Source organism: Temnothorax nylanderi, unplaced genomic scaffold (genome assembly GCF_030848795.1).
Source record: "Temnothorax nylanderi isolate EJ_2023f unplaced genomic scaffold, tnyl_v1.0 TNYL_tig0121_pilon, whole genome shotgun sequence".
In the NCBI taxonomy this organism is placed as follows: Eukaryota; Metazoa; Arthropoda; class Insecta; order Hymenoptera; family Formicidae; genus Temnothorax; species Temnothorax nylanderi.
In genome coordinates this window covers 1,602-145,780 of record NW_027249183.1, presented here as the reverse complement: position 1 = coordinate 145,780, position 144,179 = coordinate 1,602, and the positions used below count along the sequence as shown (strand labels likewise).

Here is a 144,179-nt window from a genome sequence, read left to right as displayed (position 1 = left end):
GCAAACTGATGTAAAATGGGTCAAACATCTTTCAATTTTTCTAGAAAAATTAAAATAGATAAAAGAATGAAGAATTAATTTTGCTGTTCAGTGCGATCTAACCAACATCATAAAACGCGGGCTAAATTGAGTCGGTTTCACTGTATCCTTATCGGTTCTCCAACTAAATTAATAATTGACAAAGGACGACGTGTTTCTGACGCGACTTTGCAATCACAATTACGAACTGACAATGCGGCGTGGTGCAATCCATACGGCGCGCATAATCGATTTTCCGCGACGGATATCGATCGCGCGCGCGCGCACTCGCGAAACCTTGAACGTTCATTTGCAACTTAATGAACGACACTCCGACGCGAAGCGTGGTGGATTTGCGCACGATCGGAAACTAGCGAATTTGATCCGTCGATCTTACTCTCTCGCGTTACTGCACGACGACACAATCGGCGCTTTTGATTGGATCAAAAATTCAATTACCGCCATATGAATTCTCCTTTTCAGCCACGACGCGTTATAAACACTCGCTCGAATCGATTCGCGATTCTCGACGGACGATTCGAGCTGCTCGCATAGAGCGTCATTAATGGCAGTCTCTCGAGGAAATTCTGTACGGAATTATGTAAAAAAAGAGAAGAAAGAAAGAACGAGAACACCGCGACCGGGGATAAAAGGTGAGACGTTGGCAAATCGTATTGCTAAGTGTCCCAAGTGGTAATATCCGGAAACTTCATTTTTTCTTCTCGGAGAGAGAAATACGTTCGTAAAATACTCTTCTTATGTCGACGATTTTCTTCGCAAATATCTCCGCGAGAGCAGAATGTATATATAATTATATACACAAAATTTCATACGTTACGACCTAATAAACGTCTTGGGAGATTTTATCGAGGCACGAAGGCACTTGATGGAGGTAATTAAGCTCGTATTTGAATAAAGAGAGAAACCAATACAGCCCACGCTTAGGATCGGGTCAGTCGTTCAGTAGGGTAATTCGGGGATAATAGTGGGTGGAGTAACGGGATTGTGGGAATCAAGTAGACCAGAGCAATTATCGAGTCTTTATCAAGGAGGGGGAGGTCCGCGGCGATTACGTGACCTTTCACTTTTCCACAATTTACTAACTCGACCGGCGGCGGTGACGTAAACGCGATCACGTTGCATGCCGCTAAACACTCGCGGTTACGATGATTTTAACACATCGTTGCTTTATTTAACCGCCGACCGTTCCCGGGAAAACACGCACCTTTATGTCACGATAATTTATTATTTTAAAAAGATGCGGGCGAAAATTACCCCACAAAGAAATATATATTCATCGAGGAAACACAATATCTTCATCAACGCGGCGTTCATTAGCATTTCATTAATATCTTCTAGAATCAGAGATTATTTTCAGAGGTTCGTTCGATTTAAGTGGGAAATATCAGAAACGTATTTCCAGCTTTACGTCCCGAATTAAATTAAATTACTTTATTATTAATACTTTAGTATTAATATCCATTTATCTCGCGCGCGCTTTGATATGATTCTCCCTAAATGTGGAATTTGTCGTAATTTTATGTGGAATTATTTCCACGAAACTGAGATTTTTACAGAGTTCGTACGTTTCGTACGCAACGATTGAATAAATCACGCGATTCGAGGCGGTGTTTATTTAACACCCGCAACTCTCGTATATAGAGGCGCAGTTTCACGGGTCGCGGCAATTGCCGCGACTTATTCTCTCGAATTAGACGGTGAGTCCGACTCTCAAGGCCTCTCTCGCGCGAAGCACGAAGGATTTATTCCCGAGCAGGACAGGACAGGAATTAGGCGATCACGCTCGTGCCCGCAAGGTGTACCGCCGCCATAATCGCCATAATCGCGATATTCGCCTCTCCGGAACACAATGTTGCTGCAAGAGCGTTGCGGTCGCTGCTGCACCCATTGCAGCGCGACGCGCCGCGGATAAGAGGCGCGAATGCATTCAATGCAATTACGATGTAAGCCATCGATCGCGCTCGGCTCGTTCCTTCTTTTCTCTTCGTTTCTTCTTTTTTTTTGTTGCTTCTTTTCTTTTCCACGAGCCGGGCTCGCGCGCGCCCATCCGTGAGAGTTCACAACCATTCATCATTGAAATGCAGCATGCAGCGTGCTGCAGCATTGCACCACTACTACCACCACCACCACCACCGTCAACTATCGACATGTATGCGAGAGACGAACGAACGCCCCGTGATTTCATCTATAAGTCCGCGCGATTGCATCGTCTTCGCTCGAGAATCTACATTGTATCGCTGACCTCTCGACCTTTGTCAAATCGACGCTCTCGCGAATCGGAAGAAGGCAATCGTGTTCGTCGTGGCTGAAATCAACTCTTGTTCGAGAGTTTCCGATATGGAATAATAGCAAGAATACAATATAAGATGGCTAATAAAACTTATAACATAACAATACAATTAATAATATATGATAATAATCATTTTTTTTATGAGTTATGTTAGATTATAATGTCAAAAAACAAAAAATGTAATAAATTTTTAGTGAGAAATTTTATGCTTCAAAGCATTGAATTACCTGTTTCTTAAAAGTTTTCCGTGCCTAACAACAACAACAACAACAACAACAACAACAACAACAACAACAACAACAACAACAACAACAACAACAACGAAATAATAACATCTATATATATAAAATAGAATGTATGTATGTATGTATGTTCTTTATACACTCTTAAACTATTCGACCGAATTTTTACCAAAAGTATATAAAATAGGGGTAGAATTTTCCGGGGAGTGCTATAGAGTGTATAGTTTTTTGTTACCGATCTTTTTGGGAACCGGTATCCGAAATTTTTTTAATTTTTCGGGAAATAATTGACCGAATCTTAAAGATTTGTATATAAAACAGGGGTAAGAATTTCCCGGGGAGTGCTATAAACTGTATAGTTTTTCGTTACCGATTTTTTTGGAATTCGGTTACGAAATTTTTCCAATTTTTTAAGAAATAAATTGAGTGAATTTCAAAGAATTGTATACGACGGAATTGAACTTTAGTCGATAAAAAAGTGATATTTTTCAATTTATAGCATTTTTGTGGATTGGTGTGTATGTATGTTTGTTTAAGGAGGTTCAATGGCTACAAAAAAATGCAGCCAGTTTCATGAAATTTTAATATGTTGTTCTGGAATGCAAAATAGAATTATGTGAATTTTTTGGGAATTTTCCACCGTCCCGTTTTGAAAAAAATCTACTCCAAATGAAGTCGTTTGAAGGAAAACGACTCCCGGGCGAAGCCCAGGTAACCAGCTAGTTAACTATAAAAGCACACTCATATACACAGCGTCTTGGAATTACGACATATATTTTTAATAACCAATTCTTTGTCTAATTTGGTGATAATTAATTATTTCTTAGCAAGTCAAGCCATCAATAATTTTCGAGTAATGAGTAATTAAAAAGTTGCGATAAATGACCATATTTTTGCTAAGGAAAAATTGCTTCTTTGGACCTCGAATCTGCCTTTACAAGGACATCTGATGATGGCTTTGGAACACCATGTTTTCACAAAAATGTGTAAAAAGTACAGCGAAAGAGAAAGGAAACACAAAGAAAGAAAGCTATCGCGCGGTATGTCGTTTTGAAAGATTCACCTCCCTCGATCACTGTGGTCTGCGGCATTTCTCGGGATTTCCTGGAAACAGGTATACCACATCTTGACGGGTATACCGGGTGTCAGGCCATAACAGAAAAACTCTTACGATGTTCTGTTTCAAAATCGCGACAGCTCGCTCAGAAAGAAAAAAACGCGATATTCTCAGGACACGCTCTATGTGGGATACGTTTGTATAATGCTACGAGGATGGGAGAAACAAAGGAAAATTAGCGCGCTTCCAATGATCCCGTCAACGCGAGAGACGTTTTTAAACGAAACGATGGCGCGATTTTACATAAAACGAGCGATTTTACGAGACGCCCATAAGAGAGAAAGTCGAATCGCTCTACAGTGCTTGCAGTCATTTAGAGATCATACCGAGACTTGCTGAGAGGTTCGCCATAAACCGCAGTCTCCGCGTCCGCAATTTATATCCTTTTATCGTTGGCGGAATCGGGTCGCCGATCGATAATTTCTTATTCCGGTCGAACTGTAGGATCGGCCGCTTGACCTCTCCATAGATTAAAGTGAATTTTTATACAAATCCACTTACAAGTCATGTTATATTCTAGACTGGACGTATGTCCAAAATCGGTAAATAACGTGTCTTAAAAACATCTTTAAGACATCTCATGATATGATGTCTAAAAGACGTCTTACGTCCCGATTTTGGATATAGTGCTGTCTGGGATATAAAACAACGGATTTCAAAAGTTTTAATACATGAAATTTTTTACATAAACATTCTCTGATAATTAAGCATTAATTATTAATTGCCATGTTAAGATAATAATAAATAATTTCTTTTGTAAATGTCTCGCGATTTTTCAAGTTATACAGTAAATTTTCGAGAATTTCGTAATTGAAACTTACTCTATGAATTTGAAATATATTACATGAAAATAGTTAGTTATCTAAACTCTACACGTAGAAAGTGGTATTAATCATACAGATAATTATAAAAAGCCGCGTGAATGGATGACAACTATTTTCCAATTAGATGGAACGAATCCGATTTTAGCGAGAGCACTGGCGGATATTGTTCCTCATATCGCTCGATAAGTCATACCTTAATCCGTACAGTCGCCACTTTCAAATACGCTACCCATCTATGCGAATAGCGTCGAAATTAACGACACGATTTCTAAAAGGAGCAAGCGAGGAATCGCGTATTAGTAGCGATATCGTCCGTTCATTCGATAATTCTCGATCGCCGCGGGCGAGAAATTAATTGCGAGATATATGGCTGAGCTACTTTAGCATCTTTCCCGAAATGTGGGTTTAATGGTTTAATCGGACGCGGTATGTCTTTCATTTCCTGCCTCACTCTTCGTTGAAAGAAAGGTAATATTGCGATATTGTTTCTCAAACAAATGAAACTGTTTAATAGAAGTCGTTCTTTGTTTCGATTTTCTCACAATTTTGATCTAGTAATTTTGAAACTTAATAGTCTTGGATGAAGGTTCGTAGCAGCTTTCTTTATGTAAAACGTTGCTTTTCTTTCTTCCTGCGCGCAACAGTTTAATATTAATTTGTTTAATTTGCGAGACGTTTGTTTCCCACGTGTGTTATGTTTCAACTAAATTAATAGCCGAGTAAGCCGATATACCGAGTAAGGAATGAGAAGTAGAGATCTCTGCGATTTTCTCGTGATTCGCACAAGCGGAACACCGGTATGTTATATCGATCGGCTCGCAATTACACTTGCCTATTTAAAACATAAATAAATTACACGTCGTCGTCGGCCACAAAAATGATAAACCTTATCGGCCGACGATGCGCGCGAGATAGGATTAAATTAAACGCAATTTTTCTCGCCGATCCGGGGAAAGTTATGGTTACGCGGCGAAGTGGAATCAACCTCGTGTTATTCAAATGAGTTTGTTACATTTTATGACTGCCACATAATAACACGCGCTAATAAGCCATATAACTCGTTAACTAAAAAGTTAATGTTACTAAATCGGAAAGAATACAATAAAATTAGAATAACATTGATTCAAGTAGAGAAATTATTTTTTTTTAATTAAATATTTTTAAAAATTGTATAAATAAATACCTGTACTAAAAATGCAAATCTTATACAATAATTTAATAATTTAATAAATACAGCTAATATGTGATATCTAATAATTTTGATTTAATACCTATATCTATATAGGATTTTAGCTTATTGGTCGAAATTGTGGTGCGAACGCAGCTATGTGAACAGAGCAACGTGCTATCTGGCCATGCGAAGCATTAAAGTCTTCGCTAAGTGCGCAGTGGGCGTCGCTTTTTGTCGAGAAGTAAGTACATTGGCATCGAAATCTCCATGCGTGCCTGGAGACTTCAACGCGTGGCGCAAGTGTCCGGTTGGCCCTAAGCATGAAGATTTCAACGCTTCGTATATCGACCGGCGTGTGCGCTTGCATGCACATCGTATATAATCGTCACTTAAATCATTCAACTATTAAAATAAATTAGCAAAATTGAGCCACAACTTGGATTAAACATATTATGGTTAGTGGATACTTTACCGAATATGCGGCGTATTTTTTACACGTCTTCTATGTTATTCGAGCTCAACATGAAAACATTAATTAAGTACATAATTTTCAGAAATTATTAACAGAAGATATCAATTTATTATATCTAAAATATTTTTTCATTGATTTTTTTGTGTATATTTAATGAGGCATTTAATGTATTTTTTTAGTATATTTGCATTTTGTGTTCGCCAACGTCAATTCCAAAAGGATACGCGCTTAAATCGCGCTTAAATAAATTGTCGAAGTCAACACTTATGTTCTACTAAACGCGCGCGACGTACAATAGTCGCCGTTGTATTACTTCACTACGCGCGACTATAAATACAACTCAATTTACATAACCGGGACTAGCCGGGCCTAGCTATAAATATGTATCGAGAGACTTGTCACAAAGATTTGCTCGTGTGAAAATCAAATCGCGCTACGGTACTATAACGAATGTAATTAATAGCACTATTATCAGAATCCGTATTTCATACGTCGAAGAAACACGATATACGCGATGCGCAATTAACAATTTATATCTGCGGGCGTAAAATTTTCCGCCCGCTTATGTCCGTACGCAGCTCTATAATTACTTATATGTTAAATCCGTTTTTACATTACGCGATAGTGGACACGAGATCGTGTAGACACCTCGTAAAACTGCATCTAGAACGCGCGTCGCACGCGGTACGTCATTCTTCGCGCTGAATCCGCGCGTGCATGTGTGCGCGCGATTAAAAAGAAACGCTCGAGCTGTTCGTAGTTTCACGGTCGCGCGATTTCGATAAATCGCTGCAGGTTGGTGCCTCTTTGAAGCTACATAAATTCAGTCTCTTATGGAAAATCACGTGGATTCTCTCGGTTCGGCGGCTAAATGAAAGTAAAAGAGCCGCCTAGATCCGTATTCTCGCCTCGCGCGTTGATCCATTAACGGCAGACGTGCCATAAAAAAATGCGATTTATTACACAGTAAGTAATAGAAGTTGTTTTAACAACGAGTAATCTTTTTTTTAATTTAAAAATTAAAATACGATTTTTTATGAAATTAGTAGAAACTGAATCTATTTAACTATACTAATATTAATCTAAGATCTTTAAAATATAAGGCAACTGTCATATCAAACATTTTTTGTACAGAATTATATTAGAATTGAATTAGAAGTCTCAGATAGCACCATGTCCAAAATCGGGACATAGGACGTCTTAAAGACGTTATTAAAATGTCTTTTAGACATCATATCATAAGACGTCTTTAAAATGTCTTAAAGATGCCTTCAAGACATCTTATGTCCCGATTTTGGACATGCGCGCTGTCTGGGAGTTTTTTGGACTTTTGGAATTTAGAGACGATTTTTCTTTTCTAATATAAAAATGTCGAAAATTTATCAAACATAAATTTGTCAACCAACGACATGTTGTTCTTCGTACCAAAATTAAATCGAGGGCCTAACATGAGGACGAAGAAGCGGAAGAACAACTGCATGCTTGTCAATCTTGGCGGGTTCGTTGTCGATGTCGTTGAACTTGACCGAAGGTTTCACTTTCCTCGAACAAACTATTGGGGAAGAGAGCAGCACGTGAATAATTCATGCGCGCCCTGTTCCACAGGATGAACCACTTAATGATTCCTTTTTCCTCAATGGCCGGAGCCTCGTACCTCCGCTTATTATATCGGGGGAACCTTGAACCTAACCGTCGACGACCTCAGCTAGATCTTCTTAAAATAAACCCTGGAGTAAACGACCTTCTCGAGATAGGGAACGCGCGTCTTCGTCGAAAATCAATTGATTCTAATTTACTCAATGTATTTATAATCTTATCTTTTCACTCTGCAATTTTTCTTTCTCTCACAATGGCGCATGGAGTGTTAAAGTTTGTATGGAAAAAAAGATTTATTTAGAAATAAACTCTTTATAGGGGAATAAACCTTTAAATTAAGTTCAAATTAAGAGTCAATTTTAAACTGAGTTGTTATTATTATATGTAGGGGAGACCGGGGCACCATGAGCCACTAGAATTCAAACTCTGAAAAGTACTTTTAAATATAAGATTTTTTGTCTCATTTTTTTAAAATAATTAAAGCACTATGTATATTTTAAAATTTATTTAGCATATTTGGCAAATATTGATTAGTTTTTGAGAAAAAAATTAAAACACATTTTTTGAGAAATGACCCAAGGTGCCTCATACCCGGGGCACCATGGATCTGTCACTGGGACACTATAAATCAAACACAAAAGCAAGGTTTATTTATTCAAGAAATAACGAAAAGTTACAAAAGTTGAAAAGAAATTTTATTTTATACGTTTTCTTATGACACTATTCAGGATTGGGCAGGACAAACAAGATATCAGAACCCACTACTGAAATATCATTTTTTTTTTTAGAAAAACTAATTTCCAACATGTTTTCTTCAATCAAAAATAACATATATCATCAACCTATCATCGACCTATCTATCTATTATCAACCTTGGTGGCGTGTGTGACCCATGGTGCCGCAGCATTGGGTGTCCCATGGTGCCCCGAATGCACTTAATATAGAAAACGGCGAAACGTAATAAAAAAAGTAAATGATACACGATTATCTGTAGTGTAGTAAAATGACAAAAGATGCTAGAACGTTACACCTAATTTTTAGTACATGTATATTTTATTACAAAGACAATATTAAAACATTTCTAAATGATTAAAAAGATATTTACGCATTACGAAAACCATTTATGTCACGTGCGTCTCGAGACTACGGACTTTGGTGACTGCCACCTAGATACGAAGTATGGGTAACGAAATAAACTGTCACATGATACTAATTGAATCAACCTAAACATTCTGGATTACCCTAAACAGTCAATGACCCATGGTACTCCGTGGCTCCATGGTGCCCCGGTCTCCCCTATATAATTGTATCGCCGTTTTTTATATATAATAATAATTATTAAGTATTAAATATTATTGTTATTATTATTAAATCGACGATCGCAGGGAAAATTCGGTGCATTATGGAATTCCGCGGAATTCCCCAGATTCGAGGAGAGTGCGTAATCGGTCGATGGCGGCGCGCGTTCCATTTTCATCTAATTGGCCGCTCGCTTTGGATTTTGCGCGCGCTCTTAATTGCGGCCAGGAAAGTATCAGCGCGGCCGGCATAAAACCTCACCGCCTGTGCCCGCGTTCATCCGCGCAGGAGCGGAATCTTCAGGACTAAATAAACGCCGCGGCCGGCCACTAGAAACGCCTCTCGCCTTAACCCATAGCTCTTTTTTTAACATAATTGCCCGGTTTTTGTTTAAGCAGAATCGAGCCATAGTCACGGGAGATTGAGTACTTTCTTAACTGCGAGGTAGTCTCTTAACCTATTAATTGTAATATAAAGAATTTTATAATTAAATCCATTATTACTTGTAGCTTTTAAAGACTTCAGAATTTAATATTGGAACCTTCGGACAGCTTTAGACATTTTTTAATATAATATTTTTGTGCGAACACAATAAAAAGCACATTTTGAACAGTGAAAATTCACGTCATGCAAATCACGCATGCATGTATATAGCGTGGCAGGTCGTAGGCTAAACGAAGATAAATCTCGCATTAAGGGAAGGAAGGGGGAATGCTTTGAATCTCCAAGTTTTTGCGACGAGGCAGAGAAACTGCGATGTGGACCGACGAGGCGCATTGGGACGATTACATTATCACGGCGCGATACTTATCGCACTATACGCACGATTAAATTGATTTATGAGCAAATGTTAGAGGCAGTGGCGACGGCGTTTATCCGCCAGGTTTGTATCCAGAGCACGAAGAACGCGTCTCCCGTTACGGGCCCAGGAATTCAGAGATGCTTGTTTATAATTGTATAATAATATTCAATTATAGAGCTTTGCAAAGTTTTTTATAGACTTTAAAGGATTTAAAAATGATTATCTATGTATTTTCCTCTTCCTTTCTCTTTTGCGCAATTTTAAGAATTAACGAGAAAATGTATATTCCAAGAATGTGCAGAGACTATCGTAAAGCAGAGAGAATAAGATATTATAAGGATGTTCTCAGTATATTAAGTACATCCTTAGTATATTCTATAGATATACAGGATATTATTGCTGTTAGGGTCTAGGAATCTAAAAGTATACTTGTGCATCGATATAATTTAAGTCGACAATATCAGAGTTTATGAAAATTGTCTCTTTAGTCCAACGATTTCAAGATATTTGTCTGTACGTATAATATTTTAGTTTTAACTTTTATTTTCTTATTATTTTATGCTCTTTTCTTGAGATTAAATAATTTTTGTATGCAAACTATATATTATATCGCAAAAATTCATGCTCTATTATTACCTTAAATTTTTCTTTAATTTAGAATCTTTATGAAAGTTCGCATTTCTACTTATTTTACGTTATATTAAAAACTGAAAATACAAAATAGTAAAAGATAAATTTACACTTTACAAATTGATATATATTTTCCTAAAATTTAAAGAGGGAATAAGTTTGGCCCATATGTGCGAATTTTTAGGTCCTTCTTAGAACACGCGGGCGCGTTTCGCTCGCGTCACGGACATGGAGCTCACCTACCAGATTGTGAGTGGGTGAGCCGCCATTGGAATTCGATGTTATCTACTGACAGATACGAGATCGACCGCCGCGTGACGCGCTTTTTTCCCCCATTGCGAGCGCGTTTCTTTCTTTTCCACGCGATTGCGATTGCACGATCCCTTAGTTAGCCTTACCGGGAGAGGAGGGATCGGGGAGCAGGGCGGGTGTAGAATTCATGCAATTTGCATTACGATCGTTATCCGGCGACGTTGAATCTACTAAAGGCGGCCGCCCTTATGGCGATATCTCTGTCTTCGAGACGGCGTAGATTACGAATGCAATAACGATAATGGCGTCGACGACAAATGGCAACGAAACCAGGACAAACGAAAGGCACGCGATTCGAGAGAGAAGGGCCGACTCGATTAAATTAACTGTCACGGTTAATTGGCGAACAATAAGTGAAATCTGTAAATTCTAAAATTCCGTTTGTCTGCGAATTGATTACGGCAGTACGGTAGACGTCATAAGAGTTTTAGCGTTTTGCGAGATGTATAATTTATAGTATAATCCACTGCACGTAAAACAGGTATACGTGGTATAACGAAATATCATCGTTATCATTCCTCGTCAACGTCACCATGGCTATACGGATGATCGTTCAGTCGTCAATTATCTCGAGAAACGTTTATCTCTCCATAAGCGGCTTGAGATAAAAAGCTGCGGATTGCGTCGCGGTTTCGCGCGAGGAATGCAGAAAATATCTCGCGTTAACATAATTACTCGTATAAGTAACTAGACACGTTATAAATGTCTATTTAGCGGATGATGATTTTTCTGAGTGACAGAGAGACCAACTTCACACACTGCATTTTTCGTAATTTTGAAAGAATTATTTTTTTCCAAAAGAATGGTAACAAACAATTAAAGATTTCTGCAGAAATGTAGATGGATCACCTCTTTGGGATCGTAAATTGTTCTCTTTGAAGCGAAATAATTTTGCGAGATATTAAATGAGTGTAGAAAAATATATTTTTGCGTATATATACCAGGACGCAACACAAATTAATCTTTCTGAAAAAGGCACGGTGCTGAACAAAAAATTGTTTTGCGAGTACGGATAAGTGCTTTTGAGATGACGAAGCCGAGCCCGAAGAGCAACCATGCGCATCAAAACGCCTTTGTCGCAATTCCTGCGACCGGTCATAACCGCGCACGACGGATATCTTTTTCTTTCTTCCTTTTTATTTCCTCTCCGCTGTCTCGCCTCGAATAACTTCCACGAATCCCTGCCCGGATGATTACGAGATTACGTTTGGAGCGCAAGAAATCATGACCTCACGAATTTCGAAATTCAGTTATGGATTTGATGCCAGAAGAAGTTTACGACCTCATCATCGTCTATAACGAACTAGGAACGCACGATGCGACCAAAAGATTTGCAAGATTTTAGAACCTCCGTCCCGTGAAAGCATGAATCTAAAATCCACGGACTTAACCCTTTGGCTGTTAGGCCAATTAAAAAATTAGAAAAAAATGCTTGTAGGCCAAAAATACTTTTGACAAAAGAATTAATAAAATTTTAAAAAAGGTGTTTTTTGGGGGTTTTTTGAGTCGCTGTAGGTATCTAAAACTGCGAGGTCAAAATTTCAAAATTTAAAATGGAAAAATTTATAAAAAAGTTCTTATAAATTAATTTTTCTGCAAAACGAGAGATATTTTAATTTTTTTGGCTATGTTAAATCCGTCGTTAATTTAAAAAATTTCAATTTTAAAAACGGAATTAGCGTCTCGAGAAACCCTTCAAATTATTTTATGCAATTAAATCATATTTTGAATTTTTTGCTCATTATATTGAATTTGCCATTTTAAATTCTTGAATTTTTATTTTGAATTTGAAATCAAAGATTTCAAAAACTTTTAAATATCAATTTTTATGCAAATTGAACAATTTTTTGCACTTTTGGTCCGCCGTATTAGATTTGAATTCAGCGACCCCAAAACAAAGATATTCTAATTGTTCTGTTAAAATTATTTTTCTTGAATGTACGGATTTTTCCGTTATGAATAATCCTGACTAGTGTTTTTTTTTCGGATATTTCCGTCATTGATAGTCAGATCAAGGGGTCGAAATGAGTCACTTTTAATAGTAATTCGGTTAGTGAGAATTTTGTTCCAATTATTTAATACTATTAAATAACATTTAACTTGTATTATAGTTTAGTTTTATAGGCGAAATCAATATAATATAAAAATTAAGATAGCCAATTTCTTATTTATAGAATCTTAAATCAAGCTGTGCACCTGCATACCTCGTGCAGTTTTAAAAATGTTAAAATGGCTAATGATGGACTTCCACACCACTTAGAGGCATGTTGGGTTTTTTAAGGTAGACCTTTGCCTGGAGCTCTATTATACTACTTTTTGTATTATATATTGCACAGCGTTTCGTAAATTCATTCGTTGTCATCAGAGTCTGAGAAGGCTCCGACAACAAATATATTATTTAAATATTCACCAGGAACAAGTAACGAATCCAAATATCGAGCATGAGGAAGAAATCAGAGAACCATATTGCTATATGTGAATAACAGTCTAATACATGGAGTACCAACTCTACAATTACATGAACGAGCTCTTCATAACAGCTGTTCTGAAAGACTAGAAGAATTTATATCTATTAGTACATGAACAAAATATTTAATTGATCTTGAATGATGAGAGCGTATTCATGTTTTTAATAGAATAGAAGAACATTACTAGGGTCTAAATTAATATATTTTCTTAAATCAAAATAAACTGTCTCTTTACTAACTTCAAATTCAAAATCCCCATTTAGCACTTATGTAATCAACATAGTAGCTAATCACATTTTTTAAATTGATACGTACCATATGTGTAAAGTTGGAGTTGATATTAATATCTTTTCCAATTTAATTAACATCTAAAATTGAAGAGTTTGTTATTTCTGCAAGTTCCATTCGTTTAAAGGTGGTTGTTTTAATATTTAGATTTTCTTTCTTTATTAATTCTACTAAAAACAGTTTGATGTTTTTTCGTAACTGAAAAGCGATTCACAGCTGCGGCATTGCGGAATTATTTTTTGTTAGGGCGGACTTTACACTGAAAACCGATATAAGATCGATCACACCGCGTGCCACGAGGTGACGTTTCGGCGTCGTTACTCCGAAACGCCCTGTATACGTAGACTGATTTGCGGTTTGGGAAAAACGCGCGGCCGCCGTGCGCCGGCCGGATGACCGTGCGGAATTTGACACGCGTGACTTTGCGCCGCGCGTAGACCCGATCCGGATGATCTCGTTCGCGAAGTCATATAATTACGGGACGCGATCAAAGGATGTGGAACGTCGCGCGAAAAAGCACGCGTGACCGACTCGCCGTTGTCCCCGCCGCGCCGTCGCTGTCACCGGCGGCATCGGCGCCGTCCTCATCAACGTCGAAAGAAAGAAAGTGACCGCGCGTACGAGCGCCTGTCCGGTGTCCCGCGTTCGACCGATAAAAAAGAAGGCGGTCGACGACGAGTTTTCGCCGGTGAAAAACAATCCGGCAGGACCAGGGTTACTCAGAGATATTCCTTAATGATATTCAAGCGTTTCTTATCGAGCTGTTTGGCCCGAATTCTCCTACTTTTTCTTTATTTAATCGATGAAGCGTCAGTATTGCTGCTTCATACTCAGATGCAAAATTACAATTACGATAATTATAAAGCAATTAAAATAAACATATGAAGAAAGAGAGAAAAGAAGTAGAAAAAAATAATAGAAACATATAAAACGAATATAAAATTATGTAACATTGTTGAAGAGAAAAGTAAAAAAATTTCAGAGACAAAATTAGGAAAAATCGATAGCATTTATATTTCTCATACGTATTATAATTTCAATAAATTTTGATAGTTTTCTGTTTGTTTGAGAAAGGGGGGAAAGGAGAGCGAGGAGAAGAGATTAGCGAATCAATGCAACTGGCGAATCGACGAATTTCCCCTCCACATTATTCACAAACGTTATACGAATCACGAATTGCGAATACGCGCATTATAGTCTGGTGCTATAGCTTATGAATTTCTAATCTCATTGTTTCGCCTATAGATACACGGTCTACGTCTTGCTGCGCGTACTCTTGATAATTGTTGATTTTATGCAGCCGATGAAAGACACTCATCTTCATCGGGACAACGCGAAGAATCGCGAGTCTCATCGACGGCGACGGCGCGAACAAACAAATATAAACTATTGTCATTAAAATGCGCTCTACTTTTGGATACAAAAACTTTCAAAGGATATCAACCTGTTGCTTCCCGTATCTCAACCTTTCTATCTAATTCCGAAATCGCGATCAAAGTCGGTACAATTTTGCTGTATTTTGTTTATGTCTGCACGTGAAAAGGATCTTTACTATTTATTCGTGAAGATTGAAATATTTTCGCGTCCGGTTTTCGATTTTCTGATCGCCGATTATTCTTAGAATATTGCCACGATCGTGAAGCATGGCGAGAGAATAAGCGTAATCTTTCATGTTACTCAAAACGGAACTGGCGAAGGGACAAGAAAGAAGAAATTTAAAAATGTACGAAAGCAATAAACTGAAAAATATAAACGAAAACGAATGCCAACGAAGATTTGTATTTGGTCCGCAAATCCTGCTTCCAAGCTGGCGATCCCAAACGGAATTCACCGCAGCCGAAAGGCTTTAAAAACATTATATGTTTTTTCAAGGAAGCGCGAGAGTCTCTTCGCGTCTCTCACGGATCTCGAGTTCGCTCATCTCTCTCTCGTTGTCTCGTAATACGTCAAGGACTCGGGAGCGCGAACCAGGACGAACTCGCGTTCGTCCGTGTTTCTGGTATCTCGTACTGCGTCGCGTTTTACATGTGTATACGTGCGTGCGTACGTGCGTGCGTTCCACGTGACGCAATCGGATGCCAACGGCTGCAGCAGATCCCGGGATGCTCGTGTTTCGCGGACGCTACCGGCTAACGGTCGCTGATACGTAAGGCCAGACACGCATGCACGCACGCACGCACACGCACGTACACGCGTGCACACAAACAGCAAGCAGAAGCGGAACCCAGAATGACGTCAAGCCTGGTGTCCCTGGTGAATGGATTTCAGCTTCGAGAATTCAGCTTGTCGATTCGACCAGAAGAGGCGCAAGCTGCCGATCGCGAAAAATCTCTCAGGTCGATCAAGCAGTCGCAACAAAGTTCATTTTCATGCACCAACAACCTCTCGATAATTAAGTAGATTAGATTAATTTAAATATTGGACGAAAAGGGAAAAAAATAATTTTTTAAATAAAACTAAAAGTTGTATTTTACACTTTTTCAAGCAGTACTCATGCAATTTGTTTCATCAGAGTTGATAAAGTCACCATCGACAAAATTCATATTATTCAAACAAGTTCGTGACATATATTTTATCATTTTGATTATACTAGAGAATTTAAATTGCTGACAGGAAAGAGTTTCTCTATAAAGGAAATTAACGCTGCGTCAACTAAACTAAGCTTCGTCTTCGACATTACAAGTACAAAAATATCGGCAATTTTACTTTCTTTGTTAGCTTTCCAATAAGACGCCACAGAAAAGGATATTGCGATGGGTTCTATCATAGATCAGGCAGACACATGGGAAATGAATATCCACAGTATTGGGGTTTTCCACACGTTGAGAAGAATTGTTGCTGGTGAAGAATACGTTAGTCGCGGCCGCGGTGATACGAGTTTTCGACATTTTGATTTTGATTCGGTGCACAGCATCACCAAGCCTCATGGCGTGGCAAGTGAATTCGTGCAGCAGGCCCGTGCCGGATGGCATGAATTCCTGAATGCCCAGCATCTCCAACAGCCGATGCATTTCCAGGTCCTGCTCGATATTGAATATTGGAAACAACATGTCTGTCTGTTGTGCTATCCCCTCATCCAGCAGTTTGTGAAGTTCTCGAGATCCTTCCTCGGTCATCAGTCGCTCTATCAGTTGGATAATTGCATCTCTTTCTGAGATATTACCTTTGACGGGTTCCGAATAGCATGATGGAAAGATGAAAAACATTGAAATCTTTCTTTCTTTGAAAGGTATCTCCATGATGTATGCATCTAGCTGCTCAAACTTACCTGAAAAAAAAAGAACATTAAAATTAGAGACAGCAAAAGATTAAAATATACAAATAATGATAAAATTAAGTAGTTTCTTATCAAATGTCAGATTTACATCAAAGATTTTCAAAAATTTATGTAATACTTTTTACGTTGCTCGGAAAAGAAAAAGCTATTTTTGTAATTTTGATTAAATTGTAGAAAGTATGAAAGTGTAAAAGACATTAGAAATGTGTTTTTGCTTCATTTCCTGCATTTATATGAAAATGTTTTATAATACAAAATAAAATACATAAATTTTTTGTTTATAATATAATTTAGAAATTATTAAAGACAATGATAAATGACTAAAATGAGATTGAAGTGACTAGTGACCATTATTGAAATTTTTTTTCGTAGAATCTTTTTTGTATTTTTTGTCTTTTTTGTCTTTTTGTCTTGTTTTCTTGCTAACACTAATGTCAGGTGTGGTATCAAGATCAAAACTAGGATCTAATTGACCCTCGCAGTAGATTATGTTCAGCAGGATTCCGTCGGTGTTGCTATTGATATTATCTGGTGGTAGTACATCCTGTATGTATTTTTGCGTTAGGCATTTAACAGTATTATTGACGAAATCCCTTGTATGGTCGGGACGAATGTCGAAATTAATTTCCTTCACCTGATGGCCAGATGAAAATAAATTCATTGTTTCCTTGTATATCATTTTGCGTTCATTAACGAAAAGCCTACTAAAGATTCGACACGTGTAGGAATTCTCGGATCCATTTATCTAAAACAAGAAAAGTAAAAAATGAGATCATGATATTCTCTCTTTCTCCTTCCTCTCTGAGACGATAAATGCTCCTTACATTTTATATTTATATAAGTTATCACTGAATTTATTTGTTAATTACATTTTTCAAGATCTTAAGAACCCGCTAGCGATAAACCGCACAGTTTCGTGAATACTTTGTATGACGATGTAAAACATGCGGGAGAGAATTACTCACTATGTAACAAAACTGATTGACTCCCCCCTCAGAATAGCGTAGTTGGACAGTGGTTTTAGAAACGTCATCTGGAATATAGAGGACTTTTCTAAGAGAATTTTCGGTATCGTCGCTAGCCCCAAAGTACATCACGAGTAGATTCTGGTATATAAGATGCGGGCTAAAGAAAATGTTATTTTTCGGCTCCATCAACATACACTTCCTCAGGCTTTCGAGGGCGAATTTAAAGCGCGCGTCGGTTAACATCTTAAAAAAAAAAAACATGTTGGAAGTTGCCCAAAAATTTACAACCAGAAAAAATTATATTACGAAAATCGTATAAAAGTTGGATTAAAGGAAATAAAGGATCACAAATATATTAAATTATACAATTAATATTACATACGTGCGCACATACACACATATGTTTTATATCATGTACATATAATGTAATGGGCATTTTGCTGAGATTGCTAGGATTGTCAATTTATTAAATAGCAATAGAGCATACCTTTGAAGTAATCCTTTGGCTATCGACGCAATTCCAAATAAATTATAAAAATTATCGATCACTAAGGGAGAAAATTTCTTTAAATCGACGGAACTGGCAGTGAAGTACAACGATGGTTATCCGTTCAATTTGTACTGTAAATGACGAGGCGAGTGTTCCGAATCTGATGTAAAGGATACAGTAAGATCAATAATACATATGAGCAGTCAAGATCAATCGGTATTGTTATTTATGTTCACTTCTCGCGATTTAACGAGAATGCGGCAGTCACGTGAAAACTTGAAATAAAGGATAACAAATCCGGTACCAAGGACTTTTAAAGATTAGGATAAACGTGAAGTTTCGCGGGTGTTTCGTTTATTGTTCATAGACTCTGGCGGTAGTATTCCCTGCAAATAATTATGTTCTACTTTGAGTTTATGATTCAAATTGACAATTTATCTCTATATTCACTCTAATATCTTCTCTATCGTATCTATATTGTCACTGTCGAATTCATCATCATAGTTAGAGTAGTTGAAATATTAGTTAAAAAACATATAATTATATGATATACATTTGTATACATATATAAGTATTTTTATTAATTTTTTTCTTATTACATAAATCTCTGCATGCAACGATTTTAATCGATCGTCATTACAATAAGTTTTACGTCCGGCAGAAACTTTCGAAAAATGTCAATCTCCCGTTTTGGTATATTTTTTAATTTAATTCCAACACACATCGCGATTAAAATCGGCATAATTTCGTTGCATTTCGATTTTCTTTATCACATAAAAATAAATCTTTATTATTTACTTGTAAAAATTGGAATAAAAATCTTTTATTTGTATGTAGTAATTAGTTGAAGAAATAGTACAACTAGATAATAATTTTGTAAGCGTGTTTTTTTTTCTACACAAAAATTGTTTTAAATATACGTTAAAAAGCATATAATAATTAATTTTAAGCAAGAAATATTAACGTGGAAAGTATATTATAATATTATTTTGGCTTCCACATAGACTCTAAATGAAATTAAAAATGTCGGTAATTATCGACATTCTTATAATTCCATTCCCTACATTACCATTCTGACTAAATATGATGGGAAATACATGTGCATATTGACACATGCAATGTTGTAGCTATTTTTGGCTACATCCAATTCCAAAGTTGCAAACAAATGTACGAAAACGAGAACAATATACAAACTATCTGTTCTTGTCTAACAGATGATTGCAGCACCATCTCTCCTAAGATCTGGCACTTACTACTTTTGCTCTTCTTACCATTCATGCAAGAAGATTCATGCAAGATTCAGATTGCATCTGTGTATTTTTTTCTAGACTTTGAATCTTAGTTCTAATATGCACGATATTGTTCCTGCATGTTGTCCCTTTTCTCCGCGAATGTCTCATTTTGTATGTATTAATTATATAATTCTTGTATTTTAAGCAAATATTATCGTGAAGTGACAGCTCAACGTGTCAAAAAAGTGATATTTAAATATTTTTTTTCGTTTTTAATATATACTTGATCGTTATTGTCTTCATTTTTGTGCATACTTTAATCGTGTAAAAGAATTTTGCAAAGTCAATTCAAAGATATCTTGAAATGGAAAAATGTCGATAATTCTGTCACTCCAGGATCCCCTTAAATACAACAAAGAAGTATCAAATCTTTAGGTTTTGAAAAAAGTAAGAAAAAACTTTACCGCTGTATCGAAACTAAAAATAAATTTCTCCGCTGCTCCAAATATATATACATATATATGTGTATAATACATTTAAGATGGTTAATTTATATTAAACAATGCAACAATATTCATAAACTATTTCACTTTTTAACATTGACTGTTTTTTTGGATATTATATAATAATGTAATATAATTATATTTAAACATTTTAGAACAATTATATTATTAAGAACAATTATGTTTAAACTTTTATAATTACATAACTTGGGTTTAGAATTAAAAACAATCTACATTCTTGAAAACTATAAAGAAATGAAGAAAATCTTTTTAATTAATGTACATAGAAAGTTTTGCTTATGTACATAGAAATTTATTTTAGTTGAATTTTTAGTTAGAAACGTTAAGATCCAACGATCATGATATGTAATAGTCAATATAATTTTTAATTATGTAAAATTTTTGGATATTAAATACGTTATTGTTATAATATGACTTTTGTTGTAAAAGCTATATAATATTATCTGCATTAATTTCGCACTATTTATTAACAATAATGAAGATTGATTCTAATCATTATTTCTTAATTCTATTACAATAAGTTTATAGTCTAATTATTTTGAATATGCAGCCGCAATATGGTAAACAAGTTTCTAACTTTTATTTTTCTTTGTTCAATTTGTTTACGGAAAAGCACAACATTTATTAAAGTACAAAGTTATTACATTAATTGATATAAATTGAATAAAAGAAAGAAAGATTATCATCATCTCTCATCATTATATTGAAAATATGTTAAAATATAAGAATTATAATTATATTATATTATACAATAATATTATATCATATTATATTTAAATTGAAATATGATCGATATTCATTTTATAAATTCTAAAACTTACCAAATAATTATAAAGTATCGCTGATTTTCATTCAAAATTATTGATTCAATACCGTTTTTGTACAAGGTATTAACAACTTCACTATTTGTGCATCACACATATATTATTTATAAATATATTTATGTATATACATATGTATGCATGTATATTACAAGCATTTCAACACGTGGACATCATATACCTAACCTCACTTATTTCTACACAACTTTCTGCAGAAACTCATGCGTGTAAATAGCGTGTACGTATGCAAGACTTCATCGCTAGCGCTCTCTTACGTCGCAATTTACGAAAGGACGACGACTCCACATAGCCAAATCTGTCGAGAACAAATTTTGAAAATGTCTGCCGCAAATTTTTTGTCGATAGAATACCAGCAGAAATGTAGCAGATTCTGCTAACAGAATATATAATGGCAGATTGATTGCAGAAACTGAGCAAAATCTGGCATTTAAATGACGTACGATTCCATGCTTACAAAATGACAGATTCTGCTCGGTTTCTTTGATTTCTCGGTTAATCACTCGGTTAATCATTTCTCGATAACTCGGTTTGTCAGATTATATCGGCAGGCTCTGTCGGCAAAACAAGAGTCGCGAAATTTCTTACAATAAAAAAAACAATTTATTTAATCAACTTTTACATTAATACTTAAATTTACACAGTACGTACTACGCTAAACGAATACAGTGTATGACGCTATGACGAGATCATTTACCTTTCGAGGAACTGCGGTGAACTGAACTTGCAGTTCGAGATTTCCCTTTTATAAGGTCCAAAAAGAGTCTTATCGTTTTTCAGGACAGTTTCTAAATGATTCATCTTTCTTATGCTATCGTTGAATAAATACGTAACATCGAAAAATACATGATATTGGAAAATTAATTTTCGAAGGTTATTGAATTCTCTTAAGACAAGATATATAGTTACAAAAAGTTTATCTAATAGAGTTTCCTATTGTTATCACATTCCTAAAGGTAGGTATGGACGATGATCCACAGTTGTTTAATCCGGACACAGATGATATTGGATTTGTTGCGATATCTGAGCGAAATCTGTTGCCAATTTATTGTCATTATTTCTTATATATATTTTTACAGATTTGAACATTACATTATAATATCTCCGTTTATGCTACATGAAGAGCAAAACTATAGACATTTTTCTGATGTAGGGGAGAGTTGGATATTACCGCGCGGTTGACAATTCCGCGCCACTGTTTAACTCAATAACTATTTGTATTACGCGCCTACAATAATCTTAATATCATGGACTAAGGCTGCGTTCGGAAACGTCACCCGAGTGCACACGAGTATACTCCCTTCTCTTTCTATCTCAGCGAGTTAGAAGAAGAAGGGAGTATACCCATGTGTACCCGGGTGACGTTTCCGAACGCAGCCTAACACGGAATACCCCCCGCGAATGCGCTGTCAGTTCGTTTCGGCCGTCCATGTGAAGACACTGCGCTCTGCAAGATTTTCTGCTTATTCACTGTAATTTTGCTGGTAGTTTCGATAAGAGGTGAGTAATATAATATTTACATTACAGAATTAAATTTGACGCATTTGATAGGCTAAAACACTATAAAATTAGGTTGCAAAATGATTTTAGAAACACGCGTTTCTTTTCTATATATTTTAAGGTTGTAAAGTGAAATGATTGAGTTTGATAATTTTGCGCCTAAATTTGAAATTTTGAGACTGATTGAATTTTGGAGACTGATAAGATTTTAAAGTTGTTTTTGTAATTCATAGACAATAGGTATAACGATAACTGTGTGTTAAGAGTTACCAAGACTGTTTAGTTTACAATGTAAGGTGCTTACAGAAAAGATCGTTGCTTAAGTTTTGATTTGAATTTATAATGATCGTTATTTGTTAACACATTCACTTATTTTTATATGTAGGTACCTACTAGACGATATTAATGCATAAATATAAAAAAAACATTTTGTTATTGTGTTCTACTTTATGTCACTGGCTGAAGCCAGAGTAATTTTTATAGGCACGATATTATCAGACCAGTTCGGTAATACCCCGTTTTCTCATTTTTTGGAAAATTGTTAATATTTTAGTTTGTGTTTAACTTTGAAGATTATTACTATTATATATAGATAGCCAAATAAATTACCTATCTAAAACTGCACATTTTGTTTCTTTGAAACATTTCTAAGCTTAGATATACGCTTCAATTCTTAGGGGCTGATCGGTAATATCCAACTCTCCCCTAATAAGGTGCAATAAGATTAAATTTATGATTTTATCATAAATTTATCATAAATGTTGCTGCTGCTACGCAAAACACAACCATGTATTGACAGCCGTACCTGTTTCCGCATACTCACACTATAATATACAAATAAACGTTATGCATATTTATCTTATTATTTTACTGATTAATTTACTAGTAATTTCAGAAATCGCAATAAACATTTAAGAATTTCATATAATATTTATTGTTAGTGTGATATTACATAAATAACTTCAATTAATTTCAAATATACAAAAATAACATTGAAATTATACATAAAATAAGACTTGCACTATATTCATTGGGTGCATTTAGTACTACAACCGCTCACTAGGCAGCTAAGTAGCAATTAAATATGATTGGTTGGATGTTGGATCCAAAGATAAAAACCAAACACATTCTATTGCTACTTAGCCGCTCAGTGAGCAGGTGTAGTACTGAATGCACCCATTAGAGAATATAATAATAAAATAGTGTACATACCACATATTATTCTATCATATATTACTATATTCATGTGCATGGGATATCTTGGATATTTATATCAATTTAATTAGCCAAGTATTACTGAGACAAATTTAAATCTCAAAACATTTTTCAAGATATTATATATATAATGTTTAATTACTAAAATTTTATTTTATTTTTCTGTGACTCTTTTGTGATTTTAGGCAAATTATATACAATGGATTTAAATCAAAATAAAGCATAAAAAACTTGGCATGCTCAGGTCGCATTTTGATATATACATTTCTACAATCATATTTCTTTTATATTTCGATAAAATAATTCGCAAAGTTTGATTTTAAATATTATCTGCAATAATATCAATGATATATAATTTAACACAATAGAAATATTATATGCATGTTTTATAATATTTACATATAATCATTACAAAAAATTAATAAAGTATTAAAGGAGAATGTTTATGTCAATAACATATCGCACCCCGAGAAGAATACTGTCACAACTAAAAAAAATGTTGATTTTAAGTTAAACCCGTAAATATGCCTCAAATATGTTACCTACGTGTTATAATAGTGTCACAAGTCTACATGCGAAATCCACCGCACAAGAACAAAAGTGTCATTATTTTTTTAAATCGGTTATGCTATACGGTTTTCTGGGTGAATAGTGTCATAAGTGAATTGACAAGTGAATCACAGCAGACTTCTTTGTCCTAGTCTGCCATCTAGGTCGCGAACGTCCTAGTATATAACGGGTTAGCAACGTGCTAGCAGTTTTATAGCTGAATTCAAATACTTCAATAAATTAACGATAAATGTATCTGCATTAAATATTCTAACAAAGGAACCTGTTGATATTATTTGACAAGAAGAGACACGCGACGGAACCTCGCAAACCAATTAGGTTTACATCTATTATAGAATATCCAGGATAAAAAGTTGTTTGTTGAATGTGACATTTTATATTTATAATGAGATCCGTTGTTATCATTGTTAGTTTGCGGCGACCTCTCGAAGAAGTAAGATCGCAACCACCAAAAATGTATTTTCAGTAAAATTCTAATACCTTGTTTTACGATAAGTGATGAAATAATTGTTACAAAAATTGTATATCAATAGAAATATTTTAATACACAGGGTAAGTCGCTAAAACTGCATGACACGTATACATATATTTCTTTTAAGAATAAATTGTCTGAGTATATAGACACAATTCTGTTTATTCAAAATTGTTTCTTAGAGTTATTGAAAGTCGTCCATAAACCTCTAGTCAATATCGATAATCATAATATATTTCTTGCACGCAAGAAATTATCTAAAATTTTTGTAAAATATACAAAGTTTGAGGTAAAATAAATTGCTACGATATAATGATAAACAACTTTTCAAATTCAAATTTAAACATTTAATTAACATAAATATTAGATTACATCAGTCTGAAATCATTGACAGCTCCGTGCCAGCATCATTACTAATCGCCTCTTTTCTGTGACGCAGGAACGTTTCTGCAACTTTCTCTTGCAACAAAAATTGGTACAACATGAATCTGAAAAATATACGTAGCGTTTTAATGTTCATCATCGCGATAACTACTATTACCGGTAGCAAATCGCAAAATAATTTCAACATTTCTAGTGATTTCCGTTTATCTATGAACTACACGGTACCGATGCACTACAGCGTAAAACTGGCTTTTATCAATACCAAGATGAACGATTCTAAACCGTCATTCATAATGGATAAATACAATTACTTTTACGGAGATTCCAATATAATAATTAATATCTTTCAACCGATACAAAATATAACATTACACGCAATAAATATCCATTTGTCTGATGAGGCGAAATTGATCAAAAGAAATGGTTTAATTTATAAATCGGCATATACTACATTTACAACGAATTCTTTAGACCTTTCTTTTAACGACACATTATTCCCCGGCCTTTACAAACTAAAATTGGAATTCTATGGTCAAATATCACATAATAATTCGGAAGGTTTCTTCAGAAATATTCACGTAAATGAACAAGGAAATACAGCGTAAGTAGACGTATAAACTAAAAAGATACATCGTTACATCGTAATGTTGTCCATAATGTAATTATTCTTTGTACTTTTTACTAATTAATTTCGTAACTAAAAGGTTTAAACAATGTTTTATAAAATATGATTAATTACTTAAAGACACTTCAATACACTTGTATGTGCTTCTATAACAATTTTTAATATCAACTATATTACAGTTTAAAGTTTATTATTTTTATACATTTATTAATTATATTTAAACAAATTATAAAAATTAATAAAATGTGGCAGATGGCTGATCGCAACACACATTCATACGATTGGCGCCCGACGAATATTTCCCTGTTGGGACGATCCGCAAATAAGGACCACTTTTGACATCTCTATACAGCATCCCAGTAATTCTGTAGCTTTATCCAACATGCCGACACAAGGTTATGATGTGACTGATGATGATAATAATAATGATACAACGACATACTTCTTTACTACACCTCCACTATCCACTTATCACATTGCGATTGCAGTGACGAATTACAACTACACTCGCATTAACAGTGATGTTTCTTTGTGGTGCAGAGAATGTGATAGAGAGAATACTTTTGAATTCGCTAAGCGAGTTATAGAAACTGTTACGTCGCATTTGGAATCTGAATTTAAAGATTTAGATAATCGACAACTGGATCATGTTGCAATTCCAAATTTTCCAGAAGATAGCACATCGAAGTGGGGACTCATCTTTTATAGGTAATACACAATTTAAAAGACAAACGATCCATCAAGTGACAAAATTATTTGTATTATTCGAATTTTATCCTTAATCATTTGCATTATTTTTATGCGTAATTATCAATAAATTATAATAAATTAATAGAATAAGTAATAAATATTGTGATATATTAAATATTGCGTAATTTTCTCAAGCTTTCTGGTAAAAAGGTAAAACAAATTTCACATATTATACTTCGAAATTAATTATATACATTTCAAACATTTCACATTTATATCAAAATGTATAAAAAATATACATATATACATTTACCTGTATATACATATATATTATAAAGAAATATTTAGTTTATAATTATAAATCTGTTGAAATCCATGGCTCGCAGAATATTTAATACAATTTTTTGTTATGTTTATTAAATTAAAACCAGGCTAAAAACTAAAGTTACACATACTTTAGTATTTATCTAATAAATAACAATATATATAATTAATGTATCGACTAAAGACCATAATATATGCTTACAAAAATTTTATATAACTGTAAAAATTATAATACCTTTTAGAGAAGAAAACCTTATCTACAATGAGCAGGATCCGATTATGCGCAAAATAGAAGTCGCGCGCTTAATTGCACGTAAAATAGCATATCAATGGTTTGGTAATGCAATTAGTTCATCACGATGGTCTTCTTTTTGGTTACATGACGGTCTTGCTACTTTATTCGGAGAAGAAGCTATTGTTAAGGTTTTTATATTTACTATTGCGACAATATTTAACATTTATCTAAAAATTTTCACTCGTTTTTATTTTTATAAACATTAGAGAGAGAGAGAGAGAGAGAGAGAGAGAGAGATGCGGATAAACCTTCAAACTTTTAAAGTGTATTAAGAGAAAGTCAAGTAAAATTATTAATACATTTACACTGTAAATACAAAAGTATCTCGTAAAGAACTTAACCACTAATTAATTCGACATTTAATTTTTTATTTTCATATATAGCAACTTATTTTATTACTCTTTTATTATTCCTAATTTTAATTATATAAACTATAAAGCAAGACAACTTTTTTAGCAAAATATGCATAATGTCTGTACTATGATCTAGTGCAGAAACACGCACTAGATTATAGTGCGGACATATATTTTGATCAACACTAAAAGAAAATTTATTATTTGCAAGAAAATAGATTTCTTTAAATTAAATTTCCTTAATTCAAAGAAGTAGTAGATTCAAGAAAATATTTTAAACTCAGAAAAATTCTTTTATTAAATCTACCCAATAATTCTTTAAATTAAGGAAACTAAATTCAAAGAAATCTATTTTCTTGCAAATAATAAATTTTTTTTAGCGTAACATTTATAGTGAAACTTTTATTTTTAGACCTTGAATAATTCCGAGATATTGGACTTCTTCATAGTTCAGAATCAATATGAATCTCTCCATTTGGATGATTATTTTAAAATGAATCCTCCACTAATGAATAACCTATCGGAGATCAATTCACTTTTCAGTTTTCCTTGTTGTATCAAAGGTAACATTATGTAAATATTTTAAATTTGCAAAAATAAATATTATTAAATAAAGAGAAAGAATGTAGAAGTAAAATTTAGTTTAAATATTATTTAATAACATTTTATATATCTTTCGTCGTAGTACCTATTGTTTTACGCATGCTCCAAAACGCAATCACCGATGAAGCGTTTCGAAGTGGTGTTCACACATATCTACACCAGCAGTGAGTAATAATTATATTATTATAATTACTATACAAGCTACAATAATTTTATTTGTTTACTACTATACAAATACTATACAAATACTATAATAGAAACAAATACAATATGTATAAAAGCAGCCAAAGTTTTAAAAAAACTTTTTCCATTTCTTTTTACATTATTTACTATACGTCTGATATTCCAGTTTTATTTCAGTATTTTCCTTTGTTCTGGTCGTGAGCAAATTAAATGTATCTCACCATACTGTTTTGACTCCTACTTTCCATTTTTTATTAAAAATCTTTCCGCATTTTTTAAAGACCTTTATTCACTCTTGTCTACTAACTTCTTTAATTCATACATCACGGAATTGAATTATTTTTTATATACTGTTATTTAAAAAAGTAAATTTAAGTAACTAAAAGTATTCATATTTATTGTAAATTTTTACGGTTGTATATATTGTGAAATATAATGTATAATAATATAATATACGTACAATATAATGTAAAATTGTATTACGTTCTATTATATACATACACATATAGAGGGGTAAAAATCATACAATATATAAATTGCATCTATGCACACGGGTCAATATTTTAAAAAATTTGATACACTACTATGGCTTTTACCCCTCCATACACATACATACATACATACTTATAAATATAGGTATACATCATGTATACATATATATTTATGCTTATATTTATATTTATATTCAATTAATTATAACGTTTACTGTCAATAACAATAATTTTTTTTTAAATTTAGCATGTTTAAGTCAGTGACTTTTTATGAATTCTGGTTAATACAAGTAGTCACAGCTGAGTCGTATGGCTATCACATAACAGACAAGTTCCTAAATTGGATATTGTATGAACATTATCCTTTCTTAAAGTGGACACAAAATGGCCCTTTCTATGGAGAATTAGCACAAGCTTCAGATTTCAGTACATCACATTATGGTAATTGGTGGATGCGTATAAATGTAATTGTAAAGTCTCCTTCAGGTCAGAGTTACAAAACAAGGCAAACACTGGAAAGACACGCTTCAATTTTTGCACTCGTTATTCAGGGTGACATGATAATAGTCGACATTCAGCAAGCTGGTAAATATTTATCGAGAAATTTATTATGCATGTATGATTATTTTCATATGAGTGTTCGGAATTCCTATCGCTACTTTTTATTCGTCTTCTTTACTTATGAATATTTATGATATTCCACATATTGCATAATAGAGTACATAATAATATTTTGTATAAAATATTATACGTTCTCTCCATTCTGCTTTTTAATGAATATAATACAAACCTTATTATTTACCTCTCCTATTACCTCTTACTTTTACATACTTAAATTTATACAAAGTCATAAAGTACTATATACTTCTCATAAACCTTTATTGCGATATTTTAAGTTATTAAATAAATGATAAGATAAATGATAAGATAAATGATAAGATAAAAGATGAATTAAATAAATGATAAGGTAAAATGATCAAGAAATAGCAAAAATTAAATATGCATAACATGTAATTATTTCCGATATGCCTCATTTGTGTTCTACTATAATACAAAAACAAAAAGAAATTAATTTTAAAATATTCTTTATAATTTAATTAATCGTATATAATTCAATACTTTTGTATTGCACAACAGGATATTATCGCTTTGAATATAGCGATAAAAATTGGCACAAAATTGCACATTATTTGAATTCGTCAGAATATAAAAATATTAGTGCCATCAACCGAGCGAAAATTATTGATGATGCATGTTATTTCACGATTGCACGAAAATTCAATATTAGACGTGCGATGGATATTCTTACGTTCTGGAAAATCACAAATTACTTACGTCAAGAGACAAATTATGTGGCGTGGTATCCTATGTTCAAAATGTTTGAATATCTATCGACTCTGATTCCATTTAGTGAACACACAATTGGTACCTTTATTGAGGTAAACAGCATAGATTTTAATTAATAAAGGATAATAATTAGTTGGCATCATTGTCCTCTGTCATTATATCGTCATGTGTAATTTCTAGAAGATGAAATATATCCGACTGACAAGATTCAACTATGATTTTATTTTAAGATAAAGAACAAGAAATTGATAGTAAAAAATTATTTTTTGTTTCTTGTATTACACGTCGCATATTAACTAAATCCTTTTAAATTAATATTAATTTTAAAAGTTTTTATATAAAGAATATTAATCTCACGCTCGCACATATTATGTTTCTTATAATAACACATAAATATAAAATTCACGTTATTTTAGCAAAAACTTAAAGAATTGTTGGTTGGCCCCTTTGAGATACTAATTGTAAGTTCGGAACATTTACCGGAGAACGATCTTACTATATGTTTAAAACAAGAAATCTTCAAGTGGGCATGTACACTCCGACACAGTTCGTGTTTGGAAATGGCTCAAAGAAAGTTACTAATGCATTACAAAAATCCTGCAAGCATGTAAGCGTCTGTACATTCATCGCTAATTAAAGCACATTTCTTGTATTTCGCGCCATACTTGATTAATTTTCTCACCGAAAGACGAACAACAAGCAAGGTTTCTATATGTATGTAATATATGTTCTTATTTCTTTTCTCAAATTAATAGAAATTCACCAGAGTGGAAGGAATGGGCGTTTTGTAAAGGTTTACTAGAAGCTAATATGTCTGTGTGGAACATCGTAAAGTATAGATGGATGAAGAATAAACAATATGAACTTTTACCATACTTAGCTTGTACTCGAGATCCTTCTATCATTTTGGAATACCTACCGTATGTGTTGTGGAATCCTACGACATATGAAACCCAAGATACTGCAATTATCCGCTCTTATATAAACATTTTTCATACATTTGTTGCGAAGCATGCTAACAACTATTCCATCTTCACGAATGTTTTATTAAATCTCGAGCGAATAAAACCCAAGTAATTATATTTTTTTATAAATAAGCATTGCTTTTAATAATACATTTGCCTTTACAAATATAATTAAAAACGTCTCTATTGCTTTTATAGAAAGATTAGTATAATTGTAGCATTAACGGATATCATTAACCATGTGTATTCTGAAAAGCACCTCAATGAGGTAAGTAAAATGAAACCAAATATAATACACACACACACACACACACACACACACACACACACACACACACACACACACACACACACACACACACACACACACACACACACACACACACACACACGCACGCGCGCGCGCGCGCGCGCGCGCGCGTGCACAAATGAGAGAAGAGAGAGTGTACCTACATATGAGTTTGTTAAGACGTATGTTTATGTATGTATGTGTGTATGTGTGTGGGGGGAGGGCGTGGATATGAAGTGAAATTTGCTCTTTGTCTAAAGTCTAAATGTATGAATACGTGTATATGCATGTTTGCAAAAATACCGTATGCACGTGCACTTTAACATTGAAAACAAAAAATTGTTGTACAACAATATGCTAAATTCAACCATTACTGCGGAGTAACCGTAAATTATTTATTGGCTACGTTTACACCCTGAATTTAGGCCGCGGCCTATACCTCAAATTCAACCTCAATTATTTAGGTCGCCTGTTTACAGCTGCTGTAAACAGGCGGCCTAAATAATTTAGGTTGAATTTGAGGTATAGGCCGCGGCCTAAATGCAGGGTGTAACCGTGCCCATTAAACGTAAAAATTAAATTTTGTTTCAGATACTCATTCATTTGGAACAACAAAAATACATAACTGAAGACCAACAAATTTCAGAAATTCAACACAAGATACAAATACGTTTATCTCAAATTAGAGATCAAATAGATTATTTTCAATTTTTAGTTTGATTATTACAGTCTGAAAAACTATATATTTACATATTTTGATGTGTAGTATCTCGAATTATTTAAAAACGATAACGCGTGCTGATCTATTGTGCCCAAATATCTCTTTCAATTTTGAATATTTTGTTATATTATGTTTTTTTTGTTCGTTCCTAATGATAAAGCTTATATCCTTTTCATCATATGTCTTGTATCTATGTCGTTTATATCTTTAGGTATGCGTTATTAGCATATTATTAGTTTCAAAATATTAATATTACTATTGTTCTTATATGATTTAATATTTCATATTATATTAATATTGTTAATATCCTAAAACTTACATAAAGAGTGCATGTTAATTATAATTAATAATACATTTTTTATAATTATCTTACGTCTCCCTCTCTCCCTCCCTCCCTCCCTCTCTCCTTCTTCCCCCCCCCCTCTTTCTCTCATTCCTCTTGGAAACAATAAGTGTTCCTTACAATTTACATTATAAGTTACCTTATCCGAGTTTGCTTGTTAAGTATAATTTTTAAAATCTTGACAATTCGAGACACTGACAATAAATGGGTAAGACTTCCGAATAGCTCCTACCTCCAAATTTAATTAAACTTGCAGCAATTGTAGAGCATTAAAGAACACGCCCACACTATAAAGGATTTTGTACGGAAACAAATAAGAACGGAGAAATTAAAAAAATACAAATGGTACATTGTATGATTTACTAATTACTAATTAATGATTACTGATTACATATTAATATGTGTGTACAGACAGTACATATAAACATACATATAAACGTGGGAGCGGCAAAGAGAAACCAAAACCTAGACCAAAAATTCAAAAGCAAAATAAAAAATTTAAATATTTAAAAAGTTAAAACTAACCTATACAACATAAACCCAAACCAACCTAACCACAGAAAGAAGCTGCTGGAAATTCGGACATTTCTCATTGGTCAAGAGACGTAATCGCAATCACAGTTGCGGCCGCGAGCCGCTAAGCGACAGAGGAAGCTTCATGACAAGAGAAAGACGCTTTCGGACTATAGATTAATAATAAATGAATATCTGTATTAAATCTTCGCCTTACTAAATAGATGAGTCTACCATGTACTAAAAATATGAATACTGAAAATATTAGCGAGGCCCCGTACGCAAGGTAGAACGTTCCATTTACTTGGCGTGTATAAGGATTTGTATATCTATTAAATCTTTGCCTTACTAAATAGATGAGTCTACAATATACTAAAAATAGATACAGAAAAGATTAGCAAGACCCCTACGCAAGGTAGGGCGTTGCCCCTCTCCCCACAACCACCCTCCCTGCCAACGCCTGTTTCACGACAGTTTTTTCTACCAGATTAAATCTTGTTTTCGTAATAGATGTTGCTTTTGCAATAGAAAAGTGTTATATCAAAGTCGGGGGGGGCTCCGCCCCCCTACCTCCGCCGGGGGGCTTCGCCCCCCTGGACCTCCCTAGGCGCTTTACCCCCAAATCCCCATCTAGGGCCTCTGTCCCGCAATGATGTTTCAAATTCGCACACTTCTTGCAAGCGCATGTGATTACAGAGAAATCGGTGTGGGGTAGGGCCTATTAACCTACACCACTCAAGTTTCATCAAAATTCAACCACTAGATTGTCTATAAATTCCCACACAGCAAAATATATATGAGATATAGCCAGATATCTTTATGCCTACAATTTCAAGTCAAATCTGAGATATCTTATTTTCAGATATTTACAGAATATCTGCAAAAGACATCATTATTCAATATCACATTATATCTTTGAAAAAGACATCTCTGCAACATTTGCATTCGAATATATGGCCGATTTACAGTTAGCTCTTATATTTTATAAAGATCAACTTAAGTTTATTCGTAGCCAATAAAACAATCCGAGATGACTTGGACGCCGTACGGATTTGTCCCGGCGAAAGCCACACGCTGCGAGGAAACTTAGAAAATTTTCACCGGGCGGCGCCGGAGGTAAAAATTATGCTTTGATACTATTTCAATATTTTGCATTTTGCCATCTCTGCACTGTATGATATCTCGGAGGTATCGCGAAAAATATTAGAGCCAAGTATCTTACAGACTCGCCTTTTATCCTAGTGCGTAAGGATTTTTGCTTACGAGAAGGTACTGGCGCATGTAGCCGCGTCGCGGCAGCGCATGTTACTAGCGCTCGCCTGAGCGAAAAATTTTTAAGTCCCCTCGCGGCATGTTGCTTTCGCGCTGCGGTCGTTACCTCCGGCGCAGCCCCAGCAAAAGTTTTCTAAGTCCCCTCGCGGCGAGTTGCTTTCGCCGGGACGAATACGGCGTCCAAGTCCTCTCGGATTGTTTTATTGGCTATAACGAATAAATTTGAGTTGATCTTTATAAAATATAAGAGCTAACTATGAATCGGCCATATATTCGACTGCAATGTTACAGAGATGTCTTTTTCAAAGATATAATGTGATATCGAGTAATAATGTCCTGTAGATATGTAGATATTCTGTGAATATCTGAAAATAAGATATCTCAGATTTGACTTAAAATTGTAGACATAAAGATATCTGGCTATATCTCAGATATAGTTTGCTGTGTGGGTTGGAGATGTCTCTGAGATATTCTCATGATATCTTGCGCAATCAGATATTCCGTCATTCAGATATCTTCTAGATATCTTGAAGATATATTTTGCTGTGTGGGTTATAATAAAAATTTTGAATTTTTGACGCCAATTTCTCCGTTTCTATTTGTTTCCGTACAAAATCCTTTATAGTATGAACGTGTCCTCTAATGGTCAACAATTGCTGCAAGTTTCATCAAATTCGGAGGTACGGGCTATTCGGAAGTTGAGCCATTAAATGTGTTTTTAATTTATGTTATAAATATTTATAGAAATAATAACTGTAAGTAATAATAAATATTACCAAAAATATCGAATAAATATTTATATTGTACTAAATATAAAAATAATGTAATAGTAAGGCTCACAAGATTACAAATCAATCGAAGAAAAATGGAGCGTTGAGCCGTAACAAGGTGTTGGTGTTCGTATATTCTATACTTAAGTAAAGAAGTAACGAATTATAATGTACATACTGTACATATACATATATTCCAACTTAATAGACTGCGCGCCGCAAATTTGTCGGACTTGAAACACAGCTATCTTGGAACATTAATACCCTTCCCTCCCCGGAATTGGTACGACGCCCTACACGGAATGAGGGAGGTTCCAGGTTCGAATCCTGGCTGAGGTAATATTTTTCGCAATAAATTCTTTACAGTTTTTTAAAATAATTAAATCGTGTCGATTTAATTCCGGGGAGGGAAGGGTATTAATGTTCCAAGATAGCTGTGTTTCAAGTCCGACAAATTTGCGGCGCGCAGTCTATTAAGTTGGAATATATGTATATGTACAGTATGTACATTATAATTCGTTACTTCTTTACTTAAGTATAGAATATACGAACACCAACACCTTGTTACGGCTCAACGCTCCATTTTTCTTTGATTGATAAAAATAATGCTTCTAAAATTTATTTTAAAAATATTATAATCTTTATTCATAAAAGACAATATTCAAATATAAAATTTAAAAAAAAAAAATATTTTATATTTGAATATTGTCTTTTATGAATAAAGATTATAATATTTTTAAAATAAATTTTAGAAGCATTATTTTTATCAATCGAAGAAAAACTTGTGATATATATTGTGATATATATATCAAGAAATTGTTTTTCCTGATTATATATCTTAACTATTATACTATTTTATGACTATATAATACTATACAGAGTGTTCGATTGATGTATATCATTTAAAAAATCGCATATTCTACATAAGAAACTAAGTCAACAAGTCCTTTACAGTTTTTGAATATCTTTAATATTAAGCGAGAGAAGTTAAAGTTTGAATAATTTCTCAAATCAAGTACCTATTGAGGTGCATGTCTAATACATATTTCGTGAATAAGAAAGAGATTGCCTCGAAATCTCAAAATTGAATACTTGTGTACAGCTTCAAAGCCAAAAGAACACTTCTTAAAATATGTTAATAAACTGTGATATAAAGAATAAATTTTGTTACATGTTTAGGTTATTTTTTTTAATTAAGCAAATTCTATACAAGTGCATAGACATGGAGCAAGTAGGGAAATCTGCATTCCTGTCGAGGGTCCTGTCCTTAATCGAATTACCAAGCGCGTGGCTCGTAAACTGTAACGCTTTATTTGAGAAATTATTCAAATTTTAAATTGCAATATCTCGCTTAATATTAAAAATATCCAAAAACTGTAAAGGTCTTTTTGACTCAGTTTTTTATATAGAATATGCGATTTTTTTCATTACATTAATCGAACATCCTGTATATCTTGACTAGAATACTGCCTGTAAGCAAAAAATCATTATTACAATGTTATTGCAACGATATCCTAGAACTTGTAATGTTGTTAAATATGTAGTTCTTAATGTTGTATAGAACATCATTATGAACATACTTTGACCACGATTCCGAAATCTCAGTAATCTTGAAATGAGAGTGCCATAACGTTGCAAATAACATTGCGCTAAGGTTTTTCTATCATTCCTGTAATGTTTTTGAGATAAAAATTTAAACGTACTATCAACTTTATTACAATATTATATCAAAATTACCGTAATATTAATTCTAACATTTATTTAAAGTTGTTATTGATATTTTGTTTTCATTTCAGGCAATATGTATTTATTTTCAATAAATATCCACTACACTAATTATCATAAAAAAGTAGTTTTATTTATATGAAAAAATATACATGTATACACATACATATATAGGTTTTATTACAAGTTTTATTTCGTGTGCCAATTATTTCAGAAAGTATTGATCCTAGGAGGGGAAGTTTTTGAAGTCAGCCTTCGGATAAGGGAAATTAAGGTGTTTTCTAACTCTTCTTTAGGCAATGCGATACAGGTGCTCTAGTTCAATATAACTCTTTTACTATTTTTCTTCAAACTCTTATTCTTTCCTTTTAAACGGATTATTAATCTTTCCGGATCTTTACCAAACAGTTGCTAGAAAATAAGAATTTCTCGTTCAATTTCAGAAATATTAGTAACATCTTCAGTGATTTATTCTGTGTATCAAAATACATTATGTTACTTTTTTACCTTTTAAAATTTTTTTCTTTGTTTACGGGTGTTTGCAAATCTAAGTCATTCCATTATAGAATGTTCTAAGTCTTTCTCTGTATTACAAGGGATTGTTTTCTAAAAGCCTCTAAAACAAGAAGAATTCAATATATTGTAGTTTAGATAAGAGAAAGGTTATAATTTAATATATACATAATTTAATAATAATAAGCAGCTTTACTTACGACTTTGCATAAAAGCTTCTTGGTCATTTTTTAGCATTTCTTCAAAAGTGAGAAAACTGTCAATAGAAGTTAAGGGAAGATGTTCTCCAATCTTAATATCTTGAACAGCGTTTTGTTTGATATATTGTTCACTGATGTTTATCTTAGCCAGGGTCAAATTTTTCAAATGGTGGTTTCTTGAATTTGATACAATTGATCCTGTATGTTAAGATATTCATTGCCCTGTACATATAAAATATGCTTACAATAATATATTTATATACTTTTGAGTGTGATAGCACAAATATGTGAAAAAAATATAGAAATGAATAAAAAGTCAGTTTTGGTCTTGTTTATACTGATCGTTTGTTACGTCTATCAACTTTATACTAATTTTATACTAAATTACTCTTTCAGTGATATATGCAAACGATGATGTATTAAAGCCGTACAATACTTCTTCAACAAATCGCCTCCATGCATATTGTACCAGCTTTATACGTTATCGTTTACATATGTCGCCAAATTGTTAGGTTATTTTATAGAAAGTTACACTGTTTGATACCATCGAAATAATAGCATTAACGAACCTTGATGATATTTTTGATATGTCCAAAGACAAAAGTCTATTAAAGAACGTAGATAGATTTGATATTTCCTCTCTTCTATAAATCTCTCTTGTAAATCGGAAAATGAATCCTGCATCACCAGCTACTATTCATAGCACGTATGGTTAATTGAGTTCTTATCATTAATATACAACTTTTAGAATATATATAATAGTTACTTACTTATATATAAATATGCTGTAAATGAAGAGCACTCCGCACTGCTCGATCCACAAACATGTATACGCACTCACGCATCGTATGTAGGATATAATCATGTACATCATGGCTGTCGCGATGAGCATTGCGCACAATATAAAACAATAACATTATAACAACAGAAAATTAATACTACCAACGTTATTTCTAAGTCCAAATTACAAGGAATTTTGAACTGTTGCATTGATCTCAAATAAATGTCAGAGTAACATTTGAAAAATATTTTTTGTAACGTTTTTAAAATATTTTAACAACATTCAGAAAAATCACATTACGAAATAATATTTTTTAAATATGTGTATAATATTATTAAAAAACGTTTAAAAAATACACATAAAGTCAATATTTCTAAACGTTAATTTAATATATGTTCCTTGTTTACTGGGGTAGGATAAATAATACATAAGCAGTCGAGATCAATCGATAATGTTATTTATATTTACTAACGCGATTTGGTGAGAACGCCGCAGCCACATGAAAACTTGAAATAAAGGATAACAAAGCCAAAAAATATTCAGAGACTGATTGTGAGATGAAGTCTTGCTGACATTTTGTTTATATATTCTAGCGGTAATTTTTCCTGCATTATATATGTTCTACTTTGAGTTTATGATTCAAGTTGACGACTTATTTTTATATTCACTCAAATATCTTCTCTATCATGTCCATGCTGCCGCTATCGAATTATAATCATGATAATATTAGGATGAATTTAAAAACATTTAATTACAACAAATAATTATATATATGTTTAAAAACATTTTTATTCTTTTTTTTCTTATTGCATAAATCTTCGCTTTTTTACAATTTTTAGTTTTTTATCCAAATACATTATAGAATAATTTCATTTTTGGACTGGAAGGAAGAAATATTTGTCGAACAATTGTTTAAGTTAATCGGCGAGGTCACCCTTCGCCGAAATTCGTGAATTTCTATATGTATATTATCAGAAATTAACGGTGACGTCTTTACGCGTAAGTTTTTGTTTTGTGTGTGTGTGTGTGTGTGTGTGTGTGTGTGTGTGTGTGTGTGTGTGTGTGTGTGTGTGTGTGTGTGTTTTACGCTCGTCTTTATCTAACTTTAAAAATAAGACGTCATAAAGTATAAAATCTAAATACGAGAATAAATTAATGAGATTCATGCAACGGACTCCTCTTGAAAAATCATTGAAAAATGAGGGAACCTTTCTTCAATACTTTGAAAATTCGCTGATTTGAAGATCCGGCGTGACGTCAGTTTCACGTAATTCAAAGGGCCAACTGTTTTCGATCATTAACAAAAATCAACGAGAAACAGATCCTGTAAAATGGTATCAATTGATTAAAAAGAAATGGAATGACAAATTTTTCAACCCTCGTCACATCGTCAGACTTCACTGCTCGACTATCTCTCCAAGACTGAGTTTCTTTTAAACGACCTAAATGTCAGGATCTACCTAAACAGCACCGGGAGTCAGGGAATGTGTTGGTTGGGCTGTGCCTGGTGAGCGGAAAATGCCGGTAAAGAGAATAGTGTGATCAGCCTTGTTGTAGATCAGGTAAACGAACGGGTGGTTGGCGTTGAAGATGGCGGGTTCGGTGGGCCGGCTGGAGCGGAAGGTAAAGATCGCGGTGGCCGCGGCCGCAGTAGTACCCTCCTCCGTGACCTCGATACGAGCACGATGTACGGCATCACCGAGGTGCAGAGTCTGCTCGCCGTCCGCGACAAACCCGCGCAGATCGGCCACGTTGGGTGTCACCAGTTCACCGGCGCCTAGAGCGTGCAGCAGCTGACTAATCGGCAGCTCTCGCTCGAACTCGAAACGCGGCAGACTGACCTCGACCTCGCGTGGCGGTAACCCATCGTCCAGCAATTCGCGTAGTTCCCGCGACCCCTTCTCCGTCGCCAGACGTTCCACCAATTGACGGATGCCGTCCTGCGGCTCGTTGGAAGGATTTTGTACAGACCGTGCGCTGGAGAACGGAGGGAGTAGCACGAACATCGAAATCTCATTACCTTTGTAAGGTAATTCCAAGATATATGCACCTAGCTCTTCAGAGACAGCTGAAAAGAAGAAACTAAGATTAGAAAGAAAATAGATGAATGAAGGTCGAAGTATTAGGTCGCGATGTACGAAATGTCAGATTTATTCAATAAGATGAAGTCCGAATGTATATAATGACGTTTACTTACCGTGATTGAAGTTCCCTTTCTGACGCATAAAAGTGGTGACAGAGTTTTGCGTGCCGGAGGCATAGAAGATGTCGCGTTTAGAGTTCTTTGGGTCGAAACGACTGGCCCAGAGGCCCTTAAAATAGACCGCGTTCACCAGAACGAGATCGGTATCTTCCGCAATGCTGCTCGGCGGCAGGAGATCGCGAATGTGACCTTTCGTCATATTGCTGACCCAATTATTGATCTGATTTCTCACTTCGGTAGGATTCGTACTGAAATCTGTTACTTGCAACTGATCCCCGAAGAAATCGAACATACATTCGCGCAGCCTCTTGGAATTCGTAATCCAAAACCTATTAGCAATTTTGTAATCGTAGGAATCTGCGGATCCATTCATCTGAAATGAATAATATCAAGGATAAAGAAATCATTTTCTTCCAAGATTTCCGAGAATTTCTGCGCGAAATCGCTGAGGTAATATCCAGACAGCATCATATCCAAAATCGAGACAAGACGTCTTAAAATTAAATGTCTTAAAGACACCTTATGTCTCAATTTTGCGTGCTGTCTGAGTAAGTTCTTATATATAAACTTTATTTGTACATCACATTCATACAAGCATGACTTTAAAAAAATTTCCATCCTCAAAATAATAAATTTCAAAAATGTCTAAATTACTTCATAAACTCATTAAATTATTTTATTCAAATTAAATAGAATCCAAAGCTAAATATTTTGTCTGTGCAAAATAGAATTTAAATTTCTTGTTCTAAGTTCCGTTTTTAAAGAACCTGCTGCGATAATTTAAGGGTTTTTAATCTTGAATTTTTTCTTTCTTTGTTTTACTTAAAAATATATTTGGCTTTTGGCTTGCTCTAGCACAATGCCATAATTAAGATTAGTTGTATACGACATATGTAAATTAAAATAACACTTGAGAAGGACCAAAATCAATGGTTGAAACGTCATGAGATATACAAATAAATGATTTTTGCCAGTTAGTGTCGAATATAATTTTCCTTGTTAAAAATATATTTCCATTTTCGTTATTTTTTAATAAATCCTCTGTAATAACAAATATCTTTTGACCCACCATACTTCGATATTACACCATAATTCAGGCGCATTACAGATCCTTTAATATGTAAACTTGAAATTTATTTCCACCATTTCTTATCGGTTTCTTTACGCGGAAATCTCTACGTTACGTCATTCAAATTCGTCCATGCAAGCATTTCGCTGAACAAGACAAGACAATCTTAAAAGTCGGCCAAGGGGATCCGCGATTCTCGAACAGCAACCTTCAGGACCTTGGGGATCCGAACGCGATTTACCTCCCGGCGTTGATGTGAGGATAAACTACGCGATGGTCACCTTGACATACCTCCGGCGACGACGAAGTAAATCACGCAATCGCGCCGGAATCACTCACCTGAGAACGCATTTGATTGAGCGATCTCTCGATGGCATAGTAACGTTGTACGTCAACTTTCGAGAGTTCATTTGGAATGTGGAGGGCCTGCTTCAGGGATTCCTCGGTGGTACCGCGAGCGCCGAAGTACGCCAGGCTCAAGGCCTGGTGTATGCTGTGCGGGCTGAAGAAGATGTTGTCCTTCGACTCGATCAACGCGGTCTTCTTCAGACTGTCGAGCGCGAAGTCAAATCGGGCATCCGTTAACGACACCCTCGACGTTGGGTCCATTACCGAGGGGACATCATCTCCTGTTAAACATTGCGCCGAAATCATGCTGATCGCCGACAGCAACGGTATCGCCTGCAAAAATGAGAATAGGAATAAGAGAAAGAAAAATATTCCCAGTGAACATAATGTGTCAAATCGGGGAAATAAGACGTCTTAAAGACGTCATTAAGACAGGCGTGTTGCCTGGATTGTAACTTTACTTTAGCGATGTTACATGTTATTAAATAAAATATGTTTTAATAAAATATTTTAATATTTACATATAAAGATTGGATTCTAATCAACGTTATGTAACGACGTGTTCTTCATGACAACAATAATAATATCTCAGGCAGCACCATGCCCAAAATCAGGACATAAGACGTCTTAAAGATATCTTAAAGATGTCTTAACAACGTGTCTTTAAGACGTCTTATGTTCCGATTTTGGACATGTTTGCTGTCTGATGGGATATTATTATCGTCTGGGATGTTTTACGAAGCAAGCCGCTTTAGGAGGTTGATTATACAATACAAAAAATGAAGCTAATCGGGATCTCTCGAAAGGTTTGATCTCCAAAGGAGAGATCTCTCGAAGACTTCCGTATTATAGCGACAGCGAGTAAATAGCGAATTCAATTTGTTTATACTCGACGGCGATTTACCAAATTTACACACGTATATCCGAACACAAAAAGATCTCACGCGTGCATGAAACGCACGCACTGGCATCATTCCCTCGAATATTCGATCGAGAGAAAAAAAAACTTTCTCGCACGGCGGAGAAAGCGGTGACGACGAGGAATCGTGTGCGTTTGATGCAGAAGACGAAACGACGGAAGGAATCTGGGCCTTCGGTACTTTTTTTATCGTTTTGCAACGTGCACGATGCTCCTCGCGACAATGGCCTATAATTTAAGGCCGTGGCACACAGAAAAACTTAAGCAGTAAAACTCAAGCAGTAAGCAAATCAGCCAATCACAGCCAAGAACTTAAGGCACGACCCTAAGCGCTAACGAATCCATACCGTTGATTTCCTTACTGCTTAAGTTTTACTGCTTAAGTTTTTCTATGTACCACGGCCTTTATGCGAATTTATAGACCGTATCGCTCGTCACGCGATCGCTATATCGCTGAACCGGTCGCTTCATCGCGGCTGATTGCAAGCTCTTAAGCGATGACTAATTCCGAATAGAGGACCCGATCATTCAAAGATCAAGGATTCGTCCAAAGATTAAAATTTTTTCTTTACTTTTTCTGTTTTTCACGAGGTATAATAGGTAGAATGATAAGCATTCTTTTCGCAATTACTATCGGTCCATCTTGCGTATACTTGAATTCCAGGAGGGATCTCTGTTTGAAATGACATAAGCCCCGCGCGATTCCTTCGCAACTTCCTTCCTCAGGGAGGGGCATGTTTCCTCGGTTCGTTACTTTCCTGCGCAATTGCGGCGAAATTGCGACCGGATCGGAAATCGGAGGCTAACGGCGAGTGAAAGCAGCTGGTGAAGCTAGTACCATGACATCATAGGGCATCCGGCTTTCATGACTAAAATTAAGGTGTGACGAAAACTCTCGGTTGACAAAAGCGGTATTTTCAATGACGACTTGTGACTTTTCCAGTAAGGCGTGATATAAATTTTACGAGATAATTAATAAGATATACACGGTGGTGTATATAATGTAATTTCCAATTTGTGTGTTGGTGAGACTACAATCATAATTTGTCACTTCCTTGAATAAATTATAGAATTAGGATTAAAATTCAAATAAAAATCGGAATTAGTAAATTAAAACTAGATTTTTAAAATTAAAATAAAACAATTAAAATTGGAATTGAAACAAAAATTCCAATAAAACCGTAACTTGAATTAAAATTAAATAAATTTGTGAACGTACATATACACGGCAATGCTTACGAGTTGTATCTGCCCCGGAAATGGTGAGCATTTAAAAGTAAAGACGTAGTAGAAATCAGAAAAGAGGTGAATTGAAATTAGAAGTGAAAAATGAGAATTCGCCTAAATAAAAATTAAAAAGGACGAGGACAGTGATTTAAGGCTAGAATTGCAATTTAATTTTAAAGATCTCTCTGACTTATAATTAGAATTTAATGAGATCGATAGTGCGATTAGGCAATGAAATGCCACGTGAGTTCTTTGTTCGCATTGTACGATGATCGTTATCATGATGATCACGTATCGTGTACAATTCATGACAAGCGTGCTCGCTTACAATCTGCCCCGCTCTCAAGCTCAAACTCTTCATTTTTTTTTTCCTTTTGTTCGTTCGCTCGAGATCAAATAGCTCGAGGTAATTGCTCGTGACGTAAGGATTTATGAATGATCAAGCAGTGCGAACGCGACAGGGGAATTCCGTGAGAAGCGTAAGAACGGCACATAGTTCTTCCTTACGTAAACATTTTAAGGCGTAAAGGTCTGAAATACCCGTAGACACGTTTGTCCAATTGAGTCATTACAGATCATAAAACCATAACACAGAGAATTTTAGTTAATTTAGTGGGCAGACAACCTTGACAAGCAAAAAATTTATCTTTTTTTATCAAATTAAATATTTATGAAATAAAAAACTCTGCGTATTTGAAACTTCGGTACATGATTCTATGTTCTTTTATTTTAAGAAAAAATTATTAATCATTAATAATTAATAATAACGGGAGTTATTGGTAATGATGGGAAGTAGTTCAGCAGCTGGTGATGGACATAAAATTTCGAAAACGACTCCAACGATGTCTTTCAAACATTTTTAAGTTGTTGAAACAATATTTAAAATGTGTCGGAAACAGAATTTCGAAAAAAATTCTTTTAAAAAATAAAAAATATTTTAGTTGCAAAACAAGTATAAAATTGCATTTTCTTTAATAAAATTGAAAATAAATTTTTTTTCAAATTTGCTTCCAACACATTTTAGAGACACTTTTCTAGGTTATAAATCTGTTTTTTAATTTTGTTTTAGATTTTTTTGATACTCCGGAATCACGTCCACCATCAGCTATTGAACGGAAAGAACTATTTTCCTTTATTACCAATAACTTCCGTTATTATTAATATTTTTTAAAATAGAACATAAAAGAACATATAGAATTATGTGCCAAAGTTTCAAATACTCAAAGTTGTCTATCCCCTTAAGTGTTAATTGTCCTTTTATAAAAGTCTCAGTCACAAGTCCCCGAATTCTAAATCTAGAATCGTTAAGAAAACAGTTCTTATTGATTCAGCAGTTCGTATAGATTTGTTGATTTTGAAGAACAACGATTTTGAAGGACAACGTTCATATAAAATTATTTAAGAAAATAAGGAAAATAGAACTGCATGACATTTATTTTTCCTTTCATCTAAAAAAACATAAAAATTTCTTGCGATTAAACATATTTACGAAATGATATATAAATGATTTTCTGGGAAACGTTAAAATGAAAACATCTGAAAATTACAAACTCAAAATTACAATAAAAAATTTATGAGTAAAGTCAATATTTGTCCTGAAGCGAAAAAAACGTTGCCTTTAATTAAGATTTTTATTATTATAGCTTAATAGTACCTATTCAATGTCAACGGAAGACGGACAACCAAATATGCTTAACATTAAATGCATACTGAAAATACGAAATGTTAGTTAGAGGATTCTGCCTGATGATATCACACGCCATCATTTCCATTGTTTTTATTGTAAAAAATGCTTGATCTACGTCGAGTATTGAATATATGAGTATACCAGTACCTATGTTTGCGGATATCAAGAGAGATTATAACATTATTATATAAATCTCTGACGTCGTTCGAGATAAAACGAAATAAAAATAGACCGTGTTCTAGCATTAATAACATTGTTTACATACGGGAGAACTTCTCCCATCGGACATCTGAAAATTATCATTACAAATTTACTCCGTTTCTAGAATCACCGATCAATTTTGAATCAGTTTTGTGCATTAAATATTAATAATTACTATAATTGTATTAAAATCAATTACGCTAGAAATTTTATGTTATTAATCGGAAAGATAAGAAATTTGGCATTTTTAATAAACCGTCCAACATTTCTTCAAAAATTTAAAAATTAAAAACGTTTTTAAACTCAAGATTGATAACTTTTTTTAATATATATAATTATATATCTCTCTCGCTGGAAATTAATTCAGAAATTTTTTCTCGAAGGGGAGAAAACACTCGCGAATCTTTCGATAAGACTTATCGCGGTTGAACTTCCGACCAGGCTGGCAATCAAGGGTCATTGCAGGATGGAGTACAACGACACACGATACTCACGATCATCGAGAGCCAATCTCCGATGCTAACAACACATGAATAATATTCCAACGAATTTCGCAGCACGAAAAATCGTCTCCTCATACATCTTCTCAGCAAATAACGGACTTTACGAAACGAGATGAATGGAATGTCAGAAGAAAAACGGATGAATGTGTTGACACTCACCGTGAGGAACAACATTGTTCGACACTCTCTCGGAGCTTCAGGAAAACGGCAAATCAACGTGTCGATTAATTGGTGGGACTAGTGTTGGACGTCCGAACGACGATCGAGAAGAGGCAGAACTGACTGAAGTCCAAGCGATCAGGAAGAGACGCCAGAGGAGAATGCCTTTGAGTAACCCCACTCTTCCCCACTACTGGTTTGTCACGTTTGCGTGGAAAACGTCATGACATACACGACAAGTTGGGGATCCAGGCTCGGATTACACGAAGAAAAATCGAGGAAATCTGACAAAGATGCATTTAAATAAATTTTGTAAAAATTTTAAGAAAAATTTGGGAATTATTAAGACTCAAAATTGTGATTAAATATAATGTAGATTAAAGAAAGCTTTTCTATATATATAATTTTAACGTGCGTTAACACTAGAATTACCAGAGATTAATCTATATTTAATTCTACCGAAGAAATCTTAGAAAAGAAAAGAGAAAAAGAGAAAGAAAATTAATAAAATTAATTATCTATGAAATTTCAATAAAAGTCAGGGAAAATTTCAGAAATTAAAATTTTTTAAAAATGAGTAATAAATTATTAAAAAATGTCAAACGGGTCATTTCGTAGTTCTAATGTTAAATCTATTCGCTTGGTTCATTTTTTTTTAAGTGAAAAACGGACGTGTGTACACATCTAACATATGTAGTGAAATGTCAGCAATCTTCCTGATCTTTATTTCAGTCAAGCATTTCCTTTCCACGACGACCCTGAACATGTTTATGTACATATACCTCTCGTACAAACCTATCATTACGTCCTCGTCTCTTGGAAATGCCCATCATAATCCGATTTTATTGTCAGAAAAATCCCCACTGCCTTTAAAAAGGCATTGTAATCCTTCGAGCCTTTTACTTCTCGGAAAATCTCCGAAGATCTTTATCTTCGTTAGCGCAGTAAAAATTAATTCCTTTAACGAGCAATGCGTTTTAAACCCCTAAGATTTTTCAAAATTGAAATTTTTTAGAGTCTATGTGCGTCAAATTTTCTCTTTATTGACGCGACATTCTCTTATCAATCCTCGCGTCGAGAATTTTTATCGAATTTACCGAAATTTATCAAATCTAAGAAATATTATTTAGTTTATAATAAATTTGCCATAAATTCTACAAATTAATTTATTCTGGAAAATTCAAAAATTCCTCTCACAATTTTTCTCTGTATACGACTGTTACATGGGTCAAGACTGGCAAGTCAATTGGCCTGATGAGCGATTAAGTGCATTACGTACGTTTAAGGCTACCGGCACCTGACTATATTGGATTATTATGTCAGAAGCGGAGAATCATGTAAATATTTTTTGCTTTAAAAAGAAACCTTTGCACGTCAAGCTAAATTCATCTCTTCGCTTGACATCATTCACGATCGATGACAAAATTTACCGAAAGTTCTCTTTACAGTTGTTCTTTAGGTAATTGTGTACATCGAGGGGGTCACCTTGGATGACCTTGATATTTTAGTATGTTGTCAAGGTCACCCTCCTGAGTGACCTTCAGAAGGTTTTAGCCCGCGCTCGTTGTTTATTAAAAAGTTATTAACAAAAAAATTTGAGAAATGTAGCAGTTATTTTGAGTATTAAAAGGCATAAATGACTAATATATATGTCGAAATAGTACATGCATGAACAAAGAAAAGTTTTTTAAAGCAGTAAATCGTTGTTTTCAGCTCCACCATCCACGAGTCTACGCGTTTTCTGTGAAATTATTATACGATGTTCATAGAACAACAATTGTAGACCTCGTTTCGAGCCGAAAGCCACGATTCGCTGCTTTAATAACTGCTTTAATAATTAATTCACTGCTAAAATAACTTTTGAATAAACAACGAGCGCGGGCTAAAACCTTCTGAAGGTCACTCAGGAGGGTGACCTTGACAACATACACGGAGAGAATTTTTTGTTATATTTTACCCTTAAATTCACTATAAACTTGGGACAACTTTGCAACCAAGGGATTTTTAAAATATACAAAAGACATTTTACAAACAACGCGATAAAAATTACCAAGCAAATTGGTAAATTTTGAAAAATTATTGAAATTTCCTAGATATATTTTAGTAAAATTAATCAAACATATTTTATATTTTAATGTAATAGATATTAATATTTTTTATTATGGTAGATATTAATCAGAATATTCAGAATAGCTCGCATAAAATTCTTGGTGGTACATGTTGTCCCACAACTACCATGATTTCAGGGTAAATTGTAAGAGAAAATTCTCTCCGTGTACTAAAATATCAAGGTCATCCAAGGTGACCCCCTCGATGTACACAATTCTTTATTATAAAATACTTACACATGTACTCAATCTGCATGTGTTCCACATTAAAACGAGAAGTTGAATGAAATTTGCAATTATTATTATCCACATACTAAAAGAAAAATAAAACGTGCATAACATGCAACGATGTCACGTTCTAATTGCGGCATGTTGACTGATTGTCAAACAAACGTATTCTTTGAAATAATGTCACTTGCTCTAATTAAAGGCTCTGCATTAACTCACTGAGCTTACCTCATTATTGTCGCAGCAAACAAGACATTTAATCTTTCCAGCAAATAGCTGTTATTTCTTTACGGGAAGAGCTTGACTATTTATAAGACGTTAATAAATAATAGATGATCTTTTTAATGTGTGAAATAAAAGTGGAATATATTGTTGCAAATTATATTCTCGTTGCAAAAGAAAAAAAATTTGTTACCGAAAGAGAAAGAGTATCGCTTTGTTCTTAATAACTTAAATATTAGATATTTTAAATAAAAGACGTATGTTTTTCTGTCTAATAAAATTATGAACAGACCGTTATTTTGCTTAAATTTAATATGACACCGCGCTGAATTATGGGGTACGCAATCTTCCCCGCCGAGTAAGTCTAATCTTACCTGAAGGTAAATCATCGTGATTACTGGAGCACCGGTTTATCACAGAGATTTCTGTTGATAAGAACGTCTTAATAACAGCGTCTTGTAACGAAGCGCATCTGCGACTATTTTTGCGTATCGCCGTCGATGGCTTTATACATATGCAGTGGACATGGCATTCCCTTTTACACACGTGTTTACACATCTGTATGCACTTTCGGCACGGATCTGGGAAAATCCCAGTCGAATCAGCACAACATCCATCCTCAATGGACCGCAGCTTTTATTTTTATTGGAAAAAGATGATTGAAAGGAGACTCTTGTTCGCACAAATTGGATAACAATGTAAATGCTAACTGCGCAGAAGAGCTTTGGAAAACCCAGAGAAGGTATTTACCAACGTTGATTCGCTTCATCAACTTTAATTCAAACAACGACAGAAACTTGACTAACGAATAAAATAATTTAATTGTAAGAAATTGTATTTACTATATATATATACGTTTATTGTCTCCCCTCGGCGTTGCAAGGGACGTTCCCAACCCTTTACACACTTATACAAGTACTCTTAATCTACCTTATCACTAATAAACCTTATTACTAATTAAATTGCCCTACCTATATGTACACACACACACACGCTCGCGAATTTCCTAACCTATGGACTTCCGTTTCCGTTTACAAAGTTATATCTTCTCACTCATACCCTCTCTCTCACTCACTCTCCCCCCTCTCCCTCCCTTCCCCCTCTTCTCCATCACCCCCTTCCCCTTTTACCTCCTCTAACTTCCTCAACCAACTCTCCCCTTCCCTCTCATCTCCCAGTACCTCTCCAACCACTTCCTGCCACGATCTCCCTCCCCCCAATCCGCACATTCCTCCCACACATGCTCCCACGTCTCATCCCCACCTCCACATACCCTACACTTTCTTTTCTTCTCTGCCACCCAGTATTTTCCCCTCCTCATACCGCCCCCCAGTCTATGCCTGGCCACCCTTTGCCCCCAGCTCTTTTTTAAATACCCCGGCACCCCCTCTCCTTTTACCATGCCATACCACCTGTTAAATTTTGCCTCCCCTATCTCTTTCCACCTCTTCTCTCTTTGTCTCTGCCTTTCTCTCCCATACACGTCTAAATTGTATTTACTAATAAAAGAATATTACTTACTGACAAGGAGAACTTGGAAACTGCGAAACGCGGATGAACTATATATTAGTTTACAGGGGGAAATCCCCTGAGTGTATACCTAAAATATTATTGATTATTAGCCTGCCTTTTAGGAATTATTAACAAAAAATATTTCAGCATTGTGTATAGACCATTTTTCTTCCAGCTTTTTTCTTATAAAGTAATAATTCTTTAATTATTTTGTGAGTAAAGAAATATTAAGAAATAAATAAATGTTTACATAATTAAAATTATTGACTTTTTATACAATATAAGAATTTGATGGATAAGAAGTATATCATTCAACGACTAATTTTCTTTTACATAAATATATACATACTCGGACCAGCTCGGACCAGTCTCAGTAAGCTGACGTCTTACCGCGCTGCTACACGCCGCTACAGACTTTGGTCTTACTACAATGGTCTATACACGATGTTCAAATCACTTTTTTTAATAGCTCTTAAATAGTTGGCTAATAATCAATAATATTTTAGGTATATACTCAAGGGATTCCCTCTACACACTGTTAATGTATGGTTCATAAGTTCATATCCGCGTTTTGTAGTTCACAAATTCTTGTAAATAAATTTTTTATTATAATTTGGAATTAGATATTGATATAAAACATTTTTATTTAATTTAATAGATAAGAATTTAATTAAGGATGTTTTATATAGTTAGGCAAAATGTAACGAAGTTGATGAAAATTTAATATCATATTCTGTGTACTCTTTCAAAGTTCGGGGCCAAATTTCAGATCGATTCACAATTTAGATAAAAAGTTATCAATTCTTGAATATCCGTTTTACAAAGGGTTTTACAGAGAAAAGTGTAAACATTAAAAAATGTAACCAATATAATAATATTTTACACACAAGCAGATCATCAACAAACAAAAATATAGCAACAAAATTTGAAACGATTTACAACAATTTTTTTGAAATTTTTTTTGATAAAAATAGTAGTAACAGTTATTTACAGTCACTAAATCTACGTTTTTTACATTCTATTAGATGTTCCGTAACTATTTTTGTCTTTAGATCCCTGGAGAATTAATATCAGAGTTTTTAATATTTCCTGCATACTTTTGGTGTTGGGACTGTACCTATAGAACATCCTTAATAAACTCGGCAAATATAAGTTTAAATATTTCAACTATAGAGACAGACAGTACTCCGTCTTTCGTGTCGAGCATCACCACACTTTGTATGAGACAAATTATTGCATAATAGGAATTTGTAGTTCACAAATTCTTGTAAATAAATTTTTTTATTATAATTTGGAATTAGACATTGATATAAAACATTTTTATTTAATTTAATAGATAAGAATTTAATTAATAAACTCGGCAAATATAAGTTTAAATATTTCAACTATAGAGACAGACAGTACTCCGTCTTTCATGTCGAGCATCACCACACTTTGTATGAGACAAATTCTTGCATAATAGGTTTATGATCTCTACGACCAATTATTCCTATACTGTTGATTTTTTCAGTGGCACTACGTCTGTATTCAAACTAAAACTCGCCTACTCTTGCAATTACAAATTATTAACTCGTCAGTCTCGTCCAGAGTCTTGTGACTTGGTACAACCGCTCTTAGTCTTTCTTTTGTAAATTGTATGTTTTCCTGTATGTTAAAGGGAAAAAAATTTTCCCGTTAATAAAGATTGTTGTTGTTGTTGTTGTTGTATTTAATCAGATTGCGAATTCTTATCGATTTTGCGCGATATAAAGTTTATTGAAAATAAATTTCAATTAGAGCCAAAGATTTCCTTTTCTAGCTATCTAATCGAAAAATTATTAATTTAATAAGATGAGCAGTATTCCGATATCTAGCAATTTTTATCTGTTGATCAATGTATTTTATATGCTTAAAATCAATTTATAAGAGTTATTTTTGAAGAAAATAAATGAGAAAAAACTTAAGGACATAATCACAATTTAAAACGCATTTTATTTGAATATTATCCTTATTTAACAATATAGCATTCAAACAATGAAAAAGTATTTTAAAACAAAGATGCCTAGTAAGTACATTATAATTATTATTATTTCTTTCTGCAAGAAACTGTTTAAAATAATAAAGATAAATGCATTCAGATCATGTAAATAGCTTTTATTATTCATCTTTTCGTCATGACAATAATACTAGATTGATGCATAGTGGGCTACACACACAGAGATATGTATTAATAGACGGTATCCGTGATACTGTCTCGATAAGACATGTCTCAGATCATATGTACGATACACACGTATCAATATTACATGTTCTATAGAATAATATCTATACTCTATATTATAGAGTCTATAGAAACTCCCGACAAGTCGGATCACGTCGATGTTGAGGGAAATACAAATTTAAATTTGGCAATAATGTACAGAATGTACAAAGACGACTGTGAAGTCACGAACGCAGACTTTGTATCCGAGCATATGTTTCGAGACATTTTCAACTATGAATTTAATTTGAGTTTTAAAAAACGACACACGGACACATGTAAAACCTGCGATATGATAAAAGTGAACTTAAACAACAAAGATCTGCCGAACGAAGAAAGAGTAAAATTCGAAAATATGCAAGAAGAACACGACGACTTGAGGAAAAAAATTCACGCAGAATTCAAACGCGACGTTGAAAATGCAGATGAAGATCAGAGCGGGCAAAAGTAAGTCATTTACAGAGCGTGCAAAATCGAGTTAATTTTTCTGCGCGGGCAAAAACGACTCGAGTTTTGTACGCGGGCAAAAACGAGTCGAGTTTTCGACGCTGGCAAAAATGACTCTAATTTTCTTAGCGGGCAAAAACGACTCGAGTTTTCTGTGCGGGCAAAAATGACTTATGTATTTGAGTCGTTTTTGCTCGGAGCTATTCTGTGATTCGTTTTTGCCCGGAACCTCAAGCAATTCGTTTTTGCGCGGAAATATTTCTAACTCACTTTTGCTCGGACCTTACAGATAGGTCATTTTTACTCTCAGCCTGTCATTTATGCCTTCCAATACTCAAAATAGCTGCTATATTTTCCAAACTTTTTTTTGTTAATAACTTTTTAACAAATAACGAGCGACGGCTAAAACCTTCTAAAGGTCACTCGGGGTCATGACCTTGACAACATATATCAAGGTCATTGAAATCGGTGAGGTCGCCCTTAATCCGAAGTTTTACCAAATTTTTATTTTTGTTTCATGATGCTTTTAAAGGGTAATATAACTAAAGAAAACTGATATTTGTTATGTAGCACTGATTGCTAATGCTGGATGTGTTCTATACAACATTGCAAAATGGTATAACGTCCCAGACCCAGAGCTATATTTCGACGACATTGACCTTGAAGTTAATGATGCCGATGGAATTGATGCTATGGATGTGCCCAATCGTCGTACAGAAAATGAAGTTCGAGAAAACATAATACGGCGCTTTTTTACGTAGTTTGCGTTTTTATTCATTAACAAAAATTTTTAATCAACGGTTATATAAACTTTGTTTACGCAAAAAAGAACAATCTTATTGACATAAATAAAATTAGTAGTCATATAAACTTATACTGTCTACGCTTTCTTTGGTTTTCAAGATAACAATTTGTTGAGAAAGTTGTAATTGGGCTGCTCATAGAATTTTACAACGAAAACGAACAATCTTATATTGACATAAATTATTAACAGTCATATGAACTTACAGTCTACGCTTTCTTTGGTTTTTAAGGTAACAGTTCGTTGAGAAAGCTGTAATAGCGCTGCTCATAACATTTCATTTAAAAAAAGAACAATCTTATTGACATAAATAATCAATAGTAATTATTGTTATGCTAATTTAAAATACAATATTTAATAACTTAGAACAAAATAAACTATATAAATATTAATAATACTTGAATATATCACGACATCAGAATTGATATTATGTACACTATCTATCATTTATTCTGTCGTTGACAAATTAGGAATTGCCTTAATAATACGATAATGTGTATCTTGTTCTTTATTTTTCTTAAGAGCCGTGATACAGTCATGCGACATACTGCATATAAACGAGATAGAATCACACTCTCGTGACAAAAAAGTCTCTGAGAACTGTCTAAAAGTTTCTCTAAAAATGTCTTGGAATCTTGAAACATCTTTCTAAAGATGTCTGAAATTCTCTGAAAAATTAGAAATTCTTTGAAAAGCGGAGGGTTCTTAAGGCTGGTTTTTGGCACCCTCTGAAATTGATCCAAAAATATCAAAAACGTTATATTTTTGTAAGAACTATTGAAATGAAGTGATTTTAGTCTAAACGGACATACTTTGGTGCATGTTTATACTATAATTCTAATTAATCTTATTTTTACCACTAACGCGCTTTTATGTCACCTACATATCATCCCCTTACATTTGTGTGTGGTGTGTGTGTGTGTGTGTGTGTGTGTGTGTGTGTGTGTGTGCGCGCGCGCGTGTGTGCGTGCGCGCTCGAAACTACGAAAACACTATAAAAAAATAATCTTATAGAAAGCAGTATAATTTTAAAAAAACGTATATTGCCAAATATCTACACAAATATAGTGTTTTCGTAGTTTCGAGCACGCGCGCATACACACACACACACACACACACACACACACACACACCACACAAATGTAAGGAGATGACATGTAGGTGACATAAGAGCGCGTTAGTGGTAAAAATGAGATTAATTAGAATTATAGAATATACATCACTTTACTCCAATAGTTCTTACAAAAATATAACGTTTCTGATATTTTCGGATCAATTTCAGAGGGTGCCAAAAACCGGCCTTAGGGACCCTCCTCCTTTTTCAATCTTTTTTACCAAGATTTTGTTAGTAAGTAATTTAGAGAATTTCAAATAATTTCAAAGACTTTAAGATTTTTCAGAGAGTTTTATAGATTTTTAGAAAGGTGTCTGAAAAATCTCTCAAAATGGTCCCAATTTCAAGACATTTTCAGATAAATTTTTTAAGAATTTTTAGAGACTGTTTCCTACGAGGTCATTTATAAAATTATTAAGACAATTAAATCAGTCAATAATCAAGGTATGCACATACTATTCACAATAGACGTAATAGCAGAAGTTGTTTCATTTATCTTAGTTCTTGTAAAATACCTTTTTGCGTATCAAGCGTATCTTTTCTCAGTTGAATTTCTTCACGATTCAGTTCAAGTGTCTTTTCTTAAACGTATAACATCAATTGTGATATTTCGCTTAAAGATTTTATTTTTTCTGGTAATACAAAAGGTGCCTTTTATTTTTATTTTTCACCTGTTTGGTTTCAAAACCATTGTAGGAACAATCTACCTTTAGCTTTTTTTTATCCGATAATCCACGTTTTGTAGATCTATTATCACAGCTGCCAGCAGTTGTACATGGATCGCTGCAGTTGATGACTTTAGAAAGTGAGTTTTGTAGTAATCCTGCCTTTTGTTATTTATTTTTTAGTTCACAATTTACGTTTTCTTTATCATAGTCCACTTCAAATGTACAACCATTATAGGTACGTGTAGCGAAATTGCCGTGGTCATCTTCATAATAAAAAATTGGCAGTTCTTCTGTCGATCCAGCTTTCGATCTCTCGGTGTTAAAGTTTTCATTGACGTCTAATACCTCAACATCATCCATGATTTTATTTTGTACACTTTTTTCATGTCTTGGGACTTCTGGATGAGGTACATTAGTTCCTTTATAACAACAACAACAATAACAATGATAATAATGATAATAATGATAATAATAACAATAATAACAACAGCAACAGCCATAGCAACAGCAACAACAACGACGACGACGACGACGACGACGACAATAATGATAATAATAACAATAATAACAATAATAACAATAATAACAATAATAACAGCAACAGCAACAATAACAACAATAACAATAACAACAATAATAATAACAATAATATTAATAACAGTAATAATAATAATAATAATAATAATAATAATAATAACAACAAAAATTAATAATAAAAAACAATAATAGTAATAAGTATCGAGAGCATCCCAATCTGCTAACGTTACGTTAAATCCATCGTGCAGGATGCAAAAAGCAGTGGGTTTTCTCCAGCTACATAGATCACACGACTCAACAATGCTATGACCACTTATAGTAGAGGGAGTGGTCAATTACCTTCTTTGACTTAAATCCTGCTTGAGGTATATTTACCATCCCAGCTGCCTCGGGAGTTAGAATTCCCAACAGTTATACCTCAAGGTCAGTAAAATTAACAATTTTTGGAGGTCCACTACTTGTGCCTTGTACATTTCTCCTCCTATTCGTTTCTTTCTTAAGTACATTTTCCAATCTAACCAACTCTATAAAAAGATATATAAATATATGCACTGCTTTTAATATTCTTCGTGTATTGTTTTACAAATTTAGTACCTACCTTTAGCCATTCTTGTAGTTTTAATCGGTCCTTCACCGGAGCTATTTAGCTTATTTGTTATTTGTTCCCATGTATCTTTCTGCAGTGTATAATATGATAATTTCTAATACTGAATACAAATCTATATATACAAATATTTACGAAATTATTATATTTATATAATAACCAATTCTTTCCGACTCTCAGACTTTCTTGAAACTCGACATCTTATTATTTCCGAGTGCTGTTTCAGGGAATTCAGCAGAATCTCCCGCTGTTTGTATGTGACATTCATGCTAAAGCAATTAATTAAATTATATTAAATTATTTATATCAAACTGTAAAACAGCTGTGCCTTGCTCTTCAATAAAGACGATATTATTATTATTATATTATATTAAATTATTAATTACATAATATTAAATATACTATTATTGTATTATACAGGCAGCGTAGGATTTGACACAATTTTTATAACTTTCAGTATATATAAAGTTTGAGAAGAAGATATTTTAAAATTATGTTTTTAATATCTTGTAATATTTATATGAATTATGTTATATACTCTAAAATTAGTATACACACTTAAGCTTTTATTTATTTATATTTGTCACAAATTATGGCAAATAATACAATATATATAAACAAATATAGAGTAATACGGTATATAATGTAGTCTAATTGTATTAATACATATTTGCGATTTCAACAATCTAAATGTTATTGCACAGATGACATATAATAAGATGTTATTGAGGTTACAGGACAGACGTGAAGGTGGTTGCCAACTATGAATTTTTCTAGTTATCTCACTTTTCCACTTTATACGTACACGATCACTCTCAGCGCATATATGTGAAAACTGGAAATGTTTACGTGACATTACGAATTATGGAAAGTAAAAAATGAAAAAATTCATTAATTTTAGGGCCACTTCGACCAAACCTCAATTAACTTAATCGTTGATTAGTCCATTGGAAATGACCAATCGCATTTGCTCATTAAACAGATTGACAAATACAATTGGTCATTTCCAATAGTATTGGTCGAAGTGACCCTAATCGCTAATATCTGTTACTTATATTTTTCATTGTTCGGAAGGCCTTAGGAGTCCCTATATATAAAAATCTGAACAGACTAGTTCTATTTTTCATTGGACGTGGAACAACATATCGTGGACCAATCACGAACGATAGAATAGCGAACGATAACCAATCAGCCATTAGGAGCATCCAGGAGCACGACCGTTCACTGAGCTGCTAAGTAGCAATAGAATGTGATTGGTTCTTTCCTTTGGATCCAACCAATCACACTTAATTGCTACTTAGCCGCTCATTGAGCAGTTGTGCTTCTGGATGCACCCATTGTAAAATTATCACAATATACGTGTATTTTTCAACGTGACATCGACGCCATAGTGTTTCACTTTAAAGTCCGTCCAGACTAGAGTCCCTATATATGTGACATCCACGCCATATTGTTGCATTTCAAAAGTCTGTCCAGACTCTTATATAGGGACTCTATTCTGTTTGGGTTGTAAGATATCTAAAGGTCTCTCTCTAGTTTATGGAGTAAGATAGTGCAGGTGTTGCGGTACCGCATAGTTGCCTATCTCATCTCGCTGGTAACCGTGGGTTGAGTTACTGTTGGCGCGAAAGCGCTTGGCAACAAGAAGATTCGAGAAAAGAACGCACGTTGATCGTTTGTTCGCGTATTCGTCTTCCGTCTTTACGGTTGAATAGCCAACCATATTGGATTCCTCCGCGAAGCTCTTTGTGTGGCGTGTATCACGAGTTCTTTGGGCATATATAGCTAGTTGTGTTGTACGAGTTCAAAAATATACATTGACATTTTTACCAAGTGACTATCTGCATGTAAATCTTTTCTAACCGTCCAGAGCGAAATCGGCATCCATTCCGAGATTTCCCACTGGAATTTCCATACAATATTGCATCGTTCGTAATAAAGAATTGAAGTATTCAAGAAAAATGACAGAAGCAATGTTGCCTTCCATAAAAACTCGTAGAAATATAGGGGAGATCGGGGCCTAACCGTCAGTTTTTTTTTGGTGCCGATTTTTAACAAGAAAATAAATAATTTTAGTTAAATGTGGTATACCACTGTAAAGAGTGAACCTTTAGCTACAAAATTTATATAGGAAATTTTTATCTACGTCGCTTTGTTTAACCGGTATAGAGCAAAAACGACAACGGTGGAAAAATTGAAATCTCAAAAGTGCCGGGGTTTAACCGTCATACTGCATTTTCAATACATATACGTACATCTAATCCTGAAAAATGATAGGATACATCTTAATAATTGTTTTTTAAGAGAAAAATATAAAAATTTATTTAAAATTTTTATGCGAAACATTATTAAAAAATAGTTACGAGGGTTCCTCTTTCCGCAGAAGTCACTCGCCCGACTTGTTTCACTCCTCGACATCCGATGACTCTATTCGGTGTCTGAACGGTTGTAATTCCCGTCTCATCCATATTCCATATGCAGTGAGCCTGGAAATGCCCGGAAATGCCTTGGAAATGCACCCGGACTGCTTACTGACGGATTAACCCCAAACACAAGTTTCAGGTTTGATCGCCCACGAAATATTAGACATCAACGATAATGAAAAAACTACACTGGATTCGTGTTCAGCATGCATTACTCTTTATAATCACGTACCTCGAGATTTGGAGAGCAAATATTATTGCAGATATTACAAAATTTCCACGCGCAGAAAATTTCACTTTCACCTTCCGAAAACACGTTTGCCCTCGTAAAAATCATAACACGGCAGGTAACCTGCCGAAACTCCGTTGGTCACATGGGTACCATAAGCAGCGTTTACAATGTTAATAGCGAGTTCGCACAATATACAGGTTCCGAGATATTTGATTTGACGGTTAGGCCCCGGTCTCCCCTACTGGCTGAAGAAGGACAAGTTTCGAGAAAAGAATCTGAACAGACTGAACAGACAGAATGCGGCCGATTTACGTCTTACACACATATTAACACACATTTTATGTAGTTTTTAGAATTTTTACAAGTAGAAATAACAAGAGTTACGGAAGTTATACAAATATTTGCGCGACGTGTTTGAACGCGCGGAAGTCCCACGGTTCCCATGAAATCTGGACACTCAGTAATCCGAAATTAAAAAATAAAACAGATTCTTAATCTACACATATTCAGTTATCGTTGGAACTAGAATTATTAAAATCTTCAATTTTTCTTTAATTTTTCTTCAATTATTTCAAGGCACGTAAATTTTTTTTTAAATCGCAAAAAAATCGACAGTTTTACATTAAAAATAAAAGGAACAAGTTAATGTATTTTAATTTCGCTAGTTCCAACAATAGAGAGACATCTTACGAAAATGTACTCACAGAGCAAAGCCGATCGGCGATCGGCTCATTAGCTTGTCTGAAATCATGGGAACCAGTTTGAAAAATGCCGTTTCGAGAAAAACGCGTTTAAAGTTTCGAGTACAATTTAGTTATATTTTTCTGGTACTCACATAAGTTTCAGTCTTATCGACGATTCCAGATCAAAATAGAAAGTCTTCTTTAACCTATGCGGTCGTGAACAAAATCTAATAGTTCTACAGCATCGATATTTGCCCCAACTCTCGGCGCAGGCGAGGTATAAGTCGGGCTGTGAGTCCTCATCAGTTGACCATAAATGCTTAAGTGTAGCATTTATGGCATTTCTCATGCTTTCCACACTGTTACAATGTTTTTTTAACTTCCACACTGTCCACAATGTTTTCTAACTGCTAGTCCATAATACATGCATAATCTAGTCGAAAGTATGCTCAGATGGTTGGCGGCAGTCATTAAGGAGGTCAAAGGAGGCCATACTAAATACTATAAAGTTTGGTTTTTTTTTTAAGTATAGATTAAGATTTATAAAGTCACATACATGAAAATACTTGTTTTGTTAAGATAAAGTTATAGGTTCTTGTTATTACAAAAACTCTTTCAATTCTTTTAACAAATTTTTAGAGTAATAATAATCCTTTCAGAAAAGCCCGATAACAGCTTTTCCATTAAAAACATTATAGTTTTAAGATATTTCTATGTACGATATGGGATGGTCACTTTATTATCCTGGTCACTGTAACATCGTTAATCCAGTTTATAAATGGAGAAACCTTAGTATACACTATCGAACGGTAGCTAGGGCAAAACCCATCTCCATAACTCACAATACCAATTTGAATAGGCTCGTGATTATGTACTGCGATGAGAGGGCCACCGCTATAGCCCTAGAAATAAAATATCAAATAATAAATTTACAAAAGGAGGGATACTTTCGAATTATTTTTATTAAAGCTGCCTAAAACGGTTTAAAATGATTTATATTGCGCGTTAAGATACTATTATCCACTTAAACTTGGAATTTATTTTGTAGTCACTATAAACTATAACTTTATTATTTGTGATTATTTTACCTTACAAGGGTCTCGTCCTGTTCCTGGGGCCGTGCAAATTTGCTTGTCGATGATTTCTGTTACGCCCATCCAGTATCGACTACATTCATTATTTTGTATAACATGTAATATGTTATACCTAAGTCTCATACTTCTAGTACCATTGCGATCTGCTCCCCAACCGGCCACATGAGCATATGGATAACTTTGATAATCGTTAGACAGTTTTATGCTCATAATAGTGTCTAATAGGGAAATATTATGTTTAACTAATAATTTGTTAAAATCAATATTGAGAAATACTATACACTCGTAATATTTTTCTAATCGTTTAATAGTTTATAATATTTTTTCAGTATATATCAAAGATTATGAAATGTGCTTTGTACACAGATACACAATACAATTTTTGATTAGCGAGTCTCTTTTCCATTTATAAGATTTATCTACATTTATAAGATTTATTATTTGTTATTCAAATCGTTATTAACTTTTTGCGCATTTTCTATAGAATAATTAAAATTTTTTCTTTTTCTGCACCGACATATAAATAAAGAAAAGAGGAGGAGAAGTATTAATTTAAATGTACTTACTGGAGAAGGGAATATCTTCTGGCATAAGAAGTAAACCAATATCATTATGCTTCTTCATTCTATCGAATTCCCAGTGTACAAACGCTTTAGTCGTAATCATCGACACACCGGGGCTCCCTCGAAGAACATCATAGTCAATGGTAGACTTGTCGACGATACCAAACACTACGAGAAATCTTTGTGGGTATTCTAGTAATTGTAAGCAATGGGCGGCTGTGAGAACCCATCTTTCACTTATGATCGTACCGCCGCACCTCCCTTTGTTTCTTTCATTCTCAGGGGCCGTTTTGCTTACGAGCCGATGTATCACTGCCACGTACGGAAACTGTCCAAGATTCGCATAATTTTCCCCCAAAACTTTAGGCTGTCTATTATTACCTATTGTTTAAGAAAAATGTCAGTGTATAAATTACAAAAATAGCAAGAATCGTTGCTTCGGTAGAAATATTATGAACTATAATGTACACGTCATATGAAAGTCATACGTGAAATTAAATACCTTATTTAAGTTATTTTAGAAATAATTAAATCAAATAATTAAAAATAAGTAATTAAGTAAAAAGGGCACAGAGGTGTTGATAAGATGTTGTTGTTTTAATCTTTAATTATTAGGTCGAAGTTAGACAACTTTACAAACGTTTCAACCTGGCATTAGTCCATCCTCAGTATACAATAATACAGGGTGTAACAAAAAGATGGGGACAGACTTTGTGTGTTTATAAGCAGGGGAGTTAATATAAGTAATTTGAGTATAGGAATGCATGTCCGGCTGAAGCCTCGTTTCCGTGCTTCAGCAGTGAAGTACAGTTGCCTTTTCCTGCGTAGGTAAAGTGTCTTTCGGTAAAAGATAACGAAAAAGTTTATTTGAGAAAGCTATTCAGAATTAAAAATCAGGTCCGTATATCAAATTTTGAATCAATCGGCCTACTTTGGTGTTTTTACTTTTTTATCATTGTCAGGTATGTCATGAATCAAACATCAAAGTAAGCCGATTGATTCAAAATTTGGTATACGTGCTTGATTTTTAATTTTGAACAGCTTTCTCAAATAAAACTTTTCGCTATCCTTTATCGAAAAGGCACTTTACCTATACATCAGGTAATTAGGCAACTTCACAGGCGTGTATAGCACGGTAACGTGACTTCAGCAAGCATGCACATTCCTATACTCAAATTACTTATATCAATTCCCCCTACAAGCACACAAAGTGTGTCTCCATCTTTTTGTTACACTCTATATCAAAATTTTATAGACGCAAAGACGCTTTATTAAAGTACAACTTCAGAGTGTTAACCTCAACTTGAATGTTAGATGAATGTTATTCTCAACTTGAGAATTAATTTGAGTGTTACTCTCAACTTAAGAGTAACGCTCAAATTAACTCAGACAGACCATGTCCAAAATCGGGACATAAGACGTCTTTAAGGCTCCTGGTCCCTGAGCCGAGAACGTTGACGGTGGCGACGTACCGTCGCGGCAGAAATAAGAACTCTCTCCAATGGAGAATTCTGTCCTTTGTGACATGTTGACAACCTATTTTGTCGTGCATGCTATTTCTTTATTATTCGTTCTGTACTTGTGCTCTAACGTTTAACGTATTCGTGAAAATCGTAAAATTGACCGAAAAGTAAGATTTGCATGCGGAAGGAACGTTATTTTCACCTCCTTTCGATAGTCGTTAAACGGCTGTTTTCCCGTATGTTTAGGCTTCGTTTTATGGCTGTTTGTTTATTGTCGAGGGAAAAGGATAGTTTTCCGTCAATTTCGGAAGTGTTCTGAAACGATCTATAGTGATGTTTTATTGAAATGTCTTTTTATTTGAAAATGGCATGCACGACAAAATTGGGTGTTTTCCTCGCCTCGATAGTAAGAATTCAATATGGCCGCGATGACCATCCAGGAGCCTTAAGACGTCTTTTAGCCATTATTTTGTAAGACGTCTAAAAGATATCTAAAAGATGGCTTTTAGACGACTTATGTCCCGATTTTGAACATGCGTGCTGTCTGGGAACTCTCAAGTTGAAAATAACACTGAAGTTTACTCTCAAGTTGAGGTTAACACTCAAATCAACACTCAAATTGAAGATTACATCAAGTTGAGTGTTGAATGTTCGAAATACCCCTCAAATATTGAGTGTTATTTTGAGAGTCTTTTTGATCGAGTGTTTTTCCCGTGTAAAGGGAAAGTGAACGAGCAAGCGGAAGGGTAAGGGCCATTCTACAATACGTCGCAAACGATGGCAACTGCTAGTTGAAAAGTGTTATTTCTGATTGTCGATTGCCAGTTGCTGACGCTTAAAAAGTTAAAAGTTTGCCAACTCTCTTTTGACAACCGCAACTGACAAGCGCAACCGGAAATAACACTTTTCAACTAGTAGTTGCCATCGTTTGCGACGTATTATAGAATGGCCTTAAAAGAGCGTGCAAGATAGAGCGCATCAGCGCATTGCTTCTTTTCCGCGCATCCGGTGATTGACGACGGCGTTGTATTTTGCGGCAAATTTGACAGCTGATGATAGTTCGTTTTAGTGGGATCATGGTATGTACCCTACATATTGTGATAGAAAATATAAGAGTTAGTAAAGATGAGATTAGTATATTAATATATATAGTAAAGTATAGGTTATATACCCAGTAAACATCTATCAATATACAGTGACATTAAAAAAAGAATATAATTTATTAATAAAAAATTAGTTGCAGTTAGTAAATTGTAAATGTAAAATAATATAATAAAACATATATGTAACAAAAAATAATAACTGTATATGTAATAAAATACAAATTTGGTTTTATAAATAGCGTTTTCGATTTGTTGACTCGACCCGGCACTGATCGTTGAGTCGAGTCAGATCAAAAGTTCGATTTGAAACTCGATGACTCCCTTGCCAAGCCCTTTATTAAATTTTGATTTTGATTTTTTCTTATCTCAAGTTATCAAGAATTGAAGAACAATAAGTGGACATTTTTACTTCGATCGTTTATAACTCCGTTAAAAATCATCGTACAGTAATTCCAAAAATGAATTCTTAAAGCCGAATCTTTGCTCTAAAGTCTGGCCTACAGGTTTCTCTCTAGGCCTACAATGGCTGTTAGTACAAATTCAAAATGCACATGGCGGCTGAAAGAAAAAATCACCGGATCGTCCGAGCGAGTGAGCAATAATTTTAGGCTAGAGTTCCGTATGCGACCCCCCTCCGATTTTGATCTACTTTTGCAGGCACGTAGTACGTACTAAAAGAAACCGAAAGCTCCAGTGCTAACTTGCAAAAATGACTATTTTTTTAAATATTCAAATTTTTATTATTTTGCTGGGTTTTGGATTTTTGGTCTGCGTACGCGGAAGATTGGTTTTTCGGATAACTGAGTGGGTCAGTGTATATATATATATATATATATATATATATATATATATATACGTGTTCCTTATTCCTCACATCAGAAACAAACTTATGCCATGTGTAAAACTCTAGGTCGATCGGAAGCAGGGGTTATTCGGAAATCGGAACTATATCCATTTTTCCATCCCCACAACAATTGGATTGGGTTAGGTTAGTTTTTTCGGAGGTAGAGCCCCCTTGTAAGGAGGCGGAACCTATACTGCATCCACGCATGCACTTTCCATCTACACAACAATTGGGGAGTGGACCTCACTTCCTTTGCTTACAGGGCAAAATGAGGTCTATTATTGTGTAATTTTACATAGGTTTTCAACTTTCCACACGAAGAGAGAGGTCAATATTGTACACATGTAGTCAAAAAATCCAAAATCTAGTAAAATAATAAACATTTGAATATTTAAGAAAATAGTCATTTCCGCAAGCACTGGAGCTTTCGACTTCTTTTAATACGTACTACGTGCCTGCAAAAGTAGATCAAAATTGGAGAGGGGTCGTATACGGAACTCTTACCTAATTTTGAGCCACTGCATGTCTGTAATAATTTTTTAAACAATTTTTGTCCCCTCCTGGGGATTGCGGGCTCGGTTGCGGTTGGGAATTACCAGTTAATTGTTGCGGATTGTCTCTATCCTAATCGAGGCGTTTGAAAAGCTTCTCGTGCGACATAAAACTCGCACGTTTGCGCCTATTTGCGTGCCTCGCAGGAAGATCGGTTCGGTTGTTGCTGCCGCACAAGGTCGAAACTTGGTCGATTATGCCAAGGATATCAATATAACGATATGTATAACGATATATATATATATATATATATATATATAATATATATATACTGCTAAAAAAATTAGGGGATCACTTTTTCTCAGTAAATTTTTGCCCATTTTTAAACTGTAATTACTCAGCGAATAATTAACGTAAAAAAAAATTTTAAAAAAGGTTTTACAGGGCAAACTCTCTACTATAAGACGCTTTTGTTCAATTTTTACTCAGGTTAATACTCAAAGGTGTAGTCAACTTTGTATAAGGACGAATTTGCGATATCCAAAATCTTGAAATTTGCAGTCTTCCACCGCCTAACAAAAAAATAGGCGAACATAATCATTAATACCATCTCAAAGTACGGACTTTGCCCTTTTAAATGAAAAAAAACTGTCCTACGCCGATTATTTAGCGAGATATCGTAATTTAAAGTTACCTCAGTTTTTTTATGATTTCAGCACGATATTGCTGGCATTTGCGATGTATGTACACCACTCGGAGGTTGCTCGGTCGGATTTTGCAAATCATGTATGTATGTGTATGTGTATGTGTATGTGTATGGAGTGTACATGTGTATGTATGTAGATGTAGAGGTTTTTTTTAGTAAAAGTGTTGTCATTTCTTTGCCGTATTATCTCACGCAATCTTGATCTCATATATTGATGCATTTTTTTTACACCAGATGGAGAAATTTCATTCCAAATTTGACGCAGTGCCTCTTCAATCTTATATTATGTAAAAAAATGCATCTATATGAGATCAAGATTGAGCGATACGCGTGATACGGCGAAAAAGTGGCAACACTTCTTACTAAAAAAAAACCTCTACATGTACACACATCAGGGAGAACAGAAAGTCACAATAAAATCAAAATGACGTCAAATGATGGTAAAATGATGGTAAAATGACCAAAAATCGTCATTTTGCAGTCATTTTGACATCATTTTGACTTTATTGTGACTTACTCTGTTCTACCTGGGATACGCATGTATACTCCATACACATACATACATACATGTTTCGCAAAATCCGACCGAGCAACCTCCCCGTGGTGTATATTAGGTTCTAAACGCAAATGCCGGCGGCATCGTGCTAAAATCATAAAAAAACAGGGGTTACTTTAAATTGCGATATCTCGCTAAATAATCGGCGTAGGACAGTTTTTTTTTTATTTGAAAGGGCAAAGTCCGTACTTTGAGATGGTATCAATGATTATGTTCGCCAATTTTTTTGTTAGGCGGTGGAAGACTGCAAATTTCAAGATTTTGGATATCGCAAATTTGTCCTTATACAAAGCTGATCACGCCTTTGAGTATTAACCTGAGTGAAAATCGAACAAAAGTACCTTATAGTAGAGAGTTTGCCCTGTAAAACCTTTTTTAAAACTTTTTTTACGTTAATTATTCGCTGAGTAATTACAGTTTAAAAATGGGTAAAAATTTACTGAGAAAAAGTGATCCCCTAATTTTTTTTAACAGTGTGTATATATATATATATATATCCTATATGTGATGAGAATAACTCATATGTATATAAAATAATTCTGGGTAATTATTTAGATGGGGGGGATCACCTTGGATGACCTTGATATTTTAGAATGTTGTCAAGGTCACCCTCCTGAGTGACCTTCAGAAGGTTTCAGCCCGCGCTCGTTATTCGTTAAAAAGTTATTAACAAAAAAAGTTTGGAAAATATAGCAGCTATTTTGAGTATTGGAGGGCATAAATAACTAATATATACGGGTGTGTGCCTTGCTTTAAAGAAAATCACAACTTTTATAAAGCAGGGCATACACACGTGTGTGTGTGTGCCCTGCTTTAACGAAAATCACAACTTCTATAAAGCAGGGCATACACACGTGTGTATGTGCTCTGCTTTATAGAAGTTGTGATTTTCTTTAAAGCAGGGCACATACACACGTGTGTATGCCCTGCTTGATAAAAGTTGTGATTTTCGTTAAAGCAGGGCACACACACGTGTGTATGTCCTGCTTTATAGAAGTTGTGATTTTCGTTAAAGCAGGGCACACACATTATGATTTTTGTGAGAATCACTAACCTACATAGGTTAGTTGACGCGCTTTAAACACTTAAACTTCTGAAGGTCACTCGGGATCATGACCTTGACAACATATGTCAAGGTCAAGGTCATCGGAGGGTGGTCCCTATTACTGCATAATTACCGTTATTTATGCCTTCCAATACTCAAAATAGCTGCTATATTTTCCAAACTTTTTTTGTTAATAACTTTTTAACGAATAACCAGCGCGGGCTGAAACCTTCTGAAGGTCACTCAGGAGGGTGACCTTGACAACATACTAAAATATCAAGGTCATCCAAGGTGATCCACCCCATCTAAACAATTACCTAATTTTGTTAAAGAGAATTAAAGCTACCACTAGGGTTTTTTCGAGGTACAAAAAGATATTATACGATTTACCATTTGGGTTTACTTAACAACATACACTGCGCATGTACTTGGTGCCTTTTTTACCTTTTTTTAAAAAGGTAATTTTGTACTGTAATTTAAACGTAGCATTTATAAATGTAGCAAGTATGGGGACGGCGCGTGCCACTCTTAGCCGCTAGGGACGCTAGCAAAATTGGAGACGCATCGAGCTGTCACCGAGTACCGAGCATATCGTTAACGAGAAAATCTGTGTACATAAACGTGAATATTTCGGAATTTTTTAACATGCCGGGAATGTATGTGGCATATGGATGTAAAAATAAGGGAGAGCATTGATTTTCGAGGGACAAGAATGACAAGATGATGAAAAAACGGTGGATCATCAGTGCTATAAAACGCGAGGATTTATGTCCGAATACAAATTCGCGACTAAACATATTTTTCATTATATGTCTATTAATTTTATTGTAAACTCACTACTTTCAAAGCCGGTGGTAATATAATCCTCAGGTCTAAAGTGGTTTGTGCACAGCGAATTTGTATTCGGACATAAATCCTCGCGTTTTATAGCAGTGATCCATCGTTTTTTCATCATCTTGTCCTTCGGGAACCAATGCCCTTCCTTATTTTTACATCCATATGCCACACACATTCCCGGCATGTTAAAAAATTCTCCAAACCTCTCTACTCATTAAACGTAAACATTATGACACGTTTCCATTTTCGGTACTGCCCTCTGCGCTGAGCTTGTCATCTCGCCGTCCCCATAAATCATCAAATTGTAAGTGTTGATAAAATTAACTAAAACTTTTTGGAATTTTTTATTTTGCTCACCATGATTAATTGTGTTGAAATTATCGCATGTAACGTTTCTGGTTTCGGCATATTCAGAGTACTGACATACTGTCATATTGATTACAATGCACAAGAATATCAATACACATCTTAGACTCATGACTGTGTGTTCCGCGCGCCGTGCCTGCAAATTTATATTCATGGTGTTGCGCCGATATACAGACAACAATTAAGGTGGTTCTTGCATTTAGGTCAAAAATAGATAGCCCGGAAAATATGATATTAAATGAAAGGTTAACGTTCCTAGAGTGTGTCTAAAAAATTTCGAATTTTTTTACCGCTTGGTTCCGGAGATATATGTCCGTAAACTTTGCCAATTTTACATGGTGATAATAGGGAAAGGAGGGTCAGATCGCACATTCATGGAATCGCACGTTCATACTTCTCGAGTAGATGAACGAATAAAAAACTGTTTAATCGATGCAATAAACATTTCTAAAGATACTGACGCGACACCAAACTGATTGACCGTACCGTATATAAATAAAGCGGAACTTTCGACAAACTTTCGGAAACTTTCGACGTTTTGACACGACACGAGAGTCATGGCGGCCGTCTTGAGTGGCTGCTTGGCAACGTCGCACGCGTCAGCTGACGCATAAGACACGTGTCCTACCATTCTCCCACCGTTGAATGGAGGTTATAAGGATAACATATCTTTTTCGGCAGTTGTATAAATATATTCACTATCGCGGAATTCTAGAAATTGTGACGTATATTTTTTCTATTTTAGTATATTTTATTCTTTACCGGCGTGATCATATTTATGGTTATATCACCAACTCTAGTCAAATTTGTGACTTTGCTCTGATATTTTCAGTTTATAGCAACGGTTAAATGAGAAAAAACCTTAAGGAATAATTAATTTTAATGTATGCTAATTTTTACATACTAAATCATTCATATTTGTCACTAGTAACAATAGTTGTTTTTGTGACTTCAAATTACTGCAAGAACCACCTTAACGAAATTATTAACGCTTTGGATAACGCTTTCGTGGGGGGGGGAGAGAGAGAGAGAGAGAGAGAGAGAGAGAGAGAGAGAGACAGAGAGAGAGAGAGAGAAGAGAGAGAGAGAGAGAGAGAGAGAGAGAGAGAGAGAGACAGAGAGAGAGAGAGAGAGAGAGAGAGAGAGAGAGAGAGAGAGAGAGAGAGAGAGAGAGAGAGAGAGAGAGAGAGAGAGAGAGAGAGAGAGAGAGAGAGAGAGAGAGAGAGAGAGAGAGAGAGAGAGAGAGAGAGAGAGAGAGAGAGATGTAAAAATTCCAGAAAATACTACTTGTAAATATACATACTCGCGGTAATATTGCATGAAAAACATTAGCATATGTACATTATTTTGGATTATTTATAAATAAAACGATATTACGTGTCTTTATCAAAGGTATATTTATCTTTTTATTATTCGTTGTATTGTCTAATTAATAATGCGGTAAAAATTGAAACTTTTGATTATTTAAGTATTGAAATTCGAATCACGAAGCACAAAAAGAATTAAAATTTCTTTCCAAGAACTTTAACTGCTTTAACATTATTAATTAATCTTTATTGACTTACAAAATCTCTGAAACACTATTAATATTGCTCACCTTCGGTCGATTATCGGTACTACGTAGATGTTGTATAATTTTAAGGAAGTGTTTTTTATTCCAACAAAAATTTAATGTGAGACTGTCACTAGCGACGGGACAAGCACTAGTCTCCGTCGTATAATATAAGATATCAATGAGGCCAAATGCGACGAAATATCCTTGACAACACGCATGTCTCAAATCAGGAGATATGATGTCATTAAGATATCTTCCAGACGTCTAACAATACGACGTCTTACTAAGGAGCCACCCCAAGTGTAGTCGGGGATTTTAAAAATTCCTGCACCATATAATAGTCCTGGTGTAAGTAACTAAGACCCATATATGTCTTAAGCTCCAATATGTACCGGGTGTCCCATAAAGATATGATGACTGCTTCAAAACAGTTGGTGTAGCACTGTTCTATGTTTCCAGTATTTATATTTGGACAGGCATTATCACGAATCGTAATTCTAAATATCACGTGTATTAGGCCGATCTTATATATAAGATCCGACTCTGAATACCGGTCTTACATAAAAACATCTGGTACATCTGAGAAATCCGTCGAATGCGAAAATCCTCCAGTACCGTAGTTCTTATTTATCATGTATCGTGAACTTCTTTTGGGGCATTGCATGGGTACATACGGAAGCTTAAGACATGTATGGGACTTAGTTACTCACCCAGGGCTAGTATATGGAGCAAGAATTTTTAGAATCCCCGACTCTCACTTGGGATAATTCCCTTATTCCCTAGTTAGACACATCTTAACGGTGTCTTTTAAACATCTTATCTCCGGATTTGAGATATTACGTTCACTAGAATGGAAGTATAAATGTCCCAATCATCATCAAGTGAAATTAATTTCTACACGCAAAATCGAATTTGCGTAATTAGTGATTGATTTCTTAAAAATGCGGTACATACCTTTATCACCTAAACATCTGAAATGTGACTATAATATATATGTTCTATCACTACGACTATATTTATTCCACCACAACGCTGTTAAGTTTATCTGGAGTTTTCACCTCAAAATCAAGCTTTCAATTAAGACATCTCAGAATAAATTATAAGCATAATGAAAAATGTAACATTTTTCTTTTATTATGTTTATCGCTCATGTAAATTACAACCAGTAAGAATTAGTTCATATTTCTAAATTTTAACGAGCATATTAAGGATTTAGATATATTAGAAAACCATAAATATATTTTTATCAAACTAATTAATCATACTTTTACTAAATTTTAGTAAAAGTTGAAACTTTGAGGCTCAGTATCTCGATTTTTATACCGCAAGAGGTACTGAAATTTATACCACGCATAAAGCACACCTAAATTAACGTATATTCACAGTTTCAAGAAAATCTATAGAAAATCGATTTTCTCTAGTATAAGGACCGGGGATCCTAAAGTCGTCTGTAATACCGACATTTGTTTTGCACAGATATCTTTTTTTTGGCTTTACGGATTTAAAAATCCTTCTCCAAAGTTGAAGCATATTCGGAAATAAAGGGCACACCACGTGATTTTATACCGAGAATAAAAATAATTTTAGGAACTGCATATAGCAATGCGTCAACTTGCGAAAATATTCGCTTTATATAAAAATTCTACAATGTATTGTTACAAAAAAAACTGTGAAGTGCCCAGCGGATTACATCCAAAAATACGATACCGTTGTCAGAATTAGGTTTAGACTCTAAACAAAAAAGTTATCTGTGAAAAATGCAATATAACCTATAACCTTGTCTATCCTTGTCTATTATCATTGTCTATACAAGGACAGATATAGAATTTGGTCGGTAATACAGACGGCTTTAGGATCCCCTTAATAACAAATGAAACGTATCAGTGATTGCATCATTGCGCATCGCCGTCGATGGCTTTATATGTAGTGGCCAGGGAGTAAGATATAAGGAGACCGATCTCCATACTTGGCTACCTTCAAAAACCTGGCCTGATTTTGGGCGAAAGTTGAGTGTTAAATGTTACCACTCGCAGCGCTTGTGTTCCATCATCGGTGGGTCACGTGACGATCCGTTTCAATGTTAAGTGTCAACTAGGCGACGACAGTACGTGCCGACACGTCACGGTAAACAATTTTTTATATAAAACAATATCTAAATATATATAATTACATAATATTATATAAAATATTATATAAAATATTATATAAAATATTATATAAAATATTATATAAAATATTATATAAAATATGTCCATAAAAGAATAATTTTTGCATTGTCCATTTTTTGCCTATATATAATCATATATAAATGTAATAATGTATATAAAATATGATTATATATGATTATATTTGAACAAATTTTTCACATTTGCACAGACTTTATTTTTTTGAAAAAAAAAATGCAAAAATTATCCTTTTAATTATTTTCTAATTCTTTTTCTTATTATTTGTCTTGTACATACGAACAGAGATTATACAAAAGAAAAAGAAACATAGTATGTGGACATATATAGACATATTTTATATAATATATTATATAATATTATATGATTATATATATTTAGATATGTTTTTATATAAAAATTTTTTTAGTGCGTCGAAACGTTTACGTTTCATTCCTTGTTCTCTGCCATCAGCCATAAGAAGACCGATCTCCAGATTTACGTAATATTCGTATAATTCGTATAATTTATTGAAAGTGAAAAGTATTGAAATGTCTTGTTTTGTGCCGGGGTGCAAAACTGGCTATCGTTCGCAAAGAACAAAGTACAAAAAATTGGGAATGAAAAACCTAAGCCTATTCAGAGTTCGCACCGTAAGTAAAACGCATATTAAATATCAAATAATATATTATATATTTTACATGTATTATTAGATCGTATTTAACAAAATTTTTTATTGCCCTATAATTATTATAGGAAGACGTGTTGAACGATTGGCGCTTAGCTATTTCATCGGCAGAAAAGTATATGACGAGAAAAGATCTCGTCTGCGAAAGACACTTCAAACCCGATGACATTGAAAGAGAATACACACACAAAATGCCTGATGGGTCGATTTGTCGCATACAGAAAAGAAAAGCAACACTGAAATCTGGCGCTATCCCTTCGATTTCCCTTGATTGTATGGAAAACACGAGTGATGCGTTTCCATCGAAGCAACAATCGTGTGAATCGGGAGAAACGTCGAACTCTTTAAAAAAGCAAAAACTAGATATAGTTTCAACTGTACATTACGATGTTGATGCAGTGGACTGTAAAATGATCGAAAAAGATGTTACGCTACAACCAGCATTGGTGATTGACTGATTCGACGGAATCGGAATTGCCTAATGACCTGTGCGCCTGTGCAGAATCACGAGACGACCTCGTACATAATAATAACTTCGAGCACATTCCGTTGCCTACTCCTTTTTGGACTTCGTCCACCGTCAATGGGGTTGGCATCTTCTCCTGCTGGGCAGGAGACTTACGTTCAATCGCAAAGCGAGTCTTAGTTCAGCAAGATCTGAGTCTGGAGGTAAATAGCAACTACATAAGTATTAACGTGTGTAATATTTATTAGAATCGAACAGTTTAAAATTGCTTACTGAGAGATGTCCATCTAGATTTTCATTAATGAAAGACCAGTAAGTGTTACGGGCATGGAGAGGGTAGAGAGTACGAATGACATCGCCCATGTACTGATAGAACTTACGCAGATCCTCCCATGTCAAGGAGCAAGCAATAAACAGCAGTAAGTATTAATCATTTTGGCTGCATTCCATCTGATGTTGTCAGGGGCGGATTAGGATTGTAGTTCGGTCTTAAAAAAATATTAGAATAGGTTCTTCGCCTCGCCTTTCTGTAATCTTTAAATAACACAAAATGTTCTTTTAGTGGTTTGGTCGAGTTTCTATACGTATTTTTTCCCTGCCATCGAAATTATAAATTTGTCCCACGAAATTGACAAATAATTTTTGAATTCGAGAATTTTATTTGTATTGTGGTCGGCCCTTCTTATTCACTGACTCACCGGGAAGTTCCCGAATTTCCATAACCCTAATCCATCCCTAGATGTTATAACATTAAGGTACGAAGTAACTGACATATTTTTTATGTGTTAGAGCGAAAAATTGTTCAGGCTACATTTACTGCAAAAATGCACACCTCGTCGGCCCTCAAATTACAAGGTGCGCGGCCTGTCGAAAAATGCGGGAATGTCTGCGGAAGAAAGGAAAAAAATTGCAGCCCTTACAAAAACAGCTTGAAAAAACCGTCAGATTACGCAGCTGTAACAAAAACATGAAACGTCGGAATAGGACGCTGAAAATACAGGTACTTTAGACTACTTTCGATGCATGTCTTATAATATAACTTCCTACGCATGATTTATATATATTCTATTGCATGATATATTCTATTGCATGATGCATTCTGTTGCATGATAGAGTAACTCCGGTATTTACGCCACGCGGGAATTTACGCTGCAGAAGTCAGAAAAAATAGAAGGAATAAAGATATTTGCTCACAATCACTCTGTTATGTGCCTTTATGCCATATCAGTATTATGTTGTAATTTCAGTTCTTTACTGTTAATATTAATGAAATCTCGTCGTGAGTTGAATCGATTTCTCAATGTAGTAAGTAGCGCGATCATATATTACGACCTACGTAAAATGATTACTGTAGGAAATGTAAAAGGTTTTAATGGTTATTTCATGATACATAAGTGTAGAGGGATAGTAAAGAATAGACTATAGCAAAATACAAGTGCATAGCTCTTGTATTCTTTGTTTAGCTTGATGTCTTGTATATCCCTTCAGTTTGGGATATACGGCATTTTTAGCATGCGTGATTTATGCCATAGTACAAACACTCTGTAAAAATTGAAATCTCCTATGTGTTCTTTTGCTTCCTCATAGAGGAGCTTTGTTTTCATAAACCTCGTATACGGACCTTTGATCGCGTAAAGCTGAGTCTAATCAGCCAATTCAAAGAATTATACATGAAATAGGGGTAGAAGAAACTGAAGAATATAATACAATTTAAAAAATTGCTAATAATAAAGAGATTACCGATTTCTGTCTAAAAAAAATCTACGTGATTGCTCTAATTTCCGCAAATTTTGAGATATCGAGCTTAATTTTATGGCAAAAATGCAAGAGTTTCTAAAGGTTTTTTTGGGGTAAACATGGCGTTAAGGGGACCCACTTCCAATGACCTTGAATTTGACATATATTGTCAAGGACACCCTCCCGAGTAACATGCAAGTGATTTTAGTCAGGGGTCGCTTTTTATTAAAAAGTTATTAACAAATAAAGTTAGCGAAATGAGAACAGTATATGTGTGAGCGGGAGGGCTGCGCCCCCCTGCAACCCTCCTCCACACACTGCTTAATCCTTCACCCCCACACGCACCCCCCCTCCGCCCCACATGCCCTCACACGCCCCCGCCCCCACCTCACCTTCCCACCTTCAATCACTCATGTGTATCTGTATTAGTATGGTAAGTAGTATATATGTCAAGGTCATTGCTTGATAAAAAGTTATTAGGAAATAAAGTTAGCGTAAGAAGTTTTGAAATGGAAACTTAATTTCACGACACCATGTGCATTCAAAACGTTTTCCTATGTAAGTACGGTCTCTCTCTATCCGTGAAGTAAACGGATTTCTAAATACTTGTTTTGAGACGTTAGAGGTTGTTGCTGTTATTGTTCTTACTTCGTTTCGATTCTACGCTCATTGTCAGTTGCTTTTCAGTCGTTCAACTACCTAGTTAGTTGAGGAATTTCGTGAGTTACGATAATTTGAAAATGCATTTGCACGAATATCTCCATATGACATATGATTTTGATTTGTTGTGGAATTTTTCATGTGAAAAAAAAGTTGTTCGGCGTGAAATAATGTGTCCACGGTGTAATAAATTATTACAAATAAGAAATCCGCAACAAAATAAATTATTACACTGTATACGAACAAGTATTATAAAGTCGTTGGACACCATAAACGACAAAAAATAACGTGCAATTTTAAAATTAGTGCATTGCATGGAACGTGGTTTTCCAGAGTACGCATGGACTTGACTGTTGTTTGCCGTTTTATTGGTTACTTTCTCATAATGAATCCACCGCGAGATTCTTTATTAATGAATGATCTCCATATTGATGATCGAGCTATCGTTGACTGGACTAATTTTTGTCGAGAGGTAATGTGCTACTTGTCATTTATGATAAACTGAAGCAAATTCATCACTTTTGATATTGACCACAAAATAACTGCTATATTTTTTAAACTTTTTTTATTAATAACTTTTTAATAAGGCACGAGCGCTGATTAAGTTATAAGGAAAAGTTATTCAGAATCATGTTTTTGACAACATATGTCAAGGTCAAAATAATCCGAGCTGTGTTAGTTATTCTATATAATTACCGTAAATAATGTTGGTTCAATTCGTCAAATTGTTTTCAGTTACTTTAGCAATGGTTGGAAAGTAGACAAGAACCTATTGGCGGATTGGACAAAATTGTTGAGATAGATGAAGCCAAAGTAGGGAAAAGGAAATATAATACGGGACGCATAATTCGAGGACAGTGGGTTTTTGGCGGTATAGAACGCGGTACCAAAAAGTTTTTTATTTTGCCTGTACTGGATCGACGTTCCGAGACTTTATTACCGATCATTGAAAACTATATTGCACCTGGTTCTACAATACATTCAGACCTGTGGCGAGCATATGATACTATGCGTAATTATGAAAATTATACGCACAAAACTGTGAATCATTCCGAAAATTTCGTTAATCCTGAAACTGGTGTTCACACGCAGAACATTGAAAGATTGTGGAGAGATATGCGAGCAAAAATCCCTCGATATGGGATAAAAGACTCATTTTACACATTACCTTGCAGAGTTTTCATTAAAAAAACTATATGATTTCGATGAGCGTATTGATAGTTTCTTTGAAATTATGAGTTTAATGTATCCATTGCATAATGTGAGTAATGAATAAAACAAATAACCACAAAAATATCCTAAGGGGAGATGATAAACATTATGTATGTGTGTGCCCTGCTTTAACGAAAATCACAATTTCTATAAAGCAGGGAATACACACGTGTGTGTGCCCTGCTTTAACGAAAATCACAACTTTTATAAAGCAGGGCATACACACGTGTGTGTGTGTGTGCCCTGCTTTAACGAAAATATTCTGTGTCGGAAATATATAAAGAATTTCAAACGTAAACAAACAGGGACTGCCGCACTTACCACGCGAAACGAGGGGCCACATGGGTTCGTGGCGCGCTTTACAAGCTCGTTTAGGTAGAGGTGGTATTAAACAAGATAAGTTAGGCGATCATCTGTGTGAATATTTGTGGCAATATACAATAAACGAGCTTGTAAAGCGCGCCACGAACCTGTGACAACTCGTCTCGCGTGAAAAGTGTATGCGTGAACTATTTCGACATATATATTAGTCATTTATGCCTTCCAATACTCAAAATAGCTGTTATATTTTTCAAACTTTATTTGTTAATAACTTTTTAATAAAAAGCGACCCCCGACTAAAATCACTTGCATGTTACTCGGGAGGGTGTCCTTAACAATATATGTCAAATTCAAGGTCATCAGAAGTGGGTCCCCTTAACGCCATGTTTACCCGTAAAGCTATCAAAGGTGTGTATGGATTCGAGAAAACCACTTTCAAGGTTCTCAAAGAAAAAGTGAAAGATATGGACCCAAGGGCTAAGCATGGTATACGTGATTAATTGATGATCGCCTAACACTTACTTCTTTTTTTGTCGATCTTCCAAATTCACACTGTCTATAATGAAATGGTTACAGGTGTTCTGCTCTTGGACGAAATGAAGCTTTCAAAATCTCTACATTTTGATCGTAAAAACTTGCGCTTCCAAGGTTTCACGAACTTGGGAAAATACACTCCTGAACATCAGAAAAGCAAAAAGGGTGGCCATGCTTTAGTACTCATGTTCCAGCCTTTTCTGGGAAAATGGGTGCAGTCATTAGCATGTTTTCTCAGCAAAGGCTGTGCATCAGGAGTAATATTGCATAAAATTCTAATGGAATGCATTGTTCTAACTGAGCAATGCGGCCTGTATGTGGACGTCATTGCATCTGACGGAGCGACCTGGAATCGGTCGATGTGGGAAAAATTCGGAGTAACGGAAGAGAAAGTGCACGTCGAGCACATTTTCGGTCCAACTCGTCGTCTTTGGTTCATGTCTGATTTTCCCCATCTGATCAAGAATACGCGGAACTTTCTGACGAAATACCGTATACACGATGGTATTTGGGTAAAATGAACATTGCTGGAATTACTTCTTACGATGACATTGAAATGTCATCAAACAATATTTCATTCTTCGATTCTAGACTCCGGATGGCATCGTTCACATAAGGCATTGGGACGCTTTATTAAAAATCGAAAATCCCACAAGTTTCAATTTGAAGGCCAATTTTAAGCTGACAGACGATCACGTGAGGCCACAATATTATCAAAAGATGAATGTGGCCATGGCATTTCAAGTAATTCGACCTAATATACAACCTTTAACTGCATAATCTTTTACTTTTATCTTGCATGCAATTTCATAACGCTTTGAATATTCAATGTGATTACAGTTCTTCGGGGTAGCACATGCCATGGAAATTTTTGAGAATAATCACGAAAATCTGAAGGATTCGAAAGAGACACAAAAATTCTGTCGCAGGATGAAAAATTTAATCACTGCGATGAACAGCCGCACTCCGATTGATGCCATGAAACCAGGAAACAAAGCTTGGACGGTATGTAAATAGAATTGTATCATGCTTTACTTACTGTTTACGTCAGCCTAATGCATTCCTCAACAAATATAGGATGTGACAGAATTCTTAGAGTACATCAGAGCTTGGGAAAAAGAGGCTATTGAAAGAGGATATGAATTTTTATCCGATTCTACGTGCTACGGATTGAAAGTTTCGCTGCAAGCTGCACTAGAAATCTGTACGTACCTTGTCGAAGACTGTGGTTTCGCATACGTCATGATGGCAAGGCTGAATCAGGATAATCTAGAGGTATATATTTTCTCCATCGCTCTTCATAAAGGGGATAAAATCAGGAGGTTGTTCGAAATTTGTTCTTGATTACTATGACATCGAGAACAAATTTTATAACATCAATTGTAGGGTTCAGGATTTTATGTTGTTAGTTAGATAGTTATGTCCAGTATAGTAGAATATTAATAATGTTATTCCCTCGAACTATGTATTCTGTTGCAGCGATTTTTTGGAATGATGCGAAACTCGTGTGGCTCAAACGAACATCCAGACAGCACCTTATTTGTGCAGATGTACAGGCTTGTGTCAACGTACTCGTTAGTCAAACCATCCAAAGGCAGTAATATCTCGGGCGCTGATACCATTAATGTCCTGTTGAGCATTAAAGATTTGAATAATGCCAATGAAAGGAGAGACCAATGGGACGCTCAAATTGATACGATCCTGGACAGAGGAACAAATATGGATGTTCTTTACGATGCTGCATCACTGTTAAAGGAGCACGACTATTTCAAATGCAGTACGTCGGAATACGTATTAGCGTACGTAGCAGGGTACGTGACAAGGAAAGGCACTCGATTTGCGATATTTAATGAGGAAGGGAACCGTGTTGTCTGTCAGGATTGCCTGCAAAGTTTGGAGTTGCCGGCTTCTGAAGCGATTCCGGAAAATCATAAATTGATCGATATAAAATCGAGAGGGAATCTCAAACATCCATCGCGGAAATTAGAGGAACTCCTTTCCATACTAGAGAGAGCAACGGTCGAAACAGTGAGCTGCGAAGAACTGAATGAAAATACTTTATTCAGCGTCACGAAAGCTGTCGATGAACTTCCACCAATAACGCTCGTTGGATGTGACAAACACAAGCGGCTGCTGACGGACAGTGTCATGCGGTTCTATCTTCTCACTCGAATGTATTTCATTACGAAGCAGGACAGTAAGAACAATAATATTGAACAAAAGCAAACTAGGGAAAGGAGGAAAGCTTCTAAACTCACCTACTCCAAAGACGAGCCAAAGAAAAGCAATATTACTGCTAAAGAGAAGACGCTTCCAGTAAAAGCTGCAAATGTTAGCAAATAAAATGGGTCAGTTTCCGCATCTACTAAGGCATGTTTGAAACGCAAAAGATCATGTTCGAAACGCAAGCCTTTGAATGATGCAAAAAGTCGTATAAATGTCCAGAACATGTGAATTTATTGTAGGTATGTAGAGTGTACAAAAAGATCCAATATCTGGATTTATTAAACCAATAATTAAATTATTTATTTTTATAATTGGATCTAATAATAATAATTAAGTTATTGGTTTAATAATCCAGATATTTGGGTCTAATAATAATACAATTGAATAAACTACTTATGTTTTTGACACCCCGTGATAGCACATGTAATTGATTTTTTTCTCAGTGTACTTCAATGTAGTAAAATTCCAACCTTACGCATCGCGTAATTTTGTTCGCCGCCTGTCACCAGCAGCGAGGGTACCGTTTTTGGAACACCAGCGCCACCAACTTTCGCCCAAAAATTGACCCACTTTCATAGTACGGAGATCGGTCTCCTTATATCTTACTCCCTGGTAGTGGCAATGGCATTCACAGGAGCATTTTTATCTACACCTATGTTTACATATGTTTATTTAATACAATCGATAAGAATTCAATTGATAAAATCGGCATAATAAAAATTTAATTAGTAAATTCATATTGCTCATTTAAGAAATCTAGATCTTTGAACTCCATCATTCATTTGTCACTAATTTAATTAAATTGACGATATTTAATCAAATTGCAAATTCTTATCGATTTTGCGCGGTATAAAGTTTATTGAAAATAAATTTCAATTAGAGCACGTAAATTTTCATTTTTTTTTATGTATAATCGAAAAATTATTAAATTTGATAAAATAAGCACACACAAAACACGCGCGCGTGCACACGTACGCACGCATACACACACACGCACGCACACACGCACAGTATTCCGATATCTGATAATTTCTATCTATTGATCGAATTCTTAAAAACGATTTGTACAAGGCTATTATCTAACGAAATAAATGAGAAAAAATTTAAGGACATAACAGCAATTTGAGACTTGCATTTCATGTGGATATAAAGTTTTTATTTAACAAAATAGCATTCAAACAATAAAAACGTATTTCAAAGTGATTTCTTAAAATAGAGACGCTTCATAAGTATATTATTATTATTTCTTCCTGTAAGAAACTTGTCTGAAAAAATAGATAAATGCAATCCAGATTAATGTAAATAGCGTTTATTATTCATCTTTTCGTCATGACAATAATACTAGATTGATGCATTGAAGCTGGTCTAATAAAATTGAAGCTAGACAGTCTTGAAGTGTTAGAATGGTAATTGGTTTTATTGCACTTCTTCCTTCCAAAACAAGTTCTTTTAAAAAGTCCCTATTGAAGAGAAGAATTTTAAAACTTGTGTTTTAACGATAAAAAACAGAAGAAAAACGGAGAATCTTCGGTTACTTAAGGAGGTTCGCCTACTATTCTGAAATCATGCCTATGGGTTTTTTGCAAATTTTCCCATATCTTATATTTTGGAACTAAGCTCACTTCCAATTTCAGATCTTTTTATGTTTTCTCGGTATATTATCTCACATATGTTATATGCAGGTTTGGCTTGTCCTGGGTACTGCGGCAGTTAATCCATTGGAAGAAAAAAAAAAGCTTCTGAAGTCAAAAATGCGATTGAATAATAATGTCATTACAGCGATCCCGAATTACATGCAATATTAGTATAATAAATTGTAGATGCTAGTTATGTGCTATATTCTTCGTAAATTATTAGTGTAAAGAATATTAACAAATATATGCCCAAGTATGAGAGCATCAACGACTCGGGAATCGTTATCAAATACTTATTATCCAACATTATAAAGTAAAAGAAAAATCACAAATAATTTATAAAAACCTATATGAACAATTGTCAGAGAATACTAAAGACTTAAAATGATTAATACATTGATGATTGCGTGTCGTGAATTCATGATTAGTGGTTAAACACTGTTTGTGAGGTTGGGTTCGCATCAGCTGTTGCGTTGCCAATGGCAACGTCTGTCATTACTAATTCGATCCATGAGGTAAAAGTAAACTTTGTGACAATAAAGCTTTAAATCTACACGGTAAAATCCTATTTTTAAAGTTTTTATGCAATCCTTGATGTTTCATCTGTCAAATGCTAGTTTTTCAAAGTCCTAAGTTGGCTAAGTGTGTACTAAATCAGTGATCATTTACCTCAGAGCGACCGTTTCTCATGAGGCGATAGGCTCAAAGTGGTCAACTTCTGAATAATATTACAAAAAAACTATACGGTCAATATTGCTCAACTTTTGGGATTATTTGTGTAAAGTGTTTATGTAAATTATATAAAAAAATTAAGACTCTAAGTTGACTTTCGACTAATAGGCGAACCTCCTTAATACAAAGTATCTTGATTCTATAAAAATACTTATTTATAAAAAAATTTTATAAATAAGAATTTAGCAATTTAATACTGTGCATATGTGTATACTGTATATACAACAATAAATCCCTATATATAAAATTCTCAGGAACAACGACACGCCGCGAAAATAACAGGAAGTGTCTTATAAAAACAATAATCGCGGCGTGGACTAATTCAACGATTAAAAAACCGTATACATAATTCAAGCTACAAGTTGAATTGTCAGCTAAAATGCATTTATTTCAACTGCCATCACGCTCGTGCTTGGACAGCTCAATGTTACTCGCATCACTCGCGGATAGAAATTTATCGTCACTGCTGATCCATACGTGGAAACCTGCAGCGCTTCGATAATGTTGCACGACATTAACGATGCCCATCACAATGTATACTACGGCTAGAATCAGGAAGTAGCTGCCGTAGACGAAAAACTGAAATGCGAATAATTCCCAGCGTTATTTGAGGAGATACCCAACACCCAATCTCAAAGTATTTTTGGTGAATCGTTTTACCTGCTGCCTAATATTTAGCATGAGCGTATTGACGACCACGAGCGTCAATATGCTCTGCGTTAATAACGCGAAGAATGTATTCACCCCGAACACAAGGCCGTAGCTATCCTCGGATATACATTTGGCGACTTCGAAGCTACGAACAAGTAAAAACAAAACACTTTCTGATTCCTCTCTTTCCTTATTCATCCTTATTGTTATTTTATTCGAATCAAAAATCTATTTTAATTTTTCGAAGAGTATTTCCTAATTAAATCACGTTGTTAATTGCGAATTCACCTTGCAACAGTGACCATGGTGTGGTAAATTACACCAAAAATGACGTAACCAAAATACAGAAGCCAAATGTTGTAGCTATAAGAACATCCCAATAGTATAGCGCCTTCCAGCAGTGAGAAAATAGACAATGTCAGGTCACCTAATAGGGTCCAATTTAACTGTACCCTTCCTACACAAAATACGGTCACCGCACCTGATAAAAATAAAAAAATGTGTAAAAAATCACTGCTTTTACATAATTTTGTTTAACTGTTCTCCCTCAATCGCGCTATTTCACCTTATTGGTCAGTTTTAATTAAGAAGCTATGTTTTAAGAACGACAAGTAATCGGAGTGCAGTTTACTGACAATGAATTGGAAAAACGTTAGAAATATACAAAATTCACACAGAAATATAACGACACAAACACCTTGTTGTGGTTATAAGCCCCTTTCCCATTAGTTAACTTTTAATTAAGTTTTAATGCATGGATAAAAACTGTTCAACACATCTAATCTCATGATTTGCGTTTAATTGATAAGTAGCTCTGCTTGGACTTAAATTAAATAGCATTTTTTAATTAAAGACATAAAAAAATAAGATGTTCTTCTATAATGTAATATTTTATAATTTATGTTATACAAATATATGGTAATTATGCATAAAAACACCCCACCCGCTAATGACCTTGACATATGTTGTCAAGGTCACCCTCCTGAGTGACCTTCAGAAGGTTTTAGCCGGCGGTCATTATTCGTTAAAATTAAAAAGTTATTAACAAAAAAAACGTTTGGAAAATATAGCAGCTATTTTGAGTATTGGAAGGCATAAATGACTAATATATATGTCGAAATAGTTCACGCATACACTTTCCACGCGAAACGAGGTGCCACATGGGTTCGTGGCGTGCTTTACAAGCTCGTTTATTGTATATCGCCACAAATATTCACACAGATGATCGACTAACTTATCTTGTTTAATACCACCTCTACTTAAACGAGCTTGTAAAGCACGCCACGTACCCATGTGACAACTCGTTTCGCGTGGAAAGTACATGCGTGGAGGCAATTGTTCTTGGAAAAATATTGGCGTGGTGGCCGAATCATTAAAAAATAACCGATGAATCTGCAAGTTTTCACAATTCCAAGATGTCCGTGGGAAAACCAAGTGCCAGCTAAAGCACTTTTCCCAAACGTACAAACAACTCGTCGCTTTTTCTTCTTGCAGTGTTCGACATAATACTTGTTTCGACATTTGAATTCTAACGATTTATCATCAAAATCAAGTTCTATAATATTACTACATTTTGGACACGTAATGCGATCGCGAATAACTCCTTTTTCGCACAAAAACCTAATCAAGGCTGCGTAGTCGTATGTTAAATGTAGAAAATCATGTAGAAACATGTTTACCTTTCAGTGTCTACACCAAAACTAAATATGTTGGAAAAGATTGTATTTCTTGAAAAGACTGTGTTTATGTTCTGTGTTTACAATTTTCACGCGAGACGAGTTGTCACGGGTTCGTGGCGTGCTCTCTCTTTACGAGCTCGCTTATATATATATATATATATATATATACATAATGAAACATTATATATTCTCTATTAATTTCCTGAATACACCATATTTTACGTCGTTGCCTCCACGCATATACTTTCCACGCGAAACGAGTTGTCACATGGGTTCGTGGCGTGCTTTACAAGCTCGTTTAAGTAGAGGTGGTATTAAACAAGATAAGTTAGTCGATCATCTGTGTGAATATTTGTGGCGATATACAATAAACGAGCTTGTAAAGCACGCCACGAACCCATGTGGCACCTCGTTTCGCGTGGAAAGTGTATGCGTGAACTATTTCGACATATATATTAGTCATTTATGCCTTCCAATACTCAAAATAGCTGCTATATTTTCCAAACGTTTTTTTGTTAATAACTTTTTAACAAATAACGACCGCCGGCTAAAACCTTCTGAAGGTCACTCAGGAGGGTGACCTTGACAACATATGTCAAGGTCAAGGTCATTGGCGGGTGGGGTATTTTTATGCATAATTACCCAAATATATATATATATATATATATATATATAATATTATTTCTAGGATCACATGGTTTCGCTTTGACGTTAGCGTCAAGAAATGAAGTTGAATTTATTCAGTAGAAAACGCTATCAGTGAGACACAAAATTTTCTATGGCGCAAGATTCGAAAGAAAAAAATTGGGAGGCATTACTTTCGTACCGACCCTCATATATAATGGCAAGTATATACATATTTTTATCTATAGGATATTTATAGTATTTTTCTTGTCTCATAATTTATAATAAAGATAAATATTATCCACCAAAACTGTTTATTGCTTTGACGTATGATGTTATCAGCCATCTCTATTAAACTTATCTCATCAGTATCTACTTATTTTAGATTAAAGAGACGAAATTACTCATTCTTATTGTTAGTAGATTGCATTAACGAGATTGCATTATCGCTAAATATGAGGTATAGATATAACTAATGGTACAGAATTGATTCCATTGTTCTGACTTTTTAATTTGCTTTTACAGAATTTGAATAAAATACATGTTTCACCAGAGATAGCTGAAGCATCTTCCTTACCTACGATTGCATAGGTAAAGTCCACGGCGCCGTTATAAATCCTGTCGTCTGGCTCCACCGCTGTCTGCCACAGCAGCTGAATGTAGTTGATGACTTGCAGATAGCCGCAGGTAGCTAGTGCCCACCAGACCGACCACTTCGCCACACGATAATTGGTATAAGCCTTCACAAAGTGTTTCCACAGCAGCGCATAAGCGTTTCCGATCTTGCAAAGCAACGGCGCACCTGACAGTACGAAGCAGCAACTCCTTATTTTGCCATTCTCGACACTGGGCAATGATTTTCGCAGATTACTTGAATGTCGCGACTGATGATCGAGTGCCCCTTTCCCTTGCTCCTCGTCGGAAACGCTGCTTGTGTGATGGAAGTACATAGACTGATTTACAGAAGGCAGAAAAAGCGACCAGACCGTTGCGAAAATGCAGGCTGAAAAACAAAATATATAACATTATGTTATTTATAAGTGTTTCATATAATACGAATTGTATTATATGAAACACTTATAAATATATAATATATATAATATATATACAAAATATTAGTTAATGTCATTACTTTGCGAAAGTTATATGTAGAATTCTATGCAAATTATGATTAATTCATAATCCAACATAGTTTAAACATTTAATTTACTTGTATACTTCGGATTATCTTATCTTATGTACCTGAAAGAGTTATAAAATTGAGCTGATGATAATTCAGTAAATCGAAGGAAGCCGTTAATTGTGCTACGATGCCAGACATACTACGGCCAAACAACGTAGCCGCTTTAGTATGCCCCGTCACCTCTTGATAGTGTTTTTTGTCCACTTTGGCGTATATATAAGTATAATAGGCTACTTCTGTGGAGAAAAACAGGCCATAAAAAAATTCCACGATTTGGAATACTATCACAGTTTTGCCGAGTATTATCATGAGGAACGTGATGATGCCAGAAATGCCGCATAATACAATAATAGGTTTATATCTGACGAAGTCTGTGACCAAGAAGACAAGTATCAGCGTTGCTAAGTAGCTGTACGTAGCCACAGGATAGATATGTTGATTCACCTGAAAGATTGAACATATTGTCAATATCATTTAATTATTGAATGGAAACAACATCATTCAATATTTTAAGAAATAACTTCGTCAGATGTAAAATTCTTCCATGGCCCGGTCAAATAATCGGTCACAAATGATTCAGAGGGTCGGAAGTCCTTAAAGCATCCAAACATGCACAAGATACACGAGATCTTGACCCAATGCATTCTGTCTTATGTTTGCTCCGTTGTTCAATACATTACCTCAACAAATTTAAAAAATCCTCAATGCATCTCTACAAAGAAAGAGAAAAAAAAGACATACATTAATTTATTCAAACATAATGCATAAGTTAAAAATTTTAAAAATATATATACATTTAATATATTTCTATTTAATAAATAACAGTATTCTAACGAAACATTTAATACAGTAAAATAAAAAACGTTTAATTTTATTTAATATTTCCAGATTTTTTTTTTTCATTTTTCATTATTTTTTATCTTACCTAACACTTCAGTTATTAATTTAGTTATTGTCTGTTGTAATTAAACGTTTCAAATACTTTCTTACGCTATATCACATTTAACTTTACCTTCAAAAAGTCTTGCACAACCCCCCATCTGCTACTACCTTTCACTGCCTTCTGCTGCCAAAATAATTCACGTGCCGAGCATCTACCGAGATTAACTTAAAAGTAAAGAAGGGAAACTCCAAAACTCCAAACATCAAGGTCTCTGGTAGCGCGCTCGTATACGGCACGGCCGTCCGTATATCTAGGCCTTCCGTAGGGGGAAATTTGCGCGAGACGGACGAGTTTTCGTCTGATCTACTCTCAATCTCTCGTTGAACGGAGTGTACTTACACTGTAATATAAACAGTAGCGACAGTAGGCGTCGGCACCTTTGATGTAGTAGTTTTAAGGTCACATGACTCGCCGCTATCTTCCTGATTGCATAATGCTGGGTCTACAATGCGAGTCGCAAAGTCGTGAGTCGCAAGAATTGACCAATCACTGTCGATTATTCTCCTCAAATTCGACTGTGATTGGTCAATTCTTGCGACTCACGACTTTGCGACTCGCATTGTAGACCCAGCATAAGACGCTTAAAGCCGTGATCAGACTACGGATTGGGATTGAGATTGGATTGAAATTTAATCAATCAGAATAAAGAAAACTAACTTCAAGTTTAGTAAACTTTGCTCTAATTGGTCAAATTTCAATCCAATCTCAATCTCAATCCGTAGTCTGATCACGGCTTAAGAGAGGAAGAGAGAGAAGTATCTTTCTCTTTGTCATACATACAGACCGCCATATTCCTGGTGTATGTGAGCCCCCACAAACTGGAATTTCAACCCACAAAACGTTCACTGTCGCTACTGTTTATACTGTGACTAGAGTCCCTAGAATACGGAGTTCGGCCAACTCGTAGGCCGGTATTCATAGTCGGTTCTTATATTTAAGACTGTCTTAAGTACAATCTTAAGACGTCATGAACCAATCACAGAGCCGTATTAGCATCTTAAGATATTACTTAAGACAGTTTTGAAATAAGATACGACTATGAATACCAGCCCTAGACCTCTTTTCATTGGTCATGCCCCTAAAAATAGCGGAACCAATCACAACACAAAGTGGGCACACAGAACACACACATTTCCATTTAAGCTGCGTTCAGGGAGCGCGCTATTAGCGCTATTGCATCATTCTATCTTTATCGCTCATCAGGTGTAAAACAAGGATAGAATAAGCCAATAGCGCTAATAGCGCGCTCCCCGAATCCAGGCTTAGTGACACAAGTCGACTCTGCTAAAAATAACCGATTGAATCCGATTGGTTGCGCATTGAATTTGGTGAAATTGAATCGGAATGAATGCATTTTCAATCCGGTTAATCGGGTGCCCGATTGGAAGTGAATCGGTTTTAATACCAAATCAATCATTTTCAATTCGGCATTTCCGGATTGATCTGACTTTACTGCTATCGGTTTCAATCGTATTTATGTCCAATCCATTTTAAACGGATCAATAAAGTGACCACATGAATCAATTTTAATACCAAATCAATTAAAATCGTTTTCAATTCGGCATTTCCGGATTGATCAATCGGTCGGTTTCAATCGTATTTATGCCCAATCCATTTTAATCGGGTGAATAAAGTGTTCACATGAATCGCATTGAATCCGCCAAAGCCTTAAGGTTTTGGAGTGCTGAAAAATTATGGTAGCGTTCAGCAGAGAAAGCAGCTCACCAGAGATCGCAAAGGAAATTGACGTTAAGGGGGGAGCCTCATGTAAAACGCTGAAAACAAGGCAATTTTGTGGAATTTTTTTTAAAGAGACATTAAAATGAAACTTATTGAAACTTGGGTAATGGTTTTAGCAACATTTGTAGATGTAAAAAAATATTTTTTCATTGTAAAATTCTTTATTTATAAGTAGCAACAAAGCCTATTCTCAAAGGCCACGGCGCCGGACTTCACAATTGGTGTGCAGCATTGCGCCTGCAATTCATCATTGAAACAAAAATACAAAATTTTTTTACTTTTATTATAAGTTACCATTGTCGGTAAACCTTTTTGTTCAGTAAAAAATGCAAAACTGAAAAAATAACAGGACTTAGAAAAAAAATTTGATTTTTACGGAAAAATTTTGGCTTTAATTATGCAATAAAAATTATTTAATTTGATAAAATGACTAAACAAGGAGGTTTACATACAATGGTATTTAGTTATCTACATGCGTGCCAAAAAGCAAGTCGATTGGTCGAATAGTTTATGAGTAATCTTGCACACCAATTTGAAAAACATGGTTTTTTGAGAAAAACGCGTTTAAAGTTTCTCAAGTTCTCGGAGCGCGCGCTTTACTTGCGTAACGCTCAGGTATAAAATCGCCTATTTCAAGTTCAAATTTCGCTCTGGAACTTTGGGAACATATTCTAGAGATATTATACTAATGATTTATGCAATAAAAATTTTTTCGATTTTTTTGACCGGTTACATGAGGCTCCCCCCTTAAGCAATTCTCTTTGCGATCTCGCTTTTAATCGCAACGCTATATCATGTGGAGGTGTTATTTATTGATTAGAGTTTATTGCGTAAAATATATGTTATAACAACTTATAACAATATGGGTTGATTCATGTAATGTGTTATTGTGTAATCTATATAAAAGTGACCATATATTAAAATAAAATGTTTTTTCGTTGCAATAAAATATTTTTTTAAATTATAAATTTAACTTTTATTTAACATAAACCTTTCATTTATAAACCAAATTTATATAAAATATAAAGAACAAAAACGTGGACATGTAAATGTCGTATTTACAAATGTTTTGAAGCGTTCTTTTTCTCCTTTTTTCTTCATTGAAAGAAAGGAGAAGAGGAATGCAGTTTTTAAAAGAGTGTCGTCGAAATACATATCGCTTATCTCGAACACACGTGTTCGTCCAAAATAAGTTATTGTCACCACCAAATGCAAATTCCGTTTGTCCGCCCTTTTTTAATATTCCTGACGTCGCCGAGGTTTCTGATGGTTTTATACCAGATAACCTCTCCGCTTTAAACCAACATCTCATAAACAGCTTAATTTCTTTTTTTATTCTTATTCTTATTCTTATTCTTATTCTTATTCTTATTCTTATTCTTATTCTTATTCTTATTCTTATTCTTATTCTTATTCTTATTCTTATTCTTATTCTTATTCTTATTCTTATTCTTATTCTTATTCTTATTCTTATTCTTATTCTTATTCTTATTCTTATTCTTATTCTTATTCTTATTCTTATTCTTATTCTTATTCTTATTCTTATTCTTATTCTTATTCTTATTCTTATTATATTCTTATTCTTATGCTAAATTCTTATTCTTATGCTAAATTCTTATTCTTATGCTAAATTCTTATTCTTATGCTAAATTCTCTTTATATTGCAGCGTTAAATAAGGGAGCCTTATTAATATCTGCATCTGCAGATAATTATATTTTGTGATATTTCCTGCGCAGAGTACACGGAGATTGAGATACGAAGCATATATATAGAGCAAGTACAAATCAAAAACTTTCTTACTAGTTTCATTTCTTATTCTTTCATTGTTATGTACACATATGTAATTGCCAGGGAAAATCCTATAATTATTCTTCTGCAGTTTGAAAAAATCTTTCTGTTTTACTTTAAATTTAACTTACTTGAATTTCTTTTTTCGATTTCAGATTATATGGTACTAGCCTTATATTGCATTATAATAGTATTTTGTATATAAATTATAAATAGTATTGTAAATAAGAATGCCTAAATGCAAAAAAATTAAAATAAAAAAATGAACTCTAAATTAATTAAATTTGTGTATTTATTAATTACATATAAACCAGTTCTTTAATATACCTACATATTCAAATAATCACAGTTGTTCTAAAAAACATGGAGTTGTCCATTTTCAAAAGCAGTTAAGTTTATCTTTTTTATAAGGAAGACGAAAATTAGATAAAATATAATAGAAATTGATAATGTATAAGTGTTAAAATTAAGAAACCGATAATATCAGTTAAGTAATAGATGATATTAACACTCTAACATTCTCATGTTGTATTATTTTCTAACTAATTTTTTGTTTTTCTTGTAAAAAAGGAGAAATCAATTTAGCTGTTTTGGAAAATAAAAACTTATATGGTCATAAAATAGGGGTAAACAATACAGTAGTTGGCCACTCTACAATGATTGGCCATATCTTAAAAAATTAAAGATTATAAAGAAATACTAAAGAGCATACCTCTTTTCTTTATACCATGGTGTAAACTAAGCCAATAACGCGGCCGTCGTACATACCATAAATGCGTATTTAGCATCAAATGAATTTTCCAGTAACTCAATATGGAAAACTCTTTTACTCTTTACTTATTATTGTTAGTAGGATGTTTCAATAACGAAACGGACAGATTTTTAGTTTCAACAAATTCCGTTACGAGCCGCAACTATATCTCTACTTCAAAATTGAAATCGTAGTACAAATCGACCATAAATTAGACAAATATTATTTTTCAATAGTATAACTCAATATTGAATATGGATTTTTATTTTTAAATAGTATATATAAATTCGATCACATGCATCTTTTCTATAATTCGTCGGTAGTATGTACACCAACAGCGAATCAGACGGACTATTTATTATTTCTAAAGGACAAATTTAGATTATTAAAAATTAGTTGTGCACAAAAGGCATCCCTTAATAGTATAATGATAGCAACGTTATTCTGAAGTGCCGACTACGTCGACAATCGCGCCCCTTCTCCGGATCAGATTCAACAAGGGGGGATAAACCGACGATGGGGGTTGCGGGTTGAACTTTGTGGGCATCTCGAGCGGGAGATCCCGCTCGTCGGCTTGTCAAGAAGCGCGCGCGCGATTTTCGAGTTTTTCCCGCAACTCCTAGGACTCGATGCCAGGACGTGGCAAAAAGGAGTCATTGTTCTCTTTGCCGAGGATTGACGATTAAGGTAAGCTACTCGCTATTGTGTTTAAAAAGTACACCCTTTCGTTGAAACTTTAACAAAAAGAAAATCTTTTCCTACGTAAATCCGCGACATTTATTTTATACAGATTACTCTCTAGTTATGCATTATTCTTGTTTATTGGAATTGCAACGCAAGTAAAAATCCATGTATTAGAGATGCAAATTTACTTTTTAGATTAATTACAATGGAAATAACATTTATTGCGATTTTTTAATACTGCAATTTCAATAAACGGTAAACATACACTTTTTATCTATCTTTTTCATCTATCGCGATTAAACACTTCGTTTCTTCGTTCGAAGACGCGTCGGTCGTGACGAAAATAATAATAAAAACACAACAGAAAAACGCAAATGAAGTCTTAGACTTGCGTCTTGAAAAAATACGAGATGGCTGGTGAAAAAAAAGCATCGCAAAATTATTGACCAAAATTTCTGAGAATTAAAGGCTATTATGTGATTAATTCTTAACTATTAAAAAATTAAGTTTATTTTATTTTTGCTGAGAGGATTATTTTATCTTGATATTTTCTTTTTTATAGAGATCTCTTTACATATTATATCATTTTTTTATATACACTTATAACATATCACTGCTGTATAAATCAATACATACACATAATGCACACGCGTTAAGCAATTATGTATACAGAAAGATAAAGCAATAAATTTATTTGAAAGATTTAGAAAAATTTATTTGAAATTTATATCTCCAATTCTAAATTAGATATATAATCCGTTTTTTTAATGCCATATCTTTTTCGTCGGACCTCGTATGTCGCAGAGACGCGCCGTCGTGTTTCATTTTAATACTGATGAAGAAGTTGATAATAGTTAGTAACCGTTAAAAGAACACTTGAAAGTGTTAGAGAAAAAAGTACGTAGGCGTCCCCCCCCCGTGGAGGCGTTTTCGTCACGACCCGATACGCCGTGAGAAGAAAGGAAAAGATATGACACTTCGATCAGACGCCTCTCGCATCCTGCCGGTCGTGAAGCTAAAGAGTCAGGCCGGATTTCGTTAAACAAGTCGATCGCCGTCGAGAGCGCGATCGCGATCGTGGATCGATCGATCTTTCTTGTCGAGGTCTCTCCTTACCGGAGAGTTACCCTCTCGTAAAAAAAAAACGACGTTTGCTCTCCGCTGCAACGTCGCCGTGGTGCGAACAAATCGTCGCTTCTTCGCAGTCAGTTTTCATTCAAGGTGTCTGTGAACAATGCCGGATGACGCTAAGGCACTTGTTGCCTTACTGACGATCACAACGTGAGCGGTCAGTCGTGATCCGTGGATCATCGGGGAGATAATGATTACAGAACAGACCTGGAGCATGATGCTGGACAGCGATGTCACGAGCATCAACGAGTGAGTAGTCAACTCAAGTTGTTCTCACCGTCCTTCCGCGGAGTGCGAAATTCGCTCGATCTGAATCGAGAATGAACGTGTTTTATCTGATAAATTGGATAAATTGAATTTTATTTTTACGATTATTTCAAAAGCATTGATACTAATAATCTTTAAGGGATATTAATTCGGTATCCACGTGGATTTTTTTTACTTCTTATTTTTCATAGTAGGGGAGATAATTCTCTTGTTGATTATTGCCAAGATTTCTTATACAATTATAAATATTTTTTCGAAGTCTCAATTTCTAGGACAGTTTTCTTGAATTATAAATCTGTAAAATAAAAGCAAAACGTAAAAAAATTCTCTTTATGCAACTGTTTCTTTATGCAAACAGATAGAATACGTTTGTATATTTTGCCGCACGACTCTATCGATCGAATCAATCGTCTCTTTTTCGTTATAATCGACATGCTACATGTGATAAATCTGGGGCAGATCGAGCATTTCGCCGAGGAAACAATTATGGATCAAGGCGGTGAAGAAACTGACTTCCGAGAGACTAGGCCGAGAGGGACTGGCGGCATGGGAGGACCGGAAGTCCAACGCGGATCCCGAGATAGCCGCCGAAGAGAAGGACGCCGGCCAGGCGCTCGACGAGAATGTCGAGGCCGCGACAACGGAACCGGAAACCGCCGTCGAAGCGGAGCAGCCCGTGGCCGATGAGGAAGCTCAGACTCAACACGGTACGAAATCCTGATCCCGAGATGTGTTCCCGTTTAGCCCGGCGCGGCGTAAAGCATGCGAGAAAACTGGAGGTGTGTGCGATCGTGTGCTTTTAGATGTCTTCAAGAAGGGGACGCTATACAAGGGAATATTCCTGCCCTCGCTAACTAACAGTTTTCACAATAAGCAGCTGGAGACGTCCTACCTTCTCTACTCGAATCGGCAGAGACAGAAGTCCCTGATAATGTTGAACATCGTAGATCTCAGTCTGAAGGTGAGCGATACGAAAAAGCAACGAAAAGCAAATTCATTTTATCTCCATTAGAATCATGTAGGATATAATGTTATTAACTAAGATCGTGTAAAGTCATTACGTAGAAATCCATCTTATATCTTAAATCTTTAAAAAATTACAATTTTATATCCTATAAAATTAAATAATTCCTACAGAATAAATGCAGACATCATCCTAAGCTTTTAAATTAAAAGTGTCCATGTTATAAGGCTACCAATATATTCTAAATTACATTTTTATATTTCACAAAATCAAACATAATCATGTACGATAAATTCGTATTTTATCTTACATCTTTACGATGAAAATTGTCTGACTTAATAAATAAATCAAGTCGCTCATTGAAATTCTATGAAGAATAGATGACAGAAGATAGGATATAAACATATAAGTTAAATGTGTTCTCCGATAAACTATATGACCGAAGAGATTTTTATCGCGACGCAGATCACATTAACGGCGATCTGGCTCTGGCAACGGGACCCGAATGGCGGAGGACTCATCGAGGGTTTGTCGTGGGCCGCGTGTTGCATGGCGGCGAATCTGGTGATCTGCGTGCTCGGCTGGTGGCGTTGCTTTTCTAACAATTACCTGTACTGGGCCTCGATATTCACTTGGTTATTAATAAACTCTCAAGGTGAGTCCCACGCGACTCATTCTGACCTATCGATTCCCATAATTAGAACTCGATGCAATTATAATTACTCGATTTGGGAACATCAGGCGCGAGAGATTTCGTTTCTTTCCCATGAAGCTCGGTTTTGTAAGCAAAACTATTGATTAAAAAAAAGGAATTAACAATCTTTTCTTGATAAAAAAAAAAAAGAACAGAGGGCAAGCGATTATTTCATCTTAATTTCGAGCGTAAAAATTAGAAACTTTGGAACTTAGTAATTTCGCTTCCAACTCTAGCTAGTGAGAACGACAAAACTTTTACATCGTTCTAATAGCTTCGCTAGCCATCAATACTTCGCTGTATCGATTCCGCAGTTGAAGCGAATGGTCGTCTTGCTCTGCTGGCCAACTAGAATCGAACGAACGTTCACCGGAGCGTGGAGCAAAGCGGAAATCAAAATCGGTAATTTCATCGAGCTCATTCTGTGAGAGAGAGAGAGAGAGAGAGAGAGAGTTTGAGTTTGAGTTTGTTTATTATGCCATAGTCAAGACTTTAGGCAAATGATGAAAAATACAAGGAAATACATGAAGTAAACAAGAGTAAAATAAAGAGAGAGAGAGAGAGAGAGAGAGAGAGAGAGAGAGAGAGAGAGAGAGAGAGAGAGAGAGAGAGAGAGAGAGAGAGAGAGAGAGAGAGAGAGAGAGAGAGAGAGAGAGAAAGAGAGATGCGCCGAAAAATAATCTTTTAAACAATCTCGCATCCAATTAAGTCGTCCCGGTTCCGGTATTTCGGTCCTCGATCGAACACCGGATTATGTATCGAGAAAAAAAACGAATGCTTGGTAAGTAACACCGTATCTCGTGGCTATTTGCAGGTTTCATAGGTGCCGGTCTGAATTTCACCACGCAGCAGAGGTTCATGTGGTACATACTCTTCGTCGTGTACGCGCCTTACGCGATGCTGCCTCTGCCGCTGCGATGGTGCGTCCTCGCCGGCTACGGAACGGCGCTAACACACATGGTGATGGCCGGCATAAGTCTCCTGCAAAACTCCACATATGTGAGAAGACACATCGAAAGACCACTCCTGGATTTTCCATTCAAAGTTTCCTCAACTAAAGAGAGTTATTTCCCATTAATCCTCTGATCGTTTCATTTTTCTTGAATAAGAAAATTATTAGATAATTTCGATGATAAATGATCTTTTATCGTGCATAATATTTATTGGAAAATTTGAACAACTAAAATTCTGATTATAATTTTACTTTTTTATCTTTGAATTTAATTTCTGTTTTAATTTGAATTCTTAATTTCTTGATTTGAGTGTAAATATTTATTTTGACTGTAAATATTTATTTTGTTTAGCTCCAATTATCATTTTAGAATTTTTAAATGATCTTGAATCTCTCACAGCTGCGAGATGCCGCATGCATTGTCCGCATGCTGACGACGAACGTGCTGCTGTACCTGGCCGTGAATCTGGCCGGCATGTATACCAAGTACTTGACGGACCGGGGACAACGGCAGGCCTTCCTGGAGACCCATCGTTCCACAGAAACGCGACAGCGCACGCAGAACGAGAACAACCGACAAGAAAAGCTACTGCTTTCAGGTAAAAAAAATTTTTCGGACTGCCCTATTTTTTTCTCTTGCATTTTGAACATTAAAACGATGCATCTAATGATTTTAATATTGATCTAAACACCTCAGACGTAAACTCGAGAGTGCTTCAAAAATAAAAATGTTTAAATCAAATTTCTCTTTAATAATAAGTGTGGCTTCCTTGAGCCATTCTTCTTTCTTTGTTCGAAGTAGTTGAAGTAGAATAGTTGCGAAGAAGCTCAGGACGCGAGAATTGATTTTCATACCGATGTTTGCCTCGTGCCTTCAGCCGAAGCTTTAAAGAAACGAGATTAGAGTATCCTTGGCGAGTACCCCTCAGTGAAACTGCAGGGAATCTTTGAGAATACCTCTCACAGCTTTCGAAGAGGAAAGACGGCGCGAGGCGTCCGTCGCGGGGTAACTAGGCTGTGTATTTATGTGCATATTTATCGTAACACGCGATGGGTAACTCGCCGCTGCTCGTCCGTGTAACTTGCTCGGCCGAGTGTCAAAAAGGGTCACTAGACACTCTCTCGGCCGATTGCGCCGGTTGGACGCACGTTTTTCCAATAGCCTTTTGCGTGTTACGTCGCCGATCCCACCCGATATATCGATCCGCCGCTCTTCGTAGCGGCCGCTACGAAAATATACCCGTCGTCGAGGTACACACACATTACGCTGGATTACATAAATACCACCTTTGACCCACTATCACTCGCTCTCGTAACGCCGTAGGATTGTTTGTTTTCAATAAATTGATGTCGAAATTATGTTACGAGGATTTATAGTTACACAAATCGTAAGCCGGCGAAATTACGAAACTTCCCGATAGTTAAACTTCAGAAGCGGACACGGATAACGGAGCCTTGTTTTTCTGATTCAAGTGGACTTTATTTAGACGCGTTTCTCTAACATTCGAGAGAACTGATTATAAAGATACTTAAAACGGCGACTATTTATGACAAATGCTTTTATCTTACTGAAGAGAAATTTACCGCGAATCGGTTAAAATTCCGCGAAACTTTAAGCTTCACACTTTTACATTTCATCATCGCATTAATACGCGTGTCATGGAAAGATAATCAATAATTAATCTCGTTAAAGTGTTGCCCGACTTTGTCGCCAAGGAAATGATCCGCGACATTGCCCGCGAGACAGCACGTGGTGGGACGATATCATTCACGCCGAATCAGTTCCACCGGATATACATCCACCGTTATGAGAACGTCAGCATCCTATTTGCCGACATCAAGGGATTCACGGGTATGCTGCATTCGTGAGCTTAGAGCGTAGAAGGAAGAATTTCACTTAATTTGATATATTAATTAATTTTTTAATTCATGGATTAAATTTTATTAAATTTGATATACAAGGTGTTTCCTAAGTAAGTACACAAACTTGAAGGAAATATTTCTTGGCTTATTTTAGGAAAAAAAGTCCTATGAACATATATCCTAAACTGCTTCGTTTTCAAAATAGTCAAAAAACTTTTAATGCGCCCCTGGTACTACTTGCTTAAATATTGTCTAACAATCATAAGGAAATGCGTAGGGACACCATCGTGAATCAACCACATTTGTTGTCTACGTAGAAAAGGAATATCTTCCAAAAGTTTAACGATGTTCATTATTTGTCAGAAGCTCATGAAATACGAGTATACGAGCGGTCGTGTGTAAATATATATTATACAATACACAGATACTCGTGAAACGAACGGAGAATACATCACCTTATAACTCGGAAATAAGTGGTTTTTAGAGTAGGGGGAGTCCGGGAGAGTTGAACCACGTTTTACTTAAAGGTCCATAAAATTTAGTGTAATTGATCTATAGATTTTTTTTATGTCAAAGTAAAGCTTTATTATATGGCTACAATTTGTGGATTTAATAATTTCAATACGTTTATAAACGTAAATGTTATATTAAATTTAAAAAAAAACGAGATTTGGTTCATCTCTCCCCAAAGGGTGGGAGACATGACCCACCGTGTAGGGAGATTTGACCATATCCTATAAAACTCATGGGAAAAAATAATAAAAACATATTTAGACTTTAGTTTATTAAGAACTCACAAATTTGAACTTAAAATCACATTTCTAATGTTTTCATTGAGCTTTTTGAACAAAGAGCTCAATCCGAGCACGTTAAAACACGTTTGTCTCACTCACAGTCGAAACGCACTACCAAGCGTCATGTTGTCACGTGACATAAGTAGTGGTGGATGACACGTATGTCGCGGCTTGACAACGGCGCTCTTGGCGCAAAATTTGAACGAGATATTTGAAGTAGTTCAACTCTCTTCTATGGTCAAGTCTCCCGGACTCCCCCTAATACTTATTAAGACTTTTCGGTTTGTTTTCACAAGTACTACATATTAGGGAAGACCGGAGGCTATCTGTCTACGGGGGCTATGTGTCCACAGTATTGCTATCTCAGGTGTTAAGAGACCTCTACCATTCCAACAAATAATTGAAAAAAGCTCTATGTAAGGGATTCAGAAGTTTTTGTTCTCTTGCGATGCTTTTCACAGACACTATATGCGTTACAAAAAAAAAACGAAACCGATTATTAACATTTTTCGACGGTCGAAAAAGGACCTCGCACTAATTATATAGGAAATGAAATCTCGGTAAAATCGGCTAATTTTTAATATGTTGTAGTTTATGATCTACTGAAAATGTAATAGGCTCGAAGCTAAATAATGAACAGTTAAGCTGCAGCCAATCAAACACGAAAAATTCGGGCTCTGCGAATATTATACTCATACTCCTGGCATAACCCTGGACGACCCAGATAACCCACTATGACATATATATATGCCACACATACACACGCATACAAACACATACGCACGCACGCGCGCGCGCGCGCGCGCGCACACACACACACACACACACACACACATGAGATATTGCTCCATCCATTTCGTTAGGAGAGTAGGAATATCTGGAATATAATACTTGCAGAGCCCGAATTTTTCGCGTTTGACTGACTGTAGCTCAAAAACTGTCCATTATTAAGTTTCGAGCCCATTATATTTTTTGTTCAGTAGGTCATAAGCTACAACATTTAGCTATATATTAAAAAATTAGTCGATTTTACTGAGATCCCATTTCCTATAGGTATAATTAGTGCGGTATCCTTTGTTATTGTGCCATAGCAAATTTAACTCAAATTAAGGCAAGCAATTTATAATATTAACAATTAATATATATAGTTATCAGATATGAGAAGCGTCAAATCTTAATTTCGTATAATCTAAAATTCGTGACAGGCTAAAGGCTAAAGACTGAAAAATGTGGTCGGGGCTATCTGTCTTATTTTTAATAGGGCAATGTGTCCACACACTTTAATAACGAATTTTATTTTTTTATAGATAATATGGTGCGTAACTACAAAAGAAAAACGGATAAAATAGACATACCCAATAAAATTATATTTAGAGCGATTAAAAGAATAAAAATCGAGCGAGAATCTTTTCGCAAAAACGGTGTTAGAATTCAGAATAAATATTCGGACTCTCACTCGCTACCTACTGTAAAAAAGTGACCTACGAGCAGCTACTTGATTCTGCGATTCAAAAGAATCGTCATCAAATTTACATTTTAAAAATACACGTTAAGTAAAAATAGTTTGTCTTAAATTATTTAGTATTTGCTATTTCAAGCGCTGCTGAGGAAAAAGTAAAGGCCTCAAATGCAAAAAAAAAGGATTAAAAAATTGAGGGGACAAAAAAAACACCACATTGATTTTGCAACAGACTCAAAATCAGTTTATTGATGCCACCGGATATAAAGAAAGTCAGCTCTACGCAGAATCCTATCAGAAAGTCTACACGTCTATTACTGCTCTGATTCTTTCGATTAGGTAGTATTTTCAATATTAATAATAAATAATATTATAAGTAAGTATAAAATTAATATAAATAATATGTTTTTTATTATGTGGACAGATAGCCCCGCATACGGGGCCATCTGTCTACGCTCGACTTGCCCACTTAAAAAATTCATCCCTTTAAAATGTTAAAAGATGAACGATTCTAATTACGTTTTTTTTTTCAATAGGAAGCTTGATGAAAGATTACACCATTAAAATGTTCAGTCAAATATCTTTATTAGTTTTTCAGCAAACTTTAAAAAAGCGTTGTATTGTAATTGTAGACAGATAGCCCCGGTCTCAACAGTTGTGTTTCCTGAATGCGGTCAATGTGTCGGCAGATTGGTAACAGATTTGATCAAACATGTCACATCAGATTAGATTGACATCAATTGCGTCCGCATTCAACTTATGTTCTGCCAGCAGAGTTTGTTAACATAATCAGACAGTAGATTAGCGGTAGAAACCGCGCAGGACCTGGGCGGTTTTTGCAGACTTTGCTCGATTTCTGCCGCTAATATGCTATCTGATTAGGTTAACAAATTCTGTTGGCATTCTGCCAACATCATGTGATATATAACCGGCATGGCATCAAATCTGGTAGTCTTTCTGCCGACAAAATTTAGCAAATGCTTGGCAAGATCTGCTTTCGACAGTCTTGACTGGGTTATATAGGTAATGAAAAATAAAATATATGTACATTATAAATAAGATATAATATTATTGAACTTAAATTAATTATATATGAAATATATATGTAAATTATTTAAGTTATATAGACCCAGATAGCAAAGCGTGTCTGAGCAAAATCGCGCAAACCTGTGATTGCTTATGATGCTGGTAATTTACCGTACATTTGCTTTAATTGATTTCGAGTAATTTAATATTTGAAGCAACACGCAGGCAAAATTGAATATATGTATTGCCAACAATTTGTCGACAAGAGAGCAGCATCAAATTTACTTCACGTTGCTAGCAATATGACAGCATTGTGTGATCCTATGAATATTATTACAGCAACATGACAGCAACAGCTCGAATTTTGAATCAGACGATTTTAGACCGCAGTATAAGTTGCCAACAAGTTGCTGGCAAGTTGCTATACAAAATTGTTATATCGTGAAAGCATCAACTTGCCAACAAATGCGGACTCAGTTGCCACAATTCTGATAGCAACACATATTATGTTGTCGGCAACATGCCAGCAACAATGCAGACACGTTGCTATCTGGGGAGTTGTGTGATAGCATACGCTGAGAATTCACGATGATTCTTTCGAAGCTCTGGCGAGTCAGTGCAGCGCCCAAGAGCTGGTGAAGGTCCTGAACGACCTCTTCGCCCGTTTCGACAGGCTCTCGGCAGAGAATCACTGTCTGCGCATAAAGCTCCTCGGCGATTGTTACTACTGCATCTCTGGCCTGCCGATCGCCAGGAGCGATCATGCCCACTGCTGCGTCGAGATGGGCCTGCATATGATAAAGGCCATACGAGACGTTAGATTCACCACAAAGGTACTGGGATCTTTCCCGTATAAATTCTTTTCAGATAAGAAAACCAAAGGAGGATATTCCAAATTGAGATTTTGGGAACTGTTAGGGAAATGAATAAATCTTACGTATTCTTACGTATTTTGAGTCGTAGAATTTGAAAATGGCCATAAAAATTACGCCTGTAGTGGAGGAAACATGGAAAATGGAGATAAATAAAATATAGAATATATATATTTTTATTTTTTTATATTATATATTTTAATCTTAAAAGGCTCTAATGATTAAAAATCAAACGTGTGAAAAAGGGGGCATAAAGCCGTAACAAGGTGTTCGTGTCAGTTTCTGTGTATATATATATAGTATATACATTTATATTTTTCCAACTTTATTTAACTGCGCGCCGATTATTTGTTGGACTTGAAACACAGTTATTGTTGGAATTAAAACCCTTCCCTCCCCGGAATTAAATCGACTCGATTTAATTATCTAAAAACTGTAAAGAATTTATTGCGAAAAATATATTTTATATTTATTTAATATATTTTAGAATATATTTTATTTTTTTTAATATATTTCTTATATAATTTTTATTTTTTTAATTATTTTTTACTCCTTCGTTAGTGGACCGAATTTTTACCAAAAGTATATGAAATAGGGGTAGAATTTTCCGGAGAGTGCCATGATGTATATAGTTTTTTGTTACCGATTTTCTGGAAACCGGTTTTTTTAATTTTTCTAATTTTTCGGGAAATAATTGACCGAATTTCAAAGAATTATATATGAAACAGGGGTAGAATTTTCCGGGGAGTGCTATAAAGTGTGTAATTTTTCGTTACCGATCTTTTTGGAAGCCGGAATCAGAAATTTTTTCAATTTTTCAGGAATTAATTGACCGACTTTGAACAAGCTAAATACATGCTCGCAAATGAAAAAGTTAACGAAGTTCGCTGTTTAATTTCGAATTCGCTACATAACTTCATAAAAACAAATAAAAAGTTCAATTCTATTGACCGTTACATTACTTCACAGTTTTCTGTTTGCAATAAATATCTCAGAGACAATGCTGATCTCTTAGTTACGAACGCTGACAAAGGTCAGACTACAGTTATTATGAACAGATATGATTATAACTCGCAAATGAGTTCACTCCTCAACGATCCTTCCACTTACAGAAAACTAAATAGAGACCCGATAAAGAAAATAACTTCAAAACTTAATTGTTTAGTGAAGTCATGGCTAAATAATGATATTATTGACAAAAGAGTTTACAACACCGTTCGTACACTAAATTGTACGAACGGCAACCTTCCACGTTGCTATGGACTCCCGAAGATCCACAAGGATGGCTACCCATTACTCATAATTGTATCGGCCATTGGCAGCCCGTCATATAATATCGCGTCCTATCTACACAATATCTTAGATAAAGCACTCGCGAAACCGAATTCGTATGTTAAGGACAGTTGGTCGTTTGTGAAAAGCATGAAACAATACAGCATCCCTCCTGACTACATCCTGGTCTCTCTCGATGTTGTTGCTTTGTTCACGAACATACCCATTGAACTTGCTTTGACCGGAATCGAAAAAAGGTGGGATGCAATTTCGGGAGAGACTCGGATGAGTCTCGATCAGTTCTTGCATGCGATTAGGCTGATTTTGGAGTCTACCAGTTTTTCTTTCAATGGGGAATTTTTTGAACAGATTTTTGGTAGGCCAATGGGTTCCCCCCTTTCTCCGATCCTGGCGGATATTGTGATGGATGACTGTGAAACTAGCTGCCTTCGGTTCTTTGACTTTCATATCGAGATATTCCGCCGTTATGTTGACGACATTTTTATGTGTATTCCGAGATCACGACTGGATGATGTTGTCCTGGCTTTTAATAATTATCATCCACGTCTCAAATTCACGTATGAATTGGAGAAGGACAATTGCTTGAATTTCTTGGACACATCTGTTTACAGAATCGATAATTGTTTAGTCACTAATTGGTATCGTAAACCAACGTTTTCTGGTCGTTATATTAATTACTTCTCGAGTCATCCTTTAAAATACAAGATTAATACCATCATCAACTTGGTCGACCACGCCATACTTCTGTCGGACGTACGGTTTCATAACGATAACATCAATTTGATAAAATCTATTTTATTGAACAATTGCTTTCCGGCTTCTCTCGTGGATAAACACATTCTAAGAAGACTTGCTGAAATTAACAAACGGCCAAATAACAATGAATCTGACAACCATGCGGATAGAGCAAATATCCCTAATCTCAAAAGTTATATTCCTATCCCGTACGTTAAAACTTTTAGTAAGGGTTTACGACGTATTTTCAGCAATTACGGCTTGAGTACCCTATATACCGTTCCAAAGAAACTTGACGCACTAATTAAAAAAGGGAAGGACAAACTAGAGAATAGTACATGCACGGGCGTTGTCTACAAATTAGATTGTTCAGATTGCAATGCTTGTTACATTGGTCAGACCAAGCGCCATTTAGAGACTCGCATTAAAGAGCATTGCGCGGACATTAACAAGCATTCTAGTCAACAATCGGTCGTCAGTAAGCATAGAATAGAATTTGACCATAATTTTAAATGGCAAGAGGCCACGATCTTACACAAGGAGCAGAATCTCAAAAAACGTGAAACTTCCGAAATGATATTAATTAAAAAGCATACCGACGCTATAAATTTGCAGAAGGACACAGAAAACTTGCCATTGGTTTACGATCGGATAATATCTTCTCTTTAAACTTTACACTCTATGTTGTTTTATGTATTTGTGATTATTCGCGACATGACACAATTTATCAGTCGTTCGTCGGGCGCCACACGTGACGGTCATGCCTCACGAAGTTTACATTCTGTTCAACCGCCCCGTTAAAGATTAACGATGACTTGTAATTTTATAACGTTTGACGCACATTGATCCATGTAAGTTGAATTTGTAATTGGCATTGTATCCACTTTAAATGTATTACCGGCAATTTACGTTACGATAATGTTCCAGCATAACTTGATAAGGACCCAAAATAGAGGTCGAAACGTCGTTATAATTATTCAATTATTGCCAGTCAGGCCGACTAATAAATACTTTATATTAATTGACCGAATTTTAAAGAATTGTATATGAAGTAAAGGTAGAATTTCCCGGGGAGTGCCATAAAGTGTATAATTTTTTGTTACCAATTTTTCAGGAAATAATTGAGTGAATCTCAAAGAATTGCATATGAAGTAGAAGTAGAATTGGTAATTATGCAGTAATAGGGACCACCCTCCGATGACCTTGACCTTGACATATGTTGTCAAGGTCACCCTCCTGAGTGACCTTCGGAAGGTTTTAGCCGTCGCTCGTTATTCGTTAAAAAGTTATTAACAAAAAAAGTTTGGAAAATATAGCAGTTATTTTAAGTATTGAGAGGCATAAACGACCAATATTACGTCTTTTTTTTTTTAAGTAGAGAATATCTCGTTTTGCGTGAAAGTTGCTGCTTTACCAAAACATAACATTTAAAGCAGTAAATTGTTGATAAATTGAAGTCTTTTTGTTAAAGCAGAGAATATCTCGTTTTGCGTGAAAGTCGTTGCTTTACCAAAACACAACATTTAAAGCAGTAAATTGTTGATAAATTGAAGTCTTTTTGTTAAAGCAGAGAATACTTTATTTCGCGAAAAAGTCGCTGCTTTACCAAAACACAACATTTAAAGCAGTAAATTGTTGATAAATTGTATATTGAATATATGTGAGTATTGGAAGGCATAAATAACTAATATATATGTCGAAATAGTTCACGCATATACTTTCCACACGAGACGAGTTGTCACATGGGTTCGTGGCGCGCTTTACAAGCTCGTTTATTGTATATCGCCACAAATATTCACACAGATGATCGACTAACTTATCTTGTTTAATACCACCTCTACTTAAACGAGCTCGTAAAGCACGCCACGAACCCATGTGACAACTCGTCTCGCGTGGAAAGTATATGTGTGAACTATTTCGACATATATATTAGTTATTTATGCCTTCCAATACTCACATATATTCAATATACAATTTATCAACAATTTGCTGCTTTAAATGTTGTGTTTTGGTAAAGCAGCGACTTTTTCGCAAAATAAAGTATTCTCTGCTTTAACAAAAAGACTTCAATTTATCAACAATTTACTGCTTTAAATGTTGTGTTTTGGTAAAGCAGCGACTTCTCGCGAAATAAAATATTCTCTGCTTTAACAAAAAGACTTCAATTTATCAACAATTTACTGCTTTAAATGTTGTGTTTTGGTAAAGTAGCAACTTTCACGCAAAACAAGATATTCTCTACTTAAAAAAAAGACATAATATTGGTCGTTTATGCCTCTCAATACTTAAAATAACTGCTATATTTTCCAAACTTTTTTTGTTAATAACTTTTTAACGAATAACGAGCGACGGCTAAAACCTTCCGAAGGTCACTCAGGAGGGTGACCTTGACAACATATTTAGGTCAAGGTCATCGGAGGGTGGTCCCTATTACTGCATAATTACCGTAGAATTTCCCAGGGAGTGCCATAAAGTGTATAATTTTTGGTTACCGATTTTTTTGGAAACCGGTTCCGAAATTTTTTCAATTTTTCCGGAAATAATTGACCGAATTTCAAAGAATTGTATATGAAGTAGAAGTAGAATTTCCCGGGGGTTGTTATAAAGTGTATAATTTTTTGTTATATATTATATATATATATATTTCATACTATAATATAAAACCCGACTGTTTGTCTGTCTGTCCGCGAACTACTCATTCGTTAATGGACCGAATCTTAAAGAATTATATATGAAGTAGGGGTAGAATTTTCCGGGAAGTGCCATAAAGTGTATAATTTTTTGTTACCGATTTTTTGGAAACCGGTTCCGAAATTTTTCCAATTTTTCGGGAAATAGTTGACCGAATTTTAAAGAATTATGTATGAAATAGGGGTAGAAAGAACTAAAGAATGTAATAGAATTAGAAAAATTGCTAATAATAAAAGGGTTTCCGATTTCTGTTTTAAAAAAGTGTACGTGATTGCTCCAATTTCCGCAAACTTTGAGATATCAAACTGAATTTTTTTTATGGATAATTTTTTGTTACCGATTTTTTGGAAATAATTTTTTGGAAATTATTCAAATTTCGAGAAATAATAAGTATTAATTAACCGATTTTCTTGAAACCAGTGCCAAATTTTTTTTTTAATTTTTGGAGGATAAGTTTAATTTTTCATTAATGGATAATTTTTTATTAATGGATCGATTTTCTTGAAACCGGTGCCAAAATTTTTCTAATTTTTTGTTGATGATTTTGATGAAATTGGTACCAAAAGATTACTAATTTTATGGAGATGGCTACTATGGGGTTGAAAATTAGGTTTTATGGGGTTCTATTGGTGCTCCTAATTAATGAGTGAGTTTGGGGAGAGGGGAATAGATTTTTCGCCCGCGCGAAGCGCTTCGCGCCGGCGAAAAATCTAGTATACATATATTTATATAAGCGGTGTGCTCGTCGATGAAGTGAGACAGATAGTAGACGATTTGCTCATTCGTGCAAATGCAACTGTAAACCAGTATAACAATTTCACGTTTTTTCATATTTTCTTCAATTTTCCACATTTTCCCTGCTACAGGCGTAATTTTTATGACCATTTTCGGATTCTGCGACTTCTCAAAATACATAAGAATATGTAAGATTTATTCGTTTTCCTAAGAGTTCCCAAAATCTCAATTTGGAATACCCTGATCCTTTCTGAAGCACCTTTGAAACTGGCATATTTTCCGTAAATTAGCAATTTGTTATTAATAGGCCTGTTCTTTTTACCTGAATTTTTTGCACAGTTCATATTTCTTCTTTTTCTTTTCACGTTGGAGAGAAAAAGAGAAAAGATGAACTGTGCAGAAAGTTCAGCTAAATAGAAGACCTTATGTTATGCTGCATGGCCTGCATACCAAGAGTCTTAATTTTATTCGGTAAAAACAAAGATTTAAAGCATAGAACATTGTCTTAAAATTATAAGTCAGTCATTCTGCTCAGGCCCTAACTCTTGGTCGCGAAAAAAATCTCGATCCTAAATATCTAAAATAAAAGTAAAGTATTTTTAATTTAAACGTATTTAATTCTATAATTTTCCTTTATCCTCCTCTGGCACAGGTGGATTTAAACATGAGGATAGGAATCCACAGCGGATCAGTACTATGCGGAGTCTTGGGCCTGCGAAAATGGCAGTTCGACGTGTGGTCGTACGACGTGACACTTGCTAATCATCTTGAGAGCGGAGGAATACCGGGGTATAAAAAAGAAATTCATAATACAGAGTGTTTATAATGTATTATAGAATTAATGTTATTACATGAACAAATATAATAACGCTTATTACCCGCGAATTTTTAGCTCTCCGGTTCAAAATCCGCTGTATTGTGTTGAAACCTTCGGTCTACAAAATTTGCAAACGGAACGAGGGATTTATCTTGTTACAGAAGAGTACATATTTCCGCTGACACGCTTAAATGCCTGAACGACGTTTACGAGGTGGAACCCGGCTACGGTTGCGAGCGGGACAATTATCTAAAGGACAGAAACGTGGTAACGTATCTCATCAAGCAACTGGAGCCTCTCAAGTCCAGACGAAGACACTCGTCGAAGCCGAGAGTCTGGACGGAGGAAGAGCTAGTCGCGAATAAGAACAAGAAGAGCTTCAAAGTGAACAATCCACATGCCGTGAACAGCAACGCGCAACCCCCGAGTTCTATGGATGACGATATCGGGGTTGACTGGACGCCTGAAATCCCGTTCGAAAATGTGAGTATTAGAATATAAATACGAACGTATCCAATTAATAATAATAAATTAATTGAATTATATTATTAATTGAATTGAAGAGAGAGATAATAATGCAACAAATGCAATTAGTAATAAAATGTTATTTACTTTATTTGTCTCGTAATCGTAGCTGAATACAGCTACGTCGGTGAGTAACTTGGAATCCGAGTATTTGGAAGAGGAGAACGGTCAACCAGCCAAACCGAGTACCAAAGCGACCTCGACGGCAGCCGTCGAGAAGAAGGGCGCTATCGAAACCGCCAGCAACAAACGTATGAGATCGGCGAATATAAACACATGGACTTTGCGCTATAACGACGAGAGTCTAGAATCCAAGGTATGATCAATTTCGCTGACATTATTATTGCCTTCCCTTGAGCTTGTCTGATTTCAAATTACTTAAATAAAAATAAATATATAAATATACATATATATATATATATAAATTCGATAGAATTATTCATTAAAATAAGGCCAAATTACGAGATGTCCAAATATATTAAAATTAATTATCTTGCATTTTGTCCTCTAGTTCGACCAGTTGCGAGAAGACATGTTCAAGTCCAATATGATATGCTGCTTTGTCATATGGCTCTTCATCGCCGTCTGCCAGGCCATAATATTGTCTGAGTGAGTACACATAAACAAGACCAATTAATCAATTAATAGCCGACTTTCTGTCTTTGGAACCACAAATTTTGTCACGAGTAAAACGTTATTGTTTCCTGAAAATAAATAATTCCTTCAACTTTTCATTCTTTAACTTCTAAAACATATTTAACTAACATTCCATATGTTTATTGACGCCGTTAGCTATAACCCACAAAGAAGATAATATTTAATAGATATCCAATGGATATCCACATATCCATATAACGTCCATATCTATGGTGGATATTTAATAGATATCTATTAAATGTAAAAATATCCATATCTCTCAAATAGCCACCAGGGATATCCATTAAATATCCACGTGTCATCCACATATCCATATCCACCAAGTATCTACCACATGTCTACCACAGATATTTACTCAGTTCATAACGACGCCGCTAAGCGGCGCATAATGGTAAGACCAACTCGTAAGTAAATTTCTGTTGGAAGCGAATATATAAGCAGGTCCCCGGCGAAGCAAAATCGCGACATCCGCGGGTCTTCGGACCCGGCTCCTCTTTTAAATCTAGAGAAATAATATTTTTGAGATGTTGATTCATCGTTTATGTGCTTTATGGGGTTCTATTTGTATATAATGGACATATATAAAAATAAAAAACATTAAATAAATATCCACGCAGATGTCTAATCAATATCCACGAGACGTGCAGTAGTTATTTATATAAATATCCACTGGATATTTAATGGATATCTATTAGATCTTGTGTGGCGGACATCTGGATATTTAATGGATATATATTAAATATCTCGTGGACATCATGGATATACATTGGGGATATTTAATAGATATCTATTAAATATTCAATTCTGTGTGGAAAATTTTGAGAGGAAACTTTAGGAACTAAAAAAAAAACAAAGAAATAAATACATAAATAAAAAATAAAAAGAGTTTAAAGTTTAACTTGTTAAGATTTTCAGGTTACACATGTAAACATTAATTTACTTGAAATTATCATATATTTGCGTATGAGGGAGATAACGCGTCTCCCTCGTTCCCTTCGTTAACAGCGCTCATGATGTGTTATATTCATATTTCTTTTTTTGTTAGTAGGATTTTAAGAATTTTTTTTAAAATTTTTTTTATAATAACTAACAATGTCACATATAGTGATATATTAATAATTTTACTTTAATTTCATCAATATCGCAGTTGCATGATTCTCCTGATCTCGTTGCTGGTGACTACGGTGATCTTGGTGGCATCATCGATCCTGGTGATGGCGGAGGAGTTCAAAGGTATGCCGACGTATTTGCAGCACACATCATCCATGCTGGTGCACAACAAGAAGCATCGCACCATCTTCATTTGCGGCGTCATCAGCCTGATGACGTTGACGTCCATCATTGGCGTGTTGACCTGTTCCATCACGGTACGCCCTTACCAGGAAGTGATGGTGCTAGAACAACAGCAGGTACCGACGACAATCGCGGCGGCACCGCTTCCGATGCAGGAGAAGTTGACAGCAACGACCGCAAAGTCGAGCCTGGACCACTTTGTCCTTACATTCCTAGAAGCTGCCCTGAGCGACGAATCCACCGAGGAAGGAAAGACTGTCGCTTCAACAGAGAATAATACTCTGGAAACGGGCTCCAGCAATATCGAGCTGAAGTTGACACGGGTGGTGAACGACAGAGCGCCCGGAAGAAGCAGGAGAGAGTTTTTCAGATTCTACAGGTGCGTTTTGTAGGCATTAAATTTAAAAAAAAAGATATCAATCATATTTTGTTACAAGCGCCATCTGGCATCCCGCAAATTTGGACTAGCATTGTCGCAAAAACAATTATAAAATTAAGGAAAATTTATTGTATAAATTAATTATGGTGAAGAAAATAATTATGACTTCCTAATGAATGCCATGCTTATAATATTATCGCAGGTACGAGCAACATTATGGAAAGTTGGAAGCCGGTAGCCGACATTACAAACGAGCCGCGCGCAAACGCGACGTCGAAGGAAGTTCCCAAAGAAAGATCCTCTCCATTGCCGAGGAGAATCAAGTCCGCTCAAAGCGGTTAATTAGAAGTCCCGATGAGCTTGAGGAGGCCGGCTGCATCCGACCAGAGTACATGGTGTTCACGTGGATTCTGTGCCTGATTGCGCTCGCTTCAGCCCTAAAGCTATACTACCTGGTAAAGACTGCGCTGGCCGCGGCGATTGTCCTGGTGTATGCGATGCTGATCCTCGTCGTGTGCAAGGACATGTTCACCGAGAGAGAAAGAAACGCGTAAGTCGTTTGGATTGACGTTTAAAATGCTCCTCAGCGTTAAATAATGCAATAAAATATTTAATTTTTGCGAAAAAATGTACTTACAATCAGTAAGCAAAATGATAGCAGTCTGTCGGCAGATTTTAGTAACAAATTTGATCAGACATGTCAGCAGACTAACATGAACTCCATCCCCATTCAACTTATGTTAGCAGAGTCTGCTAACATAAATAATCAGACAGCAGATTGGCAGCAGAAACCACGCAGAGCCTGAACTGTTCCAGCAGAATCTACTCAATTTCTACCGCCAATCTGCTGTCTGATTATGTTATAATTAGCAAACTCTATTATACTTTTGTTGGCATTCTGCTAACATCATGAGAAATATATCAGAACCGGCATCATATCTGTAGTTTTTCTACCGACAAAATTTGTAACAGATACTTGGTAAGATCTGCTTTTGACAGACTTGGCTGTCTGGGTACCTAACAGTTCTGTTAATCCATAGATAATAGTAAATAAGAGCAATGCTTACATTTATGTCGAAAAGGTTCAGGAATGTGTATAATTAGTAGCAAAATTGTAAAGGTTATTCATGGTTTTTAATTTAACTCTGAATTTTTAATGTAACAGTAATCAAAAAGTTCTTCGTGCATCATTCCATGTTCGCTCTTAATTTCTCTTCCAGATCAGCGATATCTCTACCGGCGCAAATGTTGACCTTCCTAATGGTCTTCCTCGTTATGGTGACGTATCACGGTAGATTGGTAGAGGTAACGTCGCGTCTGGACTTTCTGTGGAAACAGCAGGCCGAGAGAGAGTTGAGCGACATGATCGAGTCGCGGCATAACAATATGCAGCTCCTGAAGAACATCCTACCGGACCATGTGGCGCATCATTTCCTTACAGTGGATCGCGCGCCGGAAGTAAGGCTCAATTTTATTTTATTTAACAGACAACTCTGATGGCAAGATGTCTTAAAATCATGTTATTAATCAAAATTTTTATAAAAATTTTCAAACTTTTTCAAAATGCTAAGAATTTTTCAGATTTTTTTATAAGAATTAGAACGTTTTTCAAAAAAACTCAAACAAAATATTATATATTTCAGATTTTTCCCGCCAACACATCTTTGTAGAAATCTGAATAAATATGAGAAAATTTATGCAATTTATCAGAAATTTTCATAGGTATACTGAAATATTTCGAAAATCCTCATTCAATTATTTCTGGAAGTATCTGAGAAATTTTATATGTTTTTTCAGAATTTTTAATAAGTCTCAATTCTTAGAAAATTTCTGAGAAAATGTGAGAAATTTTTTTACCAGGGAAATATACTTACTCTCTGTTACTAATATCTCTTCGTCAATACAGGAACTCTACTCGCAATCGCGGGACAAGGTCGGCGTGATGTTCGCCAGCGTGCCGAATTTCACGGAATTTTATTCGGAGGACGTGAACAAGGGAATGGAGTGCATTCGCCTACTTAACGAGATCATCGGTACAGCGATCTGTCGTTAAACTTCCTTGATGTCGATAATGTCAACATTTCTATAATCCTGTTTTTTTCTATATCTGTCCTTGTTTAACTATAGTAATCTGTCTTTGTTCGATCGCTGCGCCATCTCTCGCTACACGCAATACTGCTTACCCTATCAACCTGCATGTGCTTTTGCACAAAATAGTAGTAAAAGTTCAAACTTTTTTGTTACGTTTTTAATTTTAGTTTTTCATGTACGGTATTCTTTGTTCACATTATACGAATGGTGCGTGTATCTCATTTTGTACATATAAACTGTACAACTCCTGTATTAAGCAAACGTTTACGGTAGGTGACAGCTCAAAAATGTATTTTTTTAATTTTTTTCGATTTTTGTTTTAAAATCAACAATCGCACTATTTGTTTTTGTGCATATTTCAATTGTGTACAAAAATTTTTAAGTTCTGTGCAGTCTACTCAAAGTTGGAACTATCCCTGTAATTGTCGGTAATTTGGGTCAGTTTAGGATCCCCTTAGGCCCAGTTTCACAAGTGTCGGTTAACTTTTAATCTTAGATTAACTCACTCTTCGTCTCTTTCTAAGGGGGACGTTAGAAGGAGACGAAGAGTGAGTTAATCTATTATTAAAAGTTAACCGACACTTGTGAAACTTTAATCGTGTAAAAGGATTTTCCATTCTGTTCAGCCAATTCAAAGATATTGCTTAGACCGATTATGCAGTGTCGTTGTCACTCCAGGATCCCCTTAAAGCCTTGTGTACACGATACTAGAAATCGGTCCGAGTTTCGGTTTAAGCCAATGAAACTGCTGCTTTTCTGTAAGAGCTGCAAGTTGATTGGCTTAAACCGAAACTCGGACCGATTTCTAGTATCGTGTACACAAGGCTTAAGATCGATATACATTTTCATATTTTCTTCATATTTTGGTAACATTGATGCTTTGACGTGTAATTTGTAACTTGCAATACACAGCTGATTTCGACGAGCTGCTGGACGAGACACCGTTTCAATGCATCGAGAAGATAAAGACGGTCGGCGCTACTTACATGGCAGCCTCGGGCCTGAATCCCAGCCAAACCGTAATAATAAAATATAAAACATAATGCAACGCAATACACACACACACACACACACACACACACACACACAATGTGTCTAACGAGATATACAGGACATTGTAAAATCATGTTTTTCACTAAAAATTTCTCGGTTGATTTAGATTTATCTCAACGAAAATTTCTAACTTATTAATACTCGAATTTCAATTTGGAATTTAATTACAAAGATATATAACACGAGAAATTGGAAAAAATTAAAAAGCTACCAAAAGGTCTTTTAGTTGACAGTATTTTGGTGGTTCTGATAAAATCCTTGATATACTGAAAATATCTAGTATATTTTTAAATTCCTAGTCTCGAAAAGTTTACCTTTTAATATAATACATTAGCGATAGGATTAAGTAGTTTACAAGTTTTTCGAATCTGTTGGCATAGTTTAGAATTCTTTATGATTACTTTTAAAACCCTCTATGAGTATCTCGAAAAACAAGAGCATTACTTCCAAGTAAACTCGAACCTGGAGCAAATATGTTCGAATCTTTCATGAGTACTTTACTAGAAATTTTATGTTCCTTCGAATCAAAACGTTTGTGTAAAGAGACAATTATTTTAATTTTTTTATAATTACAAATATTATATTGTCAATAGTTGAAATAAAATATAATAAAAACACAATTAAAAATATAAAATAAAGTCACTTAAAATCTTTACACATTACATTCTTTAAACTAACAACTTTATTTTTAAAGTTCGAGTACTACTTGTAAAAGATTAGGAACTACTTGAAAGTATACATTTTTATTCTTGCAAGTACCCATTCTAAAATTCGAAACTAACTCGGAATCGATTACTTCAAATACAATGTATGGAATATTGGTAATTATTTATTTACTTTAGGGGACACCACGCCGATAACATATGTTATTAAGGACATGACTTTGAGTATAAACTTTTCCTTATAACTTAATCGGCGTTATTGCTTATTTAAAAGTTATGAACAAAAAAAGTTGGTAAATATTTAGTATTAAGGAGCCACCCTCAATTTCCATAATTTTGAAATATGTTGTCAAGTTCATCACTTTGAGTAATATTGTGAAGATTTTAGTTAAGGGTCGTTGTTTATTAAAAAGTTATTAACAAAGAAAATATAATTAATAGTAATAGGTATGTAATTCTATGATACCGTATATAACCCAATCCAATTGTTGTGTGGGTGGAAAAGTGTATGTGTGGATGCAGTGGGTTCCACTTCCGCAGGGGGCGGAACTCACTGCATCCACGCATACACTTTTCCACTTTTCCACACAACATTTGTACGGTTCGGGTTTTCAACTTTTCACGTGAACCGCACTGAGAAAAATCTCTCGGAAAAAGTTAACACAATATTGTAGACCTTATTTTGTCAGATAAGTAACTTTAAATTGTAATGTAATAGAAAATATGAAATACACCGATTAACTACAATTTTGTAGCAAATTTATTTTGTCACATGCAAACACAAAAACTGTGATTCTGTGAAACAAACGCGCGAATTAATATTATAATATTTTACAGTCTTAAGCAGTTTGTCAATTGATTTCAGACAATCTGAGAATAATTTTTTAGAACAATTTTTTAGACTCATTTACTACAATTTATCCCTGTCCCTATTTGTACTATTATTTGTAGAAGAGATCTTCACAATTGTACTATCTAATGCTACACTTTTTTCTGAGTGCGAGGTCCACCCACCCCGGCCTACATATATACTGTCTATACATCAGTAAATTACTTCCCTTAGCACTGACATAAACTATTATATTTCTCAAACTTTTTTTGTTCATAACTTTTAAATAAGCAATGACCGCCGAATAAGTTATAAGGAAAAGTTACTCGGGGTCATGTCCTTGACAACATATGTCAAGCTCAAAGTCATCGGCGTGATATTCCTTAAAGTAAATAATTACCGGAATATTATATTCTTATTCAATGTATGGAATATTACTCAAATCCTAAAAAATGAAACTTAATTATTGGATTTGACTCGGGTTTTTAAGTATATATTGAACTTGATCTTATCTCTAATATATATTAATGTCCATTTCTACCAATGTAGATTAACTTTAATTTAGGTTTAACTTACTTTTTATCTTTTCCTAGTTTTAAAGATTAGAAAAAGATAAAAAGTAAATTAAACCGAGATTAAAATAAAATTACATTAGTAAAAAATGGACATAGAGGTTTAAATTGGATAAATTGATGTGGGGTACAAGAATTAAACTCAAATGACAGGATAACAGCGGCGACGATATGGAGCACTTGTGCAGGCTGGTGGACTACGCGGTGGCCATGCGCCATCGTCTCGAGGACGTGAATGTTCACTCATTCAACAATTTTGACCTGCGAGTGGGCATCAGCTGTGGGCCCCTCGTAGGCGGCGTGATCGGAGCCCGAAAGCCGGTCTTCGACATATGGGGCAACACCGTGAACGAGGCTTCCAGAATGGACTCCACCGGTGTGATGGGCAAGATACAAGTCCCGCATGATATCGCCAGGGTAATAATAAAAGCGGCAATAATAATGGTTTTTAAAAAAGCGGTCCTGAGCTTCGTACACAAATTATTTCTTAATTTTTTGCATGTCGATACTTTGAAAGGTAAATGCAGAGCGACGCTTCAATGATATTTTCATGCAACCTATGTTCATTTTTTCGTCGACTTTATATTTTATTCTCTAAAATAGCAATTGAGAATCGCGCTAATTTATCAATCCGTCGTGTGCGAGCAGTTTCTGGAATCGAGGGGTTACCAGACTCAGAAACGCGGGCTAATCGAGGTGAAGGGGAAAGGCACGATGGAGACGTACTTCGTGTTGGGCAAAGCCACCCTACAACAAGAGGGCACTCCTAGGCACAGAAGCACCTGCCGCAGCCTTGCCGCGGTGGTCTACGGTGTGGTCCAAGCGCGCCGCAAGCAAATTAGAAAACAGGCGATGCGAAGAACATAAATTGAGAATCTCTGAGAATAATTCTCAGTGCATAGCTTTGCAGATACTGCCAGATTGGTGCGGAAAATCTCACCGTTGATCTAACAGTTGGAAAACAAATTGCGCAGCTTTACATTTCTAATAGTCCATGATGCATATAGATTTCACCTGGAAGAAATTGTTGCAATTCTTTAAGAAAGATAATGAAACGTACAGTATACCGATAGTAAGACAACATCGATATTAATAGAAAAAAATGATAAATCTTTGCACCAATCTGATAAGCGCGACAAGTACTTGAGCAGATTCAGGTTTTGAAAAGAAATTCTGTCCAATTTCATTTCCGTGTCATCTTGCCACAAAATATTGAATGTATATAGCACTTATAATAAATAATCGATCTTATACAAACACGAGTTGCGCCCTTTTTAATTGGAACTTTAATCACAAGTTTTATTTGTTACAGCAAAATGATTCTAATAGTTAATAGAATAGCTCGGCTACTTCAAAAAAAAAAAATTAATAACGCCATGAATATAATGAGAAGGCTGATGATTAATTTCATCACAGAATAGCATTTTAATATGCTCGCTGTAAAAGACATTATTATTATACTAATATAATTATAGTAATCGGTGACAGGTGGAAATGCACAACGTCTCTGGCTCCGTGTAACCTCGTATATTACACATTATTACGGTAAACACAATATTTATAATCGTAATAATAATCCATGATAATAATGGCAATAATGATAATCATAATAAGGCTAGCTACAAGGTGACCGCCGTCGCGCGATTTCGAGGGGCCACCGCACCTTCGCGACCGATTCGATCGGCCGGCTCGACTGTACACGACTTTTACAACATACTCGAATAATTAATCTAATTTTACATATTAATCGTTAGACAATTCATTACAATTATGAACCTAGTCAGAAGAACGTTACGATACGTAGGAAGGACCGCGCGCGCCTCCCTTTCCCTCAAGATCATACGCATTCCTTTCACTTACTATTAATCGATTATCATCAGCAAAATTTCGCATCCTCTAAAGAATTTCAGGACGAAAATTATGTTATTACGTCACGAAATTTAGACACAAAATTGAGCATTACTGTATCAAAACAAAAAATTATATCTTTTTTTTGTAATAAAATTGTATTTAATAATAATTAAGTTTTTTCTTAAATTTTTCAATATCCAATTTCTACTTTAAACGTTAAATAACATTTGTTCTAATTGACATTGAAATATATTAATCTTTAAAAAGTGAAGACAGTTACGGTTTAATTTGTATCACAATTACAGTCCTTAACTAATTGTAAGAGCCAATGGAGATTCTTGTCAAGGATGCTCGGAAAATTTTGCTCAAGTCGCGAAGTCTATTGCTTTCTCCGAGGGACGAAGGGGGGGACTTGTCTCATTTAATATACAAAGGCACTGTACACATAATGAACATACAATTAGAAGAGCGCTAAAAAGGCGGTCCGGAAGATGTTTTCTTTCCCCTCTTTTATCTCTCGTCTCTCGCCACTATCTCTTTCCCTCGGTAAAACGTGCCCCGTTTAAAAATATCGCTTCGATCTACAATATCTGTCTGTCGCTTTAAAATACGGCCAGTAAATTGTGGTGCTTAAAATAGGGGAGCGGTTTCCTTCGTTTCTAGCTGCATTGGTCGAGACTAACTTCTTCGTTCTTCCTCGTCTAGATTAGTCTAGCTTCATTTAAGGAAAAATAGATGACTATGATCGAATTGGATGCGCGGTAACTATTTATTTTATTATTATTATTTTATTATTATTATTATTATTTATTATTATTATTATTATTATTATTATTATTATTATTATTATTATTATTATTATTATTATTATAATACAGGGGGTAAACTCTCGTAGAGGGGAAGATTGCAAAAAACAGGGGTGGGGCGGATGGAGCGCGAAAACGATTGGTCAATGCGATCAGAAGTCAAGAAAACGCTGGCTTAAAGGTGGGATTCCTCACGTTTATCACAATTTGGCAGTGAACGTTTTCACGTTGTTGTTGTTGTTGTTGAGAAATATATAGCTTACAGCGACATAGTGTTCAGCCGTATTCTTTTCAAAAGCTGCACGCGCGCGCGTGCACGCACACGCACACACGCATGAACACATACACGCACGCATACATACACACACACACACACACACACACACACACACACACACACACACACACACACACACACACACACACACACACACGCACGCACACACGCACACACACACACACACACACAAGGTTGGAAAGTAACGCGTTACTTGTAACGCCGTACCGTTATAGTTACTTTTTTTGTAACGGACTGGTAACGGCGTTACTTTTTTCTTTTTGTAACTGTAACGGTAACGTAGTTACATTTTTTCAGCAAGATAACGAATTTAACAGTTACTTTTTATATTTTGAATCTATTTATGACATAATTTTCGTATATTCAATCTTCAGTCTTCGACCGATATTCGCATACTACGTTTACGCGAGCGTTACTTCTGTAGTAACTTACGATAATTCCTTCGCGTAAACGGGATTTTGTAGTAACTTACGATAATTTACTCCGCGTAAACGGGTGAATTATCATAAGTTACTACAGAAGTAACGCTCGCGTAAACGTAGTAATAGTCCATTATTATATTTAAGATCGTCTTAAGAATAGTTTTAAGATATCATAAATCAATCACAGAGCCGTATTAGTATAAGACCAAACTTTATGGTTTATGAATACCAGCTTTGATGCCGCGCGCTCACCGCTGCACTTTTTCGTGTTAAAACTTTTAAACATAAAATTACGGGTACAAAAAGAGTATAAATTCGGCAGTATTTGTAAATTTAATGAAAACTACATTTTTTATTTGCATTTTGAGCATTATAAAACCTTTCTTTTTAAATTTTTTGTAGTCTTGCAATTTAAGATATAAAATTTTATTGCTTTTATTAATATTTTAACAAAAAATATTACAAAAGTAAATTTTTTAGTCTGTGATTTCGTTTTAGCATTAAAAAAGTAACGGAAAAAGTAATGTTAAAAGGTAACTTTACACGAATCGTTACTTTAACGATAACAGTAACGAGTTAGGCTGGAGTCCCATGGCATGTATTTTCCGCGTAACGCGTAACCGCGTAACCAATTAGAAGCGTTTCACATTTTCGGTTATGCATATTCGCGCTTCTGATTCGTTACGCGGTTACGTGTTACGCGGAAAATACATGCCATGGGACTCCAGCCTTACTTTTGAGACTCAGTAACTAGTAACGGTAACTAGTTACTTTTTTGATTCGGTAATGAATAATAGTTATTTTTAAAAAGTAACTTTCCCATCCCTGACACACACCCGCGCGCGCGCGCGCGCGCACGCACGCACGCACGCACGCACGCACGCACGCACGCACGCACGCACGCACGCACGCACGCACGCACGCACGCACACGCACACACACACACACACACACACACACACACACACACACACACACACACACACACACACACACACACACACACACACATACATACATACAGCCAGACAGACAGACAGACAGACAGACAGACAGCGTGAGTCAGTTAAAGTTACAAACTTAAATCTCGGAAACAAAGCATTTTAAAGAAAAATGTTCCGTACAAAGGTTTTGTGACTTCGAGGGAGATATAGGATGATGTCATTGGTTTGACCTTGGATAGTCGGTTGAAATAATTTTCTCTAAAATGCTTTGTTTCCGAGATATAAGTTTGTCAACCTGTATATATTATATGTATGTATGTATAATAAACGCTACGGCTCTTTTATACAGATTTATATCCGTGTATACGGCTGGATTGATGAGAAAAATATTACCTCGCTATATTATTTCACGGACCAAAAATAATTCTCGTCTGGTCTGCTCGGTCTCTTTCGTAGGGCGTACAACTTAAATTAGAAGTAGTAGTAGTGGTAGTAGTAGTAGTAGTAGTAGTAGTAGTAGTAGTAGTAGTAGCAGTAGTAGTAGTAGTAGTAATAGTAATAGTAGTAGTTTATAGCGAAAATATGCCCTTATACACTCTTTCTCCTCTATCCCCTGACCGATTTAATCCTCCATGGACGAGATTATTCAAAAGAAATGCTCGTTTAGTTTTCTCTTACCTATAAATCACGATTGTGTACTCGCCTCGAAATCGCATTGCGGCCCATGGAGAATTAACGACGGTCTTTACCTTTGTGTACGCGTTTATCGAGAACGCTCGAACTCGTTTGCACGCGTCTGAATATCCTTCCGTCGAAAAATCCCTATTCATCTCTACATACAAGAAGAGGGATAAGCTCGCAGATAAACAGAAATTTTACGTGAGTGGAGCTTTTACAAAAGACTGAAGGGCTCATTTTCGAACTAGAAGGATCAGAGTAGCGTCACACCCGCATATTTCTTCGCGTTACATACACATGATTTACCGTTTTAATTTATGAAAATATCGAACAAACGCGCACGATTTGCGATCGTGGCACAAACGACCGGTCTCGTTCTTCTAATTACGAAGAAGCTCGTGTGAGCTCTCTACTTGTCAATTTCCCTATTATCCTGATCCTTTACATTAAATATATATATATATATATATTTATATATTTATATATTTATATATTTATAATATGTATATATGTATATATATATATATATATATATATATATATATATATATATATATAAAATTTACGGAGTAGCGAAAGATGTCAAATCAGTTCGGAACTTGCGGCTGCCGGTGGAAAAATAATACGCGATATATCGATCACTTCTCTTTCCGCCGGCATCGTGCAAAGTTGAGATCATATAGCGTGCTTGTGTGTACGATTTAAAATGTACGAGAAACAAAACTGTTTACATCTCCCTGACGAAGGTGTTTTGTCATGGACCACACAAGTCGTCTTTACGGCTCGTGTATCTTATTTTCCTTTTCTACATTTCGTCGCGAAGCGTCGCGCATGGTCGTCGTTGCTGTACGCTAATTATGCCACAAATGCCTTAACATTCGCTCGAATATATTGTAAATTTCATTGAAGACTCCCGGGCGTTTATAAGCTGTGTGCAAATTGACACACTTTGCGACTAAACCAATCGACGTTTTGTTCGCAACAATTACTATAAGCTTTCCATTCTCTCGGGCGCATTTACAATGTCATCTGCATATATCATTTCACTATAAAAAAAAGAGTATATGCCGATATCCAGACATCAATAGGATTTTTGCTTTATAGTAACTTGATGTACATCTGAGTGAATGGGAATAGAAGCTGTGTAATCATCGGTTTGTATCGACGTAAAATAAAGAATCCCTTATTTCAGTAAAGCTCCTGAATTCTTCAAGTGAGATCGATTGAAAAACATTAGAAAGATTCTTCCAGGAATTTTCTCCTTCGCCACAGGTCAATCGAGATCTCTCATTAGATGAAAATGCAAATTAATTTTTTAAGAGCCTTCAGGAATAAAATCAAAACTCGTAATTAGTCTCTTAGGAATTTTGTTAGAATCCTTCGAGAATCTTCTAAGAATCTTCTTCTATGTCGGACTTTGTCATCAAGATCAAAGACTCGATCACGCGATGGGGAGTCTAGAGTTGGGCATCTTATCATGTGGCGCGACACGTTACCTATCTCATATATTTTTCTTTTATATTTTATATCAATATATCCTGAGATTACCTTAAATCAATAGCAGACGTTAAATGATCGCCTTGAAAATTCACGTCCCAATGACATTATCTAGATTCAGGGCAGAGCGAGGTATTCATGTGTCTTTCCTCGCCGCACAGTCTTTAAAAGTACTCGCGGACCTGCGATTTTGAACAGCCTGACAAAATTTTTCCTGAACAGATGTATGTTGCTTTAAATAAAAAAAGAGTGGTTGAAGGTAGCAGACGACATTGATACATTGATTTAGCGAAAGTTATGGGCATTTATGACTTGTCTAGAGTACAATTGTGTAGAAAATAAGAGGAGAACGCGGCGGTCCTCCTTTTTCTCTTGTTTAATTCCTCGAAACTACTGACTCGGTGGTGAACTAGCGCTTCTAGATATTTAAAAATACATCGCTTCTTTTGTGGATGATCCTTTTTCGTGGCGCGAAGAGCTAACTACTTTGTTTTCTTCTTCTTCCTTCTGCTCCCCTCTCGCACGCAGTTCGCTCGAATCGGGGGTCGAGGAGTTGAAAATTAAAAGTAAATCCGTTTTTATTAAAGGAACACTTGCAGGTAATCGCAGTGACGCGATTTCCTTCGCCTTTCAGCCCAGTGTAGCTGTAGTGACAGGCCGGGTACCTCAATTATTCCGTTTCCGCTAATTTTGTCTTGTATAATATTAGTTTAACAATGGCAAAGATATTACTCTTAATCCTCAAGTTCCTCGGATCGGGCTAATATACAGGGTGGTGGTACGGTAAGCGCTCTGGCACGTTACGTCGGCTGTGAACGCCGTGATCAATTGACGAGACTGTGAGTGAAGGTACATTTGTCTTAAAGTACGATTAACCTGATGAACAAGAAGCTCTCCTTCTCTTCTATGGTGTGTCTCTATTCTCTCCCCTTTCCGAAAATCATATCTTGCCTTCTCATTTCATCGCCGCGTATCATCGCCCTGCGAGCGGCGCACAACTCTCGCGTATATCTGTTTCCTCTACATTTTTTCCTCGCTAAACCTCGAGAATTTTGCTAACAAAAATCACAGTGCGCACACACACATTGACCTCTTATCGCAGAAATATGATTTAAATGAAAAACAAAAATATCGTATATTTCATGAAAAGTAGTTGACGTCGCACGCGAGAAAACCACAATTAAATGAAATTCGAAGATTTCACTTTTAAACCCGAGACATAGATCATGGGTCACCGTCATATTTCTATTCCAGTTTATTTTGCTAGACCCTTTACCTTTACTTTTAATTTCTACATTTATAAATTTGGACAAATGATAATCGTCCTAGATATTAAACTTCCATGATCGAGGCTTTAATTTTATGTAATACCTAAATTTTAATAATTGATCATTTCATTTAACATGCATGGTTGGCAGTAGAGATCATGCTACACTCTAGAAATATTCTTACTAATTTCTCCTTTTTCTTTTAGTCCTGATCTCATAGATTCGCATACAAAAATGTACAAATGATTTGAGCAGTACCACGCATAGCAATAATATGCCTTTATACGTATTTTCCTAACAATGATTAATCAACGATAGGTAACCTCTCATTCTTATACGATCCTTAATACATACGATAAAGAGCGAATCTCTCACTTTATCTCAGCGGTTTCGTAAGTGGCAGTGAAAACATATTACGCATAGTCTTACACTCCGAACTAATCGCGAAGAGCACGAAGAACGAAAAACAAATATTCAAACATTAGATTTCAAGTCCACGATGAAAAGAAAAACGCTGTTCGCGACACAATGTCTAACATTTAGAGATTTCAAATCTCAATCACAAATCACAATAAAATCGTTATAATTACAATAATAAATAAAACAATGATAAGAAAAACCAGGTCGAATCCAGTAAAAGATGTCCAGCGCGCTAAAACGAGAACGATCGCATGACGATGCCGCGGGCCGATTATTACACTATTACGTCTTTTAATAATCAGAAACAGTCTTCTCTGGCCAATACCCGAGAGCTATATAGAAAGATAATCGTGTGGTCGCCGTTGCATATTTACAAGGAATAATCTGGCGACGGTGGTGATATTTTTTTAAATAGATAAGCGAGTTAGAGATTTGTACAAACAGGGCTAACTAACGAGCGAGCGAGCCGCAAGCAGCGCGAATCAGTCTTCGCGTCTACCGAGGGCTGCCCCTTCCTTTTAGTCTTTCTTCTTTCCTTGGGATCGGCTCATGAGGCTCTGTCGCGATAATCATGTCCCTAACAGCGAATTCGAATGGTCAGATGTAGATTAGAGCGCATATTAAAAAGGCTACCGTACACAAATTGAGATAAAAATATACATAAGTGTGTGTGTGTGTTTGTGTGTGTGTGTTTGTATGTGTGTGTATAATGTACGTATGCATGTATGCATACATATGTATACATATGTGTATATATACACATGTACAGGATGAGGTAAAGCATGACAAGCTAATGTCTCTGAAAACATTGCTATTAGAGGAAGAAAGAAATATTTAACGGAGCACATTCTTGGACTAAAGCAATTTTACAGTAAAAAATGCATCCTCAAGATCTAATCATTTTCACTTAAAATATTTTTCCCTAAAACTCGATATCTCGAGAGAAATTACTGTCAAGCTTTCACACCATCCAGTATATTTTCGGACGGTCGCCTACGAGGAGCTCTTAAAGAACCGGTCCCGCCTCTTTTCGCGTAGCTCTCAGGTACATGGATAATGCTTATCGTATGAAATGTCTTGTCTCGCATTAACACAAGGACTAACACTAGCAGTAGTGATCATCACCATCCGGAAAGAATTCGCATTTCCCGGATGGTAGTGATCACTACTGCTGCAGCGTGCTCAGGAAATCCAAATATATGTGTTGCATGTAACCTCAGGAGGTCTGGCCAGTCTGTGCCTGTAACATCGTCGGTACTATCGACGACGATGATGAGGTTGTAGTAGTGGTGTTGGTAGCGGTGGCCAGTGTGCAAGGTGGCATGTGCAAGGTAAATCCATCGTAAACGTCCATCAAGTCGCGCATACGATACTCCTCCAGACAGACGAATCCTTCCAACGAAGGAGATTGTTTACGTGCACAATCCATGCAGTGCACTACATGACGTTTTTCCTGTTCACGGATAAACAGGATGTTGAACACTTCAATCTGCAAAAAAAGTTGAACATTCTTTTTTAATATGATAAACTTATTAAAGCGTGCAAAGATAAAAAATATCATATAAATAAAAAAGTAAAACATGGACATTTTATAAAAATATACACGTATACTAACAAGAAATTATATATAACTGTATAGTGCTGATTGTACAAGATAACTTAAATAAAAAAAAGGAAAAATTGAAATAAAATGTCGAGGCTATAGAATTTCATATATTAATTTACCGATTATTACGTAGTTATTGTAGAGTTTCGAATTTAATTAAATTAAAATCCCGAAAAAAAAGAAAATAAAAATCCAGACAGCACATTAGTTTTCAAGATCATTAGCATAAGAAAGCATACCTCGCACTGGCCGCAATAATGTGAGGCCTCGTTCTTGCCGCGGCCGTGGAATCGCACTTCTACGTCTTTGCTCTTCACGAATTCCAGTATTAAGCAACACTGTCTCATCGTTCGCAGAAGACAGTTCTTGATCAGCTCGAATAGTCGTGGATCCGACACCTTGATATTACGTGCTAAATTCCACGAAAGATGCACCATCGGCACAATCGACTTGAATGCCTGCAGCTTGTTCCATTCGTAACGCTCGATCGCGAGCTGATACTGTCTGGCAGTGAGCGGGCCGACGTTCCACGCAATATTGTTACACCAGCCAACCGCCTGCACCCAGTGTACACAACCCGCGTTCACCCACACGAGGTCGCCCGGTCGCTGATGGAACCTGTACACTGGGATATTCTCCTCGTACAAATCGTCTAGATTCGGCCACCAGCTGCCGTGCAGATAACTGATGCCATTGCGTTCGCAGAGCGAGCATATCATGCCCCAATACGCATCTGGTACTGCAAACCATTCGCAGTCGCCCGGTCCGATGTTAATGTTAATGGAACAAAAGTTATTGTTCTCTTGGTGTCCAGGCGTTCTGCTACCAGGTACCTGAAAACGATTACATAAATTAAATCACATTTAGAAACATTCAAAATGTTTTGTTTCATAATTTTATTATATTAAATTTTTAATTATACCTTCATATACAACTGTACGGTGTTCATTCCTAAGATCACATGGCCTACATGGCTGAGCATGTTACCGGCCGATACCACCCTGGCGAAGGCCGGTAACTTCATTAGTTCATGTAATTGTGGCTTCCACTTTCTCTCATCTGACAGATCTACGTTGGTACCAAAGCGCAGCATCTTGGTTCCCGGTCGGCCGGCTAGACCAAAAGTATTCTTTTTACGTCGGACCGTCTGACCGGTGCTGTCCTTCGAATCCGAATCTGACAGATTAGAAGCATGTACGCCGCCTTGTATCTTCTCTTCTCTCAGGCTTTCCTGAAAACTGGAGGCCTGATATTGTGCGTATTTGGCGATCGTCGTGTGGCTGCGGTGACTGATGCAGTTCCAGACTTTCTTATTGAGCGCCGGATCCCAGTTCTCCTCGCTGGTCTGCTGCATTTGTGTGCGTACCTCGATACCGTGATCTGGATTCGCCTCGACCAGAGTCTTAGTTGAGAAAAGGCCCAGATCGAGCTTGAGCGCTGCCGCGAGACCACGTATCACAGCAATTGGGTGTTTCAAACAAAATTCCTGCAGATGCGGGCTGAAGGCATCCTTTTTGTTCTCCAAATAGACGCTCGGTGTAGGCGGCAACAGTTGTTCCTTCGTCAATCGTTGAGTGGGCGGATCCGGCGGCGCCGGCGGTGGCGAACGATCACTCAGTATCGAGCAATTCGGCACTCCTTTTAGCCCCTGACCCTTGCATGACTCGATCACCGTCTTGGCATCCATTTCAATGTTTAGCTCATATTCCGGTTGCGATTCGCATAACGACTCGAGCTTCAAATTCATCATCGGTTCTGTCTTGGAAATATTGGTCGCCTCGCTCTTGTTTATCGTTGTCGTCGTCATCGTCGTGTTAGAGGATAACGATGACGTCGTCGTCTCGCACTTTACCGTCGTTGTCTCACATTTCACCGTATTCACGGTCGTCGTCGCGGTCGTCGTCATGGCCGTCGTCGTCACAGCATCTGCCGTCGATTTCGACTGCGTCGACTGGGAAGCCGCTTCTTCCGACTTTTCCAGTTTCACCTCCGTCACGTTCTCGAGATTCGACGGCGAGAACGGACCGGAGCTCAACGTGCCATTGTCACTGATGACACCGCCGCTCGACGGTTCTTCCTTCACGACAGTTTCCAAATCGTCAGAACCGAAGTGTTTGAGAAGGTCTTCCGCCAGCGATGTGGCTATGTCCTTCTGTGACAGCAGCGCCTGCAACTCCTGATCCGTCACACCCAAATTGTCCTTATTCGCTGGAGCCGTGGAGCTCTCCGAATAACTGCTAGTCGCTGATGTGACCTGCGTGTAACCTTGAGCAGCATACTGATTCGGCTGCTGCTGATACTGGCCACCATACTGAGCACTGCCGGTGATCTGTTGTCTCTGCGGCGGATAAGTGGGATCGGAGGCGGATTTGTAAGGCATTCCTGGTGTCTGCGTAGTGTTTCCGGTTGCCACCGTATTGTAGCCAACATTGGTGTCGGAGAAACCCGTCTGCAGCGCAACCGTACCTCCTTGCTGCAACTAAATGTTGATTAATTATATTTTGACAGACGCTTTAAAAACATTCATTACCACTTCTAAAATATTTCCCGCAGTTTCCTGGTTAAATAAACATTGTTTCCTTCTTATTTCAACCTCAAATAAGGTGGCAAAACATTTTTTACAGGTATGCCTTTTAGGCGAAAAATGGCGACTTTTACACCCCCTCCTTTGATTGCAAAAGTGGAGAGACTGAATATATTTACCGGTTGTTGCGGTATGCCGTAGTTTTTGACGACACCCGATGATTGGCCGAGGTTCTGAGGATGGTTGTATCCCGTAGGATAACCGGGTTGTCCCGCTCTCAGGCCTCGCTGTCCTGCTTGTTGCTGTTGCCTGATCTGTTGCTGATATTGCTGCATCGCACGATATTGGTGCTGCAGCTGGACAAGCACAGTCTGCTGTTGCGGAGTCAGGCTATTGAGATTTTGTTGTAGGAAATGCAGCGTTTGTAGTTGGTGCGGCGATAAGGAGAACGGTGATGCCCGTTGCTGTGGTGCGGCCGATATCACTTCGTCGGTCTATCGAGCAAAATTGAATTTAATTAATTTGAAATGTTTAATTCAAGTTGCCTGTTCTCTAATTTGTTTTTACTTATAATAACTAACTTCTTTACAAATATTTTATCGGGACCTACTATATTTATAAAGCATTTAGACTGCGCTAAATTATATAGAAAAGGCAAGAAAATATTTGACAGAAAATATTTAAAGACAAATATTTTTTCTAGAAAATATCTGTCTTCTATTTTAATGCATTCTGTACCTTAAATCGCTTAGCATTCTGTCCCTGGGCTTGAGGATAAGGTGGAGGCGGTCCAGTCGGTGCGGCACCATATTTGTATGAAGGCCCACCGGGTTGCTGCTGTTGCTGCTGCTGCCGGCTAGACATCTCTGCGCTGATCGGCAGATTCCAAGCTTCTTCGATTGACGGCAATTGCCGCCTCCTGGATAAAAGAATAAAAATTATATGAAAGCAGGAAACAAGCTTCATGACTACAAAATCAAAGAAAAGTACAGTAAAGGTCGACTAAAGTTCCGGCTTATATTAACCTTTAGCTCACATAATTTTGTTTTTATATTTTATTTTTCAGATGATATTTCTTTATTATACAGGGTGTTGAAAAAGGATGGCACCAAAATTTAGGTTAGTACTCGTGAAAATAAACCGAAAAGTCTTAGTAAGCCTTACTCCAAAAAGCATTTATTTCTGAATTATAAATCATTTTCTACTCCAGACAACATGCATGTTTAAAAGGCATCTTATTCAAGATGTCTTAAAGATGTCTTACTCATAAAATCTTTAAGACTTATATGCAAATATCGCATCATCTAACCGATATATTGCTTTTGATGGGATCCGTTTCTTGTACGTAAAATATGATGTACGTAAAATATGATGAATGTATAAGAACAATACATGTATAAATCACGGTACGGCACAATTTGTATCAGTTATATCGTGGAGTCCACTCTTATAATAAAGTGGCATGCTTTTGGATTAATACCTAGACAGCACAATGTCCAAAATCTGGACATAAGACATCTATAAGACGTCATTAGGATGTCATATCATAAGACGTCTTTAAACTTTTGTCTCGATTTTGGACATTGTGCAGTCTGGATAGTATTTTAATTACAAGCAATGCTAAGCTTTTCTTTCATATTTTTCTTCTTGTTAACGCATTACCGTATTACTAATTTTTATTTTACAATATGTCTAAAAGTCGTCTAAAATAAAACTTTGTAAGACGCCTCAAAAACGTCATAAATCAGGATCTAAGACGTCATAACGACGTCTTTAAGACGTCATAATGTTCTCTGGGACAGCAGATGTTCGATATGCCATCCATTCATTTCAACACACAATTCGGCACGCATTCTCATTGAAGATCGAACATGTTCAAAAATTCTAGATTTATTTCAAACTTGTTTACAAGAATTTTCAACTTTCTGTATCAGTTTATCCAATATGTCAACCGATGTGGCGTACACTATGCTCTTCAAGTGTCTCCATAAATAAGAGTCTAACGGATTTGAATCCAATGAGCGAGGTGGCCATGCAGGTGGACTGCCACGTCCTATCCACTTTTCTTGAAAACTATTGCTTAAATGTGTTGTCTAAAAACAATCATGAGGAAATGCGCAGGAACACCATCGTGCGTAAACACCACATAAATTGACATAATGAATGAACTGATACAGAAAATTGAGAACTCTTATCAACAAGTACGAAATAAACCTAGAATTTTTGAACGTGCTAGATCTTCAATGAGAAAACGTGCCGAATTATGTGTTGAAATAAACGGAGGGTACATCAAACATCCGCTGTAGAAAATGCTTTATAACTCAGAGATAAATGGTTTTTGGAGTAATGCTTACTAAGACTTTTCGATTTGTTTTTTCACAAGTGCTCCTAAAATTGCTCCTAAAATTTGGTTACACCTTTTTTCAACACCTTGTATAAATCCAATCGCTATTATTATATTACATTACTATTACCAAATATCTATTAGCAAATTTAATAAACAATATAATAAACAATTTTTGTTATTTTAAAAATTTTACATAAACTTCAAACGTGTAACTCATATATATTCATCTATTTATCTCAATATTTAAAGAGCTACATGTTATAATGGAATTATAATGGGATTATAATGTGTAATTTGACTTTTCGACGACGACTCACTTGGTAGCGACGGAAGGCATTGGTGCTTGACTTAGGTTTCTCTGCAGAAAGTCGATGCGGTGATGGAGGGACGGGTTCATCGAATTGTTACCACCGGACTTAACGCCACCCAGACCCCCGAACGGACCCGTGCAATTCGCTATATTGCTGTTTCCCCTACGAGTAAAACAGAAAATCTTAACACACTAACTTAATAACTCAATGTAATCATTTGAATTTTTCAGATTATCAAATGTAAACCCGACCTTCAACTTACGACACATGTCGATCATTCTTAGGCGAGATAAGTGATTAAGAGCCGGTTGCTCCAAATTGTTGTTAAACTAACTAATAGTTAAATCATATGTCTATCTTTGTCTAATTTAAAGGAAAAGACATATGATTTAACTATTAGTTAGTTTATCAACAGATTGGAACCATCGTCCTCTGTTCGTGTTGCCTGCCCTTTTTGCACTTAGAATCTTCGCTTTCTTTAGGCCTGTTCTTTTTAGCTAAACTTCTTGCACATTTCATCTTTTCTCTTTTTCTCTCCAATGTGAAAAAAAAACAGGGAAGCTGAACCGTGCAAAGAAGTTCAGCTAAAAAGAACAGACCTCTTTTTCTCCAACGCCCAGTGCATATTTATCTCGTTTTAAGTGCAGGAATTTTAGGGAATTTTAAGCAACACGAACAAATCTATTAAGGGGATCCTGCAGCCGTATGATTTACCGACATTATCGTTTTTCGATGGATCTTTTAATTGGCTTTATAGAATTGCAAAAATCTTTTACAGAATTAAAGTCCGCACAAAAATCTAGGGTAACAAACGCGATTTTATATCAAAAACACCAAAAAATGAAAAATATTACTTATTTGGGCACATACAGCTGTCACCTAACGACAATATTTGTTTAAAACAAAAATTCTGCAGTTTATACATACATAATGTTTATCATCTGCCCTTGGGAAAACATGTAGGAATAATATCGTGCAAGTAGAAGTAAGATTCAATGCGTACAAAAAAAGATCCATCGAAAAATTATTTTAGTAATGCAAATACGGATTCAGAATGACAAGAAGAGCAGCAACAGTAGTTGCCGAATCTTGCGAGAGATGGCGAGCAATCAAACAAGGACAGATGTCATTTCGTTAGACAAAGACAGATATAGGGAAAACAAAATTAGAAAGGTTGACATTATCGACATCGAGGAAGTTCGCCTGTCACTGCAGGATCCCCTTAATACGAAACATAAAAGTGCACACGCCGTGACATATACAAATGATAACATAAGAAAAGAAAATAATACATAGTATAATTTACAGAACCATAACGAGTGATTTAATATAATTGCACACTATTCATTTACTTAACTTTTATCTCTAAGAGGTTACATACCTTTGACAGGTCTTAAAATTAGGTAAAAATTGAAATTATTTTCCAAAAATTTCAATAATAAATATTGAAAATTGAGGTCGTGGCAATTATTTTCTTAAAACACTATTTTTCTTAAAACACTACTTTTGATATCAGGAATAGGTAATTGTATAGATGGGGGGGATCACCTTGGATGACCTTGATATTTTAGTATGTTGTCAAGGTCACCCTCCTGAGTGACCTTCAGAAGGTTTCAGCCCGCGCTCGTTATTCGTTAAAAAGTTATTAACAAAAAAAGTTTGGAAAATATAGCAGCTGTTTTGAGTATTGATAGTTTTGACTGTTTAAAGCGCGTCACTAATCTACATAGGTTAGATGACGCGCTTTAACAGTATTTAACTGTTTAAAGCGCGTCACTAAACTAAACAAAAACTAAACAAAAAAAGTGTATGCGTGAACTATTTCGACATATATATTAGTCATTTATGCCTTTCAATACTCAAAATAGTTGCTATATTTTCCAAACTTTTTTTGTTAATAACTTTTTAACGAATAACGAGCGCGGGCTGAAACCTTCTGAAGGTCACTCAGGAGGGTGACCTTGACAACATACTAAAATATCAAGGTCATCCAAGGTGATCCCCCCCCATCTATACAATTACCCAGGAATATTTCAAAGACTAGTGAACCGATTTGCATGCCATTTTTTACAGCTACTTTCAAAACAATAATCTAGTCCTTCACGTACGATTTTTCAATTTATGGTTTAGTTTTTATAAATAAAAGAATAACCGATTTTTAGGTCAAAAATTGCATTTTTCACTACAAATCGCTGCTATTTTTCGAAAAATTAATATTTTCAAAATCGGCTATAAAAAACTAGTTTTATTCATCTGGTATCTGGTTTAATGGAAAATTTTTGTTTTTTGTTTTACATGCGAGGGGGCGGTATCTCTGGTACTGCAAACGCCGTTTTTACAAACATCATTCGGGAAAATAGCTGCCAGAAAATAGCTGCTTTAAGGTAGTTCTCCGGTCCTTATACTAGAGAAAATCGATTTTCTCTAGATTTTCTTGAAACTGTGAATATACGTTAATTTAGGTGTGCTTTATGCGTGGTATAAATTTCAGTACTTTTATACCTCTTCCGGTATAAAAAATAAAGATACTGAGCCTCAAAGTTTCAACTTTTACTAATGAAAAGGTTTTTCAGGCCAAACGGTAAGAGATACGAGGTTGGCCAAGAGGACCAAAGTTGCTCCTCTCGTCGAGTTCTATAAGGAAAAAATGCCAAAATTAAAAAAAAATTAAATTTAAAAATTTTTTGGGTAAAAATTGAAACTTTGAGGCTCAGTATCTTTATTTTTTATACCGGAAGAGGTACTGAAATTTATACCACGCATAAAGCACACCTAAATTAACGTATATTCACAGTTTCAAGAAAATCTAGAGAAAATCGATTTTCTCTAGTATAAGGACCGGAGAACTACCTTAATATTTTTGATATTTTTTATTGAAATTTTCGAGAGATATTCTCAAAAGACTATTCTACAAGACTTGTATTTTCATTTTTTAATAAAACATAATTTTACCGGCAATAAAAATTCGTTAATTTCGACTTAGTTTTAGACCTGTCAAAGGAATGTAATCCCTTAACCCATTAAATCCTAGGAAACCCCTAAGTGTTTTTTTTCTGTTATAAATCCTTGAAATTTTTGTTATAAATTACTCAAATAATAATTATATAGATTTATTCTACTCAAAAAGGTAGACGAAATCATTTATTATAGTTGAATATTTGTAATACAAATATTCAGTAAAAGGGTCAAATACAAATACAGTAAAAGGGGTCGTTTTTCTTACCTCCAGCTTTAACTTTATCTTTTCCTTCAGCTACCACACCCCATCACCGACTAGATTTTCGAAAAGAGCAACTCTTTTTACCGCTAAATACCAATTGCGGTCTAAAAATTTTGATTAGGGCTTCGAGTTATAAGGACTTAAAACAGAAAAGCACGTAGGGGATTTAATAGGAAAATAATTTTATATAATATTTGTTTTAATTATTAATGTGATCAATCATTATAGTAATCTAAACAGCAGATAAATATACTCGCCAAGGTTGAAGTAACGGGATTACAATTTAACATTTAATAATTGTAAAACGCTATAAAAATTACTCGCGCTGGAGTAATATGCAATATACCTGGATGCGTTAACGTAACAGGCCAGAGCGTCTTTCGGTTGACTGACACTTTCGTACAATATCCCTAGATTAGTCCAAGCAGCTGAATGGGATTTGTCTAGTTGCACGGCGCATATGTAGGCTTGCAGTGCATCCATAGGCTGATTCTGCTGCTGATATAGTACCCCTATACTACACCACGTGTCCGCATTGCCTTCCGATTTTTCGACTGAATTTCTATCGAGCACATGAAGAACATTATTAATTCCCAAGCAAAGAGGAGAAAATTATAAATAAATCTGTATAATATAAATATATAACGTGTATAATAAAAATGTGTAAAAATATATAATAGTATTAAATCTACAATACTTACCTTAATATTATATTCAATATCTTTGTATTACATTGGAAAATTTCTTCTAAAACTTGTAAAACGTCTGTTTTTTTGACTATACTCCTATACAAATATTACAATAAACAGATTATAATAAATAAATAAAAAAATATAATAAATAAAAAATATAATAAATAAAAAATATAATAAATAAAAAAGTATAATAAATAAAAAATATAAAAATAAATGTATTTTAGAGCATGCGTATATAAAAAGTTTTTTCTTTCAAATTTTGAAAAAAATCTAAAGCATTCAAAGAGGGTATCGAGAAAATTTTGTCTTAATAGAGAAAATGTTTAATTTTATTTTAATTAATAAAAATTGTTTTTAAACTGCGCGATGTCATTTTTAAGTTTACTTAACAGGAACTTTTCCATTTAAATACAGTAAAAATATACACACTGTTGTTTATTGAAATTGCAATGCCAGAAAGCCAACTTTAATCCTAAGTTCCTTTATTTGTTGTATAAAACGTCAAATTCGAAGTGTAATTGCAAAAAAGGCACAATTATACATAAATCAAATAAAAAAATAACTCTAGTTAACTCTAGTTAAAATACGTTCCGCAGTCTAAAACCTATTTCTTCGTGTTGCAATTTCAATCGACAGACTCGCATCGATATCATACCTAGCTTTTGGGTGTCATTAATAATGACCCATTACCTGTACGCGATAAACGCCTCATGCACTTTTCCGGAAGCGGCGAGACAACGTCCTAAAAGGTAAAGACTTTGTCCGCTTTTCGGCTCGGCATCGATGGACTGCTTCAGGCAATGGATAGCTATGTTTTGCTTCTGCGGCCTGCTGATGCCCAGCACCGTGCACTCAACCACGTGGTACATCCATCCTGCACGAAAGAACAGATCCGAGTGATGCACGTGTCGCAGTCTCGTTGTTATTTTCTTCTTTCCCCTGACATTGAAAACTGTCACGTCATTACCTCGACGCTACATGACGAGCTAGAGAGCTAGACTGAATAGACTCTCTCGCAGGTATGGCCCTATTGGCCTTAGGGTTGCCCCCGGCAGAAGTCGTTCTTACACGCTGGCTGCTGGCCCTTCTCTAGGGGGGCTGTCTCGAATTACCCCCCCTTCCCCTGCAAACATAGGCGCAGCAGCGCGAAAAACGACCCTGGTGCGTAACATGATTTTCACCCTCTCGACAAGACTAGAAAGATCCTAAGTGATTTTCGCGCAACGAGCGCTTATATTCGTCAGTTACCTTTGAATTGGCCGTCGAGTTCCGGGAAATGCTGATTAACGGTAAGATGTTTTATTAACTCTATTCCCTCGGATCGATTAAAATCATCCAATTTTCATTAAACAAAGAACATAAAACACTGAATAATTATTTAAACCTCTCTCAGAACGCTTTTTTCCCTTTAGAATAGTATATTATAGTATTATGTAATATAATAATTCCATAATATGTATTATAGTAAAAAAAAATAATATTAATCCTTTCGCGCGACCTCGATATAACGACGTTGATTTATGGCCGCTGCTTCTATATTCGCGCGACGCGTGTTTACCTGTTGATACCCCACGGATTAATCGTCGTGGGAAAAGCGAGGCGTCGCGTCGGCAAGAAGTTGTTATTCGCAACAATAAATGCGCGACCGTAAATAGGTGAACACGTGGCAGAACCGCACGTGGGAACTGGCCGAGTTAATAAATTCCTCCGATCGGTCAATTTCAACCTAATTACTCTTCCATCTATTCAAGCCTTAATAACTATTTTATTTTAATAACGAAAAAGAACATGAAATCCTCTTGATAATGATAAATTAGCAATAATTATTAGGCCTTCGCTTTCAATCGTTGTCGTACATTTTTAGTTTATACTTTATTTCAATTCACGGGCGAGAACGTGCAAATTTCGAAATTCTCTCGGAAATATCGCCGACAGTTTGTTCACAAGATTAAAATATTCACCGACACGCACGACATGTACCGTCGCTTCGCTTGCTCGTCTATACCTTTAATGTTATTTATTCACCTGGCGTATTTACCTGTCCTAAATTCCACATTCACATATGCGTATTGATTTGCAAATCTGCCTGACCTGCCTTTAAATTGGTCCACCTGGCCACGGTCGGATCCCAAAAGCTCGATTCGAGTTGAATCTGTCGGTTTAAGGCATTCAACCGATCTCTCGGAAAAACTTCTCTCAATAATCTCACGTTTGAAAAGATTAGTTTTCATTAAAAACAAAAACATAGAGTTTTCAAGATTGTATACATTCTTGTCTCTAATCTTCAGGAAAGGTTTCGTCGAAATTTTGGAGGGAAAGTAAAACGTGAAAATAAAACAATTTTTCGCGCATAAACACGTAACAAAATTGTTGAACGCGTTCTTATGAAATATTAACGTCATTGCAATTTTTTTAAATTAAAGCGACCTTTTTACACAATTTAATTCCCTTGATTATTCCGCATAAAAGCATTGAAATAATCGTAAAAGAGAATTAGTTTACTTCTTTCTCTATTCTCTCTACTTATTGTTAGAGAGATTTACTTCATATTTTATTTTGATATATTTAGATATATAAAATATCGAATATATATAGGATATATATGTGTATATATATATTCGTTTTCACTTTCAACTTTTACGCACAGAATAATAAAATGAATTAATCGATGTAAAAAAAAACGTATCTATAGCTGCATTTAAAAATCGCGAATGCTATACATAAATGCTATATAAATATAATTGAAAAAAATTGTACTGTAATTAATGTGATGATAGGAGTTGAATTATTCCTTACAGCTATTCAACACACAGCTATTCCCGGCGAAACACATCGCAAGTCGAAAGAGAAAGAGAGAACGTTCCTCCTCGCGGAGGAAAAGAGAGCGGACGAAGGAGGACTATAAGACAGAATTCCAAAAAAAGGGAAGCGGGACCGGTCGCTTCGCCGGGACGGTTCGCCGACACGCGAGGAGCCATAAACGAGTCGTAAAGTGGATGTCACGTTCGCAACGCTCGCAAACGTCCTCGAGGAAGCGCAGCTCCGAAAGAAGAGAACAAGACGTGCGGAGTTTCACTATGGAGCGATCCGTTCTGAAGGGTGAGAAAAAAACGCTCGACAGGCCTGAAAGCCCGAGACATACGTCACGTCGGTGTCGCTCGGAAAGTAACGTCACGGCGATTAACTTCTCGGAAAGCTCCAAGGACCTTTATTAAGACGCACGAGGGAAAGGATCGAAAAAATGTTTTTATTTTAAAAGAAAGGAAAGTATGCGTCTCTAACTTGCCGACTTCCACGATCTGCCTACGTTTCCTAGCCAACAAGAGAAAAAAAAGAGATACTGCCTCCGCGCGACTCGGCCTTAGTAAAGGTAGCGAAAGGGTGGTTTTTCCTTTGGATCGTCGCGTCTTCAGCCTCACGGATTCGGCCGAAGGCTCTCAGCGAGCCGGCTGCACTCTGCCAAGTAGTCTGCAGACACGTGTATTGATTTATTCCGGGTTAGGGTGGACTGGGGATGAGACGGAGAGGCAACTCGGGGAAGGAGAGAGTGAATGAACGAGGGACAAAGAGGGAAGGAGACGTCGCGTGAATGGGTCAGAGAGAGAGGGTGCGAGGCTCTAGTTGTGGGAAAACTATCCTTAGCTTCTGTTTCTCTCGCACCTGCCTTACATTTCTCTCCCTTCCTCCCGTTTCTATCCCAGACTGGCACATAGACTACCGAATCGCGACGGGATATGGCGAGGGACATTAAAGTGTCCCCCTAGATCTAGGATCGCGGAACCCCTCCGATATTTTCCAAAGTAACACGGAGTAAGAGTTGCAACGTCGACAACTATGATATTCTGTTTTCAATTATTTACGTTTTCACTTGATACTTTTTACGAAAACTATATTTTGAAATAACTATACATATCACAATAAATAAATCAACTTAAAATATCAAAGTTATCAATTTTAGTAATCTTTGTTTTTATTTATTTTTTTATGTAATGTCTTAGATAATAATAAGATAAACTAAACAGATTTCGACTAATTAAGTATAAACTTCAAACAAAGCAATAATTTTAAAACAACTATTTATCTAATTATCATAAAATTATCGTAAAAATTTCTAACTTAATTTGGAAATTTAAAAATGCTCTTATTTATAATTAAAAGTTGCAAATAAATTTATCAACGAAACTTTTGTTCTTCTGTTTCTTACACCTCTATCGTAGCCTCTCTTCTCTGTATTAAATATTCACAGTCTACTCCTAGGGAATGTCTGAACTTTCAAGTAGAACTTTCCGAAAGTAATATTTTTGTTTCATATTCCTCTTTCCACAATACTTAAAATATTTATATATAAAATATTTACACACTCCCCCGAACTAAATAGAATGCGTCGGAACCTCTAAGTATTTCCGAACAACATCTTTCACCGTCCTTTTTCAATAAGAGCTCCAATATTTACACAAAATATCCTAGCAGGACAATTTTTCTCTTTCCTTCTCCTTAACATCAAACGACAATTTTTATGACGTAAACGATTAAACGCGAAGAATTAAGTTTTAAAGATGCAAACAGATGATAAAACCTGATTCCTCGTCTAATTTCCAGATTTTGCTTGAACATATTCTTTGTAAGCCAACGATTATTTACAATGTTTGTCAATTAAATTTTCTTAAAAAGTCTAAATTTTTTCCTCTAAAGCACAACAAATTAATTTATCTTTTTTCTAAGAAATAACTAGGAATCTTAATTAGCAATAGACTTACCTAGTTGACGGCAGATGTCGGCCTTCAGATGCAACGGCAGGACCTTCTCCTTCAGCAGAGCCTCGTAATGCTCTTTGGCCAGACGGTACTTGCCCTGAACCTCGTACAAGTGAGCAATGTGGAACTTGACTGCAACAAACACACGGAAAACGATTCCTCGGTGAATTTCTTGATAAAGTCATCAGGGTCGGTTCTCTCCCGAGACTAATGGTCGCGAAAGAATTAAATTATGCCGATATATACTCCGTCGAAGGCGAGCTTATCAGCCGGACTCGAGAGAGGAGAGCGGAGATCATCGATCAGGACTGATTCGAGGTTTGATTAATTTGCACTACGTCGATAAAGAGCAGCGAAGCGCGATAAGCACGTGCGCGAGACTGGCGCGCGAGCCATGCTCAGCCGGCTATTTAAAAGCGCGACTTCCGGCGGGAAATTATACATTCCCGCGCAAAATTCTCAGTATCCGAAAGAGAGAGAGAGAGAGAGAGAGAGAGAGAGAGAGAGAGAGAGAGAGAGAGAGAGAGAGAGAGAGAGAGAGAGAGAGAGAATGATGATTCCCGCGCGAATCATCACGTGAAAAACGTGCAATTTGGAGTCATGAATCAGCCCAGTCATCGTCAACGTGACTCATCCGCGAGAAACTTCTCTACTCAGAAACTTGTTCTACATATACGTATATAATCTGTACACGAGATGTAAAGAGGGGGAAATCCCCACGAGGCCTAATTTGTGTGAATATTAATGACAGATTTCCCGATGAATTCGGAATCAGTTTTTTTCCCCCCGGGGAAAAAGGAGAGGCTGCCGTTAATCGGGAGTTTCCCTTCTTCAAAATTAAAATCCCATTACAACAAAATCCGTGGAAATTAACAAAAAATGTTATCTGTCTCTGTAAAGCTTAGGCTTAAAAGTTTTTGTTTCGATAATCAGCATCACTATCGCGTCACTTTACGAAAGATGTAAATCTCGTCAACTTCATTATTCGTGAGTTTATTATCGAGAAATATTCAGGTCAATTTTCCAGTTATTTTGATTAGATAAATGCATGTTATTGCCTAGTTGCTAATGGAACCGAAAGTTGGTCACGAGTTAGGGTCGCGCGCAAAAGATAGACAAGATTTAAAACCAGTAAAACTCGTATGACTGTTATAAATAACTTTAGTCAAATCACAAATCTCGTTACACTATCAAAAGAAATATTACTTGTATTAGTACAAGAGCTACAATTCTCATAACAACAATATATCCACATATTTCTATAAGAGGATAAGATTGCCTCTTTATTGAAAAGGACATACTATTTCGCTCACAGATTCGCTATTATATTCGCACCATTAAGTTGGACCTCTTCATTTGTCATAGTCTACCTTCTTTAATTTCAGAAATGAAATATCATCTATGTAAGACATTCTGTGTATACAGAACGTTAAAATGTCGATTAAAAAGTTTCTTAAAGAATTTCTTGTATTAAAAATCAGTCTTTTTATTTGACAAATATTAGAGCTAAAGTGTCAAGCAGTTCTTTGAAGAAACCACTGAATACACGATTACGCGGGAAGGAGTTATCTCGCTGACATGAGCATCAGGCAAAAGGCGGTCAAGTTCGGCGAAGGAAAGTGAGCGAGCGATTATAGAGTCGCGATGCGCGGGGTGTCGGCTAGGAATTTTCCGGCTAACGGCGCAGATAAAGGGACGAGCACTTACTCTCGAGCTTGGAGAAGGAGGCAGGTGTGGTGGCATCGATCAGAGCGAGGGTCAGGTGCTTCAAGGCGGCGTCGAACTCAGCGTGGACCTTCAGCATCAAGCCAAGCCGTAGGTGAACCTCGCAGGCCCGTGGAAATCCTGGTTCCACCCACAGCACCTGCTGGAACGCTTTCACGGCCCTGAAACGCAAGAACGATGCAAGAACCGTTATTAATCGAGCAAACAATTAAATAAATTTTTGTTATATATATTATAATAAATTGTTATATATAAATAATAAAATCTTGGATCATTGGAGTGAGTTTCTCTTTTCTTTTTACTTCTCGGTTCTTTTTGTTAATTAATATAGGTACCTCCACATTTATTATTGAATTTAATTTATCCTTTTACAGGCCAATCGCATTAGCCAACTTTTGTGCCACCATTCCCATGTGAAGCAACCTTTAGAACTAGGAATCCAAAGATGCTCATCCTTTCTGTCCGAGAACATGAGGTTTCTTATTTTATTTCTATTGTATCATTGGCTGCGTTCAGCAGAACGCAACAGTTTTCAACCGTTTTATGATTCTCTGCTGAACGATTCTAAGCGCACTCAAAGTCTCAACACATTCACTCAGCGGTCGCCATGATTTTCAGCGAACTAAAAGTACGCTGTATCTCAAGCAAAACGTTATCACTAAAATAACTGCCTCCAGTGTATTAACATCGCTGAGTATAATAAATATAAAAATACATATAAAAATATTATTTATAACGCAATAGATACAGTGGAAACACACAGAAAGTTACAAAATGGTATATATATATAAATATTAATATAAGAAAATAAAGAAATATATTATAATTATAATTTAGATAAACTCGGGTTAGCACGCATATAACATAGAATAATAGGTTAAATCGTTAAATGTATACAAAATATGTAATACTTTGATGCATTATACTTATTAATTAAATGTAATGTACTAACTCAAATTATAATATTACTATAATAAATTGTACATACCTTCTAATGATGTTTGTGGTACATCTTGTAATATATATATCATGCATTCCTACTATCTCTTGGTAATTTTCTTCAAAATAATTATTGAAAAAGTTTACATAAGTAGGGGAGACCGGGGCGAAGTCGGCCCTTTTTTTCGGTGCCGATTTTTAACAACAAAATAAATAATTTTAGTGAAATATAGTATACCATTGTAAAGAGTGAACCCTTGGCTACAAAATTTATATAGGCATTTTTGGTCTACGTCGCTTTGTTCAACCGGTATAGAGTAA

At 35.5% G+C, this 144,179-nt stretch overlaps 7 protein-coding genes and 3 long non-coding RNA genes across 24 annotated transcripts; 3 read left to right on the top strand and 7 right to left on the bottom strand.

Annotated features, from left to right (window-relative positions):
* Positions 1–15,992: 15,992 nt before the first annotated feature.
* Positions 15,993–18,436, bottom strand: LOC139776504 (serine protease inhibitor 88Ea-like). The gene is made up of 4 exons (XM_071713196.1): positions 18,283–18,436; positions 17,793–18,038; positions 17,176–17,572; positions 15,993–16,818 (listed from the first exon to the last, which is right to left on the bottom strand). The coding sequence occupies exons 2-4, from the start codon at positions 18,036–18,038 to the stop codon at positions 16,265–16,267; spliced, it is 1,197 nt and encodes a 398-aa protein (XP_071569297.1). The 5' UTR covers positions 18,283–18,436; the 3' UTR covers positions 15,993–16,264.
* A 7,499-nt stretch (positions 18,437–25,935) lies between these two features.
* LOC139776505 (aminopeptidase N-like) lies at positions 25,936–32,046 on the top strand. The gene is made up of 10 exons (XM_071713198.1): positions 25,936–26,354; positions 26,903–27,083; positions 27,721–27,871; positions 27,994–28,075; positions 28,833–29,170; positions 29,723–30,024; positions 30,349–30,539; positions 30,688–31,005; positions 31,096–31,165; positions 31,778–32,046. Exons 1-10 carry the CDS (start codon positions 26,029–26,031, stop codon positions 31,904–31,906), a joined length of 2,088 nt encoding a protein of 695 aa, XP_071569299.1. The 5' UTR covers positions 25,936–26,028; the 3' UTR covers positions 31,907–32,046.
* Positions 32,047–38,465: 6,419 nt separating this feature from the next.
* LOC139776492 (serine protease inhibitor 88Ea) lies at positions 38,466–49,408 on the bottom strand. 2 transcript variants are annotated; one of them, XM_071713177.1, is made up of 4 exons: positions 49,273–49,408; positions 41,636–41,977; positions 40,222–40,600; positions 38,466–40,092 (listed from the first exon to the last, which is right to left on the bottom strand). In XM_071713177.1, exons 1-4 carry the CDS (start codon positions 49,285–49,287, stop codon positions 39,485–39,487), a joined length of 1,344 nt encoding a protein of 447 aa, XP_071569278.1. In that variant the 5' UTR covers positions 49,288–49,408; the 3' UTR covers positions 38,466–39,484. The 2 variants fall into 2 exon arrangements, with proteins under 2 accessions (XP_071569278.1, XP_071569277.1); XM_071713176.1 differs by lacking the exon at positions 49,273–49,408 and adding an exon at positions 46,341–46,499.
* A 3,120-nt stretch (positions 49,409–52,528) lies between these two features.
* LOC139776493 (uncharacterized) lies at positions 52,529–57,645 on the bottom strand. 6 transcript variants are annotated; one of them, XR_011719097.1, is made up of 5 exons: positions 57,627–57,645; positions 56,982–57,090; positions 56,816–56,894; positions 56,557–56,741; positions 52,529–56,099 (listed from the first exon to the last, which is right to left on the bottom strand). It is a non-coding gene; the product is annotated as an uncharacterized lncRNA (long non-coding RNA). The 6 variants fall into 6 exon arrangements; XR_011719093.1 differs by lacking the exon at positions 57,627–57,645 and adding an exon at positions 57,457–57,560; XR_011719095.1 differs by lacking the exon at positions 57,627–57,645 and adding an exon at positions 57,488–57,506.
* A 3,013-nt stretch (positions 57,646–60,658) lies between these two features.
* Positions 60,659–63,343, bottom strand: LOC139776508 (chymotrypsin-1-like). Its single transcript, XM_071713200.1, has 4 exons — positions 63,212–63,343; positions 61,820–62,204; positions 61,248–61,471; positions 60,659–61,061 (listed from the first exon to the last, which is right to left on the bottom strand). Exons 1-4 carry the CDS (start codon positions 63,341–63,343, stop codon positions 60,891–60,893), a joined length of 912 nt encoding a protein of 303 aa, XP_071569301.1. The 3' UTR covers positions 60,659–60,890.
* A 10,271-nt stretch (positions 63,344–73,614) lies between these two features.
* LOC139776490 (uncharacterized) lies at positions 73,615–76,135 on the bottom strand. The gene is made up of 2 exons (XR_011719090.1): positions 74,373–76,135; positions 73,615–74,296 (listed from the first exon to the last, which is right to left on the bottom strand). It is a non-coding gene; the product is annotated as an uncharacterized lncRNA (long non-coding RNA).
* Positions 76,136–81,923: 5,788 nt separating this feature from the next.
* LOC139776488 (thiamine transporter 2) lies at positions 81,924–88,568 on the bottom strand. 3 transcript variants are annotated; one of them, XM_071713170.1, is made up of 7 exons: positions 88,218–88,568; positions 87,814–88,004; positions 87,352–87,736; positions 86,687–87,112; positions 84,095–84,287; positions 83,816–83,951; positions 81,924–83,734 (listed from the first exon to the last, which is right to left on the bottom strand). In XM_071713170.1, exons 2-7 carry the CDS (start codon positions 87,934–87,936, stop codon positions 83,546–83,548), a joined length of 1,452 nt encoding a protein of 483 aa, XP_071569271.1. In that variant the 5' UTR covers positions 87,937–88,004; positions 88,218–88,568; the 3' UTR covers positions 81,924–83,545. The 3 variants fall into 3 exon arrangements, with proteins under 3 accessions (XP_071569271.1, XP_071569272.1, XP_071569270.1); XM_071713171.1 differs by having other exon boundaries at positions 87,973–88,004; positions 88,305–88,568; XM_071713169.1 differs by having other exon boundaries at positions 88,305–88,566.
* On the top strand, positions 85,149–86,771 carry LOC139776489 (uncharacterized). Its single transcript, XR_011719089.1, has 3 exons — positions 85,149–86,102; positions 86,174–86,329; positions 86,635–86,771. It is a non-coding gene; the product is annotated as an uncharacterized lncRNA (long non-coding RNA).
* A 4,485-nt stretch (positions 88,569–93,053) lies between the features above and the next one.
* Positions 93,054–118,815, top strand: Adcy8 (adenylyl cyclase 78C). Of its 5 annotated transcripts, none has more exons than XM_071713180.1 (20): positions 93,054–93,202; positions 94,421–94,579; positions 95,057–95,304; positions 95,401–95,558; positions 96,027–96,216; positions 97,070–97,254; positions 97,608–97,806; positions 98,901–99,059; positions 102,953–103,182; positions 109,328–109,464; positions 109,654–109,975; positions 110,127–110,333; positions 110,529–110,626; positions 111,822–112,346; positions 112,549–112,896; positions 113,567–113,804; positions 114,253–114,379; positions 115,350–115,456; positions 117,707–117,970; positions 118,202–118,815. In XM_071713180.1, the coding sequence occupies exons 2-20, from the start codon at positions 94,521–94,523 to the stop codon at positions 118,418–118,420; spliced, it is 4,020 nt and encodes a 1,339-aa protein (XP_071569281.1). In that variant the 5' UTR covers positions 93,054–93,202; positions 94,421–94,520; the 3' UTR covers positions 118,421–118,815. The 5 variants fall into 5 exon arrangements, with proteins under 5 accessions (XP_071569281.1, XP_071569283.1, XP_071569282.1 ...); XM_071713182.1 differs by having other exon boundaries at positions 93,055–93,202; positions 94,531–94,579; XM_071713181.1 differs by having other exon boundaries at positions 93,062–93,202; positions 94,405–94,579.
* Positions 118,816–119,065: 250 nt separating this feature from the next.
* LOC139776495 (lysine-specific demethylase 6A-like) lies at positions 119,066–143,099 on the bottom strand. 3 transcript variants are annotated; one of them, XM_071713184.1, is made up of 11 exons: positions 142,902–143,099; positions 141,198–141,326; positions 137,131–137,314; positions 136,447–136,530; positions 136,092–136,307; positions 132,532–132,687; positions 130,606–130,786; positions 130,047–130,361; positions 128,266–129,822; positions 127,583–128,176; positions 119,066–127,226 (listed from the first exon to the last, which is right to left on the bottom strand). In XM_071713184.1, exons 1-11 carry the CDS (start codon positions 142,996–142,998, stop codon positions 126,954–126,956), a joined length of 3,786 nt encoding a protein of 1,261 aa, XP_071569285.1. In that variant the 5' UTR covers positions 142,999–143,099; the 3' UTR covers positions 119,066–126,953. The 3 variants fall into 3 exon arrangements, with proteins under 3 accessions (XP_071569285.1, XP_071569286.1, XP_071569287.1); XM_071713185.1 differs by having other exon boundaries at positions 128,266–129,816; XM_071713186.1 differs by lacking the exon at positions 136,447–136,530 and having other exon boundaries at positions 142,902–143,098.
* Positions 143,100–144,179: the final 1,080 nt, after the last annotated feature.

Bases quoted from the DNA above. Each gene is read 5' to 3' on its own strand.
- LOC139776508 (XM_071713200.1), bottom strand. From the start codon at position 63,343: ATGTCACAAAGGACAGAATTCTCCATTGGAGAGAGTTCTTATTTCTGC. The intron at 62,205-63,211 runs GTCTGTCTGAGT...CATTTTTCTTAA, and splicing joins ATGTCCCGATTTTGGACATG to ACAATAGGTAATAATAGACA. The intron at 61,472-61,819 runs GTAAGTACATTT...TTTCCCTATTAG, and splicing joins AGAAGATATTCCCTTCTCCA to ACACTATTATGAGCATAAAA.
- LOC139776488 (XM_071713170.1), bottom strand. From the start codon at position 87,936: ATGCATTGGGTCAAGATCTCGTGTATCTTGTGCATGTTTGGATGCTTT. The intron at 87,113-87,351 runs GTACATAAGATA...TTTGTTTTTCAG, and splicing joins CAATTTTATAACTCTTTCAG to CCTGCATTTTCGCAACGGTC. The intron at 83,735-83,815 runs GTAAAACGATTC...TTCGCATTTCAG, and splicing joins TGCTAAATATTAGGCAGCAG to TTTTTCGTCTACGGCAGCTA.
- Adcy8 (XM_071713180.1), top strand. From the start codon at position 94,521: ATGATTACAGAACAGACCTGGAGCATGATGCTGGACAGCGATGTCACG. The intron at 97,255-97,607 runs GTGAGAAGACAC...AATCTCTCACAG, and splicing joins TCCTGCAAAACTCCACATAT to CTGCGAGATGCCGCATGCAT. The intron at 113,805-114,252 runs GTAAGGCTCAAT...TCGTCAATACAG, and splicing joins CAGTGGATCGCGCGCCGGAA to GAACTCTACTCGCAATCGCG.
- LOC139776492 (XM_071713177.1), bottom strand. The intron at 40,601-41,635 runs GTGAGTGATTCC...TATTCATTTCAG, and splicing joins TCAATCAAATGCGTTCTCAG to ATGAATGGATCCGCAGATTC. The intron at 40,093-40,221 runs GTAAGTAAACGT...TCTTCTTTTCAG, and splicing joins GAAAGGGAACTTCAATCACG to CTGTCTCTGAAGAGCTAGGT.
- LOC139776495 (XM_071713184.1), bottom strand. From the start codon at position 142,998: ATGCTGAAGGTCCACGCTGAGTTCGACGCCGCCTTGAAGCACCTGACC. The intron at 137,315-141,197 runs GTAAGTCTATTG...TCTTTCGTGCAG, and splicing joins CGACATCTGCCGTCAACTAG to GATGGATGTACCACGTGGTT. The intron at 128,177-128,265 runs GTATAATTAAAA...AATCGTTTTCAG, and splicing joins CCGTACAGTTGTATATGAAG to GTACCTGGTAGCAGAACGCC.
- LOC139776505 (XM_071713198.1), top strand. From the start codon at position 26,029: ATGCCGACACAAGGTTATGATGTGACTGATGATGATAATAATAATGAT. The intron at 30,540-30,687 runs GTAAGCGTCTGT...TCAAATTAATAG, and splicing joins TACAAAAATCCTGCAAGCAT to AAATTCACCAGAGTGGAAGG. The intron at 31,006-31,095 runs GTAATTATATTT...TTGCTTTTATAG, and splicing joins CTCGAGCGAATAAAACCCAA to AAAGATTAGTATAATTGTAG.
- LOC139776504 (XM_071713196.1), bottom strand. From the start codon at position 18,038: ATGTTAACCGACGCGCGCTTTAAATTCGCCCTCGAAAGCCTGAGGAAG. The intron at 17,573-17,792 runs GTGAGTAATTCT...TTCTTGTTTTAG, and splicing joins TCAATCAGTTTTGTTACATA to ATAAATGGATCCGAGAATTC. The intron at 16,819-17,175 runs GTCACTAGTCAC...TTTTTTTTTCAG, and splicing joins GAAAAAAAATTTCAATAATG to GTAAGTTTGAGCAGCTAGAT.